Source organism: Heptranchias perlo, chromosome 6, assembly GCF_035084215.1.
Source record: "Heptranchias perlo isolate sHepPer1 chromosome 6, sHepPer1.hap1, whole genome shotgun sequence".
NCBI lineage: Eukaryota > Metazoa > Chordata > Chondrichthyes > Hexanchiformes > Hexanchidae > Heptranchias > Heptranchias perlo.
In genome coordinates, this window is record NC_090330.1 from 59,454,968 (window position 1) to 59,560,221 (window position 105,254).

Below are 105,254 nucleotides of genomic sequence, written 5' to 3' on the forward strand. Positions count from 1 at the left end.
AAAAAAGCTTAGGTTTTTTTCAAGCCTTGCTTTAAAAATGCTTCTGTTCAAGTAGGTTAAATGCTCAATGTCAGATTAAACAGAGGATTCAAGGAGACTGGAGGTTTACAGAAATAAATCAAAGTGGTGCCAGTTGCGTATCTCATCAGCACTACAACCATGACAAGTAGTTTACTCTGTGGAAACCCAATCTGCACAATTTATTCTATTATACAACATATATTGTTGATTAGAAAAATACTTTGACTTTCATTATTTTAGCCAGATTGATCCCCCCTGTGCAGATGTGAAGAGAGGTTGCAGTGCAACATCGATGGCAATACTTTGTGAGGATACCAAAATGGCAATTTGATTTCGATAAATAGAAATTTAATAAGAATGTCAATTTATTAAAAAAAAGTTCCAGTGAAGAAGTAAACAAGTAAGTCTACACAGCACACATTGGGTAAATGACCATCTCTAACCCCAAACAACATATCTGCCTTGTTTATTAGTCATTTTTTCCTTCTTAGTAATTTTTCATTTATATTTTATCATACATATGCATGAATACATTTTTACCCAGCAAATTCTTTGAGTGATATCCTCTTGGTTAAGGGGAGGGAGGGAGGGGGAAGAAACTTGGTATATGACAGTTGGATGTTAGGAGCTATAATATCAAATGAAAGAAAGCTAGCCAGTTTAAAACATACAAGCACACTGGTTATTCCCTGTAAGGATTAGTGTTAATCTTAGAATTAAGGATGAGAATGGTAGTTAAAACTTGTCAGTGCAATAAATAAGGTTCGCTTCCAAATGAACAAACTACTTCATAGTCTATTCGCTTGGAACACTTGAATTATTTGCCTACAAATAGCAAATAAGTGCTACAATTTTTCATATAAAAAACCTGTAAATACAATTTACAGTAACCTGTTTATATATGCTTGGCTGTATACAGGAATGAATTTTTCTTCAAGCATTAGAAGACCTTTGCAAAAATTGTCTTCAACAGCTATTATATCCTTTAAAGAACGAATTAGATTTTCAAACGACAGTCTGTACAGGTGTAACTGAGCGTGAAGGTGAGCCAGCTTTCTCTGATGAGGAAGCTGACCTGTTAGAAACTTCTCGCTGTAATTCTTCCACCTTTTTCTGAAGCTCCGCTCGTTTTGCTAAAAGTTCCTTGTAACGCTGATGAATAGGTTCCTGTATTTCGAAAAAAATGATTAGAATTGAGTATGACATGCTTTTGTTGTCACCATTTGACAATATTCATATATTAATCAATAACTATAAATGGCCCTTTGTATCCCTCTGAAATTAAAGTCAGATTTAGAACTGTTTTTAATTGAGGTATTCCATTACTGCAATCATAGAATCTTGTGCTGTAAGCCATTCAGCCCACTGTGCCTGTGCCAGCTCTCTTAAAGAGCTATCCAATTAGTCCCTTTCCCAAAGCCCTGCAAATTTTTCCTTTTCAAGTGTATATCCAATTACCTTTAGAAAGTTACTATTGAATCTGCTTCCACCATTCACTGTATACTCCCCTACACTGTATATGTGTGAATGTGAAAATTGCTGTAATATTTTGGGCATCAAAGTCAAATTCTAATTATCAAAATTTAAAAATATAGTTATTATACTGGTATCCTCCCAGTAGGGACTTCCCATATTTACTAAATATAGCAAATTCAACGAGCAAATCTTTGACAAAACCATATAGGCTTCACTTCAATTTAACGTCAGGTTATCTTGTTAATTTAACCAGGTCTGATGAATTTATTTCTTTTGTACTTCACATTACTATTAGTTTTCATCCCAAATTACTTGTATATAAGTTTACTGGATTATAAAAATATTAGGTTACAATATCCTGTTTTGGCCACCAAACCAGTAACTGGCTAATAAAACCAGCAGATTTGAGCACAAAATTAAATTTTTTGGCAGTATGTACAAGTTATAACATCATGTATTTAAAGAAAAACATCCCAAGGCGCTTCACAGGAGTGCAATTTGACAAAAATGGACGCTGAACCACAGAAGGAGATATTAGAAGGGGTGACTAAAAGCTTGGTTAACGAGTTAGGTTTTAAAGGAGGGTCTTAAAGGGGAAGAGGGAGGTGGAGAGTTTAGGGAGGGAAGGTTTAGGGAGGGAAGGTTTAGGGAGGGAAGGTTTAGGGAGGGAAGGTTTAGGGAGGGAAGGTTTAGGGAGGGAAGGTTTAGGGAGGGAAGGTTTAGGGAGGGAAGGTTTAGGGAGGGAAGGTTTAGGGAGGGAAGGTTTAGGGAGGGAAGGTTTAGGGAGGGAAGGTTTAGGGAGGGAAGGTTTAGGGAGGGAAGGTTTAGGGAGGGAAGGTTTAGGGAGGGAAGGTTTAGGGAGGGAAGTCCAGAGTATAAGGCCTAGATGGCTGAAAGCATGGCTGCCAAGGATGGGATAGGAGATGCACCAGAGGCCAGAGTCAGAGGAACGCAGAGCTCTCAGAAGGTTGTAGGGCTGGAGGAGATTAGTGATGGGGAAGGGCAAGGTCATGAAGGGATTTAAACCCATGGATGAGAATTTTAAATTTGAGTTGTTGGGGTCCAGGAACCAATGTAGATCAACAAGCACAGGGGTGATGGGTGAAAGGGACTTGGTGTGGGAAAGGATATGGGCAGCAGAGTTTTGGATGAGCTGAAGTTTACGGAGGGTGGAGGATGGGAGGTCAGCCAGAAGAGTATTGGAATGGTCGAGTCATGAGGTGACAAAGGCATGAATAAGAGCTACAGCAGCAGATGGGCTGAGGCGGGAGCGATGATACAGAGGTGGAAGTAGTTGATCTTTTTGATGGAGAGTATATGAGGTTGGAAGCTCAGCTCAGGGTCAAATTGGATGCCAAGGTTGTAAACAGTCTAGTTGAACCCGAGTCGATGGCTGGGGAGGGGGATAGAATCGGTTGAGAGGGTATGGAGTTTGTGGCATGGCCCGAAAACAGTGACTTCAGTAAGTTATATAAGTTAAAACATATATTCTGCCATTGTTTTAAATATTTTAGATTTTTTTTAAAATTCTCAATTTTTAATATTTCTAATATCCATCATTTGGCTTTAAAGGAGTAAGATGCAAAACACATTAATTTGATGATTTTCCCTTTAAAAATAAAAGCGAAGTCAATAATTGGGATACTGAGTTTTTCAAACTTTTTTAAATACAAATTCCTTCTCAGTTTTCAAAACTGATGCATTTTCTTTCATACAGTAGCCACAAGAAGTTTCTATAAACATTCCAAATAGCAAATGGTTCAAAATAACTTGGAATAATAGTCACAAGAAAAATGTTAGTATTTTTGACTCTGGTGTTATTAGGTTCAATATTCACACAAACAGCTAAACCAAAACATACAAAGTGGTCACCTGTGGTCTCATCCTTGGGTTCCAACGGATGTAATATCCAATCCAGAGCTCTAGGTGGCGCATGCTTGCCACAGGATACAACACATGGTTATAGTAATTCACATAGAGAGGGTTGATAAACTCCTCCAGTTGGCTGTTTGTATAAGTCCATAATGAAACAGTACTTTTTTGCAATCCCTGTAAAATAAATTCAGGTTATACGTCAATTTTGCAGGAAATAGATTTCCTATTACATATTTTCTTAGAAAATTAATTTACATCATTTACCCATACATATTCCCTATATTTCTTTGTAAACCAAATGAGAACATAGCAAAGCCGTTGGATACATTAGTCCACAACATAAATTTACTGGTGTGCAAATTGGCTGCTATGTTGCATACAAAACAAAGTGACTACATTTCAAAAGTATTTTGTTGGCTGTGAACCATTTTGGGATGCCCTGAAGACGTGAAAGGCAGTATATCAATGTAAGTCTTTCTTTGTAATAGTCTGCTCAATTTAACAGTACATCCAAGTATTTTCTTGCAATTTTCTCAAGTGGCAAAACATCATGTGTAAGCCTAGTCAGTGAGTTGAGCCCAATCATATCCACACTTCACATCCACGCACGTGCACTTTTCAGCAGAGATCAATGGATGCTGATCAGAAGTAGAGATTTATAAACAGCGGCATAGTGTACAAGAGGAAAGTAATGATAAATCTATACAAAACGTTATTTATACCACAGTTAGAGCAATGCATGCGGTTTTGGGTACCCCATTATAGAAAGGACATTACAGCTATAGAGCGTATGCAGCATAGATTCACCAGGACAATGCCTGGGATCAGAAACTATAGTTACGAGAAGAGCTTTGAGATATTGGGACTATTTTCTTCAGAGCGAAGAAGGCTAAGAGGAGATTTAGAGGTTTTTAAAATTCTTAAGATTTTGGTAAGAGTGAATAGGGAAAGATTATTTCCTCTGGTTGGTGTGTCAGTAATAGGGATCAATTTAAAATCATCACTAAGAGTGAGGAGAAAGGAGGAGTAAATTATTTATGCAGAGGATTTTTGAAGCATGGAATATTTTGTTACAGGGAATGGTTGAGGCAGACTATTGCATCTTCCAAGGGAAATTTGGAAGCAGAGGAAGATACCGGGTTATGGCGAGAGCGGGATAAGTTTTGGATTGCTCTTGCAAAGAGCTAGCACAAACATAATGGGCCAAATGGCCACCATCTGTGATGTAAACTTCTATGGTTCTAGCAACACTGGCTGATTCAGATAGTATATATGAAAAAAAGCAGTGGTCCTAGTACCGACCCCTGGGGAACACCATTGTATACCATCCTCCAGTCCGAAAAACAACCGTTCGCCATGACTCTCTGTTTCCTATCACTTAGCCAATTTTGTATCCGCGCTGCCACTGCCTCTTTTATTCCATGGGCTTCAATTTTGCTGACAAGCCTATAATGTGGAACTTCATCAAACGCCTTTTGAAAGTCCACAACATCAACTGCATTGCCCTCATCAACACCCATTGTTGCCTCATCAAAAAAGTAAATCAAGTCAGTTTTGCCTTTAACAAATCCATGCTGGCTTTCCTTTATTAATCCACACTTGTCCGAGTGACTATTAATTTTGTCCCAGATTATCGTTTCTAAAGGCTTCGCCACCACTGAGGTTAAACAGACGGGCCTGTAGTTGTCGGGTTTATCCTTATACCCTTTTTTGAACAAGGATGTAACATTTGCAATGCTCAAGTCCTCTGCCAACACCCCCGTATCTAAGGAGGATTGGAAGATTATGGCCAGCACCTCTGCAACCCTAACTTCCCTTAGCAACCTAGGATGCATCCCATCTAGACCGGGTGATGTATCTACTTTAAGTATACCCTGCCTTTCGAGTACCTCCTCCATAAATTTTTAGCCCATCCAGTAACTCAACTTATTTTTTATTCGTTCATGGGATGTGGGCGTTGCTGGCAAGGCCAGCATTTATTACCCATCCCTAATTGCCCTTGAGAAGGTGGTGGTGAGCCGCCTTCTTGAACCGCTGCAGTCCGTGTGGTGAAAGTTCTCCCACATTGTTGTTAGGTAGGGAGTTCCAGGATTTTGACCCAGCGACGATGAAGGAATGGCGATATATTTCGAAGTCGGGATGGTGTGTGACTTGAGGGGAACGTGCAGGTAGTGGTGTTCCTGTATGCCTGCTGCCCTTGTCCTTCTAGGTGGTAGAGGTCGCGGGTTTGGGAGGTGCTGTCGAAGAAGCCTTGGCGAGTTGCTGCAGTGCATCCTGTGGATGATACACACTGCTGCCACAGTGCACCGGTGGTGAAGGGAGTGAATATTTAGGGTGGTGGATGGGGAGCCAATCAAGCGGGCTGCTTTGTCCTGGATGGTGTCGAGCTTCTTGTGTTGTTGGAGCTGCCTCTCCAGCCAAGTGGAGAGTATTCCATCACACTCCTGACTTGTGCCTTGTAGATGGTGGAAAGGCTTTGGGGAGACATTCGCCACAGAATATCCAGCCTCTGACCTGCTCTTGTAGCCACAGTATTTATGTGGCTGGTCCACTTAAGTTTCTGGTCAATGGTGACCCCCAGGATGTTGATAGTGGGGGATTCGGCAATGCTAAAGCTGTTGAATGTCAAGGGGAGGTGGTTAGACTCTCTCTTGTTGGAGATGGTCATTGCCTGGCACAAATGTTACTTGCCGCTTATCAGCCCAAGCCTGGATGTTGTCCAGGTCTTGCTACATGCGGGCACGGACTGCTTCATTATCTGAGGGGTTGCGAATGGAATGAACACTGTGCAATCATCAGCGAACATCCCCATTTCTGACCTTATGATGGAGGGAAGGTCATTGATGAAGTAGCTGAAGATGGTTGGGCCTAGGACTTAGCCCTGAGGAACTCCTGCAGCAATGTCTTGGGGCTGAGATGATTGGCCTCCAATAACCACTAGCATCTTCCTTTGTGCTAGGTACGACTCCAGCCACTGGAGAGTTTTCCCCCTGATTCCCAATGACTTAAATTTTACTAGGGCTCCTTGGTGCCACACTTGGTCAAATGCTGCCTTGATGTCAAGGGCAGTCATTCTCATCTCACCTCTGGAATTCAGCTCTTTTGTCCATGTTTGGACCAAGGCTGTAATGAGGTCAGGAGCCATGTGGTGCTGGCAGAACCCAAACTGAGCATCGGTGAGCAGGTTATTAGTGAGTAAGTGCCGCTTGATAGCACTGTCGACGACACTTTCCATCACTTTGCTGATGATTGACAGTAGACTGATGGGGCGGTAATTGGCCGGATTGGATTTGTCCTACTTTTTGTGGACAGGACATACCTGGGCAATTTTCCACATTGTCGGGTTGATGCCAGTGTTGTAGCTGTACTGGAACAGTTTGGCTAGAGGCGCAGCTAGGTCTGGAGCACAAGACTTCAGCATTACAGCTGGGATGTTGTCGGGGCCCATAGCCTTTCTTGTATCCAGTGCACTCAGCCGTTTCTTGATATCACGTGGAGTGAATCGAATTGGCTGAAGACTGGCTTCTGTGAAGGTCGGGATATCGGGAGGAGGCCGAGATGGATCATCTACTCGGCACTTCTGGCTGACAATGGTTGCAAATGCTTCAGCCTTGTCTTTTGCACTCATGTGCTGGACTCTGCCATCATTGAGGATGGGGACGTTCACAGAGCCTCCTCCTCCCGTTAGTTGTTTAATTGTCCACCACCATTCATGACTGGATGTGGCAGGACTGCAGAGCTTTGATCTGATCCATTGGTTGTGGAATCACTTAGCTCTGTCTCTAGCATGTTGCTTCTGCTGTTTAGCATGCATGTAGTCCTGTGTGGTAGCTTCACCAGGTTGGCATTTCATTTTTAGGTATGCCTGATGCTGCTCCTGGCATGCTCTTCTACACTCCTCATTGAACCAGGGTTGATCCCCCATGGCTTGTTGGTAATGGTAGAGTGAGGAATATGCCGGGCCATGAGGTTACAAATTGTGCAGGAATACAAATCCGCTGCTGCTGATGGCCCACAGCGTCTCTTGGATGCCCAGTTTTGAGCTGCTAGATCTGTTCTGAATCGATCCCATCTGGTACAGTGGTAGTGCCACACAACACGTTGGATGGTGTCCAGTGTGAAGACGGGATTTCGTCTCCACAAGGACTGTGCAGTGGTCACTCCTACCAATACTGTCATGGACAGATGCATCTGCGACAGGTAGATTGGTGATTGGTGAGGGCGAGGTCAAGTAGGTTTTTCCCTCGAGTTGGTTCGCTCACCACCTGCCGCAGGCCCAGTCTGGCAGCTATGTCCTTCAGGACTCGGCCAGCTCCGTTAGTAGTGGTGCTACTGAGCCAGTCTTGGTGATGGACATTGAAGTCCCCCACCCAGAGTACATTCTGTGCCCTTGCTACCCTCAGTGCTTCCTCTAAGTGGTGCTCAACATGGAGGAGAACTGATTCATCAGCTGAGGGAGGGCGGTAGGTGGTAATCAGCAGTAGGTTTCCTTGCCCTTGTATGACCTGATGCCATGAGATTTCATGGGGTCCGGAGTCAATGTTGAGGACTCCCAGGACCGCTCCCTCCTGACTGCATATCACTGGTGGGTCTGTCCTGCCGGTGGGACGGGACATACCCAGGGATGGTGATGGAAGAGTCTGGGACATTGGTTGAAAGGTATGATTCTGTGAGTATGACTATGTCAGGCTGTTGCTTGACTACTCTGTGGGACAGCTCTCCCAATTTTGGCACAAGTCCCCAGATGTTAGTGGGGAAGACTTTGCAGGGTCAACTGGGCTTGGTTTGCCTTTGTCGTGTCCGGTGCCCAGTGGTCCGATGCTGGGTGGTCGGTCCGGCTTTATTCTTATTATGACTTTTCATAGCGAGATTGTACAACTGAGTGGCTTGCTAGGCCATTTCAGAAGAATCAACCACATTGCTGTGAGTCTGGAGTCACATATTGGCCAGACTGGGTAAGACGGCAGGTTTCCTTCCCTAAAGGACATTAGGGAAAGAAACCTGATACCTCCTCTTTTACTGTGACTTTGGCAGCATCTTCTTCCTTGGTAAAGAGACTCATTAAGTACCTCAACCATGCCCTTTGCCTTCATGAGAAGATCTCCTTTTTGGTCCCTAATCGGCCCGACCCCTCCTCTTATATCCTGTTTACTATTTATGCCTATAGAAGACTTTTGGATTCCCTTTTATGTTAGCCGCCAGTCTATTCTCATACTCTCTCTTTGCCCCTCTTATTTCCTTTTTCACTTCTCCTCAACTTTCTATATTCAGCCTGTTCTCACTTGTATTATCAACCTGACATCTGTGATATGCCCCTTTTTTCTGCTTCATCTTACTCTCTGTCTCTTTCGTCATCCAGGGAGCTCTGGCTTTGGTTTCCCTACCTCTCCCCCTCGTGGGAATGTATTTAGACTGTATCTGAACTGCCCATTGTTTGATTGCAGTTTTGCCTGCCATTCTTTGATTCTAATTTGCCCGGGCCAGATCCGCTCCCAACCCACTGAAATTGGTCCTCCTCCAATTAAGTATTTTTACTCTAGATTGTTCTTTCTCCTTTTCCATAACTAATCTAAACCTTATGATACTATGATCTCTGTTCCCTAAATGTTACCCCACTGACACTTGCTCCACTTGACCCACCTTATTTCCCAGTACCAGATCCAGATCCAGCGATGCCTCCTTCCTCATTGTGCTGGAAACATACTGATCAAGAAAGTTCTCCTGAATACATTTCAGAAATTCCTTCCCCTTTACACTATTACTATCCCAGTCTATATTAGGATAGTTGAAGTCCCCCATTATAACTATTCTATAGTTCTTGCACCTCTCTGTAATTTCCCTGCAAATTTGCTCCTTTATATCCTTCCCACTAGTTGGTGGCCTGTAGAATACACCCAGATACACCTTGTATATAGGAATATTTAGTACCCAATCCTGCCCTTTTTAGAGCCGGTTATTCCCATGTAGCTATTTGCCCCTGCAGCTCACCAACCTTATTTAACCACACTTTGTGCATTTACATACGCGCACTCTAAATCTATCTTAAACGTTCTCGTATACTCCCAGTCTGATCCCACCTAATATTGTACTGTTTCTTACTCTAGTGCTATCTGTCTCTCCCATCCTTTGTGCACCTTGTTTCTTCTTTCCAATGCTACATCCTGGTGCCCAACCCCTGCCAAATTAGTTTAAACCCTTCCCCTCAGCACTAGTGAACCTCCCCACGAGGACATTGGTCCCAGCTCTGTTGAGGTGCAACCCGTCCGTCGTGAACAGGTCCCTCCTCCCCCAGAACTGGTCCCAATGCTCCAAGAATCTGAAGCCCTCCCTCTTGCACCATGTCTCCTTCCACCCTTTAACCTGCCTTATCTTCCTATTTCTGTACTCACTAGTGCATGGCACTGGGAGTAATCCAGAGATTACTACCTTTGAGGTCCTGCCTTTTAACTTCCTCCCTAGCTTCTGAAACTCTGACCGCAGGACCTCATCCTTTTTCTTTCCTATATCCCCATGGTGCCATGCTCAGGACTGCACTCTTCGAGGTGTTGTCACCCTCACTGGTATTCAATGCTGAATACCGATTTGAGAGTGCCACACACCCAGAAGATTCCTGCACTGCATGCCTTTTCCTACCTTTTCGGATACCCACTCGCTATCCTGAACTCTCTGTGGCTGCGGGGTGACCACCTCATGGATCCAGGAAACCTTCAGCCTCCTCTATGCTCTGCAATGACTCCAGCCACCCCTCAAGCTCAGAAACCCTCAGCTTAAGCTCAAGCAACTGGAGGCATTTCCTGTACATGGTCCTCCAGGGCATATGAAGCATCCTGAAGTTCCCACATGGCGCAGGAATTGCAGGCAATGGTTTTCAACTGCTCGTCCTTTAGAAACCTTTTCTTCTAAACTCCCATTAGATACTCTATTATTAATTTACGTACTGATTATTTACCCCGATTAACCTACCCTTTTATTCCGGGTCTCTCAGAGCCCCTCCTCTCTGTTCACTGTGACATCACTGTTTTTTCGCTCTCTCTGTTCTTAGTGAAAGGGGCTCCTCCCCTGGTGTTCAGAGCCACTTCTCTCAACTAAATAATCTATTCATTTATACACATTTACTTTTTTAGTCTGTTTTGGTTTCTTCCCGCTTTTTAAAAAAACGTAGCACCTCCTTCCCCCTATACACCTAATTCCCACTCTCAAATTCTCAAGTTCCCTCTCGGTTCATGATCCGCTCTGTGCTTTAGCCCTCTGACAAACTAAGGTTAGCAGGAATCAAGGATAAGATATGAATGTGCATTAGTAGGTGGCTAAAGGAAAGCTTGGGTAGTTTAAGGGGAACAAATGAGTGGGTTGCCCTATGGTCCCTGCTGGGATCTCTCCTGGTGTGCGTGTGTGTGTGTGTGTGTGTGTGTGTGTGTGTGTGTGTGTGTGTGTGTGTATACACACACACACACACACACACACACATCTCTCTCTATATATATATATATATATATAAAATTAATTTGTTGATACTTTGATCAATTCACTGTGGAATGGAAGGAAGGCTGCTTGTTTTATTATGACTTAACTGCAACTCTCACATCAGGATTGAATGCGTGAGTGGGTGCAAAGACCTGCACTTCAGTCACAGAAAAGCTACCAGTAGCTTATCAGATGTTGGTTGGCCACCTCTAGTATATAGTAATTGGGAACCCCTTGTATGAATTTCCTCTGGGACAACTACCACTTTGGTCTCTTTCTGCTCGAATGATGTATGTTATAGAGATGGTGTACATGCATCACATAGTGACTCCATTCATTACAATGGGGCATATATAAATAACAGATTCACAGTCACAGTGCAAGCTAGTTAAATTCTTAGGGTTAAACCTGGACTGGCTAGACAGCAGATCGAAAGACATTCCACACTGAAAAAAACACAATAATGAGTCAAAACTGTTGCATACTTCACCTGGAAAGTGCTTTCCGGGTTGGATGTCCCTACTTCCACCTCCGTAACATTGCCCATCTCCACCTCTGGCTCAGCTCAACTGCTGCTGAAATCCTCATCCATGCCTTTGTTATCTCTAGACTTGACCATCATTCCAATGTTCGCTTGGCCAGCCTCCCATCTTTCATCCTCTGTAAACTTGAGCTCATCCAAAACTCTGCTGCCCATATCCTAACTTACACCAAGTCCTGTTCACCCATCAACCCTGTGCTCACCAACCTACATTGGCTCCCAGTCCGGGAATGCCTCGATTTTAAAAATTCTCATCCTTGTTTTCAGATCCCTCCATGGCCTCGCTGCTCCCTATCTCTGTAAACTCCTCCAGTCCTAAAACCCTCCGAGATCTCTGCGTTCCTCCAATTCTTGCCTCTTGCGCTTCCTTGATTTTAATCACTCCTCCATTGCCAGCCGTGCCTTCAACTGCCTCAACCCTAAGCTCTGGAATTCCCTCCCTAAAATGTTGTGCTTCTCTATCTCTCTCTCTCTCCTTTAAGACGCTCCTTAAAACCTACCTGCCCAAGCTTTTGGTCACCTGACCTAATCTCATGTGGCTCGGTGTCAAATTTTATTTGATAATGTTTCTGTGAAGCTCCTTGGGACATTTTACCACATTAAAGGCGCTATATAAATGCAAGTTGTTGTTGTTGGATTATCCCTCAGTCTGGTCCAAAATGCCAGCTCCTATTTAAATGAACCAAGCCCCCAGGCATCTTCACCCCTTAACCTACAGAATAGGAGTGGTTGACGAGGGAAGGAGATCAGCACACCAGAGTCCAACACTTAGCATGGTTCTATTATTGTAAATAGAAAAGCTACTTTGGAGTATTGTATTCTACACCATATGTGATGAATGCCCTTGAGAGTTATATGGAGAGAGCATCAAATCAGTTATAAATTTATTCATTGTGCACCAACACAGTAGTTATTCAAGAAATATCAAAAACCCAACACAATTTTATATAGCACATGTAATTTTGGTTTATATTATTGTGCATGTTTCAATAATTATCAGATTATCACACTACTACAATGATCAACAAATATTACACCACAACTAATAAACAATAAACCTAAATTAACATATGGAATTTGATTATACTGGTCAGACTCACCTCTTTTACTCTTTGCTGTTCACTGTTAAAAAGGAACGTTCCAAACAAACAGCTATACAGATGTTCAAGAATGGTTACGAGAAAGAACTCATTAAATTCAAAGGCTGTTGGGAACTGAGGAAATAAAAATTATTAGAAATTCAATTCAAATGGGCTAACATAAAACATAATGCAAAAGCTGAACATGTAAATTGGATACAGACCTAAATTAAAAGGACCGCAAAACAAATCTGTCATTATTATTGCACTACCTAACTTTCAGAACAAACAATCATTTTCAGGTTCATAAATCCAATAACCATCTCTAGGGTTCCACTTCAAATTTTAGTTTCTAATTTTTCCTTTCACTTGGTCATGTTGTCTTTTTTTAAAAACTAGTTGGGACACTTCAGGGATAGCAAGTATGACCACAAAGGAGAGGGAATGACTAATGAAGAATAATTTGCTTACAAATTACTCCCTACATCTTTCACTATAATATCTTATCTTTTAGGAGAAGTTTTTGACTTTTTCCACTTGGTTATAGAGCCACTATTTCAGGTCTCCATTCCTGTCTCAAGCGGCTCTTGTCATTTGGTTATGGGTATTGCATGTGCCTTGCAGAGCAGTTCCATCAATTTTCATAGCAGTTGGAATTTTTCACCAGCTTGGGCTAGTCAAGCTGAGGCATGTGGTAGAATTACTACCTGCTAAGGCACGTGGAGCACGTCTGTAACCTGAACCACAGGAGCAGTTTAGGAGGGAAGACCCAAAATCGCAGACCAAAAAAAATGAGCCTCTCCTAAAAAGGTAATATATTGTGTCCTTTCTTTTATAAAGGACTGATGAGAGATAAGTTTTCCCCGTTGCCTTTTCTTTGGCTTTAATTGAATAGTTAACAAAATTCAGTCGTAATGACATAAATGTAGGTACTGCAAGCTAAATCTCTTGTTGAAATCCACTGCAGAATTCAAACAATAGAATCTTCCATGCCAGCAACAACTTGCATTTATATAGCACCCTGAATGAAGTAAAACATTCCAAAGTGCTTCACAGGAGCATAATCAGACAAAAACAGAGGCAGAGCTAAAGCAAGAGACAATAGTACAGGTGACTAAACATTTGGTCAAATAGATAGGTTTTAAGGAGTGCTCTAAAGGAAGAGCACTCCTTAGAGTTTTGGGGGGAATTCCTGAGCTTAGGGCCTATGCAGCTGAAGGCACAGCTGCCAGTGGTAGGGTGAAGGAAGTCGGGGATACACAAGAGGCCAGAATTGGAGGAACGCAGAGTTCTTGGGAGGGTTGTAGGGCTGGAGGAGGTTACAGTGATAAGGAGGGGTGAGGACATGGAGGGATTTGAACATGAGGATGAGAATTTTTAAAATCGAGATGTTGGTGAACTGGGAGCCAATGTAAGTCAATGACCACAGGGGTGATATGTGAACAGGATTTGGTGTGAGTTAGGATAATGGCAGCAGAGTTTTGGATGCGCTCAAGTTTCTGGAGGGTGGAAGATGGGTGGCCAGCCAGGAGAGCATTGAAACAGATGAGTCTGGAGGTACAGTCTAAACTTCTACAGCAAACAAATTTTATCTAAATTCCAAAATATCAACACCTAGGAGCTGGAGAGTACATACATTACCAATAAAAAGCCCAAACAACTATTCTAATATAGACTGGGATAACAATAATAATATAAGGGGCACAGAGAGGGAGGAATTTTTGAAATGTGTTCAGGATAACTTTCTTAAGCAGCATGTTTCCGGCCCAATGAGGAAGGAGGCATTGCTGGACTTGGATCTAGGGAATGAGGTGGGCCAAGTGGAACAAGTATCAGTGGGAGAGCATTTAGGGAGCAACGATCATAGTATCCATAGTATCATAAGGTTTAGAACAGCTATGGAAAAGGACACAAACCACTCTAAAGTAAAAATACTCAATTGGAGGAGGGCCAATTTCAATGGGATGAGAACAGACGTGGCCCGGGTAAATTGGAATCAAAGATTGGCAGGCAAAATTGTAACTGAACAGTGGCTGGCCTTTAAGGAGGAGATGGTTCGGGTACAGTCTAGGCACATTCCCACGAAGCAGAAAGGTAGGGCAACTAAAGCCAGAGCTCCCTGGACAAGAGAGATAGTGAGTAAGATGAAATGGAAAAAAAGGGGTGTATGACAGATATCAGGTTGAAACAACAAGTGAGAACCAGGCAGAATATAGAAAGTTCAGAGGGGAAGTGAAAAAGGAAATAAGAGGGGCAAAGAGAGAGTATGAAAATAGACTGGTGGCCAACATAAAAGGGAATCCAAAAGTCTTCTACAGGCATGTAAACAGTAAACGGGTAGTAAGAGGAGGGTTGGGGCCGGTTAGGGACCATTAAGGAGATCTACTCATGGAGGCAGAGGGGATGGCTGAGGTACTAAATGAGTACTTTGCATCTGTCTTTACCAAGGAAGAAGATGCTGCTACAGACTCAGTAAAGGAAGATATAGTTGAGATACTGAATGGGCTAAAAACTGATTAAAAAAGAGGTACTTGAAAGGCTAGCTGTACTTAAAGTAGCTAAGTCACCCGGTCCAGATAGGATGCATCCTAGGTTGCTGAGGGAAGTAAAGGTGGAAATTGCGGATCTTCCAAACATCCGTAGATATGGGGGACTGGAGAATTGCAAATGTTACACCCTTGTTCAAAAAAAGGTGTAAGGATAAACCCAGCAACTGTAGGCCAGTCAGTTTAACCTCAGTGACGGGGAAACTTTTAGAAACAATAATCTGGGACAGAATTAACAGTCACTTGGACGAAGGTGGATTGATTAGAGAAAGCCAGCACGGATTTGTTAAAGGAAAATCGTGTTTAACTAACCTGATAGAGTTTTTTGATGAGGTAACAGAGAGGGTAGATAAGGGCAATGCAGTTGACATAGTGTATATGGACTTTCAAAAGGCGTTTGATAAAGTGCCGCATGGTAGGTTTATCATCAAGATTGCAGCCCATGGAATAAAGGGGGCAGCAACATGGATACAGAATTGGCTAAGGGACAGGAAACAGAGAGTAGTGAGTGGTGAACGGTTGTTTCTCGGACTGGAGGGAGGTGTGCAGTGGTGTTCCCCAGGGATCAGTGCTGGGACCACTGCTTTTCTTGATACATATTAATGACTTGAACTTGGGAGTACAGGGCACAATTTCCAAATTTGCAGATGACACAAAACTTGGAAAGGTAGTAAACAGTGAGGAGTATAGTGATAGACTTCAAGAGGATATAGACTGGCTGGTGGCATGGGCGGACACGTGGAAGATGAAATTTAACGCTGAAAAACATGAAGTGATACATTTCGGTAGGAAGAACGAGGAGAGGCAAAATAAACTAGAGGGCACAACTCTAAAAGGGGTACAGGAACAGAGAGATCTGGGTGTATATGTGCACAAATCGTTGAAGGTGGCAGGATAGGTTGAGAAAGTGGTTAAAAAAGCATGTGGAATCCTGGGCTTTATAAATAGAGGCATAGAGTACAAAAGTATGGAAGTCATGATGAACCTTTATAAAACACTGGCTCGGCCACAGCTGGAGTATTGTGTCCAGTTCTGGGCACCGCACTTTAGGAAAGATGTGAAGGCCTTAGAAAGGGTGCAGAAGAGATTTACTAGAATGATTCCAGGGATGAGGGTCTTTAGTTAGGTGGATAGACTGGAGAAGCTGGGATTGTTCTCCTTGGAACAGAGACGGTTGCAAGGTGATTTGATAGAGGTATTCAAAATCATGAAGGGTCTAGACAGAGTAGATAGAGAGAAACTGTTCCCAATGGCCGAAGCGTCAAGGTCCAGAGGACATAGGTTTAAGGTGATTGGCAAAAGAACCAAAGGTAACATGAGGAAAAACTTTTTTACACAGCAGGTGGGTTAGGATCTGGAATGCACTGCCCGAGGGGGTGGTGGAGGCAGATTCAATCATGGCCTTCAAAAGGGAACTGGATAAGTACTTGAAAGGAAACAATTTGCAGGGCTACGGGGAAAGGGCGGGGGAGTGGGACTAGCTGGAATGCTCTTGCGTAGAGCCGGTGCGGACTCGATGGGCCGAATGGCCTCCTGTAACCTTTCTATGATTCTAACAGCAATTTGCATTTACAATAACCCAAGGTGCTTCACAGATAGGTATAAGAAAAACAGATGCCAATCCCAGAAGGAAGAAGTTAGGAGGGTTGACCAAGCTTGGTCAAAGAGATAGTTTTGAGAAGTTTTTAAAAGGAGAAGCGAGAAGTAGCAAGGCAGAGAAGAGATTTCCAAACAGTAGGACTGTCACTGCTAAAAGCAACAGTGGGGCAAAAGGAGAAGGCAGGAGTCAGGAAGGGTGATATAAGGTTGGGGGAGATTGCAGGAATAAAGTGGGATGAGGCCATAGAGGGATTTAAAGATGAGAAGGATTTTGAATTTAAGTGGGGGACAGGAAGCCAATGGGGGTTGATGGGCAAGTTGGACAGTGTGGGACAGCAGAATTTGGACAAGTTGGACTTTACAGACGGTGGAGGATTAAAAATCATCAAGGAGAGTATTAGGGTAATTGAGCCTGCGAGTGATAAGGGTTTCAGCAGCAAAGCGACTGAGGTCGTAGGTGGAGACAGGCAATGTTGTGGAGGTAGAAAGAAGCAGTCTTTGTGATAGAAATGATATTGGATCTAAAACTAAGCTCGGAGTTGAATAGGACGATAAGGCTATGAAAGGTCTGTTTCTATCAGAGACAGTGGCTGATGTGGGGGAGGGGGTGGATCAGCGGCAAGAGTGTGAAGTGTGTTGTGGTGGGGGCTGGAGATGATGGCTTTTGGTTTTCCCAATGCTGAGCTGGAGGAAGTTATGATTCATCCAAGACTGCATGTCAGACAAGTTGTGTAACAGCACAGAGGTAGTTGGGGGCCAAGCGATATGGTAGAGAGGTAGAGCCGCATGTCATCAGCGAACATCTGAATGCTGACCCGGGGATGATGTCACCAAGGGACAGCATTTAATAAGGAAGAGAAGGGGGCCAAGGGTAGATCCTTGAAGGATTCCAGAGAAAACTGTGCAAGGGAGGGTAGAGAAACCATTGTTTCAGATGCAGGACTGCAACCATGTGAAGTCAGTTCCAGGGACACGGACAATGGAGAAAAGGCAATGGGGCAGGGATGGCCTTGTCATCCATGTCTAATTACTTCAGAGAGGTCAAGGAGTGCAAGGACGGATAATGTACCAGTCACAATCACAGTGGATGTTGTACGTGACTTTAGGGCTGTTTCAGTGTTTGACAAAGGCAGATTCCAGAATGCAGGAATTCGAAGAGGGAGCATTAGGAAATATAGGCATGGAGCTGGAGGTGATAATACATTTGAGGATCTTAGAGAGGAAAGTGAGATTGCAGATGGAGTGGCAGATCACAAAGATAGAAGGGTAAAGAGTAGGTATGTTGAGTTGCCTGGGGTTAAATGTGCCCTCCAGGATATCTTGGAATAGTGAGTGATTTTGACTGAGGAAAGCAAAGCATGATAGTGCTTGATGTGGTCAAGGAAGAATTGTCAGTGAATGGTTCGGGTAGTTGTGCACCAGGTACACTCCGATTTGCATCCCTCTGACTTAAGGAAGCAAAGATGGGTATTGTACCATAGGAAACATCAGGGGTTGAAGACGGTGATGTTTTTGTTGAGAACAAGGGCATCATAGAAGTGGGGGAACGATTAAACAAAGTGACAGGGTGGCAATTTCATTGCTATCAGAGGGCCAAAGGTAAGGGATTTGATAGTGAGGTTCTTAGGGTTCTGGGGAAGCTTTCTCAATGGGCGGATGGGGAACGTATTGGGATTGGTGAAGGATAAGGGGACGTGAATGGTAAGGAAGACAAAGAAATAATTATATAATTTAAATAATTGGAGAAAACCTTGTCAGAGGTTGAGACCAACGGTGCAGAAGAGCCATGAGAAATGGCAAGGTTGAGGGTATGGCCACGATACAGGCAGCGGATTTTATATGAAAAATTAGATTAAGGGAGGGCAGGAGGTGATGAGCTCAGAGGAGAATGGGCTAGGGAAGTTGAAATCACAAAGGATGAGGAGCCACTCAATGTAGAGGCTAAGGAAAGAGAGAAGGAAGGATATTTCATGGAAGATGTCAATGTGGGGCTGATGGACTGTGTAGTAATCAAGGATTTCAAATGAAAGGCATGATGGCGGAAAAGAGCGAAGTGCTCAAAGACGAGGCCAAAGTTTGACTTGCAGATGAGGACCATGCTTCCGCCACAGTGATTTGGGGGGCAGGTGGTGAAAAGTATAAACTGGTTGGAGAGGCTTCTGTAAGGGGAAGGCGTCACAATCTGTACGCCACGTTTCTGTCAGTGTCAGGATGTCAATATAATTATCCATAATGAGGCTGTGGATGACAAAGATCTTGTTTGCAAGTGAATGAATATTCTGAAAAGAAATATGGAAAGGATGGTAATTATTGAACTGGTAGTAGGATGAAAAACTGGTGGAAAAGGGTAAGCAGGATGGGGAGAAGGTAGGAGAGGTTAACTCCTAAGCAGCGCAGTGGGTGAGATGATCGGCAAGTATGGAGAATGGGGCAATTGGGATTGCCGCTCTTAAAGAGGTAGTGATGGGTGCCACAATGGGCCTGGCACAGAATGCAGAGAGGGGTGCAGAGGGAGGTCACAGACTCATTCATGAGGAATTAGAGCCTGGGGCAGTGGCAGGAGAGATTGCAGCACAAGAGGTAATAATGTGTGGGAGTAGGGATCAAGGGGAAACTTGATAATTGAAGAGAGAGATGAAAGATGAGGGGAAGATGATGAGAGCAGGGCCTTGCAAAAGCCAAAAGAAGGAAATAGGAGTAAGTGAGCTTAGGACTAGAGTGGCAGCCAAGGTGTATAGGCAAATGAGCACAAGGGAACCCTCAGTTCCATAAACATAACAGAGATTTAGGGAAGGGCCTTAAGCAGAGGACAGAGAGGAGAGAATACCATCACAGTCCAACATTAGAGTTTGAGGGATAGGAAGCAGTGGTAGAGTGAGGTTTACTTATAAACAAAATGGGGAGAGGGAAAGTTTGGAACAGCCTTCAACCACTCAAACTGCTTCATATATTTTAAAAATCCTGTTAGGCATGACTCACTAAAAAGGGAAAAAAATTCATAATTTAATGAGGTAACAGTTAAGTGTGCAGGGAATGGTTTCCATTTTTTTTCCCGAAGATTGTTCATTTCAACATGCACAGAGTTAGATTATTCATCATTATTCAATGCGTATATTTGAGAAAGAAGCAGAAGAAATCTATAAGCAATACAATTGCCAAATTCTTCACTTGGTTCAATTGTTGAAATTATGAAATAAAAGTTGAAAAAAGATATTACCTGTCTTGTCATCTGCCACACAGAATCAATGAACTGTAAGAAGACCGGCGATCTGTCAGCATCTGCATGGTTCTTATCTCCATGTCCCACTCTCTGTAAAAAGATTTCTGCACTAGGCAATGTGTTTCATTAATGTGGAAACATAATGGAATCGATAAGTTAAACCCAGAGCATTATTTCCAGCAGCAGAACAAGAGGGCACAGATTCAAGTCGTGAGAACAAGTATAGGACAGATGCCAAGAAGTATTTCTTAATACAATACAGTTGCCAGGGAGGCTGCAACATAGTATTCATTTAAGAAACAGCAAAATGATGTAATGGGGAAAACAACAGGGTTGGTATTCATAAAAGATGAATTCAAATAGGCCAAACTGATTTTGTGGTAAGGCTCCACTCAAAATAAAAGAGTAATCTCATTAGTCAAGAAAGCAAGTAATAATACATAGTAAATGGCTGCATTATTGGAATGGCACACCCAGTCAACTAAATGCCACAGATCAGAAGTGATCTCACAAACTGCATAGATAACTTGCACACAGAAGCATATAAATTGAAAGGTTTGTCAACTGCTAGATATAGTCTTTCATGTAAACATATAAGACAATTAAAACAAAATTTAAGAGGATGTCAAGATATTGACTGACGACTGAGCTCATTAATGAGACATATCTTGGTGGTGGCTTGTTTACAATCTATAAGATTATCTTTCCTAACAAGGCAAAGAAATTTAATATAACTAGATAGTAGAAACTAAACACACTAGAACAGGGGTTTATAATTAAATCTTATAGATACTCCAAAGATACAATGCTAGAATAGGAGGACTTAGGATGGATTAAAACACTTTTTGTTGTGTTAGATAGATCATTTGGAATGTATCAATAATATAAAGCTAATAAAACAGTTCTGAAAGACTGCACTGAAAGGAACAAAGTACTTAAAGCCATGTTAATTAACGCAGTGAAGTCAGCATCTCTATCTTGAAAACCATCACGTTCACACTGAAGGACTTCAGTCCTAAGTTGTCAATAACAATCGTCATTTATAGCTAGCTGCGTGGTAAGTGATAGTGAAAGGTGTATTCTGATTTTTATTTCCACAAGTGAGATTGACTGAATAATTAAGCCATTGTCTTGTGTACTCACCAGTTGTAAAGCTTATTTTAGAAGAGTTTTTTAGCCTGAGAAAGTCTGGAGGAAGCCACTTGGCTAAAGGTCACATACCATTATGGAACTTAAAAAAGTGGAAACTATTTTCAAAATTTACTGGTTAACCTTTCATAGATTTAGAAAATGGGACACATTTTGTAATCCCAGTGATAATGCTTATGCTTACAAGCTTTGTTAGCCTGATTAAGGAGCTTTTATCGTAGGAGGCAGCACCTTCAATATAAAATACTGCCTTCCAGTTAAGTTTTTAAAAAATCTATTCTAAGGGTTACTTACAACTTAGAAGTTTTCCAAATCATAGATTTTTGAATGTCTCAATGCACCAATGAGCTATTCATCTGATGTCAACAACAGTGTCAACGGCAAGCAATTCTACTGCATCAACCACAAATCAGCATCCAAGCCTAAAGTCTTCAGTATTAGCCAGTAAAGAAATTTCTACACGTGTGACACTTAAAGCAGACAACCCATAATGCATAATGCTGTGCCTTTAAGAAAATAGAGGGCCAGAAATTACTGCGAAAATAATGATGCATTAGCGCGCTCGCCATTATTAATTTGTACAAAATCTAGCAATTTGAGGCGTAAAAGAGATACGGCATGAGTTCTGATTCTCCACAAATTGCTGGATTTACGACGTTAATGCGAATTATTCCCGCGGCAGCCATTTAGGGTCGGTAATTCATGTCACAAGGACCCTGTGAATAGCGTGATTTATGGTTCCTAAACCTCTCTGCCTCTCTCTCCTCCTTTAAGACACTCCTTAAAACCTACCTCTTTGACCACCTGTCCTAATACCTCCTTATGTGGCTTGGGACATTTTACTATGTTAATGGCCTATATAAATGCAAATTGTTGTTGTTGTTGCCCTGACATGACACTCAACCTTGGAGGCCCATTAAGGGACCAGTGAAGCTGTGGAGTCTCACTCCAGCAGGTAGTGAATTGTTCCTGAAGATTTTCTAATCCCTTTTACCTGCCTTGGCAGTCTTTTGTGCCAGTTTTGCAATCCACACTCCCGTTAGTGTTGGAAGATAATAATTTTCAGGATGCAAAGCTGTTTCGACACTCAGAAATGCAAATTAGATAAACTTCTTTCAGAAAATAACATTTTTGGATACAGTATATGAGTAATGAGACATGACATGGTGGGTATAGCATTAGTGGGAGGAAAAAGGTGACTTTAAATCTATGGTTCCCAAAGCTCTCCACCACTGGGGTTTTTCTCATGTCATTTCTTGGTCAGTTGTAAACTAATTGATAGAAATTTATTGCTATGATTAGTCAACAACTCCATTCTTGTTGTATCATGCAACTACCAGGATGGTAGTCTTTTTTCTTCTAGCAATTCCTATGTTCCTATGAAAGCAGTGCAATGATGTATCCACTGGGTGTTCTACTGATGGGTGGGACCACTGGTTCTATGCTTCATGGATCAGGAATGTTTGTACATTTTGCACACCTACACTGCCATTCATTCATTAACTTCTCAAGGACCAATACAACAATTGCCATGCTCAACTTGGTTACAGTGTCCTCTTCTTCTGCTTGTTCTTTTTAATTATTTTCTTACATTTCCTTTCTGTCACTTTTTTCTCTCTCTCTTAATCCACTCTTTCTTTCCCTGTCTTTCTGTATCTAATTTGACTCTAATTCACCTATTTCCTTCTCTGTAGTTCACTCTCTTTCTATCCTTTTCTTTAATTGGTTAAGGAGATAGACCATTGGGCATAATGTTCATGACGCACCAGATGCGACATTAACATCACTGCGTCATTATCATTTTGACATTCCAGCAATTTGCGGCGCAAATATGGCGTGATGTGAACAGTGAGGTAAGTGTCCAATTAACGTTGTTCGCCGCGAGATGCATCATTGCAGCAATTTCTGGGCCAGAGACTCAGTTTCAACAAACTTGTCTAAACATTATGAGAGCATCCTGCTATGTACACAGTGAAAGCAATAGCAGAAGACACAAGATGCTACCTTATCAGAGGTTGATTTTATACTGCTTCATAAGCCCAGGACCAAAACAAAAGTTCAGATTCCCAAAAATGTTATCAAGTGCATGGTGGCAAAAAAAATCATTTAAAACACATACACACACACACACACAAACATCAGCTGTACTTACTCAACTTGTGAATGTCATTTAAAAATTACAGAGAATTCCTCTAAATGGAGTGCAAATCTTCATTTAGGATCCTTAATAGAGTACGTGGGTAATATTATACATTTCCTTTATGTATTTCTAGTGGGGCTAGAATGAATGCTGCTTTAAATTACTGTAGAATGTATGCATACTCACAAGTTGAAATCTATGGCCAAAGCTAAGCCATTCCTTTTCAATAAGTACTTCAAAACCTCTAATTGTACGGTAATAACTGTCCAACATAAGCATAGCCAGAGATGTCAACTGGGCCGTTCGGTCCCAACCATCACTGCAGTGCACCACAACTGACGTCTTTCCAGATTCAACTTTATCAGCAATCCTCAAAGCACCAGCAAGAATTAGCTACAAGATATAAGAAAAGTACATTAGTTTATGGAACAAGTCTAAACACAGTGAAACAATGAGATTTACCGTAAAATATTACTTGAGTAATTTAATAATGGCAAAATCATTTGAAGTTTTCAATTGGCGATCATACAAGAATGAATCTAATCTAACGTTGTAAGTTAAAAGTCATATTTGAAAGCATTCCAATCTATTTACTAAGCCCTAATAAATCCTTTAGCTGAAAGAACTAATGACCAACAGTGGACCAGTTTCTCTTCAATACTAAAAATAACATTTGGCATTATGCCAACTGGGTCCCTGGTGAAAGCTTTCAGAGAGACTTCTTGCAGTTTAAAAAAAACAGTAGATATTGCACTCATCCTTCATTATGCTGCTAGGTAGAGCTGCACTGCAATTTGCTAATTTTACTAAGTGCCAAAGTTCAGAGATGGGCCACTTTTGATCAATTTCTAACACTCAACTTCAGTACTCTTGATTCCAATGAATTGAGGACAGCAAAAGTATAATGACACTGCATAATAATATTAACTTAAATAAAACTGACAGAAAAATAAAGTAATACATTGCAATGTATATAAGAGAAAAATATTGCCAAAATGTGCATTCTGTTAAGAACAAACAAATAAGCTCTTCCACTGTGGTTGAAAGCATTCTTTGTGTCACCTGAGGACAGCACATTGAGTGGATAAAGCCCAGAAGTGGATGAGCCAGAACTTTCTCCAGCTCAAGATTGCTAGAAACTCTGCATCTTAACTCTCAATTGCATCTCCGGCTCTGACTGCTAGCTCAGGTTGAACTGACAATGTGCAACCTTGGTGTCCTGGCAACTTTATTATACTTGAGTACTCAAACTTACTTTTATGTGTTCCAACCAGTGTGTTGATTCTAAATTGGATAACCAATGGGATTCTTCTATGTTGGGGTAAACTATCTCCTTCAATTTCCGTAAGGATTCCCTCATTACATGGATATTATGGATATCAAGGAAGACCAGCTCTGCATTCTGATAGGCATCTTCACTTTCATAGCCACCTCCCTTTGCCTGAGGAAAACAAAATATAATTCAAGCAAAACAGTCCCATATTTGTAAATTACAGTATTTCCAAGATGCAATTGACGACAGGAATTAAAAATGAATGCAATGACATCTTAAGCTTCAAAGGCAAGAACCATTCTCTTGATGATGTGGGTGTGATCTTCTAATCTTAGCTATGTCATGAATGAAAGAACCAAAATGCAAGGGTATTCATTATACAGCTTGAAGGCCAACTGCAGCCCTTGTGAGCCATTGCTACAGTCCTCAGCGGGGTCCAGTTCCACACACTGATGCTGCTGGTCTGATGAGAGCAGCGTTGTCAATAAGCTTTAGCAGTGACATCAGGTACATTTATCACCTATTGAGGCCATTTGTGTCAATGTCAAAAGGTGATGATCACCAGGAAGCTCAACAACAGAAAAATAATCCCCAAACTGTATTTGATAGTATGGACCGACATGATTAGACTAAAGACTGCATTTTTATTCCAGTAAATGCTGACTGGGTTAATACTATGAACACCATACTGCAAATAAAATATAACCATATCCTTAGGGAAAGTGAATGCAACCCATTGAAAAAACTATTTACCCCAAAAACATTTTACTTTAAGCAATAAGAATTAAAAAGATAACATTTTTGAATAATTTACGTTGTCTAAAAGAAGTTTGTTGGGTTTATCACAATGTATCTATCCACAGAATTAGTTCCAATATGGGCTAAATGCTTCCTCTCTGAATAATATTATCCTTAAGCACGGGGTTAGCTGCTATATGTATGCTGATGATTAGCAGACTTAGCCCTCTGTCATGAACCTCGCTGTCACCATGCTGTTCCAATGTTCTCCAGTTTAACGGCAAAACCAATGCTATTATGTTTGACTCCAGCCAAAAAAAACCACACCAAAATCCAATTCTATCCCTACCCTCGCTACTTGCTCAAGCTGAATCTGATGGTGTACAGCCTCGGTGTCTTGTTGACCCAAGCTGCGCTTCAAAGCCCACACCCTATCCATCATACCTACATCAACCTCCATTAAATGCTTTATCCCTATCTCAAACCCACTGCCACTAAAACCCTTATCCAACTCCTCATTGCCTTTAGGCTCGACTTCTCCAATGCCCTCCGTGAAGCATAGTTCCAGCCTGCACAAAATCCAACACATCCAAAACTCTGCAGCTTCCATTTTATCCTGTACTACATTTGCTCACCTATCAGCCCTATGCGTGCTGATCCCTTGTTGCCCCTGTGCATTGATTTCAAAATCTTTGTTTTGGTCTACATGGCTTTGCCCCATACTACATCTGCAGCTTCCTCCAGTTCTACATCCTAGCATGTACCTTCTGCTCCTCTGCATCCACTCTCCCTTACCTTAATGGTCTGGCACTGATAGAGCATTCATATTTCTGGAATTCTGTTCCTAGACCCTTCTGCCGTGCTCCATCTCTTCCCACCTTCAAAGACTCCTCAAAATTTTATTTCTTTGATCTCAGGTTTCCTAACTTTGTAACGTAGCTGTATTCAATGTCTTTTCATCCTCCCGAAAATAGCCGGACATTTTGCTACATTAAAGGTACCGTAGAAGTTTTTTTGGTCCCCTAATATCAACCCCCCCCCCCCCATTCTTTTACTTCAACAGTATTTTCCTTCTTATGAGCTATTTTACTTAGTGCATAAATCTTTGTTACTTTTCCCATCTTATCCTTAAAAACTTCCTCATCTTTTTACTGTTTTCCATTTCCCTAGTCTTGTGACTTTTCTTCAAAAGCAACCTCCTGTTTAAAGTTTCATGTTCCTTTCCTCTTCATCAGTTCATTTGCCCACTTAGTTTCATCTTGCTTCTTAATTCTTTGTATTTCCTAGTTTAAATCTTCGCCTCCGTGCACTTGTGTTTTTAAACTTTATTGTCCTCTAGAATTCATTTAATGACTTCCTTGTTTTTTTTTTAAACTATTGAATATTTATCTAATTGTGCTAAAATGAACTAATCTAGCACCAATAGAGTGGATTATTCACCCAGAGGGTGAGAACTGTTTTATCTATTTTAAAGATGCTGCAAAGTATTTAAAATGTGTTTTAAAAAGACTTGTGCCCAATGTCAGGTGGTGATGTATCACTGTGCATTGCATACAATGGGCTCGATTTTCCAGGGAAATTTCGGGTGCGTTGGGCTCCGAAAATCGGGGAAATCTCATTCGGTTTTGGAAGCCAGCTCTAATCTGCCGACTTCCGAGTTCCCCATGGACACATCTGTGTGCGCGCAGGCATCCTGAATCCGGAAGTCCCGCCGGCAATTAAAGCCGGCGGGATGATAGTTTAAGAGCCATATGTACCTCATTGAGGTAATTGAGGCACTTTACTTGTGACACATTCGGTAGTTTGAACGATTTTTTAACTTACCTGGGCGGCTTTCCCATGGCTTCTGATTCATGCCTGGTAAGACCAGGCGTGAAGGGCCGGATCAGGCAAAAAGAAACAAAATAAATTAAATAAAAAACCATTGCACGAAGTTAAAACACAAAATCAACCTACCTTTCCACCCTGCTCCGATGTCTCCCTCTCTCATCTCCCACTCTTCACCCACCGACGTCCCCCCTGATCGCCCCCTCTTCACCCTCCCCGATCTCCCCCCTCTTCATCCCCCCAATCTTCCACTCATCCCCTCCCCCCCTGATCATCTGTTCCAACACCTGTCAATCAGTCTGGCTGCTGGGCGTGAAACCCGGAGAGCATGTTAATCACCATCAATTACGATGCGATCGTGTCAGAAATGGTAAGTTTTGTTTATTCGGGTTTGCCACACGCACCTTCACCCCCCCCACTGCCACCATTTCAAAATTGAGCCCTATGTGTTTATCAATATCCTTGTGACAACCATTGGCCTTTGAGCAAATCATTGCTTGGACTGTGACCCTCAGCCAAAATTTAGACAGTACTCTGACAAAAAGAAACAATGCAAAAATACAAATATATATGTTTAGCTTGGAAGAAATTTAATTGAAGTGTAAAACATTACCTTGTTAGCCACAGCATTAACACTGGGCCTAGCATCAAAGATAAAGATTTTATGAGATTGTGCATTGGAATCCATTATAACTTGGAGATATTTTTCATCATCTTTGCTGCGTTTGCCACTCATACCAACCAGAGGCTGACTGCAGCGAGTAATTGTTGCCTGACTCTCTGGATGTATCCATGATATCACCTGTCAGGAAGATGAAGTGATTATAATCCCTAGTGTCTTGCAGATTCAAATCTGAATTTATTTATTGCTGAGGAGGAAGCCAGTCGCTATAGACAGATCATCTTTGGGATACACTTTTATTGCAGGGGTTCACTTTGAATATGTTCAAAAACAATTGATACAACTATCTTTTAGCCCCCAAAAAACAAGTATCCATAACATACATTAACCCCACTGCATCTAAGTAGAAAAATAGCATTTTGCTAATACACCCAGTTAAACTCATGTAATCATAGTGAGATTTGCCATGATGTCTAATTACTATAATTTTATTGAAGAAAATGCATCATGGCCTTGGAATTTGCCTTGTAATCCAAATTGCTATTGTATCAGACGCCAAAGGAGCATTCAGCTCGCCATTCAAGCATAGATTTGAACAAACTTTTTGAATGGACAGAAAAAGCATTAGAATACACAAAAGGTAAATTCAGTTGATTAGAGATTATTTGTAAAAGAATGGCGATACTGAAGCAAAGATTCCTTTAAGTTCCACCCACAGCACAGAGATTAAAGCAGAAGTCAAAGGAGAAAACAAATGCTGGAAATCTGATTCAAGTATTATTACACCATTAAATCTCAAAATGTGGCAGCTTCAAGTTCAATATCAAAATGTTAACAATCTAATCTCATCAGTTGTCATCCACAGAGGAAAATTTGTAGCTGTATTTAGCCTCAATTAATAAAGATATTGTAATCTGGAGTTCTCCCATATAGTTTTCTTTCTTCCACTATTCCAATATTTCTATCTCCTTAGCTTTTCCTGAGGCAAATACCAATCAATTATCCAAATGAATGGGTAGTCTTGCTGCTCTAATTTTGCTACCCTAACCAGCAAGTAGGAAAAAGCATACTAGTTGATTTCCCTTACAATATTTCCTCCTTCCTTCTGAGGAAGACTCTTGCCTCAGCTCAGCTACACCTCAGATGGCTTAACTGATCTAGAACTCACCAGGTGATGAATTGTTTGCCTAGCACTCTGTGGTTCAGTGTGGTAGTACACCAATATACAGTTCAACCAGGCTGCCAATATCATAATTACGAAATACATAGGGGTCGAGTTTCTGCTAGCTATAACAGAGCAATCCAGCCCAAAGGATCGGGGAATTTTAAAAATGAGTTAAGCCCAAAACCACTTACACTTGTGTTTTCTGCAATCTTTTCTGCTGGTACAAGATTCAATTTTACCTGAATCAGGCCCCGCCCACAGAACTGGCCATGTCCCCAGGTTGAAATTGCGAGATTCCGCCGATTGCGCTGGTTCAGGAAGGCTCTTTAAATTGTGTTAAATATCTTAGGTGCGCAGGCTCGAATAGGCATGTTTTAAAAGTATTTTCATATCAAAAAATATTTAATTTACTAAGAAACTGACTCGTGTATACCAATGAAACTATTAAATGGTTCAGTATAGTTTCTTTAGAAATGTCATTTTCAGTGATTTTAAATCAGGTTGCTCACAGGTGGAGGACTGGACACCCTTATTAAAAATGCTTATTTTTGCTGATAAACCCATTTTCATCTGTATTAATAAAACTGCACCAGGTTACCACACTTAAATACATCAAGGAATGCTTTTTAAATGGAAAGAAAAGAAACGATTATGTTCTATTACGCTGCCCGATTGCGCTGGTTCATGGAAGATTTTATGTTTGTGATTACGTAAATGAATTTTGGCAGAGACTTGAAGCCTTACCTAATTAGCGCACCTTGGGTGAAATTTCCCGATTGTGCCCAAAGTGGAAACTCTATCCCATACTGTTTACCTCTGCGGAAATGGATGTGGCAAACCAAAGGAAACTGCATTCCTTATATAAAATATAGGACTAAGATGCTAGAAAGATGCGATTCCACAAAATTATTAAATATAATCTGGGAATTCTTATTCAACATCAAACATTTTTATCAGTAGAATTTTTATACTTACTGGTATACGGCTTCTGGACCTGAAAGCTGCTACTTTCTTCAATTCATCTTCTGGGACATTCTCTGGTACCATCAGTATAGCAGGGTAAGTATCGCAAAGTTCATAATTATCATTTATCCTACTTAGTTTCCAGCTTTCATTGGGTAAACCCTGAAGTAATGGACAGAAATTAAAGATAACCATTCTTGATAAAATAAAAAATAAAATGCATTACTACATGGTTATGTAATACCCAACAACTTGCATTTACATAATTCCTTTAACATAGAAAAATGTCCCAAGTTGCTTCACAGAAGCATATGGCAAAAAAATTAATACCGAATCAAAGCAGCAGGAGGGATGATCAAAAGCTTAGTCAAAGAGGTGGACTTTAAAAATCATTTTAAAGGGAGGTGTAGGGACGGAGTGACTTAGGGAGGAAATTCCAGAGCATGGAGCCTCAGCACAGCTGCCAATAGTAGGGCAAAGGGAGGGGGTGATACATCAGAGACCAGAGTCAGTGAACGGAGAGTTTGGGGTGGGGAGGGTGTTTTAGGGCTGGAAGAGGTTACCAAAAAGGAGGGGGATAAGGTCACAGAGTGGGATAAACACAAGGGTGAGAATTTTTTATTTCAGCTGTTGGGAGACCGGAAACTAATGTAGGTCAGCAATAACATGGGTGCTGCGCATGAAGGGCTCGACGCAGAATGGGATACAGAGTCCTGGATGAACTGAAGTTTATGGAGGGTGGTGGATGGTGCCCAGGCAGAAGACTATTTGAGTCATTGGGTTTAAAGCATACAAAAATGTGAATGAGGATTTCATCAGATGAGCTGAGGTATGGTTGGGGCAGGCGATGCTGCATAGGCAGTCTTTTTGATGGAGACGATATGGGGTTGGAAGCCCAGCCAGGGCTTGAAAATAACGTCAAGGTTGTAAACCGTCTGGTTTAGCCTGAGACAGTTGCAGGGGAGTGGGATCGAGTAGGTGGCGAGGGACGGAGTTTGTGGCAAGGGCCAAAGATATTGACTTTAGTTGTCTCAATATTTAGCTGCATGAAGTCACGGTTCATTCAAGACTGGATATCAGACAAGCAGTCTAACAGGACAGAAAAGGTAGAGCTGGGAGTCATCAGCACACCTGTGGATGCTGACCCCATACCTGCGGATCATGATAATGGAAGAATGTAAATGAACATGCGAAATTGACAGGCAGGAAAAGACTAGCTGGTTCATCAAGCCTGCCCTATGCCTTGATGGCCGGAGCATTTTTTTTTATTCGTTCATGGGATGTGGGTGTCACTGGCGAGGCCGGCATTTATTGCCCATCCCTAATTGCCCTCGAGAAGGTGGTGGCGAGCCGCCTTCTTGAACCGCTGCAGTCCGTGTGATGAAAGTTCTCCCACAGTGCTGTTAGGAAGGGAGTTCCAGGATTTTGACCCAACGACGATGAAAGAACGGCAATATATTTCCAAGTCGGGATGGTGTGTGACTTGGAGGGGAACGTGCAGGTGGTGTTGTTCCCATGTATCTGCCGCTCTTGTCCTTCTAGGTGGTAGAGGTCACGGGTTTGGGAAGTGCTGTCGAAGCAGCCTTGACGAGTTGCTGCAGTGCATCCTGTGGATGGTACACACTGCAGCCACAGTGCGCCGGTGGTGAAGGGAGTGGATGTTTCAGGTGGTGGATGGGGTGCCAATCAAGCGGGCTGCTTTGTCCTGGATGGTGTCGAGCTTCTTGAGTGTTGTTGGAGCTGCACCCATCCAGACAAGTGGAGAGTTTTCCATCACACTCCTGACTTGCGCCTTGTAGATGGTGGAAAGGCTTTGGGGAGTCAGGTGGTGAGTCACTTGCCGCAGAATACCCAGCCTCTGACCTGCTCTTGTAGCCACAGTATTTATGTGGCTGGTCCAGTTAAGTTTCTGGTCAATGGTGACCCCCAGGATGTTGATGGTGGGGGATTCGGCGATGGTAATGCCGTTGAATGTCATGGGGAGGTGGTTAGACCCTCTCTTGTTGGAGATGGTCATTGCCTGGCACGACCTCTGGTGGGTCTGTTCTGCCGATTTTTTCTATTCCAGGTTTTTATTTAATTAATTGAATTTAAATTCCCCAGCTGCCGTGGTGGGATTTGAACTCGTGACTCTGGATTATTAGTCCAGTAACATAGCCACTATGCTACCGTACCCTATGTCATCATGAATAAACACCTCCCCCTCCCCCTCCCCCTCCCCCCCCAGCCATGTAATCTCCTGAGGAAATGGAGGGAGTCAAGGATGAATCCATAGGGGACACCCATGGAGACAGTGTGGGGTGAGAAGAGAAACCATTTCTAGAGATGCTCTTGCTATTAGATAGGTAAGAGTGGAACCAAACGAGAGGAGTCCCACCCAGCTAGGCAACGGAGGATGGTATGGTTGACTGTCAGAGGCTGCAGAGAGGTTTAGGAGGACATCAACTGTTAACATCATAGTCATAAAGGAGGTAATTCATGACTTTGGTTAGGCCCGTTTTCATGCTATAAGAGCAGAAACACGATTGGAGAGATTCAACCAGGAAATTTCAGGAAAGGTGGGCATGGATCTGGGAGGCAATAAGACATTCAAAGATTTTTGAGAGGAAAAGAAAATTGCAAATACAGTGGTGCCAAAGTTGGGTTTTTTTGACAGGGTGTGGGGGTGGTTGGAGATGGTAGCAGTTTAAAAGGGACGGAGAGTGCCAGAGGAGGGAACTGTTTACAATATCTCAACATCACAGGCAGGGGGGTGAGTCATGGCTGTGTTTCTTTTTCCCTTCTCACTTCTATCTTACCCTACACATTCTGCAGGACAAACTGCAGCTGCTTTCAGCAGCCAATCCTCTCAATCTGCTTACCCATCACACTAAAAGCTAACCCTTGTCCCTCTCTTTCATTTCAGGTACTGAAAATGTTGTGACCTCTGTGGCAATTCAGGAAGAGGAGGGCAGCCTTCCTGAAGACACAGCATCACTTGATCTGTCCCTAGCAAGCACCAGCTCAGAGACTAGCACGTGTACATTAGAGGGTAAGGCTAGAGGAGGGGTCTTCTCACAATGAATCACTGGGCACAAGTGTGCAGGATTTAGGGCAGGGGATAGGATAGCACAGTGCCAGCTCGCTGGAGGGCAAAATTGCTGCAGAGGAGTCAGATGCTGACTTCAAGAGCCCAGACTACCGATGAAGGCTGATGGGCATACACCAGGAAATGTTAAGTGCATTGGGCAGGCTGCCAGTGAGCTTACGCACAATGGATGAGAGCATGGAGGAGTCCAGCTTCAACTTGTGTCAAAGCTTCGCACAAAGCATTAAGGCCATCTGTCAATCATGGAGCAAGTGGTCAGCTCCATGAACATGGCAGTGGGACCCACCATGAAGTTTTTGGTGACAGCTCTGACAGCTTCCATGGCAACTCAGACTGCTGCCATTTTGGCTCCGGGTCCAAAGTTGACAGGGGCTTCCAGAGCGTCACATCATTCCTGCACTCTGTTCTGAAAGTGAAGGCGCAACCCCAGGAGAGTGGCATTGGCTCAGTGAGTGACGTACCTTTCAGGATGACAGCATGACTACCACACACTCTGCCAGTGCACTCATCAGTGCCACAGCACCAGCTGGGCCAGACTTCCCCAGCCCTCAGGACCCAGAATTACTCGAGGTCATCCACCATAGCCATCTGAATTGTCCTCAATGGAAGCTCAGCCGCCCTCTACCTCTCAAGCTGTAGTTACTGGGGATACACTTAGGAGCACTAGGATATGTAAATGAGCACACAGGACTGGCACTAAGGGTTTGCAAAAGGATGATTCTCAATTCAGCAAATGAATTATTCAAATATAAATTGAGTTGTAGTAAAGATTCTTTTTCTGGATTTGGTGTTGATGTTAATATTTATAGTCAAGTGAGGGCAAGAGCCATGAGGCTGGTCTGCAGGAATGCAATCAGATGGTGGTTGTGAAGACGGTGGTTATAAAGATTGTGGGACTGTAGGTGTATTGGGGTGGGAGGGATGGTTCTGATGAAGCTCTCTTGTATTGGTTGTTATCGAAGAGCTATGGCAGCTAGGGGGACTGGTGGTCGATGCTGCTCCTGCTCTTCCTCCTCTTCGTGCTGCTCCCCTCCTCCTCCAGCCCCAAAGGTAGACCTACCAGACCACCCATGAGTGAAATAAAATATTTCCAAGGCAGACAAGCAGTCCAGCACCAGCACAAGGTTGTTCCCAGATCTCTCAAAGCCAGTACTGGAATGGAGAAAATAGCCAAAAATGGCCTCGAAGTCAATTAGCAACTGAAAAGAACAAACCAGCAACTAACTTGTATGAACGGGATGAGCCCTTTTAATGGTGCTCCTGCAGGGTCCATGCTGACTGTTAGCGCCATGATTTGCTGGGCGTGTTTATCATGTGGTGAGTCAAGTGCACGTGTAGACCAATTTCACTAAAGGGTCCTACAACCAGCATAGGGCCCTTATTTTATTATAATTAGGTTTTTGCATCCTTCCAGCACATGCCCGTGACACCGACAGGCTGCCTGATCCAATATCGCAGGCAGTGCACTTCCGGCGCAGGACAGGTGCATATGTGCTGCCCCTCATTTTGGACCCTTGGGAGCCCATTTCACCTGAAAAATGGGTGTGGCACGATTCAATTTCTAGGTCATTCTGTCTTGTGACGACATTAAACAATTAAAACATCTACCATAACCTTGTGTTTCTAAAAATAGACTTTGTGACAGGCCACAAAGCACAACATAGCAGGCATAATGGTGGCAGTTCAGTGGATATGAAATATACTTAGGGCTCTCAGTTCAATGAGTCACTGGAATCATCTGCAGTGTATTGCACATTGCAGTTCCCTGCTACCCATTACTCTCAGTTGAATCCATATTCATCAAATGTGGGATATTTGCAAATTTGTAACAATTTCCATTAGTTTGTCACATAGTAAATATAGAGTTACATAGAGTCTATAGCACAGAAACAGACCATTCGGCCCAACTTGTCTGTGCTGGCATTTATGCTCCATACGAGTCTCCTGCCACCCCTCTTCATCTAACCCTATCATATCCTTCTATTCCTTTTTCCCTCATGTGCTTATCTAGCTTCCTCTGAAATGCATCTATGCTGTTTGCCTCAACTACTCCTTGTGGTAGCAAGTTCCACATTCTTACCATTTTTTGGGTAAAGAAGTTTCCCTTGAATTCCCTATTGGATTTATTAGTGACTATCTTATATTTATGACCTCTAGTTTTGGACAGCCCCACAAATGGAAACATTTTTTCTATGTCTACCCTATCAAACCCTTTCATTATCTTGAAGACCTCTATCAGGTCATCCCTGAGCCTTCTCTTTTCTGGAAAAGAAGAGCCTCAGCCTGTTCAGCCTTTCCTGATAAATATATCCTTTTAGTTCTGGTATCATCCTTGTGAATCTTTTTTCCACCTTCTCCAATGCCTCTATTTCCTTTTTATAATATGGAGACCAGAACTGTGCACAATACTCCGAGTGTGGGCTAACCAAGATTCTATGCAAGTTCAACATTACTTCTCTGCTTTTCAATTCTATCCCTCTAGAAATGAACCCCAGTGCTTAGTTTTCTTTTTTTATGGCCTTATTAACCTGTCTCGTTACTTTTAGTGATTTGTGTATCTGTACACAGAGATTCGTTTGCTCCTCTACCCCATTTAGACTCTTATTATCCAAGCAGTTTGTGGCCTCCTTATTCTCGCTACCAAAATGCACCACCTCACACTTGTCTATATTGAAATTAATTTGCTATTTACATGGCCATTCTGCAAGTTTATTAACATCTTCCTCTATTTTGTCGCATTCTTCCTTTGTATTAACTACACCTCCCAATTTGATGTCGGCCACCAATTTTAAAATTGTACTTCCGAGTCCTGAGTCCAAATCATTAATATAAATTGTGAACAGTGGTCCCAGCACCAATCCCTGTGGAACACCACTTCCCACCTTTTGCCAGTCTGAGTAGCTACCCTTAACACCTACTCTCTGTTTTCTGTTTTGTAGCCAGCTTGCTATCCACTCTGCTATCTGCCCCCTGACTCCATATGCACTGACCTTATTCATGAGTCTACTATGTGGTACCTTATCGAAGGCCTTTGGAAAATCCAAATATATTACATCTACTACACTACCCTTGTCTACTCTTTGTTACTTCTTAATAAGGTTGGTCAAGCATGATTTTCCCTTCTGAAATCCGTGCTGACTATTCTTTATGATATTTTCATTTTCTAGATGTTTTTCTATTACATCTTTGAGAAAAGATTCCATTATCTTTCCTACCACCAACATTAAGCTAACTGGTCTATAGTTCCCTGGACTTGTTCTATCTCCCTTATATATTCCTATATTTAATTGGAATAACATTAGCTGTCCACCAGTTCTCCGACACTATTCCCTTTTCTAATGAATTTTTGTATATATGTAATAGTGCCTCTGCTATCTCTTCCCTAACTTCTTTTAATATGCACGGATGCAATCCATCCGCACCAGGGTTTTATCCTCCTTAAGTTTGATTAGTTTATCAATTATTTCCCCCCTTTCTATCTTAAATGTCTTTATATCTTTTTAAATTTCTTGTAATGTCATACCCACCTTGTTAGACTCCCTGGTAAATACTGAGGCTCTACTGGTATAATCAGCATAAATAACTTTAAAAATACAGAAAAGGACACCACACAAATATTTTCCTGGTGCCATAATGTAAACACTTCAGGACTTTCAGCAGCCACAAAACTCAAACTCAAGTAGGGCTATTTGCCCAACTTTGCAGCTAAAGGTTAGAGAAAGTGGACTCAAACATCATTAACTAAAATATACTCAGTTACACAATGAAGATCAAAAAAAGAAAAAAAACTTTGAAATTATAGATCACATCACATGGACACACATACATGTTAACAGGTCAAAAAAACTTCAACAACTTGTAAGTGACAAACACATTAAAGAAAGTAATTCAATAATGCAAGTCACTCACCATTCTCTTATACTCTGTAATTGGGTCATAAACCTTCCAGCCATCCTCTGGAAATATTTCACTGTATTCATATGCAAATAAAGGCTGGAAAAACATAAAAAGAATTTCAGGTGAAGGATTACACAATGTTACAATTTGACCTACAGTCCTTGAAGTCCAAACTGTTGTTTAAAATTCTATTTGCCTACAAATTTCTACGGTTTTGTACTGTCCTCTGATGTTTTATTGTCCTGCATTATTAACTCTCAAGACTCTTCATGGACCACAGGCAGCTTAATAGCTCCTGCTGGAAGACCAAACCTTCAATCATTCCACTATCACTCAAGCTTTCATTGGACAGTTTTCACTGGTTCTGGACATAGCACTACAACAGCAGTTCCATCTCAGACACAGGAAATAAATAGAAAACAGTCTTACTTCACATCCTGTTGGGAAAGAAAGTGACACTAATTGGTGGCAGCAGTGACACCTGCAGCCCAAGTAATCTAGTGACTCTGGAAAGAATCACAGCGACAGCAGATAGAGGAAAGGAAGCCAAGATAAAAGAAACAGGGTGACAGCTCCCTCCATCCCCCCACCACAAAAATCACCAATGATCAACTTACATTATCCTTCAACAAGTGAACTTAAGTCTCTTGGGTTGAAAGATAATTTAATGTAATTGCAATAAGGTTCTCAGATCCTGCTCAGATTATTGCCAAAAAGGTTTTCCCTGCATATCAAATAAAAGAATATCTGTGCTTCCTAGTTACCGTTGTATCATGAAATAGCCCCACCTCTTATTAGTGCAACTCTCCCTTGATGGACAGCAGGAACACTGGCAATAGTTGAGATCAGACTTAGATAGGACAGTGGAAAAGATGAAGAGTCAAGAATGCAGGATTTTGAAGGTGTAGGGGTTGGAAACAAATTAGTGACAGCTTGGTTGAGTATTTTAATTACCAAAATTAATGGCTCTGCTTGTCTTCTTATAAAAAATTATATACTTCTAAAAAAAATAAAATAAAAGGGTATATAGAAATGGAATAAAAATCTTATCTTTCCAAACATTTCCATCGTCTTTTCCCTTGCAACATATTGCTGAGCTTTTTCCATTCAACCCTGGAATTATGTTGCACAAGTCTGTTTATACTTCAATTATGTTTTACAATCTGGGAAATGTACCATGGGAACATTCTCAATCCATTGCCAACTGTGATGCTAATAACACTGATTAGACAAAATTGGTTAGGGTCTACAGGGAAACGGTTACGTGGCAAACACAAACAAATATTAACACCAGAGGGGGGAAAAAGGAGTATTACGGTATCCTATTCATTAAATTGGAGAGTCTGATTCAAGTTGCCGCACATCAGTCGAGCAAGGACTACTCTTTCTGTTGGAGACAAGAAAGCCCAAGATGTTGCAATCAAAACACTTATGCAGCTTCACAAAACAAGTTATTTCTCATAGTACTGTCTTCATATGAAAGTTGGTCCAACAGCATAAAAGTTCAGAGTTAAGATCAGAGAAATATGATCATAAGCATTAGTAACACTAGGTTTAGATATTTATTTAACATAGCAGGGAGGAGGGCATTAAATCTAAAAAGTCCAAGTGTAATTTTTGCAGAGTACAGCAGCACTAAAAATGCTCAGCTTATTTTGCACAAGTTGCTCATTCCTCTTATATTAATGTTACTTTTGTGTGTTGAATTCTTGTGCTCATCAAGGTAGAGGAGGATCAGTCCTGAAGTAAAATTATTTTCAGTTCCATCACTAAGCTTTCCAGGTCATACATGGCAAGTAAAATACTGTACTTGGCCTCCACATGCCTCGACTTCCAAATCCAGAAGAGCACCCCACCTCTGGATTTTTCCATTTCTCCATTCAGCCATCTTTATGGTCTGAATGGAATTGCCATGTTAGTGCTGAATTGTAGGTAGTTTTGTAGTGTGACTGCATCCAGCAGCAATTGGGTTGAAACTACCGAAACTCATTTCACGTAAGACCCTTACAGTCAACAAAGGATACCTAATCCTATTAGTATTCGTTGGATTTGAAGCAAGTCTGAAAGATGCAAGGAAAGCGCTATTTTCCACTTGGCCAGCTAGTCGTCATCATTAATTTGTTTATCAGTAAAGAGTATAATTTTTGTCATTTATATATTGTTTCCAAAACAAAACGGGGGAACTGGAAACAATAATTCGTAGTGAGGAACCAGATGTTGTGGAGATAACTGAAACATGGCTACATAAAGAACAGGAATGGCAGTTAAATATTGCAGGATATAATGTATTTAGAAAGGATAGGGAAGGAAGAAGGGGGTAGAGTAGCTGTACTAATTAGAGACAACATAATGGCAATAGGAAAAAGGGGCATAAGTAACATTAAGATAGAAACAGAATCCATATGGATTGAGACAAAGGATAGGAAGGGATCGATCACATTAATAGGTATATTCTACAGACCACCTAATAGTGGAAGGGAGGTGGAGGAAGAAATATGTAAGGAAATCTATGAAATGAGGAAAAATATCAAATAATAATCATGGGAAATTTCAACTACCCCCAAATAAACTGGTAAGAGATAGGGAAAGGGGGATGGAGTTTTTAGTGTGTACATGACTCCTTTCTTACCCAGTATGTGAGAAGACCAACAAAAGAGGAATCACTGCTGGATCTAGTAGTGGGAAATGAAGCAGACAGATAAGCGTAGGGAAACATCTAGGCAATAGCAATCATAACATAGTAAGGTTTAAAATAATGAGAAAGCATGGTGAGAAAGCATTTTAGCTCAGACAAAGACCAAAGTAATAGATTGGAAAAAGAGCTAATTTTGAGGGGATGAGAATGGAATTAAGGAAGGTAAACTGGAAAAAAATGTTGACAAAGAGATAGAACAGCAGTGAGAAATATTTAAAACGTTGATCAAGAGAGTTCAGGAGAAATATATTCCTTTAAAAAACAAGAAAAAACTAGCCAATAATGAAACACCATGGATGAATAAGGAGATAAGGGTAAAATTGAAATGAAAGAAAAAGGCAAACTGTAAGTACATAGACAGTAAAGGAGAGGATAACAAAAGGGAATGCAAAAAGGTTAGGAAAGATGTCAAAAAAATTAGGAAAGCAAAGAGGAACTATGAAATTAAATTATCAAGGAATATAAAAAGAAATAGCAAAGTATTCTACAGACACATAAATTAGGGATAGGGCTACAAAGGGATGCACAAGATAAACTCTGAGGCAACAGCGAAATGGCAGAAATATTGAATAGTTACCCTGATAATAAAGGATGAGATAAAGGCAGTAGTGAGAAAGTATTTTAGCTCAGAAAATCAGGATGTAGAATCAGTATGGGTGGAGCGAAGAAATAACAAGGAGCAGAAAACACTGGTGGGAGTAGTTTATAGGCCCCATAACAGTAGTTATAGTGTTGGACAGAGTATAAATCAGGAAATTAAAAGCAGCATGTAACAAGGGTAATGTAATAACCTTGGGAGACTTTAATCTTCATATAGACAGGGCAAACCAAATTGGCAAAAGTAGTTTGCAGGGCGAGTTCATGGAATGCATTCGATACAATTTTCTAGAACAATATGTTGAGGAACCAACTAGGGAACAGGTTATTTTAGATCCAGTATTGTATAATGAGACAGGATTAATTAATAATCTTATAGTTAAGGATCCTCTGGGGCAGAGTGATCATAATATGATTGAGTTTGAGAGTGATGTAGTTAAGTCCGAAACTAGGGTCTTAAATTTAAACAAAGCCAATTACGTAGGTATGAGAGGCGAATTGGCTAAGGTAGATTGGGAAATTAGATTAAAAGATGTGACAGTAGATAAGCAATGGCGAATATTTAGAGAAATATTTCATAATTCTCAACGAATATACATTCCCTTGGAGAATAAAAACTCCATGGGAAAAGTGATTCAACCGTGGCTAACTAGAGAAGTTAAGGATGGTATTAGATTAAAAGAAGATGCTTACAATGTTGCCAAAAAGAGTAGTAAGCCTGAGGATTGGGAGGGGTTTAGAAATCAGCAAAGAATGACTAAGAAATTGATAAAGAGGGAGAAAATTGAATATGAGAGTAAACTGGCAAGAAATATAAAAAGATTGTAAGAGCTTCGACAAGTATGTAAAAAGGAAGAGATTAGCGAAAGTAAATGTGGGTCCCTTAGAGGCAGAGACAGGAGAAATTATAATGGGGAATAAGGAAATGGCAGAGACGTTAAACAAATGTTTTGTATCTGTTTTCACAGTGGAAGACACAAAAAAAATACCGGAAATAGTGAGGAACCAAGGGTCTAATGAGAGTGAGAAACTTAAAGTAATTATGATAAATAGAGAAAAAGTGCTGGAGAAATTAATGGGACTAAATGCAGATAAATCTCTTGGGCTTGATGGTTTACATCCTAGGGATTTTAAAAGAGGTGACTGCAGAGATAGTGGATGCATTGGTTTTGATCTTCCAGAATTCCCTAGATTTTAGAACAGTCATTATGGATTCGAAGGTAGTAAATGTAACCCTGCTATTCAAGAAAGGAGGGAGAGACAAAACAGGGAACTACAGGCCAGTTAACTTGACAAAAGTCGCAGGGAAAATGCTAGAATCTATTATTAAAGACGTAATAACACAGCACTTAGAAAATCATAATATGATTAGGCAGAGTCAACACGGGAAATCAGAAATGAAAGGGAAATCGTGTTTCACAAATCTATTAGAGTTTTTTTTGAGGGTGTAACGAGCAGGGTAGGTAAGTGGGAACCTGTGGATGGAGTATATTTGGATTTTTAAAAGGTAGTCGACAAGATGCCACATACGAGGTTGTTACACAAGATTAGGGCTCATGGGATTGGGGGTAATATATTAGCATGGACTGAGGATTGGTTAACGGACAGAAAACAGAGAGTAGGAATAAACGGGTCATTTTCGGGTTGGCAGGTTGTAACTAGTGGGGTGCAGCAAGGAGCAGTGCTTGGGCCTCAGCTGTTTATAATATATATCAATGACTTAGATGAGGAGACAGAGCGTAATGTATCCAAGTTTACTGACGATACAAAGCTAGGTAGGAAAGTAAGCTGTGAGGAGGATGCAAAGAGACTGCAAAGGGATATAGACAAGTTAAATGAGTGGGTGAGAAGGTGGCAGATGGAGTATAATGTGGGCAAATGTGAAATTATCCACTTTGCTAGGAAGAATAGAAAAGCAGAATATTTTTTAAAAGGTGAGAGACCAAGAAAGGGTGGCATTCACAGGGATTTGGGTGTCCTTGTACACAAAACACAAAGTTAACATGCAGGTACAGCAAACAATTATAAAGGCAAATGGTATGTTAACCTTTATTGCAAGGGGGTTGGAGTACAAAAGGAGTACAAGAGTAAGGAGGTATTGCTACAATTGTACAGGGCTTTGGTGAGACCACACCTGGAGTAGTGTGTGCAGTTTTGGTCTCCTTACCCAAGGAAGGATATATATGCCTTAGAGGAGGTGCAACAAAGGTTCATTAGATTGATTCCTGGGATGAGAGGGTTGTCCTATGAGGAGAAATTGAGTAGAATGGGTCTATATTCTCTGGAGTTTAGAAGAATGAGAGGTGATCTCAGAGAAATGTATAAAATTCTTAGAGGGCTTGACAGAGTAGAGGCTGAGAGGCTGTTCCCCCTGGCTGGACTGTCTAGGACTAGGGGTCATAGTCTCAAGATAAAGGGGTGCCATTTAGGACCGAAATGAATCTTTGGAATTCTCTACCCCAGAGGGCCGTGGGGGGATGCTCAGTCGTTGAGTATATTCAAGATTGAGATCGATAAATTTTTGAACACTAAGGGAATGAAAGGAAATGGCGATAGGGCAGGAGTTGAGGTAGAAGATCAGCCATGATCTTTTTGAATGGCGGAGCAGGCTCGCGGGGCCTTATGGCCTACTCCAGTTCCTATTTCTTATGATGTGGAGATGCCGGTGATGGACTGGGGTTGACAAATGTAAAGAATCTTACAACACCAGGTTATAGTCCAACAATTTTATTTGAAAATCACAAGCTTTCGGAGATAATCTCTGAAAGCTTGTGATTTTCAAATAAAATTGTTGGACTATAACCTGGTGTTGTAAGATTCTTTACCTATTTCTTATGTTCTTACTTTGTCTCAGTATTTACCAGAGAGACTAACAAGGTGTGTATGACATTAGAAGAAGGGATCAAAAAAGGTATAAAGACATTTAAGATAGAATGGAGGGAGATAAACGATAAACCAGTCAAACTTAGGTTAAAACCCTGGTCCAGATGGATTGCATCCACGCATATTAAAAGAAGTTAGGGAAGAGATAGCAGAGGCACTATTACATATATATAAAAACTCATTAGAAAAGGGAATAGTGCCAGAGAACTGGCAGACAGCTAATGTTATTCCTAAATTTAAAAAAGGAAGAAAGAACAAGTCCAGGGAACTATAGCTTAACAACAGTGGTAGGAAATATAATGAAATCTTCACTCAAAGATGTAAACAGAAAAACATCTAGAAAATGAAAATATAATGAAGAGTAGTCAGCACAGATTTCAAAAGGGAAAGTTATGTTTGACCAAACTTATTGAATTCTTTGAAGAAGCAACGGAAACAGTACACAAGACGTAATATATTTGGATTTTCAAAAGGCCTTCGATAAGGTACCACATTGTAGATTCATGACTAAGGTCAGAGCATGTGGAGTCAGGGGACAGGAAGCAAAATGGATAGCAAGCTGGCTACAATGCAGAAAACAGAGATTAGGGGTTAAGGGTAGCTACTCGGACTGGCATTAGGTGGGAAGATGTTCCATAGGGATCAGTGCTGGGACCACTGTTGTTCACCACTTACGTCAACGATTTGGACTCAGGAATCGGAAGTACAATTTCAAAATTTGCAGATGACAAGAAATTGGGGGCTGTGGTTAATACAAAGAAAGAATGCGTTAAAATGCAAGATGTCATTAATAAACCTGCAGAATGGACGTGTAACTAGCAAATGAATTTCAATATAGAAAAGTGTGAGGTGGTGCATTTTAGTAGGAAGAATAAGGAGGCCACATATTGCTTGGATAATAGGAGACTAAATAGGGTAGAGGAGCAAATGGATCTCGGGGTACAGATACACAAATCACTAAAAGTAGTGAAGCAGGTTAATAAGGCCATTAAAAAAAAGCAAACCAAGCACTGGAGTTCATTTCTAGAGGGATAGAATTAAAAAGCAGATAAGCTGTATTAAACCTGTATGGAATCTTGGTTAGACCACACTTGAGTACTGTGCAGCATTCTGGTCTTCATATTAAGAAAAGGATATAAAGGCATTGGAGAAGGTGTAAAAAAGATTCACAAGGATGATACCAGAACTGAGAGGATATCCTTATCAGGAAAGACTAAACAGGCTGGGACTCTTTTCTCTAGAAAAGAGAAGGTTGAGGAGTGACCTGATAGAGGTCTTTAAGATAATGATAGGGTAGATGTAGAGAAGATGTTTCCACTTGTGGGAGTCCCAAACTAGAGGTCATCAATATAAGATAGCCGCTAATAAATCCAATAGGGAATTCAGGAGAATCTTCTTTACCCAAAGAGTGATAAGAATGTGGAACGCGCTATCACAAGGAGTGGTTGAGGCAAATAGCATTGATGCATTTAAGGGAAACTAGATAAGCACATGAAGGAGAAAGGAATAGAAGGCTATGCTGATAGGGTTAGATGAAGTAGGGAGGGAGGAAGCTCGTGTGCAGCATAAATGCCAGCATAGACCAGTTGGGCCGAATGGCTGTTTCTGTGCTGTGGAACTGATGTAACTCAATATACCAAGGCTAACATGAAGTTGGTTTAAATCAGTTCTGGATCTAATCCTGGAAAAAAAGCAACCCAAATTTTGATGAATTTCCTTTTCAGGTTGGTTTTTGGAACATCATTCTTCGCTCACTTCTGAGGTCACTTTAGTTACATACACCCTGTCCAAATTACAAGAAGTTCATGCTGCCAAAGTAACCCACTACAGGGCTTTGCACTTAGTCTATATTCTGGAACAACAGAATTAGCCACTACAAATTTTGGTACAAAATTAAATTTGCAACTGTGCTTCAATTTTCAACATTACTTTCTATTAATGCTATAAATAATCACCACAGAGCAAATCATTTAGAGATAGACTTAGCTACTGGAAAATTATATTTTATAGTGAATCCTCATTTGCATTCGATCACTTATCATGTTTTTTTTAAAGCACGCAAAGAGACAGCCATGGATTAAATATAAGACAATACCAAGTTGTTGTTTATGGGAAATGCATATTTCATTAAGTTCTCAAAGATGGATCGCCTTGTATGTCCTTCTTGTTTATGGGCAAATCGGATGGTCCGAACATCCTGCAACATGCAAAAACAGATTATTGAATTGTGGAAATGCTATTACCAAACAGTAGAAAGAAGATTCTTTAAAAATGGGCATTTCTTTCCTATTGCTCAATGAAAATTACATCTATACTATTCTGTAATGTTCTTTGTACTTTAAAAAAAAAGCTAACAAAGATGCAAGTATTTACAAGCTTCATGGAACATTTATGTTCATACTTGCATTAATGTGTAAAAGATGCAATAACACTCCATGAATATGAGTTAGGATGTATTCTTCATGCCATTTTTGAGATGCAACTTTACTCTCTGTTAAATATATCCATGTTACACATCATTCTCCGAGCAACTCATTCCAAGTAATACTACTATTGAATCGACTGGAAATATAGAATCATAGGTTACAGCACGGAAGGAGGCCATTCGGCCCATCGAATTCCCACCGGCTCTATGCATGAGCAATCCAGCTAGTCCCACTGCCCCGCCCTATCCCTGTAGCACTGCACATTTTTTTGTTTCAAGTACTTATCCAGTTCCCTTTTGAAGGCCATGATTGAATCTGCCTCCACCACTCCCTCGGGCAGTGCATTCCAGATTCTAACCACTTGCTATGTAAAAAAGTTTTTCGTCATATCACCGTTGGTTCTTTTGCTAATCACCTTAAATCTATGCCCTCTGGTTCTTGACCCTTCCACCAATGGGAAGAGTTTCTCTCTATCCACTCTGACTAGACCCTTCATGATTTTAAACACCTCTATCAAATCCAGCTTCTCCAGTCTATCCACGTAATTTGAGTCCCTCATCCCTGGAATCATTCCAGTAAATCTCCTCTGCACCCTCTTTATAGTCAGAGAATACCTCAGGGTGGCTTCTCACTCATTTATCCCTGCTTCAGGAAACACATCTCTTTTCTTTGGACCTCCAAGATAATGGAGCCAAGAACAGGAGAGCCACCAAGTCAGAAATTACAAGTGTAAACTTGCATCCTGCTAATGAGTGAGTGTGTTGAACCACAATGTAATTTTCAAAATTTTGCATTAGTTGATACCCTACAAAAAAATGGTGGATAAGTTAATAATTGAAATCAAAGCTGCATGACCCTACCAAAATCTAAATTTTTGTTGCAAGTAATACTAATTGGCTACACCAAAAATTACAATTTAATATCAGTTTATCAACTATTAAAATGGATAGTTTGCTAAATTTAAAGTTTGACGTATTATTCATGGATTAGCCAAAGCAGAGACTACATTTTAAAATTATAATTAGTTTCTTGTAAAAACTGTCACCCATTCTAAATTGCTGCTGTACCTGTTAACAAAGACTAGGGGAAAATTACAATTTTAGGGGAAAAGGTGACATTGAAAACCATTTTATCGCTTTCAGTTTTGTAAGATACTACTTTAGTGGTAGTTACAGTTAAAAAAAAAAATAGGAACTTAAATGTAGAGCTCTTTACTCCTGGAGTACAGCACGTAATTTGTTGAATATTGTGGAAAACTTCAACTTGCAAGCAACATAAGGATGACTTTTGTAGGAGAACTGCCTTAAATGTGTCCTCAAAATGGAATCAGTAGTCATACTGAATGATGGGAAAGAAAAAGCCAAAGCTAATTAAACCATGAAGGCTTGTACAAACAAAACATTCCTTATCAGTGTCAGAAAACAAGCCATTAAGACCACAGGCCCCACATACGGCTTGTGGTCTTAATGGCTTTTCCAGACGTGGGCACTATCCCTTTTCTAGCAAAGACAGCAAACGAACAATCTGGCATATCTGGGTTCTGGTGCTTCATTGATATGGAGGACATTGGGCTACCAATAAGGCCACGTAAAGTGATTGACACCAGAAGACTGAACTCTTCTAACACATGCGTCACACAGATTGGTCAATAGATGTGAGGAGTTTTCTTTGGTAATTAACGATACACAAGGTGGTGCTTTTGACACTAAAACTCAGCCTTCAGTCCTGTCCCTAATTCTTAATTTAATTCTAGTTCTTTTAGTAGTCACTGTAGTCGTCTTTGTTAGTAGGAGGTGTAGGAGCTCTTTGTCTGGTAAATATTGTAGGATGTCTCTGTAAATTAGAAAAGACATTTCCGACATAAAGGTTAGAGAAGCTAAGATTAATTGGCTATACCAGTGAGATACAGCTAAATATAAGTGTGTCACTTAGACGTATAAGTTTCCCTGAGATCAAGGGAGGTGATATTTAAGCTAGGTAGTCCAGAGGATCCAGATAGCACCTCTACAGATGAAGGTTCATTACTCTGAAGTCTCAGAAAGTTAACATCATCCTTCCAGAGGAAAGCGAGGCAACTTGTTCATTTTCGCCAGTTCATAAGCACAAGGTTGTATGATTCGGCAAACATTGCCAACTACAAGAATATAGACTTTAATCTATTCAATAGACTGGTTTTTCAATACTGTTAACCTGTCAACTATTTAGGGAGTCTAATCCTAAATTAATCTCACCAATTTATATCAACCTCAAATACCGACCTCAACTGTAAATTTATTATCAGCAACCAGTTAATGCTGAATTGCCATGACATAGCTGGACTGCCTTTGTAAACCCCTTATTTATTTTGTCACTTAACCCTATCTACTAATGTATTCTTGTCCCAAAGTGACTGCACTTTTCTGATGTGGACATTTTGTCAGCAGGAACAGTGCACAGCAGTCTGTTCCTGCCTCAACTTCCAATTCTGGGTCATTTGCATATTCCTAGTGTTCATTCCACCTACTGCTGTAAATTCGTAGAGGGGTGATGGGATATCTGGTGCTCCTGTAGCAACTTGAAGGACTGCAACAGCCATTTAAAAGGGAAGAATGCTGTTCCCTGAAAAAATTCTATCCAGCCTTTCTGCACAATTGAAGGACCAATAGCAGTGAAGATATCCTGCTTCACAGATGCAGCAATTGCTTCAGAAAGTGGATGAAAAGTAGGTTGCGCTATACAGTATTCCAGGCACCCTCCCCATAGAAGAGTGGTGCAGTGTTCTGGGAAGAGGTGGCATAAAGAATCAGTGTTATCTCCAAAAAGGAAAGGAAACAGGAGCAGATATGAGAAGAGTTTGCCAACCTGAAGAAATCTGCCAAGGCTACTCATCAGTACCTTATACAGTGTGGATGGACAAAGTAAGCATGCCATAGAGTGTTTCCTTGCAACCTGTTGCACATTGATTGCTACCCATGGAAAGCATTCACAGAATCTTGCAGCTTTTTGATTGTTTAACATGCAAGGCCATATGACAATTCCTAACCAACACCAGCTTGCCTTTATATAGCACCTTTAATGTAATAAAACATCCCATGGCCCTTCATGGAATCATATCCAACAGCATTGTTGGAGGACCATCGTTACAAGGACTCCAGTGGTTCAAGCAGATAGTCCACCATGACTGTCTTAGGGCAATTTGGGATGGGCAATAAATGCAGCCTTGTCAGTGTTGTCCACATGTCAAAAACAAATTTTTAAAAATATCCTTTCCAGCTGCAACTTACAACTGGAATTAATCACACTTAGACCTTTATGTGGACACACAAAAAATTATTCCAATCAAACCTAACTGCATGACACATTATCATTTAGTCACACAAACACTGAGATGCAGGATGGGTGCTTACGTCACTATGTATTCCTGATATTTCCATAATTTCAAGACCACTTTTTTTGCATGTAGGACAAAAGACTGCCCATAACAAAAGAGAGCAGACACACAGAGCAAAGATTCCTAAGAATATCAAGCCATTAAGTGCATCTGAAGAGGTCACGCTCAAAAAAGTTGGGGCTGAGGAAACAGTTGGAGGCCGTCCTCAAGTTCAATGCTAGTACCTTTATTTCTTCTCCCCTACACACTCATCATCACACAGGTAGACACTCAAATACACCACAATGGCACGCATTATATTAACACACAAGTACTATTTGAAGGGATGTCATGTAACAGGTATTCTAACGTATACTCATTTGTTTCCATAGGCATTCTCAAGAAGTGCCACAGGTCTAGAATCGCAACATCGCTCATTCCACTTGTTCTAAGAACCAGCACAGATATATCCACTCAAGGGAATTTATGAAGTGAGAATGAAGAAGGAGCACTGGGTGAATCATTGAAGGGGCAAATAGTAAGGGGGTCGAAGCAGGAACCTGCTAGCGAGAGGGTAAGTTTAAGTCCTTCCTCAACTACACAGCCAATGGATTCAACCTGCGAATAATAGAGCACCACCTTATGGAGTAATTTGAGGCTGTCCAAAGCATCTTCCAAGGTGTGGCAACAACTGTGGAGTGATCTGCCAGCCTCATCTGTGCAGATCACAGATCTGGCCAATCAGCACTGCAGTTCCCACTGAATTCATGGCAATTTCATTGACAACTGCTGTAGGGCTCTGATGAAATAGCTTATAAAGCACAGTGAGAGTATCTGTCATGAATGCTAACATTGTTACTTTAGAAGCACTAGATTCAAGCATACAATAAGCTCTCTTGTCTGGCTTCAACATGTTGGGGGAGGTTCTGCTTGTCGCTGTCCATTGATCAGTGTACTTGCTAACGAAGTGCTCAGCAGCTGGGAGAAGACTTGAGTAAGAACAAGGCTGTTGCTTCTCAGGGTGACCCCTTAGTCAATCCATTTAATGCTTCACCTCAAATGAAAATACATGTACTAGAAAGTGGGCAACTCCAGCCAGCTGCAACAGCAAGGACCATGTAGGATCATCTTATGGACCAACACAAGGAGGTACAAGACCACCTTAATCACAAGTGGCTTCCACTGAGGCCCAGCATCCAATACCTCACTTACTTCTTCCACTGGGGAAGCACTTGAAAGGAGTAATAAGATAGGTTCTAGAAAACACACCATCACTAAGAAAAAGCACCAGGTTAAGAAACACTGAATGCATGCATGCATGCACACATACAATTCTAACAGGGAAATAAATTGACTGCACTTCATTTCAACTTTGTCCATAAAGATTCTTTCTGATGAGCAGAATAAGGCAACAGCACATCAAAGGATGGGCATCCAAGGTGGATCAGGTAGTGTAGAGGACAATAGTGGTGGTGTATTGGGTTGCTGCATAGGGTACATGTGGACAGAAAGCTAGTCAAATGGGCATCTCAAGCACCTAGCTTAAGGTCTTTTTTATTATAGCCTGGCATATTCTTGTTCCAGATTGCAAAACTCTTTCAACAGCAACATCTTCACCATCATTGTCCAGACCTGGTCTTCTCCCCCATGGTTAGGTCTCTTTGGTTGCAGAAGAAAACAATATTTTTTGAGGTCCTGATGGGACTGTACTGCAAGCTGTCCAAATTTGTCCAGGCATTTGAATCACTGCTTCAAGATGCCAACACCACATTCCACTATCACCCTCATAGCTGCATCAGCCTTGTTGATCTGTCTTTTGCTTCTGTCATTTGAAAAGGCTGAAGAGAATGGCTTTAGTCTCCAAGGAGCCATCCTTGCTAGCTGCCTTTGCCTTCAAAGAAGCATGGTGCAGATGACTGTCTTAGAACAAAAGCATTGTGACTGCTGCAATGGAGGCAGCCATCGTATTGTACAATGCAGTGTTCCTAATCACTGAGCATGGGCACACAGATACAGTGGAAGCCCGGTACATTCACAAAGGCCATGGCATATGTCCAGAGTGCCATCATTGCCTCCTTGGATTTTGAAATCCAGCAGTGCGATGAAATCGGGCAGTCATGTCATGCTGCTGTTGTTGTTATTCACTGCAGAAGGAGCTTTAAGTGCTGTCCCTAATGAACATCAGTCACTTGTTTGCTACATTCCTGGCAGATAATTCAAAGATACCACTAATGATCCCTATGCTAAACTGGAAGCAGGTGGAGGTAGAAAAGTTGAGGGAAGAAGTGACTCTGATTGCCACTAGTAGTGTCATATCTATGATGGAGGCTGTCTGCAGGTGTTGTTGCAGCAGATGGCATAGCTCTGCAACTGCCTCCGCACTGACTGTGGAGGCAGCTGCTCTCAAGTCATTCCCATGTAATGTGCCACATCCTGCAGAAAACTCAATGGTATAATTGCAGGTGAGGGCAGTCCTGCTCCAATGACTTCTTTCATCATCTACTATTTCAGTGTGATTGGAGCAGTTTAATTTTAAATTGATTTGCCAAGCAGCGTTGGACTCTGTAGCTAGCAGTTACATGCTCATCAACTCTGAGCTAAAGAGAAATTTTGTATTTTGGGAGCCATTTTACACATACCCTTTTTGCTGAATTTTCTAAATTATTGTTTCTAGTTTAATTTCCAGTGATTTGAGACAATGATTCAACCCCCCCCCCCCCCCCCCCCACCACCACCACCCCCACAAGAGAAAAACCTCCATAGCCTTTTAACAGCTTCTTTCTGCGCACAGCTTGCCTTTACTAGGCACTAAAGGCATCAAGAGGTATGGGGAGAGCGCGGGAATATGGTATTGAGATAGAGGATCAGCCATGATCACAATGAATGGTGGAGCAGGCTTGAAGGGTCGAATGGCCTACTCATGCTCTTACTTTCTATGTTTCTATGTTTAATGCTCATTGTAATAGGGTGGAACTGCCATCCAAAGATTGGGAAAATCATTCATTACAGATAATGGCCATGTGTGCATGCAGGATACATGCTTAATGAAGCTCTTGCACATTTTGTGCAACAATATATTTCAATGTAAAGGCCAGCCAGGGTTGGGGCGTGAGGGGCGGAGGTGGGGAGGGGGAAGGAGATTTTAGAATATCCAATACCCCAGGTCCCTGTACACACAAATGACCATAACAGGAACTTTTCCACTGGTCAGATATTCTGCCCCATGGGGACAAATTTGATATTAAATAATCCATAAGGTTATCCATGAGATTAATAAAATCTGCATTCCAAGAAATTGTTTTAAGAATGTACAGTCTATGTTAAAGGCGCTATATAAATGCAAGTTGTTGTTGCTTGCAATGTTGCCAATGATTTCACAAAGCAGCAACATTTCTCAGAAACAGCATTGTGAAGCAACATCTTGGGTAGGAACCATGCACCAATGCACTCACTGGTGAGGCACAAAATAAAAGATATGAAACAATGCATGTTATGCAATAGTGATTTAAGCAAAAGCGGGCCCCAGGAACTTTAAATTAACCTACCTAATATTTATTATTGCATAATACCTACAGAATAGTAATGAGTTAAAACAGATAATGTAATAACCAAAAAAAAGTAAACTCACCCAACACTGTCAACACATGTACTAACCTTACAAAAGATTTCAAGTCCGTAAGAGTTCTCCCCTCGGCTGGATGCCCCACCAATCTTTTCAACACGGCTGATCACACCCAGAGGTACATCAAGCACAAAAGGTGGATCCTATATAAATGATAACAGATATTAGGAGTACTTGAACAAAGCCACTTCAACTTTAATAAAAGGGTGAATATTAAAAACAGTAATGAAGGGGAAAAATTTAGATAAATTATTGGTGTTTTGTGCATGATAATTCAGCAAGGGTATGAAACCACCACAATATTCTTTTATCTTGGGGGACATGCAAATTACTCAAGAATTTAAATAAGACACCAAAATGTAGAGTTGTTGTGCCACTCTGAAAAGCATATTTCAGAGGTTATTCATAATACTGCAATTAGAATGGTTTAGAGGATGCATTTTCTCAAAAACTGAATACCTAACTAAAAAGCAGAGAGCTGGATAGGACTGGACCAGATCTGAGAACTGCAACACAATTTTCTACAGTACATTATTCTTCATTTTCAGTTTTTGACTTATTCTAAACATTTTCCTGGAATTTTAAAATTGTTCCAATTTTTTTGATTTTACTTCTGAAAAATCTAGCAAATGCTCTAAAGACTTAAAAAAAATTAGTCTATTTTATTAATATAGCAGACACAGAGGCAGGAAAGGAGGAAGTCAAATTTACCAGAGAGCACTGATGGGCTGAGCGGCAATGTTGGCTGAGATGCACCTCAATCATCACTCTTTCAGGCAGAAGCAGCACGAGTTTGATTCTCAGCAGGAGTAGCTGACAATTTTAGGGTAATTAAAAAAACATTTGAGTTAAGTAACAGGGGAAGATTAATTGCTGCTGGGCAGAGGAGGAAAAATTGCTGCAGGAAGCAGTAGATCTGCTCCATTTTAGATGCACACGCGGTGGTCTTTTTAGATGAAGTGCAGCAGTCGAGGGGCACCCTCTTTGGCATCCATGAGCACACTCTTCTTAGAAGCAATATTCAGGTTCATTTTACAGTAAATGAGCATCAGGGTAATGCATTCTCCAACATCCAGACAGATGAGGAAAAAGGTTAACAAAGCCTGCTAAGGCTAGCCAGCATTGCATTATATCAAGTGGATGGGCAAAGCATGCAGCTCACCAACAGTTTTCTCTCAAGCTGTTACACACTGACAGAAGCTGAATGTCAAGCACTGAGAAAACAATTGTTTCAAAGTTTCACATGTATACCTATACTGCAGTAAAGCATACTTTATTATTGCTACTTCATACTGCAACTGTTTATGCTTGACTATTTGGAATGATGATCCTGTGACAAAAATTGTTCTATTTCAGCTTGGTGGCTGTCCCTTTAAACCAGTCACAGTATGCAATAGTTTAAAAGCCAGCTACAGCTAGATCTTGTACCAAGCCTAACTTGATATAAAAGTTTCAAGATTCATCCCTTGCTTAAGGGGGAAACAAGCTACTTTCAAATAATGTGTGAAGCCCAATTATTTGAGTGTGTTTGACAAGTTATTAAAATCCAGGATGTCCCAGTAAGTGTTTTCAGGGATATTTAAGGAGGTGTGCTGTTCAAATCTTTCAGTTAGTTTTTTCTTGTATTTCTTACCATAGTGGGAGCGCTCCCACAATGGTAAGAATACAACAAAAAATGCTATATATAAAAGTATTCTACAAAAGAACAGCTGTAATCTATTACTTTCCTTTCAAGAAATTCGATAGAAAGATTTCTACTGTAAATATACTTAACTGTTATTCATCAATAAGATTTAACATTGTGACGCTTTATCTTTAATCAAAGATGGGAGAAAGATCTCATGGAGGCATAGGATTATTCCAATAGCTAAAAATATTTAATAGATTGTTCTGCCCATTACCCTGGAGCATATTACCAAAATCTTGCCTAGACATTAAGGATAGCTAGTGTAGATGCTCTTGAGGGCTTAGGAAATTGGGACTCAGGTTGAGAGTGATGTAAAATACGGAGGCCATAAAATCTGGAGCAAGGATTAAAAAACTGTAACAGACCCCACAAAGGAAGCTTATCACAGAAATACCCTGCATGATGCATGCTCATTTTAATTTTTACACACAAGCTGGGATGCAGGGTGGCCATTTGGTTCTCCTTGTCTGTAAATTTCTAATATCTCAATACTACTACTATGCTTACAGGACAAAGAATCACATAACAGGAGGAAGCAGATCAAAACCAGTGAAGGTCTCCTTTAGCTCTAGATTCCTCAGTCAGTATAAACAGGCCATATTGGATATAGGGCTGCACAGAACTTGCAGGAAGTGGGCCATAGCAAAGCTGGAGAACGCTCTGAAGCTGAGGTCTGGTACCATCCTTCTCTAGATATTCTCTCCCCTTACTCACTCAAGCATATTAAAGGAAATTATCGAAACACATACTATTAGCAATGTAAGCTCTGTTTCAGGGATGCTTTTCAGCCAACATTCTAACATATGTTCTTGTTTCTACAGGTGTCCCCTGAAGAACAAGCCATAGGCCCAGCAGCACCTATGAAGCCAGCACCATTCCCTCCATTGTAGCAAGCATCTGTAGCAATGGTCCACTATGATGAATTTAATGTGTCAGTTTGTGGTAGGTATGCCAGGTGAAGCACAGTGTACAAATAAGCTGAAGCAGGTAGTGGAGGTAGACTAAAAACAGTAACAGGAACCTGCTGGCCAGATCACATTCTTCCTTAGCTGCAGAGCCTTCAGATATATTTCATTGGTGCTGCCTTTAAAAGGATGCTTTCTTATCACCAACATCTTCCACAGTTATCAGAGGATGTGCCAAGCACCATGCAAGGTCTGAGACGAGTATAAAGGAGTCCACTAGCTCCATCTGTGAAGTCCACCAGTGTAACATAACTCAAGATCATCTGCAATAGAGCCCTAGTAACAGAGGTCCCAACTGCAGTCACCATATCTGTCATGAATATTCAAACTGCTGCTATAGAGTGCTTGGGTTAAAATGTCCAAGAGGCAGTCTTGTCCAGATTCAAAAGGCGGATGAATCAGACGGAAAGCGCCATTATGCAGGACTTCACTCCCCACATTGCTGCCACAGATCTGCTACACAGATCAGTGGGCACGGTAAGGAAGTGCCTGGTAGCAGAGGCATTGCTAGAAAAGAGACAGATAAGGCTGCTGCCTCTCAGGGTTATGCCACATCTAGCTCCTGCAATCAACCAACTCAAATAACAGTAGATGTGTCAGAAAGCAAGCAGGACCAGGCAGTTACTGCAGCATTGGACATAGCTGAGCCTTGATCCAGGTCACCTCAATCTGAAGAGGCTCCCATTGACAGCCAGCAGCCAGCGACCTCACTTTTTTTTTTATTCGTTCATGGGATGCGAGTGTCGCTGGCGAGGCCGGCATTTATTGCCCATCCCTAATTGCCCTTGAGAAGGTGGTGGTGAGCCACCTTCTTGAACCACTGCAGTCCGTGTGGTGAAGGTTCTCCCACAGTGCTGTTAGGAAGGGAGTTCCAGGATTTTGACCCAGCGACGATGAAAGAACGGCAATATATTTCCAAGTTGGGATGGTGTGTGACTTGGAGGGGAACGTGCAGGTGGTGTTGTTCCCATGTGCCTGCTGCTCTTGTCCTTCCAGGTGGTAGAGGTTGTGGGTTTGGGAGATGCTGTCGAAGAAGCCTTGGCGAGTTGCTGCAGTGCATCCTGTGGATGGTACACTCTGCAGCCACTGTGCGCCGGTGGTGAAGGGAGTGAATGTTTAGGGTTGTGGATGGGGTGCCAATCAAGCTGGCTGCTGTGTCCTGGATGGTGTTGAGCTTCTAGAGTGTTGTTGGAGCTGCATTCATCCAGGCAAGTGGAGAGTATTCCATCACACTCCTGACTTGTGCCTTGTAGATGGTGGAAAGGCTTTGGGGAGTCAGGAGGCGAGTCACTCGCCACAGAATACCCAGTCTCTGACCTGCTCTTGTAGCCACAGTATTTATATGGCTGGTCCAGTTAAGTTTCTGGTCAATGGTAACCCCCAGGATATTGATGGTGGGGGATTCGGCGATGGTAATGCCGTTGAATGTCAAGGGGAGGTGGTTAGACTCTCTCTTGTTGGAGATGGTCATTGCCTGGCACTTGTCTGGCGCAAATGTTACTTGCCACTTATCAGCCCATGCCTGGATGTTGTCCAGGTCTTGCTGCATGCGGGCTCGGACTGCTTCATTATTTGAGGGGTTGCGAATGGAACTGAACACTGTGCAATCATCAGCAAACATCCCCATTTCTGACCTTATGATGGAGGGAAGGTCATTGATGAAGCAGCTGAAGATGGTTGGGCCTAGGACACTGCCCTGAGGAACTCCTGCAGCAATGTCCTGGGGCTGAGATGATTAGCCTCCAATAACCACTACCATCTTCCTTTGTGCCAGGTATGACTCCAGCCACCGGAGAGTTTTCCCCCAATTCCTGGATTATTGGATAGGTAATCCTTAAGTTTACTCCTGATAATAGACACCATTATTTTATCCAGTACGCAAGATTACTTGGGCTGTAGATACCTGCATTAGCTTTGCCATCTTTGGAAAATGGGTACCACGTTAGCCTGTTTCCAATAAACTGGGACCTCTCCTGTTTTCTACTCCATCAACTTGGTGATCAGTGCCTCACAAATCATCTCCCTCATCTCTCTTAGCACTCTGGAATAAATATCATTTAACCCTTGAGATTTATTTGCTTTGAGCCCTTTATACCTGCCTAGACTTCCATCTCATTTATATTGGCGTTGTTGATCCTACTCGGGTTATGGCAATTTGGGGAGCACAGCACAAATTTAAAGATAAACTAAGTGGGGTTAAGAGAAGAGAACTCGCATCTAGACAGGGTTTTTGCAATTAATTAGGACGGCATCATAATATGGAACGTCGGAGCATGAGTATCCTAACAGTATCAAATTTGCGATCAGCGCCATTGAGGACCAGGACTGAAATATCTGATTTCAGGAAGGCAAACTTCAATGGAAAGACATGAACTAGGAGAAATTTAATTGGGTGCATTACTCTGAGATAACATGGTTGAGAAAAAATAGAAAACTTCTAAAGTAACATTAAATATATGCATAAGAACCAAGTGGTCCACAAAATGGATATGTAGAGCTCTTAAAACAAAAATAACAAAATAATCTATACAAAAGATTAAGGGAGGAGAACTTTGGAGGGAGTATAGACAAATGCCTATACTCAGGATAATGGGACCCAACAACTGTTGATAACTGCTTTGAACTGCTTTTGCAGACTAAAAAAAACTATTGGAGTGCAAAGGGAATATTGAAGATGAACACAGCAAAGAATGTTAAGCATAATGAAACATTTTCAATGCCATAACAGTAAAGATTAGTTAGGGAAGAAGTTGGAATTTTAAAGGATGAAAGTAGTGGAGTAATTGAAGATGAAAGGGAAATAGAATTAATGTTTATTTTCTAGAAGTATTCATCAGAAAAGAAAACAATTTGTTATCCAATTACCATAATGCAATGAATATCCTATTTTGAAAGGATCATGTCAGATTCAGGGGATTGAGTAACGAATCCCTGGGCCAAATGGCATATATCATAGGGTACTGAAGATGACTCGAGATTAGAATCACAGAAGTTTACAACATGGAAACAGGCCCTTCGGCCCAACATGTCCATGTCGCCCAGTTTATACCACTAAGCTAGTCCCAATTGCCTGCACTTGGCCCATATCCCTCTATACCCATCTTACCCATGTAACTGTCCAAATGCTTTTTAAAAGACAAAATTGTACCCGCCTCTACTACTGCCTCTGGCAGCTCGTTCCAGACACTCACCACCCTTTGAGTGAAAAAGTTGCCCCTCTGGACCCTTTTGTATCTCTCCCCTCTCACCTTAAATCTATGCCCCCTCGTTATAGACTCCCCTACCTTTGGGAAAAGATTTTGACTATCGACCTTATCTATACCCCTCATTATTTTATAGACTTCTATAAGATCACCCCTAAACCTCCTACTCTCCAGGGAAAAAAGTCTCAGTCTATCCAACCTCTCCCTTAATGCTGGCCATGAATGAATCCTTGGACGTTGGAGTGAGTACACAGGATCGGAAGCAAGCATACATAGTACCCATGTTTATAAAGAGGGACAAATCTGACCCAGGCATCTATGGGCCGAATAGCCTATCAACAGCAAACAAAATAACTGAAACCATTTTAAGGAGTAGCCTGGAGGAGTACCTAAATAACAGTAGCTTAATAAGAAACATCCTACATGGATTTGGAATGGGAATGTTCTACTTAACAAAACTTCTTGATTTCTTTGAGAAAGTTACAAATAAAGTAAATAGTGGAGCTCCCCAAGATGATTTATTTGCATTTCCAAAAAGCTTTTGATAAGATCCTACATGAGAGATTACCGATAAAGCTAAAAATAATGGGAAAGCAGGGTAGAATGTGGGACTGGATAAGAAGTTCTGTTCAAAAAGAGCAAGCAAGTTACAAATCTGCAAAAGAAACAAGCTGGCTATACATTGCAGCCAGTGTGTTGAGAGAGCAAGCTAACTGATCCACTCTCTTGCATTTAGTTTTGCAATGTGCACTTGGTCTCCCTGTAAGCCAGCTGCACCGTGAGGGGCCCAACATTCTGCACATGCGGAGGATGGCCATGACACTTTGCCTGGAGCAATGACGTCATAATGTCAGTACAGAGATAATGGAAAACTTTGTGTACAATAACATAACAAAAACCCACTGCTATTTACTTGCCTCAGTTAAGACTGGCAGCTACCAGGTTAACTCAGTGAAAGATGGGTCATCCTCACTGTGGGTCTAAGAAAATCCAGCAGGTTTACATTGATGTGGTTGCTGGATTCAATAAATCTGCTCTACAGGAATCAGCAGCCAAACAACAATATAAAAGCAGCTGTAGTGTCAAACTCGGAATACTGCAGGGGTCAGTGCTTAGACCCATTCTTTATTTGCATATCAATTATAAACTTGTTAAATTTGCAGATGATACTAAAATAGGGAGAGCAATAGAATGGAGGATGTAGTTAATGAGTTAGAGATGTTTTTATATCTGTTAGGCAACTGGGCAGAAACTTAGCAAACTAAATTTAATACTGACAAATGTAAAATATTGCATTTTGGGGAAAAATGAACAAATGTGTACATTGAAATGAATAAAATTTGGAAAGGGATTCTGAGAAGGTGACCTGGGAGCAATAGCAAATTTGTCACTTTCAATGCCGAGACAGTGCAGAGAAGCAATTAAATAAAGCAAACAGAATGTTGTAAAACATAGCCAGAACAGAGTATAAATCTACAGAAGTTGTGCTATGGTTTTTTTTAAAGCACTGGTCAGACCACAGAGAGTACCATGTACAATTTTGGTTACTGGGCTTCAAAATGGACATGCATGCACTAGGAGAAGGGCACCTAGTTTATGCTCTACAATCTAGGAATAAGGTTAAAAGGGGTGGGGGAGTTTCTTTTGTTATTTGTATTTCATCTCTCTTTCTTGATGAATATTTTATATGTATTGTATTGTACTTGTCTTCATTTCTGTGCCTAATGAATTCTTTTACCACTTTTATCCATCGACTTTCATTATGCAACGAAGGGTCCACTCAATTTCTGCTATATAACAGAAGTTCCAATTTAAGAAAGAGTCATATTTCATCATCTAAGTTTTATTTTCTAATGTTGAATTTCTACACCCAGTTTTTACCTTTCTAAAAAGTGTGAAACTTCCCAAGTTAAAAAAACCTGGAAATAAAGACAACCATTCCCAACTTTGTGCAAATCAATTTGTTTTAACATATTACCCGCTCCAAGCTTTTGAAATACAGTCTGTAGTTTGTAACAGTCAGCGTTCCCCTTACAGTGCCAGTGAAAGGGCAAATATAAGTAACATCCTTGGCTGTGAAGACAAAATAAGTAGGATGATTGTTGTTAATAAATTGCATGCAAATTTAACTACATTGAAAATCAACAGATTACATTTCACTATGCACAATACACTACGAAGAATTATCACAAACTATTCACAATAAAATAACCTTTAAGGTATGATCATTGAAATCTAAAATTTGCCATTGGCCAGTGAAGTAAAGCTACATAAGAAATTATTCCAACACCATGCTGGCAAATTTCCAATTACAATCACAAACCACATTACATCATCACATATGGATAATATTATACATGACATTGCTTCAAACCGGGAGTTCCAATCATATGCACAGTTTTCTATGATCAAATGATCTAACTACATAACAAGACTACAATCAGCAGCTCTAAATTGTGTACTGCAATTATTTCAGTGGCATTGAGCCATTGGCTTGAATGTAAAGGTCAGTTACAGCTCTTTCTCCAGTTAAATATGTGAAAAGAGAGAAAACTATCTATTGCCAATTTGAAGAAAATCTTTGGGAAATTCCCACTCAACCCCTAAAGACTCTTACCCATAGCATATCATCTGATGTACTGAACTAATCAATCCACCCTTCCTCCCCAAAATGTTCAATATCTTTAGGAACATAGGACTGCACAGGACCAGAAAAGATCATTTCCAACCATCGGACTAGTCTCAAAGGTCAGACTTCCCCGCCAAGGCCAGGATGTCCCCGGTGGTACAGTGCCCAAAAGTGTACACAACACTCAAGATAGGGGTGGATCAGAGCTCAATACAAAATTATCTCAAGCTATACATCCCAAAATCCAGTTTTCTTTTTTACTGAAACCATCAAGATTCCTCGCTTAGGTCATTTCCTATTTATTGTGTACTCCCACAGTTTGTTTCAACTTTCCCCAACTTCAAGACTTTGGACTTCTCTACATTTAACATCTCCCCATGACCCCTCCGCAACTGACCAGCTTCTTCCTACTGTTTACAACCCATCGAAATTTGGTGTCATCTGCAAACTTAGAGAGCTTAGTTAACTTCCCTTCCTTAAATTAATTTATATCTAACCAACGGTCCCACAACCAATTCCTGTGGTCCATGCTAAACACATCTTTCCTTACTCCCTTAACAACGGTGACTCAAGCAGTTATGCATTTCAAAAACATCCTTTCTATTTTGTGTCTTTCCACCTTATAAAGTAAATTTCTAAAGTACTATGTCAAATACTTTGCAAATATCTAAATATGTGAAATCTTAGTTCCCCTTTAGTAGATCAGTCAAGCAAAATCAACCACCCATAAAGCTATGTTGACTACTTAGACTGTGTTTCTTCTGATGCCCCTATTCTCTCTCTCAGGATGTTTTCTATTTTATCCACAACTAATGTCAAGCTCATAGGTCAACATATCCCAGAATTATGCTTCTGCTCCATATAAAGTGGCACCACATTCTCCTCTCGGTCCCTTTCCACAACTCCTTGGCAATTTCCTTAAAATATCAAATGTCAACATGTTTTTGTCACAGATTCTACAACAAGAGAACACAGTCTCAAACATATATGAGTGTTTAGATTTAACTACTTCATGCAGGGATGGTGAATGTATGGTATTGACTGCTTGTATCAGCAAGTACAAGAGAGTTGGATAAGTACCTGGCAAAAAATTGATAGAGGGATATGAGAGGTATTGTAGGATATGATATCTCTGGATAGATGGACTGCAATGGTCTTTTCTGGTACTGTAGGTTTCAATGTAGTCTTTAATCGGACATTATATGAGAGAGAGCTAAAAACAGTGTAATTATGAAAGTGTTAATTAAAAATTTAAATACTAGAAACATTATGTATACTTTTTGAAAAGTATTTTAATTTGAAAAACAGTTCCATTGAAAGTTTTAAACTAACACAAAAACCATATCAAGAAATAAATAAACTACTTTGTTATTTTGCACAATGACTGAACTTTCAATTGTTTAAAAAAAAGTTGAGAGCTCACTTCTGCACGAGACATACCAATAACAGATAAATGTATTATGACATAGAAAGCAGGTCCGGGGAAATGCTAGTTTCACTTCTATAGAACTGCCCCTTGAACAGAAAACTATATTACGGTAGCTCAGTCCCTGGATATGTTAATTTTCTAGTCCACCCAGACATTTCATTAAATATATGCCTGGTGCAAATATGGGGTGGGGATCCTCTCAGCTGACAAAATGCATGACACAGAGACCCCAATGAAAAGAGATAAAATAATTGTGTGCAGTTTGTCCAAAGGCATTACCTACTACAGTACTAAACTATACAAACAAGAAGGTGCCAGGTTAGATTTGCAGTGTATGTTGAGTTAGCTGACCTCAGCCAATAGAAGTGTTCCAATTAACCTCAGTTGCCTTGCCTAAGAGAGGGAGGGGGGAAATAAGCCAGGATTCCCCCTTCTGATTACTTAACAGTGACCTCTGTGTTCAACGGTGCATATGCAGACTGTGTGTGGAGAAGCTAGGGCTTGGTTATAATTCATCCCACAATTTGAATAACCTACCAACACTTAATATCTGGGTTTACATGATAAATAGTCATTTGGGCAAGAATCCAGAGGGTGTTGGCACTTGTGCAAATGTTCCTCAATTGTCAGTGTTTTCAGGAATGATGGGAAGCAAATTGACAAAAATATAAATCTTATTAAAAATTTTAAATCTTCTGCATACTCCCTGTTGTCACTTTTAAAATCATAATTTTGTATCAACTTTTTAAAATATAAATTTTCTGCTTCTCTCTTTTTTACTTCCTTTCTTTTCAGTGGGAAGTGGTGAGTGGCATGGCAGGGAAATAAACAATCAATGGCTGTAGGTTACATTTGGGATGGGGGTTGTGGGGGAAATGTGGCCATCATTGGCTCCCTACTCACCCCTCCCCCAATCACTTGTGCTTCCTCCAACCCCATGCTCCCATCATGACTCAATACCTCTTCACCTTCCCACTACTCCATCCCCTTACTACCACACCAATTATCCCTAACTCTCCCCCTTTGAACTTTATCATCCCCTCCCCATTATCACACACCTAACTCTTAACCCTCCATCCACTCCCCCTTCTACTCCATCCCCCTAAGTGAGTGTGGGTGGCAGGAAGCCAGAAGCGCCACTCACCTTCAACATGATTCTCTTCCTATCTGTTTCCCTTGAAGAGTCTTTGCTTGCTTTCAAAATTCAACTTACTTGTGTTTTTAAAAATAAATCAAATTTGAATGAGGAATGCCATTCCATGCCTCTCTCTATGAACCAAGGCTGCCTACTTCCACCTCCATAACATCGCCCGTTTCCGCCCCTGGCTCAGCTCATCTGCTGCTGAAGCCCTCATCCATGCCTTTGTTACCTCTAGACTCAACTATTTCAATGCTCTCCTGGCTGGCTCCCATCTTCCACCCTCCATAAACTTGAGCTCATCCAAAACTCTGCTGCCCATGCCCTAACTGGCACCAAGTCCCGTTCACCCATCACTCTTGTGCTCGCTGACCTACATTGGCTCCCAGTCCAGGAATGTCTCGATTTTAAATTTCTCAACCTTGTTTTCAAATCCCTCCATTCCCTATCTCTGTAACCTTTCAGCCCTACAACCCTCCGAGATCTCTGCGCTCCTCCAATTCTTGCCTGTTGTGCATCCCCGATTTTAATCGCTCCACCATTGGCGGCCGTGCCTTCAGCTGCCTAGGCCCTAAGCTCAGGAATTCCCTCTGTAAACCCCCCTACTTCTCTACTTCTCCTCCTTTAAGATGCTCCTTAAAATCTACCTCTTTGACCAAGCTTTTAGTCACCTGTCCTAATACCTCCTTATTTGGCTCGGTGTCAAATTTTGTTTGATAACACTCCTGTGAAGCGCCTTGGTTCCTGTGGAACGTTTTACTACGTTAAAGGTACTATATAAATGCAAGTTGTTGTATGTCTTATAGACTTTAGCAGGTATATGCAATTAGCATTTATCCCTGTCCGCAAAATACAGGTGAGGTACTTAGCTGGTTTTAAAATTCAACATTTTTTTTTAGCATTAGCATGATGAAAGACTGTCTCCCCTTCTGACCTCGCTCCCTTTCTCAACTGAATACATTTTCTGAAGTTTATGGAACACAAAACAAAACTCCATACACCGTCACTTTTCCTTACTGCCACAAACACACACAAAAATCGGTTTTAAAAAAACTCTATAAACTTTACTTGAATAAAGATTTTGAAAATTGTTATCTAGTCTTTCTTCAAATAATTCTGAAAAATAACTGAGCATAAACTGCTAGATACTAAAGAAGAATATTCCATTCATACAGCTGACCTAGTATTACATATGAATCCAGAGAAATGCTTATTAGTGCACATGCTCAAATTGCTTATTAGTGCACCATTAAGGACAGTTTTGTACTGTACATCCATGCCTACTAAGAACTGAATTAAGACTGCCCAAACTCATTTTACATAGGACTCTTATAGCCAAGAGATAGAGAAGACTTTCACCCCATCCGTTTTGACTGGATTTGAACCCAGGTTTCAGATATGAAGGGCCAATGTTTAACCCACTTCACAATCAGTTCCCCATACCTATTATTTCTCCTTGTTATTCTGGGTTAGCAAGACAATTTTTTCCCATTCTAGAACAGTGTTTAAAACTGGAACACAATCAATTTGTACAGCGGACCATGTATCAGGATTGCTCAGACATACCCATATCTTTCATAGATTCTCCTGCCAGCAATGGTGGTTCTTCCATTTGAGCCAGCTTATTGCCATCTCTTAAAACCTAGAAGCAGAACATACAATTTAATGAGCTGATAGAACAGAAAAAATATTTTTGCTTCTTAATGTCAGCACAAGTTTTATAAACCTACATATACATTTTTACTTTTACAAAATGACAAGTATTTTATACTATTGTCAGGAGCATAAGAATAGGTTTACTCAACTGAAAACACATTTATTGAAGGAAAAGTGTGATATTAAAACAAGGTATTAAATTATCAGGATACAGGAGGGAAAGGCACAACAAAGCAGGTAGAGGAGTAGCAACATAGGTAAGAGGGGACATAGCATCCTTACGAAGAAATAATTAAGTGTCTTGGCATGCAGTTATGAATAGAGGTCAAGGATAGCAAAGTGAAGATGACTATTATTGATCATTATGGTAGGCCCCGTTTTTAAAAAAAATCAGGGAAGATTGCAAAAGAAAAAAAACAAACCAGAATCTTAATCAGAGAATTTTAATTAACCAGGTACTGACTAGAAAAACAGCAGAGCAAAACTAAGGAACAGCAAGTTTCTGGAAGCAGTTCTCAGTCTTTTTTTATATTGGGACTGTTATGTTTTTGGGTTCTTTTGCCCTTTTATTCTAGATATTTTTGGCTATGGTGTTTCAGATTACTCTTGCAGGTGACCCTAGCTCCCTACATCCTCAAGAAAGTTTCCATTTGCCCAGGGTATCAAACAGGGAACTCTTTACTTCAGCTACTTGGACACGGACCAGGAGAGCACTGGAATAGTTGAGTCTGTACGTGACAATGGCATGGATAAGGGTTTCAGCAGCAGATGGGATAAGATAGGAGCTGAGGTGGGCGATATTATGAAGGTAGAAGTAGGCAGTATTTCAGATCTGAATTTGCCAGCATGGATTAGTGACAGGTGGGGCATGTCTAACTAATCTAGTTGAGGTGGTCACTAGAATGGTGGATAATGAGTGCATATGGATGTTGCCTGCATGGCCTTCCAGCAGGCATTAAGTTTCCACACAAGAGATTAGCAAAAATGAAAGTGTACGGAATTGGAGTAACCTTGTGATATGGGTTGATAATTGACTGGGAATAGAGATAGAGGAAACATTCTCTGATTAGTAGGATATGACAAGCGGTGTTCCCAGGGATCCGTACTGGGGTCTCAGCTTTCACCACATATATTAATGACTTGGATAGAGAGTTGTATATCCAAGTTTGCAGATGACACGAAGTTAGGAGGCAAAGTAAGTTGTGTAAATGGGAACAGGAAGTTACAAGGGACAAAGACAGACTCAGTGAGTGGGAAAAACTATGGCAGATGGAGTTCAAAAGTGGGGAAGTGAGAGGTCATCCATTTTGGATCTGAGAAAGACAAATCAAAATATTTTCTTAATTGTAAAGAGACTAGGAACTGCGCAGGAGCAGATGAATTCAGGTGTCCATCTACACAAATCATCAAAAGCTAGTGCACAGGTTCAAAAAGTAATCCAAAAAGGCTAATGGAAAGTTGGCCTGCATCTCAAGGGGGTTGGAATATAAAAGTGAGAAAGTGATGCTTTAAATGTGTAAAGCCTTGGTCACACCCCATCTAGAATACACCGATTCTCAGGAAGGATATATTGGCCTTAGAGGAGATACATCATAGACTCACTAGAATTATACCAGGGCTTAAAGGATTAAATTACTCGGTTTGCATTCCCTTGAGTTCAGAAGGTTGAGGGGTGATCTATTCGAGGTGTTTAAAATAACAAAAGGAGTTGATAGGGTAGATACAGAGAAACTATTTCTTCTGGTGGATGATTCCAGAACAAGGGGGCATAATCTTAAAATTAAAGCTAGGCCATTTAGGAGTGAAATCAGGAAGCACTTTTTCACACTATGGGTAGTGGAAATCTGGAACTCTCTCCCCATAAGACTGTGGATGGTGAATTTTTTAAGACTGAGATTAACAGATTTGAGTTAGGTAAGGATATCAAGGGATATGGAGCAACGGTGGGCAAATGGAGTTGAGATACAGATCAGCAATTATATGATTGAATGGTGGAACAGGCACACGGGGTTGAACGGTTTACTCCTGCTCTTATCTTCCTATGCTCCTACGACAGAAAGGACATGGGGTCCAAAACTCAGCTCAGGGTCGAATAGTACCTGAAGGTTGCAAACAGTCTGGTTCAGCCTGATAGTGTCGCCCGGGAAGTGGGGGGGATGGGCAGAATTGGTGGTAAGGATATGGAGTTTGTGGCGGAGGCTGGAGACTATGGCCTTACCAACATTTAGCTGGAGGAAATTGCAGCTCATCCAAGACAAAGTCGGACATGCAATATGTGGTACTTTAATCAAAGACCTTTTGGAAGTCCAGGTTATGTTATATGGCTTCCTCCCCCACACCAATTTGGGAAGTTACCTCCCATTGTGTTTTTGGGTTTGCATGCTGGGTATTTTCTTGGTTATAACTTCACCATCAACTCCTGCAAGAGGACCTCACCATTCATACAATGTCTTTTCTGCCCAATATCTAGGTTAAGAACAGTAAGACCTACAAATAGTAATATAGGTCCCTTACAATGCACTGGGTACTGAAATGTATTACATGCCATTGTGTGAATTTTCCTCTATATGACAGACTGGATGTATATCCTAATCAAACCGAGACACAAGCTTTCAATCAACAAGTGGTTTTATTTGCATATGACAGATTAACAAACAGTAAACAGTGAAATATATATTCCTCTTCCTCCTCAAATACAAAAAATACATAACTCCCTTTAAGTACTTTGGTTACAGTTCATTTTCTGTATAATTTAGTTTTTAAAAAAAATAGTTTATTCTCAGGATGTCGGTGGCGCTGGCAAGGCCAACATTTATTGCCCATCCCTAGATGCCCAGAGAAGGTAAGCCTTCTTCTTGTACACATCATTTTCTCCCTTCACTGATGTATTCCCCAGCAGGAAGTGTGGGCGAGAGACAAGGCTAAAACATTGCAGTACCCATTCCCCCACCCACTGGGAACTCGGGACTGGTGAATTCATCCTACTTTCCTTGATGTACTGATGGACAAAGACAATGTCAAGTGACTTAACAAATGCAAATTAGAAATCAAAACACTGGTCAATAAAATGTATTGGTATGCAATTTCTGCCTATTCATAGTCAATGATTGGAAAATCTAAGGAGCCTTTTATTTGCGAAAATGAAATGTTCACTTCCAAAATGACAAATAGATACTTGAATTTTGTGAAATCAGTACACGGGAGATATTTGGCTGCACAAAGATTATTGTTTATATATAAAATATATAAGTTACGATTACTGATGCTGTACATTAGCCTAGAAAACTTAGATACACTATGGGATCAAACATCTAAGTAGAATTCACATCCTAAAAACATTTGACACTACTCTTACAACTGAAAATGAACAAGTCAAAAATGTAACAATATTTCTGAACTGAAGGCACTTGGATTTTGCACAATTTTCAAAACAGGCCCTCAACTATTCATACTAAAACAAAAACATAAAATGGAAAGTTACAGTTGAAAAAGAGACAGAACTACAAATCACCCAATGAAAAAATTTAAATCTACTAGAGCCTACAGAGTGCAATAACCTGAACTGCTGGTAATACCGATAAACAACTGATTGCTCGAGGATTTGGCAATAAGTTTTTTTTAAAAACAGGGGTTCTCCTGATATTGGCATCTGTGGTTATTGGCTCAGAGTTGGTTGTGTCTATTACCACCACTTTGATGGAACTAACATTATCGGCTATTGCCACTGACAGTAAGTGGGAGGACAATACTCAACAACACTTTGTCTGTAATGTGTAATTTGATCCAGTCTGCTGCAGAGTAATTCAAGTTCTCTGCAATGTGTAATTTCATCCAGTCATTGTCAGGCAGGCTACAGAGTTCAGACAAGGCATAGTGCCAACACTACTGATTTCAGAGAACAGACACCGCTAACACTACCAAGCTCAGATAATGCACGGTGCTAACACTACCAGGTTCAGAGAACGCACAGCGCTAACACTACCGGGTTCAGATAGGAAGGGGTAAGGCCATGGATGGATTTCAACATGAGGATGAGAATTTCAAAATCAAGGTGTTGGTGGACCAGGAGCTAATTTAGGTCAGCGAGCACATGGGTGATCGAGGCTTGCTGTGAGTTAGGATATGTGCAGCAGAGTTTTGGATGAGCTCAAGTATATTGAGGGTGGAAGATGGGAGGCCGGCCAGGAGAGCATTGGAATAGTCGAGTTTGGCGGTAACAAAGGCATGGATGAGCCTTTCAGCAGCAGATGGACTGAGGCAGGGGCTGAGACGGGCAATGTTGTGGAGGTGGAAGTAGGTGGTCTTTGTAATAGAGAGGATATGGGGTCGGAAGCTCAGCTGATGGTCAATTAGGATATTAAGGTTGCGAACAGTCTGTTGCACCCTGAGACAGTGGCCAAGGAGGGGGGTGGAATGAGTAGCGAGGGAACGGAGTTTGTGCTGGGGACTGAAGACAATGTCTTTGGTCTTCCCAACGTTAACTGGAGGAACTTGCAGTTCATAAGAACATAAGAAATAGGAGCAGGAGTATCAAGCCTGCTCTGCCATTCTATCAGATCATGGCTGACCTTTGATCTCAACTCCACTTTCCCACCCGATCCCCATATCTCTTGATTCCCCTAGAGTACAACAATTTATCCATCTCAGCCTTGAGTATATTCAATGACTCAGCATCCGACCATCAATATCCATGGTGAGCCTCTGGACAGTGTGGATCATTTCCCATACCTCGGGAGCCTCCTCTCGGCGCGAGCAGAAATTGACGATGAAATTCAACATCGACTCCAATGTGCCAATGTAGCCTTTGGGCGCCTGAGGAACAGGGTGTTCAAAGACAGAGACCTCAAATCCAGCACCAAGCTCGTGGTCTACAGAGCAGCCGTGGTCCCCGCCCTCCTGTACGCATCAGAAACATGGACAACGTACATCAGGCACCTCAAATCCCTGTAGAGATATCACCAACGTTGCCTCCTCAAAATCCTGCAAATCCACTGGCAGGATAGGCGTACCAACGTGAGCGTTCTCTCCCAGGCTAACAACCCCAGTATCGAGGCAATGGTCATGCTCAACCAGCTGTGACGGGCGGGCCACATTGTCCGCATGCTAGACACAAGATTCCCTAAACAAGTGCTCTACTCCGAGCTCCACAATGGCAGGCGATAGCTAGGAGGGCAGAGAAAACGCTATAAGGACACTCAAAGCCTCTCTCAAAAAAAAATTCAATATCCCCACCGACACGTGGGAATCGCTTGCCCTAGAATGCCCAAACTGGAGAAGAAGCATCTGCGAAGGCGCCAATCACCTCGAGCGTCACCAAGTGGAGCATGTGGAGGCCAGGCGTAAGCAGCGGAAAGAGCGCACAGAATTCAGAGCGTCTCACCCACCTGCCTTATTAACCACTACCTGCCCCAACTGTGGCAGAGTCTGCAGCTCCAGGATTGGACTATTCAGCCATTGCAGAACCCACCATCCCGGAGTGGAAGCAAGTTATCCTCGACCCTGAGGTACTGCCAAAGAAGAAGAATCCACAGCCCCCTGGGGTAGAGAATTCCAAAGATTCATAACCCTCTGCGTGAAGAAATTCCTCATCTCAGTCTTAAATAGCCAACCCCTTATCCTGAGACTACAGTTCAAGACTCTCCAGCCAAGGGAAACAACCTCTCAGCATCTACCCTGTAAAGCCCTCTCAGAATCTTATATCAATGAGATCACCTCTCATTCTTCTAAACTCCAGAGAGTATAGGCCCATTCTATCAACCTCTCTTCACAGGACAACCCTTTCATCCCAGGAATTAATCTAGTGAACCTTCGTTGAACCGCCTCTAAGGTAAGTATATCCTTCTTTAGCTAAGGAGACCAAAACTGTATGCAGTACTCCAGGTGAGGTCTCACTAAAGCCCTGTACAATTGTAGTAAGATTTCCTTACTCTTATACTCCAACCCCCTTGCAATAAAGGCCAACGTGCCATTTGCTTTCCTAATTGCCTGCTGTACCTGCATACTAACTATGTGTTTCTTGTACAAAGACACCCAAGTGTCTCTGAACACCAACATTTAGTAGTTTCTCACCATTTAAAAAATATTCTGTTTTTCTATTCTTCCTATCAAAGTGAATAAACTCACATTTCCCCACAATCTGCCACCTTCTTGCCCACTCAGTTAACCTGTCTTTATCCCTTTGCAGACTCTTTGGCCCGATATTAGGAGGGCGGCGGGGGGTCGACTGGGTAACACGCCCAGTGAAATCAGGGTGCTCCGCATGGAATCGCTGGCTAATTGGATCCATTTACCTGTGCTTCTGGGTTTCGCGCTGGAAAGCTGCGCAACGGGCGGACTGCGCATGCGCAGCATAGACAGTCAGCTGGAGGAGCCCTATTTAAAGGGGCAGTCCTCCACTGACTGATGCTGTAGGAAATAGGAAAAATTACAGCATGGAGCAGCCCAGGGGGAAGGCTGCTCCCAGGTTTAGTGATGCCTCACTCCAGGTCTTATTGGATGGGGTGAGGAGGGGGAGGACAGAGATCCTCCCCCCGGCGGACGGGAGGAAGTGGGCCTGCATCTGCCACCAAGAAGGCTTGGCTCGAGGTGGCAGAGGAGGTCACCAGCACCACCAACATATCGCCCACCTGCATATAGTGCAGGAGGCGCTTCAATCACCTAAGTAGGTCAGCCGAAGTGAGTACACTTACTCATTCCCCTACACTCCGTCTACCACATCACCGCCCCCACCCCACATCTCCTTCTGCACTGCCAACACTACTCTGTCACATCACTCCTCACACCCACTCAAAGCTCATCCTCATCTTACCTGCACTTACTCACCTTGCCAGTATTCATCCGACCGCTACCACTCAACCCAATCCTCATACAATCTCATGGCTCTATCTCATACTCACCCTCTCATGCATCTCTTTCACGGTCAGCCTCACTCAACCTGCCACTACCTGTGCTGCAGCCACAGGGCATGAATCACGTATGTGCAGTAGGAAGCATAAGGCAAATGTGTCGTGAGCATGAAGGGGATGCACAAGGGTGTTTGAGGGTCTGTCATGGCGTTTACTTATATTTAATTTCTGATCAACTCACATATTATATTGTCACCACTACTGCCACGTCTTTGTGAATCTTGTCTGGTTTGTGCAATAATGCCCTTTCCTGAGGATCACTATGAAGACCCACAACTGATGCCACCCATTGCGTCACTGCAGAGTGGGTGTAGGTGTATTTGCAGGGCTCTTTTGTGCAGATGACTGAGAGACGTCGGTGATGTCCCCGGTGGCACCCTGGAAGGATGCAGAGGAGAAGTTGTTGAGGGCAGTGGTGACTTTGACAGCGACAGGTAAGAAGATGGTGCTCGGGCCAGCTGGGAGCAGCTCGGCATGAAGGAGGCTGCAGATGCCACGACTACATGTCGAGTGACTCTGAGCCTCCATGTGCACTGCTGCTCAGAGAGGTCCAAGAAGCTGAGCCTCGGTCTGTAGACCCTGTGGCGAGGGTAGTGCCTTCTGCCGTTGCTCTCCCTCCTGCTGTGCAGGTGGATGTGTCACAGCACTGTGTTGTGGGATTCCACGTGTCAGAGGTGGCCGGCGTGGCTGGTGATGCTGTTCGTCCTCCGAGGAGGTCATGACTGCAGCTACGGCGGCCCCCATCCGGAAGATGTACATTTGAGGGGGTCCGCAAGGTAGGTAAATGTGTCTGGACACCGGGGTAAGTGTGCAAGTTGGTGAATTTTATTGTTAGGAGGAGGGTGGTGGAGGCCAAACTTTGTCGAAAGTGACAGAGTGGCCTCCTGCAATGAGTGAGTGTCTCCGCCCCCCAACTGTCAAATAGACCTTTGCAGCTGCCACAGGCTGATGGCTGCAACACGTCCATTTGAACTGGGAATGTTTCCCCCAGTACGGGAAACAGTCCCAGTTGTTTGGAAAATCCCACCCCTCCTAAAATATCATGTCAATCAGGTCTGTAAACGACCTGAAGTACCTAAATAATTACCTTAAGTGGCATCCCACTGGCTTTAATTGCCGGCGGGAGTTCCACATGCGGGGGTTGCGCGCGCATGTCAGCGCGTCATTGTGGAACCCGGAAGTCGGCGGGTTGGAGCTGGGCTCCAGACCTGCCCCGGGAATCCCCTATTTTTGCAGCCCCCCGCCACGAACGCACCCGCTCTGGGGTGCGAAATTCGAGCCGTTTGTGTCCTCCTCACAGCTTATTTTCCCACCTAGCTTTGTATTGTCAGCAAGCTTGGATAGATTACACTCAGTCCCTTCATCCAAGTCATTAATATAGATTGTAAATAGCTGAGGCCCAAGCACCGATCCTTGCTGCACCCCACTGCTTGGATGAGTGCAGCTCCAACAACACTCAACATGCTTGACACCATCCAAGATAAAGCAGCCCGCTTGATTGGCACCCCATCCACCACCCTAAACATTCACTCCCTTCACCACTGGCGCACTGTGGCTGCAGTGTGTACCATCCACAGGATGCACTGCAGCAACTCGCCAAGGCTTCTTCGACAGCACCTCCCAAACCCGCGACCTCCACCACCTAGAAGGACAAGAGCAGCAGGCACATGGGAACAACACCACCTGCACGTTCCCCTCCAAGTCACACACCATCCCGACTTGGAAATATATCGCCATTCCTTCATTGTCGCTGGGTCAAAATCCTGGAACTCCCTTCCTAACAGCACTGTGGGAGAACCGTCACCACACGGACTGCAGCAGTTCAAGAAGGCGGCTCACCACCACCTTCTCGAGGGCAATTAGGGATGGGCAATAAATGCTGGCCTCGCCAGCAACGCCCACATCCTGTGAACGAATAAAAAAAAACTTACAGCCTGTCAACCTGAAAATGGCCCATTTATCCCTACTGTCTGTTTTCTGTCCTTTAACCAATCCTCTATCCATGCTAATATATTACACCCAACCTCATGAGTCCTTATCTTGTGTAACAACCTTTTATGTGGCACCCTATCAAATATCTTTTGAAAATCCAAATATACTACATCCACTGGTTCCCCTTTATCTACCCTGCGAGTTACATCCTCAAAAAACTCTAATAAACTTGTCAAATACGATTTCCCATTCATGGAACCATGTTGACTCTGCGTAATCATATTACGATTTTCTAAGTGCCCTGTTACCACTTCTTTAATAATGGATTCCAACATTTTCCCAACAACCGATGTCAGGCTAACTGGCCTGTAGTTCCCTGTTTTCTTTCTCCTTCTCTCTTGAATAGCGGGGTAACATTTGCTACCTTCCAGTCCACTGGGATCATCCCCGTTCATCCGGATGTTGGACAAGCAGTCTGAAACAGAGGCAGTGGAGGGGTCGAGAGAGGTGGTGGTGGTGGTGGTGAAGTAGAGCTGGGTGTCGTCAGTATACTTGTGGAACCGAATGGCAACATCATTTGAAGAAATGACAAGGGGTAGCATGGAGATGAGAAATAGGATGGGGCCAAGGATAGATCCTTGGGGGAATCCAGAGGTAACGGTGCTGGGGCAGGAAGAGAAGCCATTGCAGGAATTCTCTGGCTACGACTGGATAGGTAATCGTGGAACAAAGTGAGGGCATTCCCACTCAGTTGGACAACGGAGACGAAGCGTTGGAGAAGGATGGTGTGGTTAACCGTGCTTGAAAACTACTGAAATAAAGAGGGGGAGGGATCGTGCACCACGGCCACAGTCACAGAGGATGTCATTTTTGATGTTGATTAGGGCCAAAACCTGATCAGAGCGGTTCAAACATGGAGTTGTGGGAAAGATGGTAAACAGGTACAGGGCCAACAGACAGCAGCATTGCCTTCTACTCAACAGCTGCAAATAACGCACAGTGTCTTTTGGAATACAGGCGATAGCTGTTGGGAATTGCCAGCAACACAAACTGCACAGTGCCTCCTCTTCACTCCTACAGCTGCTCTGCCAGTTGGATTAGCGTATCTATGAATGCTGCTCATCCTCCTTCCATTGCTCCTTCTCTTCTTCATTCAAGAAAAAGAGATCACAAGGTAACAATGGATGAGCAAGGCCTTTTGTCTCACCTTGGATCAATTGTTGATCCTTCTTTGTGTAAAGAATGATTCCTTAAGAACATAAGGAATCGAATCATAGAAAGTTATGGCACAGGAGGTTGTCATTCAGCCTATCATGTCCGTGCCGGCTGAAAAAGAGCTATCCAGTTTAATCCCACTTTCCAGCATTTGGTCCATAGCCTTGTAGGTTACAGCAGATCCAAGTACTTTTTAAATGAGTTGAGGGTTTCTGCCTCTACCACCCTTTCAGGCAGTGAGTTCCAGACCCCCACCACCCTCGGTGAAAAAATTTCTTCTCAGCTCCCCTCTAATTCTTCTACCAATTACCGTAAACCTATGCCCCCTGGTCACTGACCCCTCTGCTAAGGGAAATAGGTCCTCCCTATCCACTCTATCTAGTTCCGCCATAATTTTATAAACCTCAATTAAATCACCCCTCAGACTCCTTTGTTCCAAAGAAAACATCCCCAGCCTATCCAATCTTTTCTCATTGCTAAAATTCTCCAGCCCTGGCAACATCCTCGTAAATCTCCTCTGCACCCTCTCTTGTGCAATCATATCTTTCCTGTAATGTGGTGACCAGAACTGTACGCAGTGCTCAAGCTGCGGCCTAACCAATGTTTTATACAGTTCTAGCATAACCTCCCTGCTCTTCTATGCCTCGGCTAATAAAGTATCCTGTTTGCCTTTTTAACCACCGTATCACTGTCCTGCTACCTTCAGGGATCTGTGGAGATGCACACCAAGGTCCCTCTCTTCCTCTACACCTCTCAGTATCCTCCAATTTATTGTGTACTCCCTTGCCATGTTTGACCTCCCCAAATGCATCACCTCACACTTCTCTGGATTGAATTCCATTTGCCACTTTTCTGCCCACCTGACCAGTCCACTGCTTTCCTCCTCACTATCAACCACACGGCTAATTTTTGTATCATCTGCTAACTTCCTGATCAAGGCCCCCACATTCAAGTTCAGATCATTAATAAATACCACAAAAAGCAAGGGACCTAGTACTGAGCCTTGCGGCACCCCACTGGAAACAGTGTTCCAGTTGCAAAAACATCCGTCAATCATTACCCTTTGCTTCCTGCCACTGAGCCAATTTTGGATCCAACCAGCCGCTTTCCCTTGGATCCCATGGGCTTTTACTTTTTTGATCAGTCTGCCACGTGGGATCTTGTCAAAAGCCTTGCTAAAATCTACGTACACTACATCAAATGCATTACCCTCATCGACCCTCCTTGTTACCGCCTCAAAAAATTCAATCAAGTTAGTCAGTATGGATTTGTTAAGGCCTTCCCTTAACAAATCCATACTGACTCTCCTCGATTAACCTGTGCCTTTCTAAATGATGATTTATCCTGTCCCTCAGAATTGATTCCAATAATTTGCCCACCACCGAGGTTAGACTGACTGGCCTATAATTACTCGGTCTACCTCTTCCTCCCTTTTTAAACAACGGTACAACATTAGCAGTCCCCTAATCCTCCAGCACCATGCAAGTAGCCAGGGGGGATCGGAAAATGATGGTCAGATCCTCCATTTTTTTCTCCCTGGCTTCTTTTAACAGCCTGGGATACATTTCATCTGGGTCTGGTGATTTATCTACTTTCAAAGATGTTAAACCCCTTAACACTTCCTCTCTCACTATGTATATCGCATCCAATATTTCACACACCTCCTCAACTACAATCTCTGCGACGTCTCCCTCGTTTGTGAAGACAGACATAAAGTATTCATTAAGAACCATACCCACATCTTCTGACTCCACACATAGGTTACCTTTTTGGTCTCTAATAGGCCCTACTCTTTCCTTAGTTATCCTCTTGCTCTTTATGTATTTATAAAACATTTTTGGGTTTTCCTTAATTTTACTTGCCAGTACTTTTTCATGCCCTCTCTTTGCTTTCCTAATTTCCTTTTTAATTTCACCCCTGCACTTTCTATGCTCCTCTGGGCATTCTGCAGTATTGGACTCTGGTGTCTGACGTAATAGGAGCAGGAGTAGGCCATACGGCCCCTCGAGCCTGCTCCGCCATTCAATTAGATCATGGCTGATCTTTGACCTCAACTCCACTTTCCCACCTGATCTCCATAATCCCTGATTCCCTTAGTGTCCAAAAATCTATCAATCTCAGTCTTGAATATACTCAACGACTGAGCATCCACAGCACTCTGGGGTAGAGAATACCAAAGATTCTCGACCTTCTCAGAAGAAATTCCTCCTCATCTCAGTCCTAAATATGCGACCCTTATCCTGAGACTATGTACCCTTTCTCTAGACTTTCCAGCCAGGGAAACAGCCTCTCAGCACCTACCCTGTCAAGTCCTCTTGGAATCTTTTATGTTTCAATGAGATCACCTCTCATTCTTCTAAATTCCAGAGAATATAGGCCCATTCTACACAATCTCTCCTCATAGGATAACCCTCTCATCCCAGGAATCAATATAGTGGACGGTCGTTTCACCGCCTCTATGGCAAGCATATCCTTCCTTAGGTAAGGAGACCAAAACTGCACACAATACTCCAGATGTGGTCTCACCAAAACCCTGTACAACTGCAACAAGGCTTTCTTACTCTTGTACTCCAACCCCTTACAATAAAGGCCAACGTGCCATTTGCTTTCCTAACTGCTTGCTGTACTTGCATGTTAGCTTTCTGTGTTTCGTGTACAAGGACACCCAAATCACTCTCTACACCAACATTTAATAATCTCACCATTTCAAAAATGTTCCTTTTTCATACCAAATAACCTCACATTTCCTAACATTGTACTCCATCTGCCACCTTCTTGCCCACTCGCTTAACTTGTTAATAGTCCCTTGCAGACTCTGTGTCCTACTCACAGCTTACTTTCCCATCTAGCTTTGTATCGTCAGCAAACTCGGATACATTACACTTGGTCTCTTCATCTAAGTCATTAATATAGATTGTAAATAGCTGAGACCCAAGCACCGATCCCTGCAGCACCCCACTAGTTACAACTCACGAGTTACAGTCTGACAACCTGAAAATGACCCATTTATCCCTACTCTGTTATCTGTCCATTAACCAATCCTCCATCCATGCTAATATATTACCCCCAATCCCATGAGCCCAAATCTTGTGTAACAACCTCTTATGTGGCACTTTATTGAATGCCTTTTGAAAATCTAAATATACTACATCCACTGGTTCCCCTTTATCTATCCTGCAAGTTACACCCACAAAAACTCTAATAGGTTTGTCAAACACATTTTCCCCTTCATAAAACTTTGTTGACCCTGCCTAATCATATTATGAATTTCTAAGTGTCCTGTTACTACGTCCTTAATAATAGATTCTAGCATTTTCCCTATTATTGATGCCAGGCCAACTGGCCCATAATTCACTGTTTTCTCTCTCCTTCTTGCTACCTTCCAATCCACGGGGACTGTTCTAGAATCTAGGGAATTCTGGAAAATCAAAACCAATGCATCCACTATCTCTGCAGCCACTTCTTTTAAAACCCTAGGATGTAGGCCACCAGGTCCAGGGGATTTGTCAGCTTTTGGTCCCATTAATTTTTCTAAAGCTTCTTCTTTACTAATCTTAATTACTTTAAGTTCCTCACTCTCATTAGACCCTTGGTTCCGGTATGTTTTTTGTGTATTCTACTGTGAAGACAGATATAAAATATTTAACATCTCTGCCATTTCCTTGTTCCCATTATAATTTCTCCTGTCTCTGCCTCTAAGGGACCAACTTTCGCTAATCCCTTCCTTTTTATATTGAAGAAGCTCTTACCATCTTTTTTTATTTCTTGCTAATTCAATTTTCTCCCTCTTTATCAATTTCTTGGTTATCCTATGCTGATTTCGAAAACCCTCCAAATCCCCAGGCTTACTACTCTTTTTGGCAACATTTTTTTTATTTCGTTCATGGGATGTGGGTGTCACTGGTAAGGGCAGCATTTACTGCCCATCACTAATTGCCCTTGAGAAGGTGGTGATGAGCTGTCTTCTTGAACCGCTGCAGTCCGTGTGGTGAAGGTTCTCCCATAGTGCAATTAGGTAGCGAGTCCCAGGATTTTGATCCAGCGATGAAGGAACAGCAATATATTTCCAAGTCGGGATGGTGTGTGACTTGGAGGGGAACGTGCAGGTGGTGTTGTTCCCGTGTGCCTCTGCCCTTCTGGTTGGTAGAGGTCAGGGGTTTGGGAGGTGCTGTCGAAGAAGCCTTGGCGAGTTGCGGCAGTGCATCCTGTAGATGGTACACACTGCAGCCACTGTGTGCCGCTGGTGAAGGGAGTGAATGTTTAGGGTGGTAAATGGGGTGCCAATCAAGCAGGCTGCTTTGTCCTGGATGATGTCGAGCTTCTTGAGTATTGTGGAGCTGCACTCATCCAGGCAAGTGGAGAGTATTCCATCACACTCCTGACTTGTGCCTTGGAGATGGTGGAAAAGGTTTGGGGAGTCAGGAGGTGAGTCACTTGCCACAGAATACCCAGCCTCTGACCTGCTCTTGTAGCCACAGTATTTATGTGGCTGATCCAGTTAGGTTTCTGGTCAATGGTGACCCCCAGGATGTTGATGGTGGGGGATTCGGTGATGAGAATGCTGTTGAATGTCAAGGGGAGGTGGTTAGACTCTTGTTGGAGAAGGTCATTGCCTGGCATTTGTCTGGTGCGAATGTTACTTGCCACTTATCAGCCCAAGCCTTGATGTTGTCCAGGTCTTGCTGCATGCGGGCACGGACTGCTTCATTATCTGAGGGGTTGCGAATGGAATGAACACCCTGCAATCATCATCGAACAGCCCCATTTCTGACCTTATGATGGAGGGAAGGTCAATGATGAAGCAGCTGAAGATTGTTGGGCCTAGGACACTGTCCTGAGGAACGCCTGCAGCAATCTCCTGGGGCTGAGATGATTGGCCTCCAACAACCACTACCATCTTCCTTTGTGCTAGGTATGACTCCAGCCACCAGAGAGTTTCCCCCTGATTCCCATTGACTTCAATTTTACTAGGGCTCCTTGGTGCCACACTCGGTCAAATGCTGCCTTGATGTCAAAGGCAGTCACTCTCACCTCACCTCTGGAATTCAGCTCTTTTGTCCATGTTTGGACAAAGGCTGTAATGAGGTCTGGAGCTGAGTGGTCGTGGTGGAACCCAAACTGAGCATCGGTGAGCAGGTTGTTGGTGGGTAAGTGCCACTTGATAACACTGTCCACAACACCTTCCATCACTTTGCTGATGATCGAGAGTAGACTGATGGGGCGGTAATTGGCCGGATTGGATTTGTCCTGCTTTTTGTGTACAGGACATACCTGGGCAATTTTCCACATTGTCAGGTAGATGCCAGTGTCGTAGCTGTACTGGAACAGCTTAGCTAGAGGCACAGCTAATTCTGGATTGTAAGCCTCTTCTTTTAATCTAATATTATACTTGACTTCTCTTGATATCATTCCTACATTTGAATCTCTGTTGTTTTCTCCTATACTAATGATCTTCCTGGTGGCTGTTCTCTGCACAGCATTTCAGTAGCTCCCTTGTGTTTCAGTGACCAGCACTGCACAAGGGAGTCAAGGTGTGGTCTGAACAGCAGATTGTTCACAACTTCCTCTGACATAAAGGCCTAGACTTTCCTTCTGAAAACCACCCACTTCTGGGTGGTGGTCCAGCAAGTGAAGTGGGACAGGGCACCTCAGCAAAACCTCCTCACCAGAACTGGCCACCACGATTTCTGCCATGATCCCTCTGTGGTCCTGATTATTCTGCTGGCAGTGCAACCACCGGAATCAAATGAACAGGGGTGAGGGGATTGCTAAATTCAAACACTCAGCCAGTAACTTTTGCCACTACAAAAGTGACAACAGCTGCTATAACCTCCTCCTAATGTTTGGCTGGTGGCTACATTGATCTCCTGAACTGCCACAGGAACATAGGAGTAGGCCATTCGGCACTTCAAGCCTGTTCTGCCATTCAACTAGATCATGGTTGATCTGTAAGTTAACTTCATTTACCTGCCATGGTTCCGTATCTCTTAATCCCCTTGCCTAACAAAATTCTATCCATCTCAGTCTTGAAATTTTCAATTAACCCCCAGCGTCAACAGCTTTTTGGAGAGAGTTCCAAATTTCCAATTCCCATTATGTGAAGAAGTGCTTTCTGACATTACTCCATAATGTCCTAGCTCTAATTTTAAGGTTATGCCCCTTTGTTCTGGACTCTCCCACCAGAGGTAATAGTTTCTCTCTATCAACCCTATCAAATCCCCTAGTCATCTTAAACACCTCAATTAGATCACCCTTTAATCTTCCATACTCAAGGGAATACAAGCCGAGTCTATGCAGCCTGTCCTTATAATTTAACCCTTTTAGCCCCGATTTTACTCTGGTGAATCTACACTGCCATTATATCCTTCCTGAGGCGCGGTGCCCAGAACTGAATGCAGTACGCCAGGTAGGGTCTAACCAGAGTTCTGCACAACTGTAACATAACTTCCAACCCTTTGTATTCCAGCTTCTTTAAGATAAAGGCCAACATTCTGTTAGCCTTTTTGATTTTTTTTTGCACCTATCCACTAGCTTTTAGCAATTTCTGTACTTGGACCCCTAAATCTCTCTGCTTATCCACAGTTCCTAGCTTCTCGCCATTTAGAAAATACTCATCATCCACTTTGGTCCCAGGAAAGATAGATATCTCACTTTCCCACATTAAACTCCATCTGCCACAGCTTTGTCCACTCAATTAATCCATCAATGTCCCTTTGCAACTTTCTGCTCCCATCTAACTTTGTGTCATCAGCAAACTTAGCTTTACAGCTCTCTATTCCTTCATCCAAGTCATTTATAAATATAGTGATGAGTTGTGGCCCCAGTACAGATCGCTGGGGGACACCTCTAGTCACATCCTGCCAATTTGATTACATACCCATTATCCCTACTCTCTGTCTCCTACCTACTAACCAATTCCCTATCCAAGCCAATAGATTGCCTCCAATTCCATGTGCTCTCACTTTTGTTAACAGTCTCTTACGTTGAACCTTGTTGAATGCTATCCGCATGATCTATAAAAGCTCCAACGAAACTCCAGTCTGCTGGAGGAGTGAGGCCTCCATATTGCGAGTAGGTGCTGGCAGGATTGCGTGGGCAGGCATAAGTCCCACCCTGTCACTTCACCAACAGCATCTCATTGCTGTTTGTGTGACCTTGCTGTGTGCAAATTGGTTGCCGTGTTTTGGTTCCTTTATTTGTTTCCTTCCTTCCTTTGGTATGAACCCCATCTTCACTCCTGCAAGCCCAAGGGGCACAGGCTTGGGTGCACAACATGCTTAACCATCCATCACCATATCTCGATGGACAACATCATCAAGTGCTTTCACGCCTCACCCTCGTCTGCCAAAACCTTCTACTACTCCAGGATCATCCTGGAGAGCAACGGTATCCCTCCGCTTCTTTACTGCACCATCAAGCATTTCCATAAACTCGCCCGTCTACCTCTCATCACCAACAAGTTGCGAGGAACTCACTGTCGCCGTGGTGGACTATTCCCCCCTCATCCTCATCGTCCATAGTCATCGATCACCATCATGCCTGGGGACTAGGCCTGCTGCAATGCGCGGTGTGGAAGGGCACCTAGGGAGCAGCAGCAGGTGAACCTTTGAATGGTCTACGAACCCAGTGAAACTCCCATGAAGGCCTGCCTGCACACTAAACACCAAAATGGCAAAAAAAACAGGATATGCTATTATTTACAGGGAATAATACTGAAAGAGGTTGAGAGAGAAAAAGATGTAGGTGTTATTGTGCACAGATCACTGAAGGTTCATGACCAACGTAGAGAAACTGGAGCTAAAGCTAACAGTATTGGGTGGTATTAATAGAACCACTCAGCACAAATTAAAAGGACACCCTTCTGTCATTATATAAGTCGCTGGTTGGACCGTATCTGGAGTACTGCACCCAGTTTTGGTCCCCTCACATGGTGGCGATATAGTGGCCTTGTAAAAGGATCAAAGGAGAGCTCGAGAATAATTCCTAGTTTAAAGATCCTTAGTTATTCAGATAAGCATAAAGAGCTGGGTCTATTTACTTTAGAGAAGCATAGATTTAGATGCGACCTGTTAAGAGGGAGGCTGGGAAATGGTGGTGGAGAGGGGGGAATGGGGCAGGATAAGTCAGGCAGAGTTGGGAGCAACAGCAAGAACATGGTGAGTGGGAGTGATGCCAAGAGAGGAGCAGCTAGTAAAGGGGTGAGTGAAACCTGGGGACCTTACTGGGTAAATAGTGAAAGATTATTTCCACTGGCAAGCCAGGCCCCACTCTATGGAGGGCTGCATGGCACCAATTTGTGCTAGTCGTTGTGAACCTGGCATCACGTATGGCATGCGATCAGCATGATCTGTAAAAACTCCCGTCTGCTGAAGAGAGGCCTCCACAATGAGCAGCCTCCTACCTTGCTTTAACTCTGAAAACACTCCACACCAGGCTGACCCAGCAATTGACTTATGTGTAGACCCCATCAAATATATGGCCCCATGACCAGGCACTGCAAGATCATCCGGGGGCTGTAAATGTTTGAGGCTGAATTTGACAAATCCACAGCATTGACTGTTTTACGTAATTTGAGCTGCAAGGTTGCTTTTGTGAGGCGGATTTCATTCAACCAGAACAGGTGAGGGTGATGTCATTGGAAGTGACGTCACTAGCACAGCCTTGGCTTCTTAGCGTACTAAGTGAAATCATCGGGTGGTCCAGCGCATGCGCAGGAGGACGGCACACGTTGATCAAAAACCGGATGTATGCACACTGTCGCTAATCACTCCGTCAAACTAAACACTCCGGGAGAGAGCTGCAGTGATTGATGGGGCACTCTGTGTGGGGCATGGATTGTTTTCAGGTTTATTGGGTAGAAAGTGGGGGGTTGGGAGGATCCACCTTCTACACTACAAAGTGAGTAGTGACACTGCACTTGATGATGTCACTTGCCGTGCATGCACCAGGCTTTCCAAGAACTCAACTCGCTGCAGTTCATGCTCAAGAGCGTGATCCGGGTCTAATGGTGGTGCGGGAGGGGGGGCTCCTGTGGAGCATAAACCCGTTAGGCCGAATGGCCTGTTTCTGTGCTGTACATTCTATGTAATTTTACGTAAATACTGATCCTAGAAGTTGAAGGACAGCATTCTTAATTCAAGGTTTAAAATAATTGTCTCCAAGCTCACCACGATCATGGATGTCAGTGTTACAAATTACAAGCCTGCTTAATGCAAACAGCAGGGACGTGCTCTATTACCCAATTACTTCAGTCAAAATAACTCTTGATTAAAATCTTCCTTCATTACCAAATTGTTTTACTGACGGAAAAGTTTAACTGTCATACTGTTGTTCGCCAGCACCCCCCAAAAAGACTCAAATACTTCCACAGGGACATCTCACAATATAAACTCTCTAATAGCAGTATTATTTTTTTTAAATGGACATGTACAAGTGCAGACACAGATAATAAAAACATTTTGTCCAGAAAAATGTGCAACACTCAAAAAGTTTTAACATGCATCCAAGATGCAGGGATCAATATGTTATAAAGTGAAAGAGACTTCACTTTATCTATCTTTCACATCTATCTTTCACATTTGATCTATCTTTCACATTTGTCAACAAGAACAAAGTCTCCTTACCAGTTTTGGCAAACACCACTGATTTTGAAAGCAATCAGGCAGGGATCACATCTTACCCACAGCAGTTTATGTACTAAAAAGCACTTCAATCGGAACTGGATTTGTTTTCTCTCCATTAACACAGTATTACATTAATAGAAGAAAACATCACATCTATCACCCAAGGGTAACAGTAAGGCCATGCACTGTCAGAAGCTGCAGATTGAAAGCATTACAGAACATTAGCAAATATTAAGCAATCCAATTCACTAGTCAGCAAGCCTACAAGTACTGTATTTTAAAAAGGAACTATCAATACTTGCACTAGCTTTGGATTATACCTACTTACCTAGGACACAGAAGATAAAATAAGAGAAAGCTGACAATTGTTAGCAGCAATTCAGCCTCCATGACAATTTTTCCTCAAAGCTTTTAACTTCTGAACCACACAACAAAGATACGGAAAACAAACTACTGTACACATCCCACAGTACTTAACAATGAGTACCAAACTCTACATCTGTTAATTTGAGTTGAAATTGTGTAAAAAAAATACCTCCCGTGCTGTTTTATTCAAATTAATCAACCCAAAATCTATGAATTAACGGGAGAATTATTTGCTTATTTTTACAATCTTTCCGATAGATTTGGTTTATAGATCCCACACCTCAGGCCAATACATGGAAATTGCGTCCTGAATAGTATACCACTGGGCCTAATCAACCAGGACAAATCTCATTTAATACTGCCGCATGTCGCGCCTTTATACTGGCAAAGAAGTTAATATTCTTTGAACAAAAGGATTTTGCATACACATTTCACCAGCAAAAGCAATGAAAGTAAGAGGGCTAATATAAAGACAGAAAATGCTGTAAACGCTCATCAGGTCAAGCAGCATGTGGAGAGAGAAACAGAGTTGACGTTTTAGGTCGATAACCTATCAAGGACTACACAGGGCTGATGAAAGAAAGGTCATCGACCTGAAACGTTCTCTCTGTTTCTCTCGCTATAGATGCTTCCTGACTTGCTGAGTGCTTACAGCATTTTCTGTTTTTATTTCAGATTTCCAGCATCCACAGTATTTTGCTTTTGTAAAAGTAAGAGGGCAATCAGATACAACTAGACCACACAGAATCTAGAAAAATAATAAATAGCAATTTAAAGGTACTATGGTCTGGCACTAGTCCAGTATAACACTTAGGTGAAGCAGTTATGACATCTCAATAAAGACTAACCATGCAGATAGGGCTGAACAGTAATAAATAAAATTCAGTGGTTCTTTATTAAATGCTCCTAATGGAGTGTGATCACTTAACTGCTAATCTGCTACAAAAAAAGTTCACCTACCATTTAGAATGAGTTTGTTAGCATTTAGATGAATTTATCAATCACAATTAAAGAAACACATCTCCTTTAATGCATGGTTACCTACCCTGAAATCTGTAGAAAAGTTATCTGTTGAAGAAATAGAATCAGAGGACATAACTGTAGTGGTCTTGTTGTACATAGATCGTTCAGATACAGAGGAGGAGGTACTATGGAAAGAAAGAACAAAAGAAGTTGAAGTGCAAATCCACATGAAGGAGTCAAATTCATACAATATCAATATCATGTTGTTGTGTAAATTAAACCCCAATTAGAACCAACCTTGGTTCAATGACAAATACAGCAGCTGCAGCACACTACGCAATCATTAATACAGAATCACCTATGATCAATTGACTCAGAACTACACGCATGTTAAGCAACATGCTATAGACAAAGCTAAGCGATCCCACAACCAAAGGTTCATGATCAAAGTTCTGCAGTCCATCCACATCTAGTCATGAATGGTGGTGGGCAATTAAGCAACTAGTGGAAGGAGGAGGCTCCATGATCATCCCTAATGACGTCGGAGCCCAGCACGAGTACAAGGCAGAAGCGTTCGCAACCATCTTCAGCCAGAAGTGCCGAGTGGATGATCCTTCTTGGTCTCCTCCTGAGGTCCCCACCATCACAGATGCCAATCTTCGGCCAATTCAATTCACTCCACATGATATCAAGAAAGGGCAGATCGCACTGAACACAGCAAAGGCTATTGGTCCTGACAATATTCCAGCTGCAGACCTGTACTACAGAATTAGCTACGCCTCTGGCCAAGCTGTTCCAGTACACCTACAGCCAAGCTGTTCCAGTACACCTACAACACTGGCATCTATCCAACAATGTGGAAAGTTGCCCAGGTATGTGCTGTCCCCAAAAAGCAGGACAAATCCAACCTGGCCAATTACCATCCTATCAGCCTACTCTCAATCTTCAAAGTGAAGGAAGTCGTCAATAGGGCTACGAAGCAGCATTTACCATTAAACTGCTCACTGATGCTCAGTGTAGGAACATAGGAACAGGAGTAGGCCATTCAGCCCCTCGAGCCTGTTCCACTATTAAATGAGATCATGGCCGACTTGTATCCGAACTCCATTTACCCGCCTTGACTCCATGTCCCTTAATATCCTTGGCTAGCAAAACTCTATCTATCTCAGGTTTAAAATTATTAATTGAGCTAGCATCTACTGCTTTTTGTAGGAGAGAATTCCACACTTCTACCACCTTTGCGTAAAGAAGTGTTTTCTAACTTCTCTCCTGAATGGCCTGGCTCGAATTTTACGGTTATGTCCCCTTGTCCTAGACTCCTCCACCAGTGGAAAAGTTTCTCTCTATCTACCCTATCAATTCCTTTCAAAATTCTAAAAACCTCAATCAAATCATCCCTTAACCTTCTATATTCCAGGGAATACAAGCGTAGTTTATGTAATCTCCTCATAATTTAACCCTTGGAGCCCTGGTAACATTCTGGTGAATCTGCGCTGCACTCCTTCCAGGGCCAATATATCCTTTCTCAAGGTGCGGTGCCCAGAACGGTTCACAGTATTCCAGATGTGGTCTAACCAGGGCTTTGTACAGCTGTAGCAAAACTTCCTTCCCTTTATATTCTAGCCCTCTAGATATAAAGGCTAACATTTCATTAGCCTTTTTGATTATTTTTTGTACCTGACCACTACATTTTTGTGATCAGTGTACATGGATTCCTAAATCTTTTTGGACCTCCACTGTTCCTAGCTTTTCACCATTTAAAAAAAAAACTCAGATCTATCCTTTTTTAGTCCAAAGCGGATGACCTCACACTTACCTGCGTTGAAATCTGTCTGCCAGTTTTGCCTACTCGCTTATTCTAACAATGTCTCCTTGTAATTTTATGCTTCTGTCTAAACTACTTCCTTATTAGGTTGTAGTAAAATGTTATTGTCCTATGTGTGAGAGATTAGTTGATTTGTGAAATTACTTTGATTTTCCTCTTCTTTTGCCCATAGAGGCTGCAACACTCGAACTACTGCCCCAACTCAAATCAACTAAACCAGTACAGAGTTGGGATCAAACATGGAACGTTATGGCGCATATGGCCAAGTAGTACACTGATATTATGCCCACTAGACTATCAGGGAGCTCCTTCAAGGTATTTTATTGTACCTTTCAAGTTATTTTCCTTAAGCTGGAAAGAACATAAGAAATTGGAGCACGAGTAGGCCATAAGGCCCCTCAAGCCTGCTCCGCCATTCAATAAGATCATGGCTGATCTTCAACCTCAACTCCACTTTCTTACCCGATCCCCATATCTCGATTCCACTAGAGTCCAAAAATCTAGCGATCTCAGCCTTGAATATACTCAACGACTCAGCATCCACAGCCCCCTGGGGTAGAGAATTCCAAAGATTCACAAACCTGAGCGAAGAAATTTCTCATCTCAGACCTAAATGTTGGACCCCGTATCCTGAGACTATGCCCCCTAGTTCTAGACTCTCCAGCCAGGGGAAACAGCCACTCAGCATCTACCGTCAAGCCCTCTAAGAATCTTATATGTTTCAATGAGATCACCTCTTATTCTTCTAAACTCCTGAGAGTATATGCCCATTCTACTCAATGTCTCCTCATAAGACAACCCTCTTATCCCAGGAATCAATCTAGTGAACCTTCGTTCCACCACCTCTAAGGCAAGTATATCCTTCCTTAGGTAAGGAGACCAAAACCGTACATAATACTCCGGGGGGGGTCCCACCAGAGCCCTTTACAATTGCAGCAAGACTTCCGCACTCTTGTACTCCAACCCACTTGCAATAAAGGCCAACATACAATTTGCCTTCCTAACTGTTTCCTGTACCTGCATGTTAACTTTCTGTGCTTCGTGTACAAGGACACCCAAGTCTCTCTGAACACCATATTTAATAGTTTCTCACTATTTAAAAAAATATTCATTTTTTTCCATTCTTCCTACCAACATGAATAACCTCACATTTCCCCACATTATACTCAATCTGCCACCTTCTTGCCCACTCACTTAACCTATCTGTATCCTTTTGCAGACTCTTTGTATCCTCCTCACAGTTTACTTTCCCACCTAGCTTTGTATCATCAGCAAACTTAGATATATTACACTCGGTCCCTTCATCTGATAGATTTAAATAGCTGAGACCCAAACATCGATCCTTGAGGTAGTCCACCAGTTACAGCCTGCCAACCTGAAAATAATCGGTTTATTCCTACTCTCTGTTTTCTGCCCATTAATCAATCCACTAACCATGCTAATATATTACGCCAACCCCATGTTCCTTTATCTTGTGTAACAACCTTTTATGTGGCATCTTATCAAATGTCTTTTGAAAAGCCAAATATACTACATCCACTGGTTCCCTTTTATCTACCCTGCTAGTTACATCCTCAAAAAACTCTAATAAATTTGTCAAACATGATTTCCCTATTATAAAACCATGTTGGCTCTGCCTAATCATATTATGATTTTCAAAGTGCCCCGTTACCACGTCCTTAATAATGGATTCCAGCATTTTCTCAATGACTGATGTCAGGCTAACTGGCCTGTAGTTTCCTGTTTTCTCTCTCCCTCCTTTCTTGAATGGTGGTGTTATATTTGCAATCTTCCAATCCACTGGGACCGTTTTGGAAGGTCGCAACCAATGCATCCACGATCTCTGCAGCCACCTCTTTTAGAACCCTCAGATGTAGGCCATCAGGTCCAGGGGATTCGTCGGCTTTTAGTCCCATTAATTTCTCCAGCACTTTTTCTTTACTAATTTTAATTACTTTAAGTTCCTCGCTCTCGTTAGACCCTTGGTTCCCCACTATTTTTGGTATTTTTTTGTGTCCTCTACTGTGAAGACAGATGCAAAATATTTGTTTAGCGTCTCTGCCATTTCCCCATTATAATTTCTCCTGTCTCAGCCTCTACGGGATGCACGTTTACTTTCACTACTCTCTTGTCGAAGCTCTTAAAATCTGTTTTTATATTTCTTGCTAGTTTACTCTCATATTCTATTTTCTCCCTCTTTATCAATTTCTTGGTCATCCTTTATTGGTTTCTAAAACTCTCCCAATCCTCAGGTTTGCTACTCTTCTTGGCAACATTAAAAACCTCTTCTTTTAATCTAATACTATCCTTAACTTCTTTAGTTAGCCACAGATGGATCACTTTTCTCAGTTTTTATTTCTCAATGGAATGTATATTCGTTGAGAATTATGCAATATTTCTTCAAATGTTTGCCGTTTCTTATCTACCATATCTTTTAATCTAATTTCCCAATCTACCTTAGCCAACTCACCCCTCATACCTATGTAATTGGTATTGTTTAAGTTTAAGACTCTTGTTTCGGTCTTAAGTACGTCACTTTTGAACTCAATGTGAAATTCTATCATATTATGAGCACTCTTTCCCAGAGGATCCCTTACTATGAGATTACTAATTAACCCTGCCTCATTACACAAATAAAAGATATAAAATAGCCTGTTCCCTGGTTGGTTCCACGACGTATTGTTGTAGGAAACTGTCTCGAATGCATTCCATCAACTCGTCCTCCAAACTACTTTTGCCAATCTGATTTGCCCAGTCTATATGAAGATTAAAGTCCCCCATGATTATTGCATTACTTTTGTTACAAGCTCCTCTTATTTCTTGATTAATACTCTGTCCAACAGTATAACTACTGTTAGTGGGCCTATAAACTACTCCCACCAGTGTTTTTTGCCAGTTATTTCTTTTTCTCCAACCATATTGATTCCATTGGCAGGATATGCGTTTGTGCTCATTTTAACAAATCTACTGCCCACCTTAGTTCCTGTGAATTGCTTAAACTGCAACCTCCTGTGGCTAAAATTATCTCTCCCTTACCTCACCAAATTGATCTACTGTCTCTATCATTCTTTGAACCTTGATAACTAGAGCTTTTCAACTTTTTATGCCAAAACAAAATCAATTCTATCACCTCTAACTGCCCCCTGCTGAAATTACCATTCTTGGCAACTTCAATATTCACCATCAGCAGTGGCCTCCAATTCTACTGATCAGGCAGGCATTAACACCAAGTCCTTTAGTATACCAAATGGCCTTGAACAATGTGTCAATCAGCCCAATCACATTCTTGATTGGCCTCGTAATTCAGTTAACAACCTAGATCTTCTCACTTCTAATTGTAACTCCTACATTATGGCAATGTAAATCAGTTTAATGAGATGGCTGTAGAGAATTTTTGCTGCTTTTCCTTGGTCCATCTGTTGTTCTTACTCTTCTCATCCAATGAAGTAATCAGTGTTATTCTAACTGATAGAGTGTTTCATATCTAATGATGATTCTTCTTCAGCAAGATTTGGCATTAGACCAAGATTAAATATGGCTACCATTCTGCTATCCCTAGTTAACATTCTGCCTATTGCACCTGGCACCTTCATTATGAATCATTCCAAGCTAACCTGCTCTGCTCCTCATCTCTGAAAATCCAACTTATTGAAAAGTGACAATTGCTGTCTTCCTGCCACTCCTTATAGTTCCAGTCAAATTTCAGGATTTTTTGGCCATTTTTCCACAACGTATTTAGAAAAAGACAGATTTAAATGTTGGGTTTTTAACACAAATTTTAAAAAGGCATTGAGATGGAAGGTGGTTAAAATGCTAACAACCTAAGCTTTGATGTTGCTTCCTCAAAGACTGTAAACAATAAGCAATTGATTAGCCTCTCTCAGTAATCAGTAAACAATTCACACCCATTGTGTTGGGAAGTCTCTGGTTCTGGGAGCTCAGCATGGGTCGTCGGGCGGGTCTTCCCTTATGGCTACAAACACAGTGATAAAAAGAGGCAGAGCCACAAGTAGTCAAGTCTTCAAATAGAAACTGCAAGGGCAAGCATTCAGGAGAGTAATGTTGTTGGTTGTAGCTGAGGGAGATTATAGAGATAAGGAGAGGCAAGGCCATTGAGGGATTTAAACACATGGATGAGAATTTAAAAATGGAGGCGTGGGGGGACAGGAGTCAATGTAGGTTAGCAAGGACGGGTGATAGGTAAGTGGGACCGAGTGCAGGATAGGATACGTACAGCAGAGGTTTAATTAGGTGGTAGTTTAGATTCGTTCAATGGTCAGGGACAGGAGGGTGTAACTGCGAGTCAGGTATGGGGACCCAGGATGTAGTGATGGAGGAGCCTCAGCCTTTGACCTTGTCCAACAGTTGCGAGGTACTCGCTACCTGTATGGATGAGAACAAGGGCTGCAGGGAGGATGGGCAAACTGACCACGCTACAGTGGTAGAGGCGGCTATTCAAGGGAGGGGGGGAGGAAGAGGGTAAGAAAGAACATAGTAGTGGCAGGGGATAGTATAGTCAGGGGGATGAACACTGTTCTCTGCAGCCGCGACAGAGAGTCCTGAAGGCTGTGTTGCCTGCCCGGTGCCAGGGTTAAGGATATCTCCTCGCAGCTGGTAAAGTAATCGGAGCATGAAGGGGAGGATCCAGTTGTCATGGTCCATGTTGGAACCAACGATATAGGTAGAACTAAGAATGAAGTTCTACTGAAACAGTTTGAGGAGGTAGCATCTGAAATAAGCAGAACATCAAAGGTAATAATCACTGGATTACTACCTAAGCCACGAGCAAATTGGCATAGGGTCAAACAGATCAGACAGCTAAATGTGTAGCTCAAAGAGTGGTGTGGGAGACAGGGGCACTGGCACCATAACTGGGGAAAGAGGGAGCTGTTCTGTAGGGATGGGCTCCACTTAAACTAGGCTGGGACCAGTGTCCTGGTGAATTGAATAACTAGAGCTGTAGATAGGGCTGTAAAATAAAAAAGGGGCAGGGGAAGAAGGGGTCAGATGAGGGAAAATTTAGAAATCAAAAGAGAAAAGTCAAGGCAACAGAGCAGTGCAGCAATTTGGGTAAATATAAGCAGACTGTGGCAGGAAGGAACGGAGAGTTTAACAGTAATAGTGCATCAGCGAATAAAGTCAAAGCAGGGAAAAATGGTAAAAAGTTAAAATTAATGGCTCTTTATCTGAATGCACGAAGCATTTATAACAAGATAGATGAATCAGTGGCATAAATAGAGATATATGTGTTTGAACTAATAGCCAATACAGAGACATGGTTGCAAGGTGAACAAGGTTGGGAACTAAATATTCCAGGCACCTGACATTTCAAAAAGACAAGCAGAATGGTAAAGGAGGGGGGAGTAGTCCTGATAATAAAGATTGACATAAGTATAGTGGTGAGAAAGGATCTTGGCTCAGAGGATAAGGAAATAGAATCAGTATAGGTGGAAATAAGAAACAACAAGGGGCAGAAAACACTGGTGGGAGTAGTTTATACCTCCCTAGCTGTAGCTATACCGTTGGACAGAGTATTAATCAAGAAATAATAATCAAGTAATAAAGGTAATGCAATAATCATGGGTGACTTTAATCTTCATATAGACTGGACAAATCAAATTAGCAAAAGCAGTCTGAGGGACGAGTTCATGGAATGTATTTGAGACAGTTTCCTACAACAATATGCCATGGAACCAACCAGGGAACAGGCTATTTTAGATCTTGTATTGTGTAATGAGACAGAGTTAAATATTTATCATATTATGATTACTTTTCCCCAGAGGATCCTTAAGGATCCTTAAGGATCCTCTGGGGAAAAGTAATCATAATATGATAAATATTTAACTCTCAAACTCAATGTGAAATTCTAAGAGCAAAACTCAAGTCTTAAACTTAAATAAAGCCAATTACAGAGGTATGAGGGGGGAGTTGGCTAAGGTAGATTGGGAAATTAGATTAAAAGGTTTGGCAGTAGATAAGCAATGGCAAACATTTAAAGAAATATTACAATATTCTCAACGAATATACATTCCATTGAGAAATAAAAACTCCACGGGAAAAGTATTTCATCAATGGGTAACTAAACAAGTTAAGGATGGTATTAGATTAAAAGAGGCCTATAACGTTGCTAAGAAGAGTAGTAAACCTGAGGATTGGGAGAGTTTTAGAAAGCAGCAAAGGATGACCAAAAAATTGATAAAAAGGGAGAAAATAGAATACAAAAGTAAGCTTGCAAGAAATATAAAAACGGATTGTAAGGCCTTCTACAAGTATGTAAAAAGGAAGAGAGTAGCAAAAGTAAACTTTGGTCCCTTAGAGACAGAGACAGGAGAAATTATAATGGGGAATAAAGAAATGGCAGAGATGTTAAACAAATATTTTGTATCTGTCTTCACAATAGAAGACACAAAAAGCATACCAGAAATAGTGGGGAACCAAGGGGCTAATGAGTGTGAGGAACTTAAGGTAATTATTATCAGTAGAGAAAAAGTACTGGAGAAACTAGTGGGACTAAAAGCTGATAAACCCCCTGGACCTGATGGCCTACACCCTAGGGTTCTAAAAGAGGTGGCTGCAGAGATTGTGGATGCATTGGTTACGATCTTCCAAAGTTCCCTAGATTCTAGAATGGTCCCAATGGATTGGAAGGTAGCAAATGTAACCCCGCTATTCAAGTAAGGAGGGAGAGAGAAAACAGGGAACTACAGACCAGTTAGTCTGACATCAGTTGTTGGGAAAATGCTGGAATCCATTATTAAGGAAGTGGTATAAGGGCATTTAGAAAATCATAATATGATTACGCAGAGTCAACACAGTTTTATGAAAGGGAAATCGTGTTTGACAAACCTATTAGAGTTTTCTGAGGATGTAACTAGCAGGGTAGATAAAGGGGAACCAGTGGATGCAGTACATTTGGAATTTCAAAAGACATTTGATAAGATGCCACATAAAAGGTTGTTACACAAGATAAGGGCTCATGGGGCTGGGGGTATTATATTAGCATGGATAGAGGATTGGACCGGACAGAAAAGAGAGTAGGGATAAACGGGTCATTTTTGGGTTGGCAGGCTGTAACTAGTGGAGTGCTACAAGGATCAGTGCTTGGGCCCCAGCTATTTACAATCCAAATTAATGACTTAGATGAAGGAACCGAGTATAATGTATCCAAGCTTGCTGATGATACAAAGCTAGATGAGAAAGTAAGCTATGAGGACACATGGTAAATAGGAGCAAGAGTAAGCCATTCAGCCCTATGGGCCTGCTCCGCCATTCAAAATGATCATGGCTGATCGTCTAACTCAGTACCCTTGTCCTGCTTTTTCCCCATATCCCTTGATCCCTTTAGCATTAAGAAATATATCTATCTCCTTCTTGAATACATCTAATGACTTGGCCTCCACTGCCTTCTGTGGTAGAGAATTCCACAGGTTCACCACCCTGAGTGAAAAAAATTCTCATCTTGGTTCTAAATGGCATATCCCGTATCCTGACACTGTGACCCCTGGTTCTGGACTCCCCAGCCATCAGGAATATCCTCCCTGCATCTAGTCTGTCTAGTCCTGTTAGAATTTTATATGTTTCGATGAGATCACCTCTCATTCTTCTAAACTCTAGTGAATATAGGCCTAGACGACCCAATCTCTCCTCATACGTCAGTCCTGCCATCCCAGGAATCAGTCTGGTAAACCTTCGTTGCACTCCCTCCATGGCAAGGACATCCTTCCTCAGATAAGGAGACCAAAACTGCACACAATACTCCAGATGTGGTCTCACCAAGGCCCCGTACAACTGCAGTAAGACATCCCTGCTCCTGTACTCAAATCCTCTTGCAATTAAGGTCAACATACCATTCACCTTCCTACATGCTTGCTGCACCTGAATGCTTGCTTTCAGCCACTGTTGTACAAGGACACCCAGGTCTCGTTGCACCTCCCCTTTTCCCAATCAATCACCATTCAGATGATCATCTGCCTTTCTGTTTTTACAACCAAAGTGGATAACCTCACATTTATCCACGTTATACTGCATCTGCCAGGTTCTTGCCCACTCACCCAACTTGTCTAAATCACATTGGAGCCTCTCTGCATCTTCCTCACAGCTCACATTCCACCCCAGCTTTGTGTCGTCTGCAAACTTGGAAATATTACATTTAGTTCCATTATCCAAATCATTGATATATATTGTAAATAGCTGGGGCCCAAGCACTGTGGGAGAACCTTCACCACACGGACTGCAGCGGTTCAAGAAGGCGGCTCACCACCACCTTCTCAAGGGCAATTAGGGATGGGCAATAAATGCTGGCCTTGCCAGTGACGCCCACATCCCATGAACGAATAAAAAAAAACTGATCCCTGCGGTACCCCACTAGTCACTGCCTGCCACCCGGAAAAAGAAACGTTTATTCCTATTCTCGGTTTCCTGTCTGTCAACCAATTCTCAATCCATGCCAGTATATTCCTCCCAATCCCATGTGCTTTAATTTTGCACACTAACCTCTTGTGTGGGACCTTATCAAAAGCCTTCTAAAAATCCAAATACACCACGTCCACTGGTTCTCCCCTATCTATTCTACTAGTTACATCCTCAAAAAACTCCAGTAGATTTGTCAAGCATGATTTCCCTTTCATAAACCCATGCTGACTTTGTCCAATCCCGTTAATGCTTTCCAAGTGTTCTGTTATCACATCTTTTATAATGGACTCTAGCATTTTCCCCACTACTGATGTTAGGCTAACTGGTCTGCAATTCCCTGTTTTTTCTCTCCCTCCTTTTTTAAATAGTGGGGTTATATTTGCCACCCTCCAATCTGTAGGAACTGTTCCAAAGTCTATAGAATTTTGGAAGATGATCTCGAATGCATCCACTATTTCCAGGGCCACTTCATTTAGTACTGTGGGATGTAGATTATCAGGCCCTGGGGATTTGTCAGCCTTTAGCCCCATTAAGTTCCCTAGCATTATATTTTTTTACTAATACTGGTTTCCTTCAGTTCCTCACTCTCACTGGACCCTCGGTTCCCCAACATTTCTGGCAGCTTATTTGTGTCCTCCTTTGTGAAGACAGAACCAAAGTATGCATTTAATTGTTCTGCCATTTCTTTGTTCCCCATTATAATTTCCCCCATTTCTGACTAAGGGACCGACATTTGTCTTCACTAATCTTTTTCTCTTGACATATTTATAGAAGCTTTTACAGTCAGTTTTTATGTTCCCTGCTAGTTTACTCTCATACTCTTATTTTTCCCCTCTTAAATCAATCTCTTTGTCCTCCTTTGCTGAATTCTAAACTGCTCCCAATCCTCAAGATTTTTCTGGCAATTTTATATGTCGCCTCTTTGGACCTAATACTATCCCTAATTTCTTTTGTAAGCCACGATTGAGCCACCTTTCCTGTTTTATTTTTGTGCCTGACAGGAATTAATAATTATTGTAATTCCTATACACATTCTTTAAATATTAACCATTGCCTATCCACCATCATCCCTTTTAGTAAAGTTCCCCAATCTATCATAGCCAACTCACACCTCATACTTTCATAATTTCCTTTATTTAGATTCAGGACCCTAGTTTCGGATTTAACTACTTCAGCCTCCATTTTAATGAGGAATTCTATCATGTTATGGTCGCTCTTTCCTAAGGGACCCCGCACAACATGATTGTTAATTAATCCTTTCTCATTGCACAATACCCAGTCTAGGATCGCCTGTTCTCTAGTTGGTTCCTCAACGTATTGGTCTAGAAAACCATCACGTACACACTCCAGGAATTCCTCCCCCACAGTATTATTGCTAATTTGGTTTGACCAATCTATATGTAGATTAAAGTCACCCATGATTATAGTTGCAACCTTCTTGCATGAGTCTCTAATTTCCTGTTTAATGCCCTCCCCTACATTTCCACCACAGTTTGGGGGCCTATAGACAACCCCACCAACCTTTTCTGCCCCTTGGTGTTTCTTAGCTCCACCCATACAGATTCTACATCGTGATTTTCCAAGCCAATATCCTTCCTCGCTATTGCATTGATTTCCTCCTTTACTAACAATGCTACCCCATCTCCTTTCCCTTTTTGCCTGTCCTTCCTAAGTATTGAATACCCCTGGATGTTCAGTTCCCATCCTTGGTCACCCTGCAACCATGTCTCCACAATTGCAACTATATCATAACTGTTAATATCTATCTGCGCTGTTAATTTCATTTACCTTATTGCGAATGCTCCACGCATTAAGACACAATGCCTTTAGACTAGTCTTTTTAAGATTGCTAGTCATCTGAGTTATATTTTGCACTATGGCCCTATTTGTTTTTCGCCCTTGTTTTCTCTGCGTTCCACTATTGCTTCTTCTCTTTCTGTCTTTTGTTTCTATCCTTGTTTCCCCCTCCTCTGTCTCCCTGCTCAGGTTCCCATCCCCCTGCCATTCTAATTTAAACCTTCCCCAACAGCACTAGCAAACACCCCCACGAGGACATCGGTCCCGGTCCTGCTCGGGTGTAACCCGTCCCGCTTGTACATGTCTGACTTTCCCCAGAACCGGTCCCAATGTCCCAGGAATCTAAATCCCTCCCTCCGACACCATCCCTGCAGCCACGCACTCATCTGGTCTATTCTCCTGTTCCTATACTCACTAGCTTGTGGCACTGGTAGTAATCCTGAGATCACCACCTTTGAGGTCTTGCTTTTTAACTTATCTCAAAGAGTCTGCAGGTTAGGTGGGTCGGCAAAAAGGTGGCAGATGGAGAATAATGTGGGGAAATGTGAGGTTATTCACTTTGATAGGAAGAATAGAAAGAGAAAATATTTTTAAAATTGAGAAACTTTTAAATGTTGGTGTTCAGAAAGACTTGGGTGTGCTCGTACAAGAAACACAAAAAGTTAGCATGCAGGTACAGTAAGCAATTAGGAAGGCAAATGGAATGTTGGCCTTTACTGCAAGGGGGTTGGAGTACACAAGTAAGGAAGTCTTACTACAATTGCACAGGGCTTTGGCGAGACCTCACCTGGAGTACTGCATACAGTTTTGGTCTCCTTATCTAAGGAAGGCTATACTTGCCTTAGAGGTGGTGCAACGAAGGTTCACTAGATTAATTCCTGGGATAAGAGGGTTGTCCTGTGAGGAGAAATTGAGTAGAATGGGCCTATACTCTCTGGAGTTTAGAAGAATGAGAGGTGATCTCATTGAAACATAAAAGATTCTGAGAGGGCTTGACAGGGTAGATGCTGAGAGGTTGTTTCCCTTGGCTGGAGAGTCTAGAACTAGGGGGCATAGTCTCAGGATAAGGGGTTGGCTATTTAAGACTGAGATGAGGAGGAATTTCTTCACTCAGGGTTGCGAATCTTTGGAATTCTCTACCCCAGAGGGCTGTGGATGCTGAGTCATTGAATATGTTCAAGGCTGAGATAGATAGATTTTGGACTCTAGGGATACGGGGATCGGGCGGGAAAGTGGAGTTGAGGTCGAAGATCAGCCACGATCTTATTGAATGCCGGAGCAGGCTCGAGGGGTCGTACGGCCTACTCCTATTTCTTACGATATCTATGGAGTATGAAGAATGGTAAGCCGGCCAGGAGAGCAGTGGAATGGTCGAGTTTGGACGAGAGGGGGCAGTGGCGAGTGACATTAGAGGTGGAAGTAAGTGCTCTTTCCGATGGAATATGTAAGGGGTAACAAACTTTGCTCAAAGTCAAAAAGGACAGCTATTTTATTCATAGACTGTGAACATCTGCTTCAGATGGAGACAATAGTCGGGGCAGGGAATTGAATTAGTGCCAAAGACGATGGCTTCAGTCTTCCCAATATTTAACTGGAGGAATATCGGCTCATCCACGACTGGATATCGGACAAGCAGTCAGACAACAGAGGGGGGGGGGGGGGGTGTCACCCAATGCCTGGGCATGATGTCGCCAAAGGGCAGGATGCAGATGAGGAAGTGGAGGGGACCAATGATAGATCTTTCAGGGACTTGCGGTAACATTGAGGAGACATCGGTGCAGAAGCAGGAAGAGAAGCCATTCCTGCAGGTCCTCTGGCTACGATCGGATAGGTCAGAGTAGAACCGTGAGGGCTATCCCACTGAGCTGGACAACGGAAGAAAGGCGTTAGAGGCAGCAGAGAGGTCGTGGATGGATAAAGGACCACTGTCACAGTCATAGAGGATGTCACTTATGATGTTCATTAGGATAGTTTTGGTGCTGGAGCAGAGGTGGAAGCCTTAATTGGAGAGTCAAACATGGAGTTGCAGGAAATATGGGCACAAATTTCGGAGGTAATAACACATTCAACAACAGTCCATCATCAAAATAGCCTCTTGGAACTTCTGTGAATGTTCCTTTCTACTCCTCTTCCATCTGATGATGCAGTTGCTAGGTCTCCTAAAGAGAAAGTTACCTCTTTATAGTTCACTTTTCTCCTCCAGCACTGGTGTTGATATAAGCAAAGGACCCCCCCACCTCTCTTGCTCCATTCTGTTCTACCACTATGACCAACATCACCACGTCCATCATGCCTGTCAGATTATCTGCTCTCTGGACTCCAATAGGACCTTTAGTCCTGACACCATCAAGAGATGTGCTTCTAAATATAACATCCTTTTCATCAATCCTTCTCATTGGAGATTTGTTCATGTTCCATGCCCAAAAAAAGTGAGCCCTCGTATCTTGTTTCCCACGCATCTGCACCTTCTGGTTATAAAAGCTGCTGTTAATTTTCAATGATTTTGAAAATTTTGGTTTACTTCATGATCACTAATACATTTTATAGCTTGGCTGTTCCACTTGCTCCCTTTGTTATTCACCTTTATAATTTTTCTCTTGAGTATTATGGTGATTCATTTGTCATTGCCCTGGACATCTCCAAAGCCTCTGACATGGTACAGTGCTGCACACTTCTATACAAAGTCTTTGACATGGACCTCTACCGAACCAATTTAGCTCCCCCTCAAATCACGATTTGTACTGAAGTTGATAGCTCAACCTGACTTTTTTTTGCAACTCAGTATTCCCCAGGACTCTACTCTCTCCTATTTTGTTTGTCCTCAATGATCTAATTAAACAGCCCTATCCACTATTTTGATGATTCATAAAATGTTCTTCAGATTGCATGTCTTCAATGCACAACCTTCATTACAGTCTTTGCAGAACAATAGGTGATTCACTATCGTTATTCATGTACTTCATTGGACAATTGAAGTTGCTTTCTTTTTTCAGTTCTTCAAGGATGGTTTCCTCCTATTTTTTGATGTCCAACCAACAGCTAATAGTAACCTTTCTTATCTCTCCCTACTTTAGTAATACTATATTCATCGCTCCTCTGAAACTTCCGTTTTTCCCGTTTCCAAGATTTATATCCACCATCCTGCACACTCTTCCTTTTCCCTGCATGCCAGTGTGTTGAAATCAAGAATATAATTTTCTTTCCCAACACCTCAAAACAATGGAACTCTCCAACTCATTCAGCCTTCCTTTCCTCCTGCAATTTACAGGCTTTTAAAACACAAGGTTGGTGGCAATCACTACTTTTTCATTTATCTCAACTTGCCCACTGCTTTGAACCTTGGCCTTATCTAGGACCATAGGCAAGGATCATTAAAGTCAATTTTTATTGCTGATTTAAAACCCTAGTTTTTTTCAGGTTCTATTTTTAATGTTAAAATAAGAGAAAATCAGTGGGGAAAAATTGGACCCCAAATAACTCAGGTAGATACAAAGAAAATTAGTATAAATCAGTCATTTGCATTACAACAGCGACTACATTTCAAAGTACAGTACTCATTGGCTGTAAAGTGTTTTGGAACATCTTGAGGCCATGAAAGCTGCTATATAAATGCAAGTTCTCTCTTTCTTTATTATTTTGATCATTGCTAAAACTCAAGAAAACAAGCAAGGGACTTCAAAAAAGGTGCAGCCATACTAAATGACGCCACTCAATTATTTATGGGCACCACTTGTATGGAGCTCACCATCAGTCTCTCACTTAAGCTTTAGATTTTTAAAAAGATTAATAGTAAAATTAAGATTAAAGTTTTTTTTACACTATGTTTATTGTTGTACCTCCAGCTACTTACCTGCACTATGATGGTGGAATAATAAAATTTGTTTGAGATTATGCATGGAGAAATGGTTGTGATCTTGCTTTTAGTAAACAATGCCCTTGTGTGTGACAGTCAGCCTTTGATTGATGACCTCAATCTTCAGGGTGGTAACTGTCAGTGTGCTGCTATCCTTGCTCCATACTTAGCTAGAAATTAAAAGTTGACATTTGCTGCAATATAAATATAATCCTCACAACGGACTCTAAAGATCACCCCATTCCCTTTTAAAAAATCCGAATAGCACAGCCTAGTTTTCTTTTTCTGAATAAAACTGAGCCCAGAATACATGCACATCGTATCAGTGACATCAGTACGGTACAAAGAGAAGGTAACATGGATTGCTGACATCATGGATGCGATGCGCACATATCTCCGGATCTCTTTTTTGGTAAGAAAACAATGGGAAATTTCAGAGTGGGTGCAGGTTCTTAAATTTGGGAGGAAATTGTTTTTTTTACTAATTCAGTACCCAAAACAAAAACTGGTTTCAGTGACGTCAAGCCAGAGACATAGGCTCTTCACCTAGGTTTCTCAACATGCATTTAAAAAGAAATCTCCACTAACCACTGACAAGAGCTCCGGATGATATGGTACTGTTTAATACCAATTCAACTAAATTGCTGTAATTTTTTCTCTCCTAAAACACCAAGGTGAAAAAAAACAATTTTTCTAGTCGTGCATTTGGGCAAACTGAGATGTAGCTAATTTATGCTCCAAAGTAGTGGTATAAAACTTCCAACAAAATCTTTGGTCATGTCAGTGAAGCATTTTTTCCCCCAATGTGTCAAAATCTGTGGAAAGTTTTTCTTTTCCTCCTTTGCTAAAATTACTTTCAAAACTATAGTGCCTGAGTTAACAACAATTATAGACATGGGTGCAAAAGAGATTCATTTAAGATAATACCAGGGGTGAAAGGCTTAGTTATGAGGACAGACGAGAGAAATGGGGGCTCTTTTCATGAGAACAAAAAAGGTGAAGTGATATGTTGAGATGTTCAAAATTATGAAGAGTTTTAATAAAGTAAATTGGGAAAAGCTTTTTTCAGTGGTTGGTGAGTTGGTATTTAGATAGCATAAATTTAAGATCAACAAAAGAACAATGTAGATAAGAACAATTTTTTTATGCAGGGGGTTATTAATTCATGAAATGTCCTACAAGAAACAATGGTGGAAGCAGAATCCATAATAGCTTTTAAAAGGGAAGTGGGTAAATATTTGAAAAAGGAAAAAAAATGAAAAAGGTACGAGGAAAAAGAAAGGGACTAAGTGGATAGCTTTTTCAGAAAGTCAACACAGGTGCAATGGGCCAAATGGCCTCCTTTTGAGCTGTAAAATTCTATGATACTCTCCACGACACCAACACTTGGTTGATGAATAAAACTACTGAAGTAGAGTCCCCTTTACCATAGCTATTGAAAATGCAAATGCATTTAACTAGGATCTCACACACACTGAAGCAGTGTCCAGACCAAAACAAAATGAGAATTCTATACTCCGACGGTAAAAATTAAGCGGCTATATGATATTGTAATTTCATCTGAACATGTATGGATTCATTTACTTTTATTAAGACGACAAGTAAATGAATTGTAAAGTTCTTCAAATTTGAACAGGAAAAAAAATCAGGCTCTGAAAAATGTCATGTTGAATAGACCACCTCAATCTCTCCCTGAAAGAAAACAATCCATCCTTTGAAAAGAAATGTCATGCAAGTATAATTTCAAATGCCATGTTTCATTATGGGGACATAAAATTATTTCAGCAATGTACCACAGGGAATGCTTCAGTCTTCATCAAGCAAGACAACTGGAGATGTGATCTATTACTGGAGTTACAGTAACTGACTGATTTTTTTTTTAAAAAGCACTTATCACACCTCTCCAGTATCTCAAAGTGCTTCACATACAATTAGTTATTTTGAAAAGTAATGACTTACAAAGACGAACACAACAGTGATAGCTAGATCCCACAAACATCACTGGAATGGATGAATTATCCATTCTTTTATTGATGTTGGCAGCTGAGGCAGCTATGTTAATTAGGACACTAGGAGAATTCCCTATTCCTATCATTAACTTCTACCCGAACCACCAAAAAATGATTTATAAACTCGGTTTAATTTCTGATTCAAAAAACAGCACCCGACAATGCAATACTCCCTCGGTATGTACTAGAGTGTTAAGACTAGATTTTGTGTTCAAATCCTGAAGTAGGGATTGAACCTTCAATCTTCTGATTCAGAGGAAACAGTGTTACTGTGCAAAGCTGTACTATTTGCCCACTGTATGAACACTGCTTAAATAAACTATCAACACGGCAGTGAAAAACTACACTACAAATGCAATTATATCCAATGGGGAAAAGTAGATCTACAAAAACGGAACTTTATAGTTATAGTTGGTATAATTAAAACGTTACACACAAAACTGGAACTCTTTTTAGCTGCAATTAGTGCAGCAAGACATAACTGACAGTTCTTTCAATGTTGCACTTTCAAATTACACTTTGTTAAATAAATAAGAACTTCACACAATCAGAACAAGAGCTATATAATGGTTTAAGGTGGTGTTGTCCAATATATTAACCACTAGTCACATGTGGCTAATTGGGAATCCAGATGCGGCTAATTACACTTCTGATTAGTAATTAAAAAATGAGTAACAGACTCCATTGTTAGGCACGCGATCTCATATTCTCACAGCGTATGCATGTGTATGTTTTTGTGCGTTTGTTGGTAAAATGCTAAGATGAAAATCAGAGCGCAAGCATTTTTTTTTTGATTGATGAATGTGCTTAACTTCCTTGGTTACCAAATTAGTGGTAATGTTTGTTAAATAAATATACATATGTGAAGTACATTTATCTGTATTGTGTGTGTACGTTAAAGCGTTTTCTACTAAAATTAGTGCATGTGGCGAAAACGGTATCACCATAGCCACACCTGTGGCTAGTCAGTGATTTCTACTGGACAACACTGATTTAAGGTTTAGCAATACCGTCAAAATTTCTCAACACTGGCAAGATAGATGTACAGCATGTTGCATACTTAAACAGGACTAACTACAGTTTACAAGCTCAAAGACTTTTGTGGAAGTAAGTGTCAAGTCAGTTTCACAGCCATGTAATCTATTTATGAAATCAGGAATGTCTGTAACAGGCATGAAATCTGGGTATGAAATAAAGTACAGCTGAGAATGGAGAAGTTGCATTTTACGTGGGATGTTACAGGAAACTAAAGAAGTCATCTGAGAACGTCCCAAAAACATGTGCTTAAGTAAAGCAGAACAGTAATACAAAAGGGAAATAACTTGGGGAAAAGAGAGCAAGTACACAAGATATGTTGCTCAAAATCAAGGACACAGACTTGAGAGCATAATA

General features: G+C 41.7%; 1 protein-coding gene across 1 annotated transcript; it reads right to left on the reverse strand.

Annotated features, from left to right (window-relative positions):
• Window positions 1-364: 364 nt before the first annotated feature.
• Window positions 365-86,147, reverse strand: mtmr2 (myotubularin related protein 2). Its single transcript, XM_067986377.1, has 14 exons — window positions 86,049-86,147; window positions 64,873-64,948; window positions 60,089-60,183; window positions 52,288-52,398; window positions 44,954-45,055; window positions 36,696-36,779; window positions 29,711-29,860; window positions 27,562-27,750; window positions 24,366-24,551; window positions 23,297-23,503; window positions 19,819-19,911; window positions 12,478-12,591; window positions 3,370-3,546; window positions 365-1,188 (listed from the first exon to the last, which is right to left on the reverse strand). The coding sequence occupies exons 1-14, from the start codon at window positions 86,121-86,123 to the stop codon at window positions 1,027-1,029; spliced, it is 1,821 nt and encodes a 606-aa protein (XP_067842478.1). The 5' UTR covers window positions 86,124-86,147; the 3' UTR covers window positions 365-1,026.
• Window positions 86,148-105,254: the final 19,107 nt, after the last annotated feature.

What these genes read in the sequence shown, in the direction of transcription:
- mtmr2 (XM_067986377.1), bottom strand. Translation starts at nt 86,123, where the DNA reads ATGTACAACAAGACCACTACAGTTATGTCCTCTGATTCTATTTCTTCA. An exon ending in ACTTTTCTACAGATTTCAGG is followed by an intron (nt 64,949 to 86,048) that starts GTAGGTAACCAT and finishes TTCTGCTTCTAG; the next exon opens with GTTTTAAGAGATGGCAATAA. An exon ending in AGAATCTATGAAAGATATGG is followed by an intron (nt 60,184 to 64,872) that starts GTATGTCTGAGC and finishes TTGTCTTCACAG; the next exon opens with CCAAGGATGTTACTTATATT.